This window comes from Melanostigma gelatinosum (assembly GCF_949748355.1).
Source record: "Melanostigma gelatinosum genome assembly, chromosome: 3".
In the NCBI taxonomy this organism is placed as follows: Eukaryota; Metazoa; Chordata; class Actinopteri; order Perciformes; family Zoarcidae; genus Melanostigma; species Melanostigma gelatinosum.
In genome coordinates this window covers 18,166,226-18,310,404 of record NC_136636.1, presented here as the reverse complement: position 1 = coordinate 18,310,404, position 144,179 = coordinate 18,166,226, and the positions used below count along the sequence as shown (strand labels likewise).

General features: G+C 40.5%; 2 protein-coding genes across 9 annotated transcripts; both read left to right on the top strand.

Annotated features, from left to right (window-relative positions):
- Window positions 1-34,701: 34,701 nt before the first annotated feature.
- atp2b2 (ATPase plasma membrane Ca2+ transporting 2) lies at window positions 34,702-95,104 on the top strand (the record flags this gene model as incomplete). Of its 8 annotated transcripts, none has more annotated exons than XM_079265403.1 (22): window positions 34,702-34,900; window positions 54,726-54,926; window positions 58,155-58,412; window positions 59,078-59,203; window positions 60,594-60,719; window positions 61,156-61,188; window positions 62,917-63,009; window positions 64,750-64,791; window positions 67,691-67,855; window positions 69,658-69,872; window positions 70,800-71,042; window positions 79,273-79,514; window positions 80,356-80,590; window positions 86,289-86,468; window positions 86,584-86,671; window positions 86,867-86,973; window positions 87,950-88,141; window positions 88,385-88,598; window positions 88,719-88,930; window positions 89,012-89,119; window positions 89,287-89,469; window positions 94,595-95,104. In XM_079265403.1, 22 exons carry the CDS (start codon window positions 34,702-34,704, stop codon window positions 94,901-94,903), a joined length of 3,771 nt encoding a protein of 1,256 aa, XP_079121529.1. In that variant the 3' UTR covers window positions 94,904-95,104. The 8 variants fall into 8 exon arrangements, with proteins under 8 accessions (XP_079121529.1, XP_079121527.1, XP_079121530.1 ...); XM_079265401.1 differs by lacking the exon at window positions 61,156-61,188 and adding an exon at window positions 91,463-91,555 and having other exon boundaries at window positions 60,594-60,752; XM_079265404.1 differs by lacking the exon at window positions 61,156-61,188.
- A 16,924-nt stretch (window positions 95,105-112,028) lies between these two features.
- Window positions 112,029-139,347, top strand: slc6a11b (solute carrier family 6 member 11b). Its single transcript, XM_079265955.1, has 15 exons — window positions 112,029-112,271; window positions 112,773-113,000; window positions 113,572-113,706; window positions 113,805-113,945; window positions 114,128-114,209; window positions 118,296-118,428; window positions 121,905-122,039; window positions 130,114-130,217; window positions 130,433-130,557; window positions 131,442-131,554; window positions 131,872-132,009; window positions 133,958-134,060; window positions 135,008-135,108; window positions 135,527-135,697; window positions 136,978-139,347. The coding sequence occupies exons 2-15, from the start codon at window positions 112,790-112,792 to the stop codon at window positions 137,119-137,121; spliced, it is 1,836 nt and encodes a 611-aa protein (XP_079122081.1). The 5' UTR covers window positions 112,029-112,271; window positions 112,773-112,789; the 3' UTR covers window positions 137,122-139,347.
- The last annotated feature ends 4,832 nt before the right edge of the window (window positions 139,348-144,179 follow it).

Here is a 144,179-nt window from a genome sequence, read left to right as displayed (position 1 = left end):
ATATGACTTGGAGGAGTTGATTCATTTCGGCTGACATATTCTTCATTACTCAGCCAGGTTTCAGTAAGACAAAATAAATCAATATGATTATCTGATATTAGCTCATTTACTAGTAGAGCTTTAGATGACAAAGATCTGATATTTAAGAGTCCACATTTAATTATCCTATTATGTTGTACTGTTGTGGTAGTTTTAACTTGGATTAAGTTATTTTGTTTAACTCCTCGATCGTTTATTTTTGATTTAATTAATTAAGTGGCCGTGGGGCAGACACAGTCTCTATGTGGTTTTGCGTGAGTAACTGCTCTAATGGAAGCTCAGAGGAGTGTGTAAGACTGCAACTCTGCTTCCTGGTCTGATCTCTGGGTTGTCATGCACCAGGTCCATACAGAAACTGGGTCATATTTGCAGAGATGAGATCTGCTCCATCCAAAGTAGGATGAATGCCGTCCCTCCTAAGCAAACCAGGTTTTCCCCAGAAAGTGTCCCAGTTATCTACGAAGCCCACATTGTTTGCTGGGCACCACCAAGACAGCCCCGCCCACTACCAGCCAGCTAAAAAAGAAAGGATCTACTGATGTGATCACTAAAGATCATTATGCTCAACTTAACAATGAGCTTTTCACTTTTATTTTGTCTCCTTATCCTAAAACAGAAACCACAGAGGTCGCAAATCAAGCACGTATACTCACCTTCTGCAGAACGAGAGGAATCCCATTCAGTGCAAAGTTGATGACTGTCACTTCATCAGTATTTTTCAAGATTGACTGAAGGCTCTGGCTATGGATGTGTCAGTTTGTGCTCTCATTACAAGAGGTCATGCAAGCAGGTCCTTTTATATACACAACACCAGCTCTGTCCCTCCGTCTCCCTCCCTCCCTCCCTCCCTCCGTCTCCCTCCCTCCCTCCGTCTCCCTCCCTCCCTCCCTCCCTCCGTCTCCCTCCCTCCCTCCCTCCAATTATTTGTTCTAGGGATAGAGCCCTATTAGTGTGAAGCTTCTTGTCCTTGTACTTTCCCGTGCTATATAGCTTCCCAGGCGTTTAGAATGAGTTGGCTTATTGCAAATACACTGTCTGTGCGGTGTGGAAAAGACCAATTCGGCCTGCTGTCTGCTCCTGCTACAAGCTCTCTAGGTTATATTTAGTCTACTACAGCTATCATCAGCACCAAAAGGGATATCTGGGGAAACTGCACCACATTTTCCTCTCTCTGCTGTTTCACTGTAAGTAAATCCTTTTAAAACAATGGCATTTCTGTTGAATTACACAGTCCGGTTTTGCCACCATGGAGAAGGCACAATGGGATTAGTTGAAAGCAGTTACACATACACTTGACATGTAGTGAAGTGAATCGGTTTTTGTAATCCTTTTGATACTCACTGTATGCCTCAATGTACCAGGCTGCCTTTGAAATGGGCTCAATAACCAGCATGGTTGGTTTGGAAGGAATTAGTTATTGTTAGTTATTCTTCTTATTAACTGTTTTTAAGTGACTTTGTTGAATATAGAGCAATACTATCTGGACTATTATGATATGTATGGAAGTAAAGTCTTACTGCCTGTACACAAGTAATCAAGTTTGCCCTTTGCCTTTGTTAAAAACACGACTGCGTATTGCCAACAAGCTTTATTGAGACTGTGATGTGACAAAAGTCCTTTTTAAATCTTAGTCTTTTTTTTCAAGAATGCATGCTTGCCGTGTGTTTAAATAAGGAAAAGCTACTGTTCTGTACATGCAATATTTGTGCAGCAGGGAAAACATTTCTCATGCAAACAGATGAGGGGTGGGTTGGATTGAACTTGCATTTGACAAAGGGGGCAAACAGCAAGACATGGACAATCTTAAAGTGACTTTCTCATCCCTGAAAATGGAAGAGAAGTCAGAGAGAAGGCAGACATAAAAAAAGAAGAGGCAGGATGGTGGGAACATCTGGAGAAACAAGACCAGTGCCAAACCCTGTGACAACATGACGGGACTGGAAAGTCTCCTGAGAGAGCCTTGATGACCACGCACTCTTACAAAGTCACACACATGTGCACACCACAATCGGATGATAGTAATGCCGATGAGCTGAGTCTATGGCCAATGGACTTTAATTTCGCCAATTGAAAAACAAACAAAAGAAAGGCCTTTTTAATTTATACCTCATCAGTATTCAAGGTGTTACATAAAGTCTCATATTGCACTTTTATTCGCAGTTGCAATGTGATTGGCAATATGCGGCTTCGTTCATTGCCTGCACCTGCCCAATGTTCTCCACAGCTCACCTGCTGTGCTGCACTGTGGCCTTTAAGGAGACCTCATGTGGCTACATGTTCTGTTTAAAGGCTTTGTGATCCAAAGGCATACTGCAGTTTACACTGTAATCCAGTTGTATACTGCAGGGGAGATCCTGAACGGCAACAGGAGTTACCTTTAATCAAAATGTAATGAATTGCATCTGTTACATATGTGTTTTTTCTCCGGGAGAATTAAGCATTGACATGCAGTTTTCAAGTTTTGTCCAGGATGGCATTTTTCATACTTTTAATTCTCTACCAGTAGGCAGGCAGGTTTCTTTTTCAGTATGCTCATCCTTTCTTATCGAGTGCCTTGAAGAGTCTGTGGTTAAGGACAGTATAAAGATTGAGGATGCTCAAAAAGTGCAGCACTGAATGCACCCGAGGGATGGGGGTGGAGGGCAGGAAGATGATGGGGTGAAGTGTGCGTTTGAGGTGCAAGAAAAGCACCACTACCTTCTGGTGGACTGACTCCTAGTTTCCATGACACCAATTACTTGCAGTGGGTGGTGTGCGTTTGTGTGTGAATGTGTGTAGAATTACACCGAGCAAGTCGTCCTTAATTGCAGGGTAAGAGCTGTTTGATGGAGCACTTACCTGGATTTTCCCTCACTGTCTTTCTCTCTCTGTTTCTCTGTTCTCACTTACCCTAACTCCCATTTCATTCTTGGGAATACATACTGTATGTCACAAACAATACACATTTATATGTATTTGTTTGTGTGTGGGTTACCAAGTAGAGGTTCAGAATTAAAGCACACCAACCTGTTATGTTATCAATAAACACATCAAGGCACAGTCACTTCTTGCTCCCTGTATAACCAGGTCGCCTATAGGAAATAATGGAAAAACATAGCTTGCCGTTTTCTTGCACAAGTTTGAAGGAGCGAATGGAAAAATCCTGTTCGGTCAGTGGAAATAGCCCCTGAGAGGAAATAACTTGACCATGCTAATGCTGGGTCCAGAGACGAGTGTACCACGGCCATTAAAGTGCCAAGAGAGAGATACAATCAATGAACCCGCACGCACTCGTTGCACCAAAGAACAGCGCAGGACGGAGCAAAGTGAGTAGCTACCTGCATGCCCGTGCTTACACAGAGTTCCTGCTTCACAGAAATACGAGGATACAGATATTCCTCTCTGTTGGCTGTCTTTGTTTCTGATAGGGCTGAGGGGTTGTGTCCATTCTATGCACGGCATCTCTATGCTGCCTTAACAGCAAACGTTTCCGAAAATAGCTAGCTGCCAAGTCTGCCCATGGGGTTACTCGGTTCACCATTGGTCTTACTTAATTAGCTTCTTGTAATGATTGCAGCTAGAAGGAGAAAAAGGGAGATATGTAGAAAGAATGGAATAATTGTATGATGGTTGGGAAAGAGATGAGGTTAGGGAGGAGCAGAGGAGGAGGAGGAAGAAAAGCTTCTGAAATTCATATGTGCACAAACAGGGAATTTAATAACATGTCTTGCCATAAACATGCTTTGACTCTACCTTCAACGAAGTAAACGACTGTCTTCCTCTTTTTGATTATATAAATAGATGTCGTTCAACTGAAATGTCCCATAACTAAGGGTTATGTAGTGAGTGATTTTGTACATTCACAGACCAGCTTATAGCCATTTAAGTCCCTGCATTGAATGCATATTTGTTGTGCAGTTGCTCTCAGCAGTGGCTGTGTGTGTGTGTGTGTGTGTGTGTGTGAGCCTCACTTTTAAAGCTTCAAAAACATCTTGGCAAAGCAGGTCAGGCAAAATGGTGCGGGGCACCTGTGGAGCAGGGCTGCGTGCGCAACCAATCATATGTGATTAACGGAAAATGGAGAATGCACTCGCTCCCTCCCTCACTAGCTGTGGCCTACATGAAACTATCACGACATGAGATATGAATTCCCCCTTCCCTGTTACATACTCTGTAGCTCTCCCACAGCCCAACAGCTAACTAGCTAGCTAGCCCTACCACATTTACCGGCATCAAAACAGGAAGTCGGGACAAGTGTGACATTGACCAGTGGTGTGACTCCGCGCTTGGCGCTAAAAAGTGGATAATATTTTAATGTCAACTTATGCGTGTCTTAATACCATCGATATTATAGGAAAATAAGGATTTTGCTGGAAAACGAAGCAAATATTTCTATTGTCAACTTTCCAGTCATACCAGAGGTTAAACTAATCACAGTAAAATGATCTAAACATATTTTCTTTAACTGTCCTGACCTGGATGTGGGTGTCTGCCAACCTTTATATCTGCCGTAATTGAAAGGATTCCAAATATATAAATCTTGCACAGCTTAGTTGTAATTGTGGCTCATAAATATGGCTCAGGGGCGCCCCGTTTGCTCACCCCATGTACCGAAGCTGTGTCCTTACAGTGGCCAGGGTTCGAATCCCATCCACGGCCTACTGCTGCATGTCATCCCCTCTCTCTCCCCCTTCCCTGACTATCAATATTATACGATTGAATTAAGCCAAAAAGCCCCCCCCCCCCTGTCTAACAGGTGATTTAAATATATTCTATTTGCTATTTAAAGCCAGCAGTTTCTATCCCTGCTTTTACTTCCCTTTAACAATAGCCGGGGGTTCAAACAAGCACATCCTCTCCCTTTTGTCAAATAAACCACAATTATCATTTTAACACTCCAGTGTCTCTAACCCAATAGAGGTTAACATTGAGATTGTTTACTCTAATTAGAGAGCCAGTTTCTCCAGTGTAATATGTGACTGCATTTAAAACCCTTTCTAGTTTTTTTTTTTTAAATTTTAGCCAATTGGCAACATAATTGCGTGCACTCCTACCTTTAAGGCAGGCATGGGTCAATCAATTGTTTTGGGTTTCTGGCCCAAACATAGACATAAATGGTTGGTTCTAGAATACTAAAGGGTTCAGTCAGACAAGCATTAATAACAGCAAACTATCTGACTGAAATCACTTTGAGTTGATAAACTTAAACATGCAAAGTTACACCGTTGAACAGCTTTTGACTGTCTTGACAGATTTGGCCTTCCAGAACCATCTATTATTTAAGAAGCCCAAAGGAATTTGGCCACTTTAATGTGTCCAGACACTAAGACTGGACCACCAATTTAAGCTAACAAGCACAGATAAGTGGAGTGTGCGCTACCTAACAAGCACAAAGCAACAGTTATCTCTTCATGAAATGACTATTAATGAACTTCGAAGACATCCTAATGTCTGTGGTAGCAGCCAAGTTGTGCATTCATTTTGTAGGTAAGGAAGGGCCTTTCAGAGATACTGCTGGTCCATATTCCCAAATGCACCCTGCAATTAATTGGGACTGAACTTAATTTGAATATTGAGTGAGTATTTATTGGGCCATGCCCCTGAGGAAAATTCTGCTTCACAAAAATAAATTCTAAGGTGACATTAAAAGAAGTCTACAACATGAAATGAATTGGTTTACATGTTTATTTGCTTTATTCATTTTATTCACTTATTAATGCAATTATATCTAAATATAATTAGGTTTTGTTGATGTGTGCAAGACCAACTCCGGTCCTGTGAAGTAGCACACATTTACTTCATGTGCTATTTCCTTACGAGTAAGTTTTATATCATTGGCTCTTAGCAGCTTATGTATGGTACTGTACACTCTGTTGAGGTGTCCAACACAAGCATGTTAGCATTATGAACTATGAACAATTGGCTCAGGCGTCGCCATGTTTAAAGCCATTGAGGGGCAGTCAAAAAGCAAACCAATCAATGTTGGATCTTGCACTTTTAATGGTTATGATTGAATCAAGGCCAAACATATGCTGACAATGTATTTCTCCCAATCTGACCCATGTTGTCAAAGCGTTACCAAAAAATCAGTCACCATACATTGTGCACTCGACCCATGTGCATTGTACTGTCCTTCACATTGTGTGGCTTTTTATACTTAAAAATAATTAATGTTTGATGTGTTTGTGAGAGAGCAAGAGAATAAGAGAGAGTTATGTATCACCCTATTCTGCTGCAGAGATAATACTGGATGCCTGCCCAGTTTCTTGATGCACCTTTGTTAAAGCTCTGTGATGGAGGGGTTATAACTTCCACACAGACCTGCTTGCTGGTGAAAATGGCGGACGTATTCACGTAAATGATTACGCCACGTGAAACTTAACAATGGCAGCGTGGCCGTGCTCATTGAAAGGGGGACGGCGACACACAATGGAGGCCGCTCTTAGCACACCAGGTGTGTATGAAATAAGTGTACCTGTGAATGTGTGTACGTGTGTGTGTGTGGGTTTGTTTGAAACGAACGGAAAATACTCAAAACAAGGCAGATCCTCACTGCAGCAGTAAAGTACAGTAACTGTAACTTTATCACACAGACGCCAGACTGGCAAACTCAGTGAAGTCCCAACAGAGTACTCTCTTTACCGCCCTTCAATCATGCATCTCATGAGTATCCCTTCTAACTAGGGGTGTAACAGTTCACAAAATTCACGGTTGGGTTGGGTACGATACAGTGGAGCCACGGTTCGGTACGTTTCGGTACAGTAGAAAACTATAAATGCCAGAGAAATGTACTTGATTTTAAAATATATTTATTCATCACAACTAACATCATAAAGTTATTCATTGACTTTGAACAATGATGGAATTATACCTGAGTGACCCATCTTCTGGGGTGTCTTCTTAGCAACACATAAGCATAAAAAACAAAAACTGCTCCTTAATGTCATGTAGTATTGTTACTTACATCTTCTACATCATCATTTTAGTACGAACAATGATGGAACTAAACCTGAGTGAACGTGGCTCTTCATCAATAAAGGTTTGAACGTGGCTCTTCATCAATAAAGGTTTAAAAAAATGTTTTTATTCAAACGTGTTGTTCGGTTCGTCATGCGTACCGAACCGTGAGCCTCGTACCGAACGGTTCAATACGAATATGCGTATTGTTACACCCCTACTTCTAACATATCTGTTCCCTCATTCATTGAATTCTCCTCTCATTCATCAGTCCATCCTCCCGATTATTTTTTCTCTCTTTTCTCTCATGCTTCATATCTTATCTTGTTGTTTTCTTTCCTCACTTGTGTATATGTAGGGAACAGGATGTAATGTGGTACGAACAGCCTCCAACCACCTCCCCTCTGTTTTCCTCCCTCCAGTTCTGTTTTGCCAGCCTTCGTTCAGTTGTCTTATCCAGGACTTCTTCTCACTCATTCCTCCGTCCCTCCTTTTTATTTTATTTCTTTACATCTCTCCCTCTCCGCCTCACACCATCATCTCCCTCCCTGTTCATTACTCTTTTCCTTTTTGTCTTTGAACCTTTTCTCCCTCATGAATCACGTGGAGCATGTCGTATGTCTGTATGATATGGTGTTGAAGATCAAACATAAGACATACGTACACACAAATATATTTGTGATACAATGTAGTGCCTCAGTTCCAAATGAGTCTAAAGTGTTTCGCTAAATGCTTGTTTTATATGCGGCTAGGTACCAATGGAAACGATGAAAATCCTCTTCATGTAATAATTTAACTATCTTGTACTTTCTTGACATATGCTTATTTGCCATGTTACTCTCTGTCAAATAGGAAATTTAACACCAATTGAGTCTTTTATTTGTACAGAGATGGTGCCTACAATACACATACTGCTGCACCTCGTCACCACTCGGCCACTGCTACTTGGGCAGACAGATTGGTGAGTTTAATATTGTGTTTGGCAAGAGTGTAGGAAATTTCTTATACGAATTTGCGCAAATTATTTGCATACATCTCAACTTGTTTTTGAATTTGAATGAATTGCATTTTTCAATGTCATACAGCCCATTAGTGCCAAGATGGGGGTTAGCCAATTTGTGGGTTGTATTTATTCAGTCACACAATACAGCAGTGGTTGTTGCAGACACACCTGATGGAGACCTGCACTTTACTGAGTGCACCTTTCTAGTTCCGGATAAGATCTGAAATGATTCGATGAATAATTGATGAGTCGCTCAACAGAAAAGTAACCGTCCAAAATGTCTCTCTGGCTCTCTCTAGTTTCAGCTTCTCCAATGCTGTTTTTCTTTTTTTTGTCATGTATCATCCATCCATTAGCTTGCGCTTAACCGTGGCCGGGTCGCGTAGGCAGCAGGTTTAGGAGGGTGTTCCAGACGCCCCTCTCCCCAGCAACACTTTCCAGCTCCTCTTGGCGATGCCTGAGGCGTTCCCAGGCCAGACGAGATCTCTCCAGCGTGTTCTGGGTCTACCCCCGGGGCCTCTTACCAGTTAGACGTGCCTGGAGGCATCCTGATCAGATGAGGGTCAGAACGTAGATTAACTGGTAAATCAAGAGCTTTTCCTTATGGCTCAGCTCCCTCTTCACCACAAGTGTCAGGCTCCATTTTACCCTCACTCATGAAAATGACCCCCAGATATGCAAACTCCCTCGCTTGGGGCAGTGACGCAATCCCAACCCAGAGTTTGCAATCTATCATTTTTCGAAACATGGTTCGAAAACCATGGTTCGAAAAACGAACCAATAGATTTGTTTCAAGATTTGTTTCAAGATTTTTCGTCATGCATCACCATTTACTGAATGTCTTTAACAAAAAAGTTTGCATTTTTGAACTATGCAATCTTCATTCACGAGGACTTTCACAACCTTTAACGATCTGCTTTTTTCCTAGTTCCATCTTTGATGAAATTGCTCTGTCATCTTTTTTCTCTGTGTTTTAGTAAGTCTTTAGGGAGCAACCACATGTGAGATGATTTGCTGCTCTGCAGGTTCAGTTGTAGTTGTAGTTCAACTGTAACATCAAAGATACCTTTATGTAGGTAGCTCTCTGTCAAGCTTTTTTGGAAGATTGTTTGCAATTTTGTGTAATATTGCAAGTACATGGCATGTGGCTTGAAACTATTTGAGTCATACTTCATACATTCATTATAAAGAAGAGCACCATCTCCAGCATGGCTGGAAGATGCATGCAATGTATGTAGTTTATTCAAGCATCATCTTGCTGCATCATCAGCTCCATTAAAGTTTAGCTTAGATCTCAGCATCTTCCTCTTTCTCTCCACATCGTCTATCTTTCTTTCTTCTCCTTCCTGTCTTCTTCCTCTTTTCTTTTTCACACCCCTCTTCCTCTGATCTGTCTGTCCTGACATCCACATTCCTTCTTCTTCTACTTCTTCTTCCCTCAGTTTGCTGCAGTGCATCACTAGCAGGCGTCCTGCTCTCTCTCTCTCTCTGCTTTTTAACACCTTCCGTTATCTCCTCTTCTTCCTTCCATCACCTGCAGCATTTCCACTCATCCTTTATTTTTCGTAATAATTTCAATCTTCATTGTTTGCGTATTTTCTTTTGCACAGGTGGGTAAACAATGGGCACTATCATTTCATCCCTGTCTTTTTATAGTACTTAGTCTTTTCCTTGTACATGTGTTCATCGTCATTAAAGGGACATCCTCTCCTCCTCTCCTCTCCTCTCCCTAATTTCTTCTCCTCTCCTCTCCTCTCCTCTCCTCTCCTCTCCTCTCCTCTCCTCTCCTCTCCTCTCCTCTCCTCTCCTCTCCTCTCCACTCCTCTCCTCTCCTCTCCTGTGTCGAGCTGCGCGGTTCTGTTTCAAGGGAGTGGATGCCCTTGGTGTGACCGTGAGAGAGATGGGCTAAAGCTCTGCAGTGGCAAGCCAGTGAGTGAGCAAGTTGCTCTCACTTTATATGTGTGTGTGTGTGTACATTCGGATAATAAGAGATGGAGTGTGAAAGAAGCACAGCATGTGTGTATGTGTGTGTGTGTGTGTGTGTGTCCTTGGCAGCACCAGTCGGTGTTATTTGCGTAATGCATCTCAACCAGGCATGTCTGGTTAACATGCAGCCCGGGCTGTCTCTCCTCTGAAGCTCACCATTCCCAAAACCAGCCTAGTATCTTCCTCCATCACTCTTCATCACACGCTTCCTGGTCACCTAATCTGACACTCTTCTTCACCCTTGAGGGGAGTTAGAAGCTAATCTTGTTTTGTTTTTTACACATTTACTTACACTTTATTCTGTTGCTCCAAGCACAGCTTCGCCTGATTGAGTCCATTTGCACTGAAAAGAATTTGAGACCAGTTTTGACTCATAAAGTAATGCGGGATCAAGATGGCAGAATGCAGATAGCAAAGGATAATACAATGACTTTTCAAAACTGGCACTGAAAGGGGATTGTACCGAGACGATGTATTCGGGCGGTATTATGAGGCGCGTCAAACGACTTCCAATGGAATAAGAATGGCTCATGACAGAGTGATGCATTTAATTACTGAAAAGGATTGGGTCTCTTGTCTGATTGCTTCTTTGAAGATGACCACGAGGAACAATGATTCAAGTTTATGTAGATGGTTGCATCGTCAAACTTGTTACCGTCTGATTTGTATTTTGGTGGAGTTTGAACACCGCCAAAAAGCCAACATTTCCAACACTATCATTTTGAAGGCAAATATCTAATGTAGTTTTTGTTTGTGATACAAATTGTAATTGTGACTCAATGCCAGCAATCACTTTGTGTTTAACAGTGTATTTATCATTTGTAGCAACTCGGTTTTTATAGTCCTCCGTCAGAGATCAAAGTATACTTCCCCCAAAGTAGCAGAATTACTTGGAAAGTTAGTCATCTGCAGTTCTTTCAGAAATATGATTTTGAATAAGCATCTGGACACTCACAGGGGTGAACATAAGGTTTGTTTTCATCCACCACAACAGCACTCTGTTTCTAATAGGCTTAAATGCAGCAATGTAAAATGTCTTCATTATCTTGCCTTTTACAGCAAAGTCAGAGACACTTTGAAATGTAGCAGTTTGTATCAGTGTAATAGATTTAGTTCTAGCCTGTTTGAATGTTAAAGCGTTTAGCAGGAGACTATGAGCATCGCTGTAATGCAAAAAAACACGGATTGAAGATGATTTGTTCTTACTAACTTAATAGCCCAATCTTTTTTAACAAGCACAGGATGTACGCTATGAGCGGCTTGATGTGTGTGTGTGTGTGTGTGTGTGTGAAGGGTTGTACTCTGTGAGCTAACATTATTCTCAGTGCCAGGCAGATCAGTTGCATAGCAACAAGAACTTTTTGAGGGCAGGAATTCTTTCACCAGTGGAATGTGTCAGAACAGTGAAAATGGAAAGAGAGAGAGAAACTCACTGTAGCCTACAAACCCCCAAATTCTAATTTTCAAGTAAAAAAAAATGACAGAAACAGATTGATTTGTAATAGAACAAATCATAGTTGAACTATTAACCTCTGGAAATGTGACATACCGGTAACTCTTTGAAATTCAGGGCATCACCAGAAAGCTGGGAATTGCCACTCGTATCTATTGTTTTATAGGTCGACTGCAGTGCAACTCTTTGCCATGGCAGCGCTGCATACTTTCTCTACGCTAAACACATAACGTGACGAGGCGCTGAGCATCTATTCCTAACGCTGCACATGTTAACATGTTGCGTTGTTATTGTTTTTACCTCGGACCTTATGTTGCCTACATGTCTGGAACACTGGACCAAGCTAATTTCCTAGTGCGGGAGAGTAAAGTTGACCCGATTAAAATGCCTAAAACCGCATGTTTCCAGAATCAACTTAAAGGAACAGAGTGTACATTTTAGTGTTTTGAGCCGATCTCAATAACTATTCTGCTTTAATCCAAACTGTCTTCCGCTTGCAGCAGCGAGCCACACACCTGTGTTAACGGAGCGGGCCAACAGCAATACAACAGCACTGACTACTAACTTTTAAGTGAATTCAGTGCTTTTTTGTTTTTTTCTCAAGAAAAGCAGCATGGTGGTTTTTCCAAGAGCCCTTATTAAGTCAAAATCACCCTTACTTAGCAAATAGTGATGTGAGAGTCTCAAAATCCTTTGTTTTGATATTTATTAACAAGGAAGTGATGTCATTACTCCTTATAAGGAAAATTATGTACCAAGGCATTGCAATAAAATAGTATTTAAAAGACAATACCAGTTGTCCTTTCTTGCTGGGAAGTCTATTGTATTCAACTGAGAATGAACTATATTCAATCACATTGGCTGTATCTATTCATAAGCGTGTTCCAGTCTTTTTATAAACTATGTGTAATTGTCCAGATTACAGACATGCAAGACTGATTAATCCTCTGCCACAGCTTAATCCTCATACCTCACCTCAACCAGGCATTCATTTCCCCTGGAAATGGGGGAATAAGAACTGAATCTGTGGCTATTTAGGAGGGAGTCTGTGTGTCGCGAGGGAGAGGAGATAAATGAAAAAGAGAAAAACCAGGAAGCTAGGGTAGATTAATGGCTTTGGACACCCAGCCTTTCTCGTCTGTACTTCACTGAATTCAAGTGAAACAGATTTCAGAAGCAGGCAGCTTTGTTAGACTATCACTACAACAATGTGTGTGTTTTTTTTAAATTAGCTCTGCTCCCAGGGGTCAGCCAATCATGAACAAAGACCACCATCAGCAAGGTGATGGTTTTCCCCTGCAGGAATTGGGGTGCTGAAATAAGTCTTCTACCTGAACCTCCATGTCGCGATAATTTGGAAAAGTGAGATTAAAACCTTGTGGATCTCCACATTACTACATTATTAAGAGCTCTTTGTTGTAATAGCTGCAGTTACAATAAACTGAATTATATCATATATGAAAATATTTTCTTCGACATTAAGCATTTTTCTAATGAAGTGGAATCAAATCAATTCTTTTTTAATTTATTGTCATTTGATTGTTCTAACATGCGACCAGTCCAAACACTTTGTTTTTAATCTATATTTGTATGAGGGATGAAAAATAGAAGAGAACGCAAAGGAATATGCATTTTTAATTTGAATGTCAGGTCGAAGTGGAGAGCTAGTTTATTCAATCACACCTTCCATGTGCAACCTTACATGTGTTCTTTGTAGAAAGTCAATCACCGACACGGGGAGGAGGAAAAGTAAAAGCTCTGTTTGACCCGGATGTCTCAACAGTGAGTCTTAGTTCTCCACACGACATACAATTACCTCTCACCAGACTCTTCACAACCTTCTAAAACCCCTGTGTTTGCACTTGTTAGGTGTTAAGGATGGACCATGTGGTCATTCATCAATATTTCAGCACCAACAGTGCTGAAGCACCAGTCTCTCTTCACAGTTTCTGCACTGCCATTCAGCCTGTGAACATTTAGTTTAGTTTCAACGTGCGACATACTGTAAGGATTAGTCAATATTACAGTGTCACTCAGAAATCTGTCCATGCTGGTATATGCTGAGTGCTAAAAATGCCCGAGAAAACATGTGAACCATTTTATCTAAATCTATTTACTTCTGAGTGAGTGTCATAGTAGATCTGGAAGAAATACTGCCTGACTAAATTTAATCTGTAAAGCATGAAAACAGAATATAATCAATCACATGCAATGTCATGCATTTAGTGGTTAAAGTGATTGCATTTTAATTCATGCAGTGTTAGGAAGATAAAATCAACAGTTAAAATACGTATGAGTCATATCTCTTCCGCGCCCCAAACATGTCGGTCTGATTGTAAAGACACAAACTGCTTGAATACTTAATCCCCTGTATATACCTTGCTGCATTCATTTGCATATTAACGTCAAAAGTATCCCAAGATTACTGCGACTACCTTTTTGCTTTTTTAAAACTGAGTTTCAGTATAAGCAACCAGAAACACAAGGAAAGAGGGACAGCATGACAGTAGTACCCTGTAGAACATGGACCGTATAAAAGAAGTGGACGTCACCCATTGGTTAGTGGACTACTGTTTAAAAGCCTTGAGTTTTACATTTTGGCTGTCGCCATCTTGGATTGTTTTGGAGACAGACGTGACCATATCTGGACGAGACAGCTGTGGAGAGATGAGCGTCGCTACGTCTCTCTCCTGATTGACAGGTCGCCATGGGACTGACTTGTCAATCATAAGGTAACCATACCCTAATGCATACACTTCTTTAAAATCTAGTTTACTCTTAATGGGTCCATGATTTACAGAATGAACGCCGTAATGTATTGAAGAAGACTTGGAACTTGTGCTCGACCATGATCTCGTTAGGAAAATGTTCATCGAGTTAATAAGTATCGTAAGAAGAAGGGTCACGTTTTCTTTACAATCCTACAATCAGACTTCTTTTTGCAACCAGTGGTCGCCCCCCCGTTGGCTATTAGAAAGAATACAGGTTTAAGGCACTTCTTCCCTTCACTTTTTAGACCAGGAGGCTAAAGTACATCCACTTCTTCGATACAGTACAGTCCATGACTCCAAGGGGTATAGCCTCTGTAGGAAAAGGTGTCTCTTTCATTGTGTAATGTCCCCTTCTCCTTTGCCGACCCTTGCCTCTGGGTTTGGTATGCAGGAAGCTTAGCTAAAGAGAATCTGAGTTCATCTCAACTGCCGGACGATGTCTTCCTGTCTGCTGGCTCTGTGTGTGTGTGTGTGTGTGTGTGTGTGTGTGTGTCTACGTTTTTGTGGAGCTATCAGGTTTGTGTGTGTGTTTCCATTAGTCTTATGGCTTGGCTGTCCTTGGGGAGTTCGATGAAGCTCTCCATCAGTCTTGGAACAAGGACTGAGAGAAGAGAAAAGGGACAGAGCATTGTAGAGAGAGGTCTATGAGATGAACATGGGATGGGATGATGAGGCCCTCATTGAACTGTATTGCCTGTCATGCTGGTTGTATGCGTCACAGTAAGATTGGCCACAAACTAAATACCCTGAATTTTTTCTAATCTTCTCTTCTCTTGTTCAACAATGGGTAGACAGAGGTGTCTCCCTTGGGTTTGTGAGTGTGGTGTTTTATTCATATTTACCAATAATAATATACCAATTTAGCATATTTTATGCAAAAACTGCAGTTATTCAACAGATATCATTTTGTAGCTCTTAAGGTAATTGATTGTCAAATATGCAGATTTGTTTCTTTTATTTGTCTTTTATGATGGTCAACTAAATATCTTCGGGTTTTGGACTTTTCGTCAGACAAACAATTGGAAGAATTGAATATCCTGTCTGGGATATTGTGACAGAAATTCTTTTCTATTTTCAAATATATTAGCGACTAATAGTTTGAACGAGAAAATAACGAGTGAATTAATCTACAATGACAACGATCATTAGTTGCTGCGTAAACCTGGAAGTGGATCGGTGGTTTTAATGAAGGGTATTATTACGGTTAGGTGGTTTTGAAATACTGACGATTTTGGGACACACATATTATGTATACACATCTGGACAAGCATAAGTGGCCACAATAGGCAGTTTGCATGTTGAAATCAATAAATCAGATCAATGAACTGGTGGTAACTGTCCCCTTTATAGTCTCGCCACCTCGACTGCCACTTTTATATTTTGAAAAAGCCCCAATGATTGAGGAATGATTGCTCACCATTGTTGGAGTTTTGGTTCAGCTGCTCTTTGTAGATGGAGTCGGTGGCAGACTTGAATATTTTGTTAATCGGCAGTTTTAAGATGGGAGCGGAGATTTGTGGCGTTTCTCTCTTTGATCCTAATTTGTTTTTGCCACAGCTTAAAAATAACTTTGTTCATGTTCTCTGGCTCTCCTTTTTCATTTAGTTCAAAACCAAATCATTTTGCGTAATGAGAGTGGACATATTTCCTGCTAATTACTAGGACTATACTGAATAGTTCAGAGTGTCATTGTTATTAAAACTTACAGAAACATTGCGTGCAACAGTCCCCCCCCCCCCCCCCCACCATCAAACACCGTCACAGCTGCTGACGTAGGGAGCAGGGGAGGGACCCAAACGTAGACCAGAAAGGCAGATACAAAATACAATATTATTGAAAATTGCTTGCGAGCCTGGAATCCAAAACAGCAGGCGATGTAATGGTAAGTGCTCTGGTGACTGGATAGGGGCGGAGCAAGAGATCTCAAGCTGGTGGCTGGTCTCTGAAATATTCAGAATGCAGGATAACATGCACGACACTGTATCCTGGTTCCTATTAGCATAACCACGTTTAGGTTTCTGAAATATGGATACTCCAAAAACGAGAATATAACCAGGATACTACCGCGCATTCAAATATACTCACTTTTAACACTCTTAAACATTCCTGTGTTTCAGGGGCTGCTTTCGCAAATTGCAGATCCATTTAATTTGTTCTGCGGGACTATTCCCAATAGGAATGTGTGGGTCACTAGTCATTCGTCTTAAATTTGTGAATAGTGATCAAAATCAACATGCAAGTTAATGATCTGATGTTGCAAATTGCAGCTTGCATTGTTGCACATCAGATGAAACCGGCCCCAGACTCTACGACTGTGTGCCACAGCACACAGCTGTAGAATTGGCTTTCACTCTTCATAACTGTCAGAGATTATTGCTTGAAGGAAGTACAGACATGCAGCGTGTGGGTAGGATATTAGATAAGAGGGAGTATGCGTGATGGTGACCTCTCGCAGAGAAAGGTTAAACACCTTTGGGAGTCATCTGATTGACTGTGTGCGTGCCCGCACAAAGTCACTGATTGTATGGTTTTATTTTATTAATGGCACTCGGGAGATGGTCTCAGGCTTCCGTGATTAATAAGGCTAATGCTTACGGGCTGGTGGCTTGTGACGAGGATATGAGATGTCTGACTGACCTAAGGTAAACATGGCACTTTATGGGTTAACAGATCCCTTCTGGAAGGAAATGGAGCTTTTATGGGAAGAAATCATTTGAGAGAGACAAAGAGGATGAGGAGCGTTCCACTAATGTGTCTAGCAGGCTTCTTGAATGACATTCAATTCATTTAATTATTAGGATGAATGGCACACATTTAGCCGGAGCTAAAAATGTGTGTTTGTGTTTTCTTTTCTTTTCTTTAGTGCGTAGGTGTGCCTGCAGCATCTGCTTTGAATAGGCTGACCTGCAGGATTTGGGGTGGGAAGAAGCTGACTTTCAAATTACTGAGACAAGTGCTGTAGTTATTTTCCACGAGAAAGTAGGTGTGGTACTTTTTATTAGCAAGAAGGTTGTACAACAGTGTCTCTCAGAACATCTGAGTTCACAATATATGTCTTTTTTTTATTAAATTTACAATGACAAGTACAATTGTCCAGGTGACGTCAAAAAGGAAATCCAAATGAGGGGGATGTCGTGATGTGTTCTGATTCATGACATTTAAGTGGCGCAAGATGGTGATTTAGTTTGGGTAGTCTTGGCTTCGCAGGACAGGTAACCCAACTCTGGCTGCCTGTGATGTTATTGTCCTCTCACGCACTTTCTCCAAGGTTTTGGTGCACTGCAGCCCTGAATTCTCTCAGACGTGCTGCATTGATATTCAGGGCCTGTTTCTGATCCCCATCACTGCTCTCTTCCTCTCTCTCTCTCTCTCTCTCTCTCTCTCTCTCTCTCTCTCTCTCTCTCTCTCTCTCTCCCTCATTCAGAAAATCTCTCTGATTTCCTTCCCCATCAAAGATTAATGATCCCAATAGATGTTCTTTAAAACCTATATTTTCCACACCCCACCATATGCTTCCTCATAAAACAACATTATTATATATTATGAACTTAGTACAATGTTATCCTGTAAACTAAATAATATAAAGACTATATAGACTACATTTACACCATTATATTATATTTCATTCCACCTGTCTTCACCTGCATTACTTCAGCCACGATGGCAACTCAAAAATGTTGCTTCGATGAATAATCTCCTTTTTTGTCCATCTTCCCAAAATTGATCGTGATAAAAATGTTTATCTCAGATTAGAAAAAAATGTGTGCAGTGTCCTTTTACGATACCAATTCACCTACAGATTATATATACAGTATTTATCTGCACACAAATGCACAAAATGCAAAATCAACAGCGGGCAAGCTAGTGAGCTGGTTGAAGCTTGAGTTTCTTTAAAGGGCTCCTCTGTAGTAAAAGTCCTGTGCAAGACATGGTGTCTCAGATAAATCCTTGCCACAATGGGATGTTTGGAGTAGTTGAGTCTTGTTAATAAGCAAGCAAGCAAGTCTCAAAGCTTGACATTAACCATGACAGAATCTGATCTTTCTTTAAAAAGCCACACAGTACCCCCTTTTTTCTCCTTTTTCCAAACTTAATGCTGAACGCTTCATTTTGACTCAACACTTGTCAGATAGCAAAGGATCTTCTCCTTCTCAAGTGGAACAATTGTGCAGCAGTAGCTCTACTGTACAGCATGCAGAGACTGAGACGTCTACAATGCTGTAGGTATGTCAGCACATGGATGTGCACAGCTCAGCTCTCTTTAACCTGTATTTATTCTAGTGGGAATAACCTAAAGTGTGTGTGTGTGGGTGGGGGATGCTGCTAGTGATGCTGATGCTGTCCAACATCTGATATTTACATAATACACCTGTGACACAACAGGGGGTAGAGAGAGTGTTACACAGAGAGAGAAGGAAACTGAAAAATAAGCCCTGACAAAACACACAGAGAGAGAGAGACAAAATAAGACAAATAAGATGGGGGGGGGGGGGGGTCTGGCTTCCCTCCTCCCCTCCTCCAAGCTGTGACAGGATGAGATGTGGGATAGTGAAGTGACGGCAACATGACACAAGGCTGTTATCCTCTCCTGTCGAGGCTGGCTGGATAGCCAGATGACTGGCTGGGGCTGTGTGTGTGTGTGTGTGTGTGTGTGTGTGTGTGTGTGTGTGTGTGTGTGTGTGTGTGTGTGTGTGTGTGTGTGTGTCAGACACAGGCACACAAAAGCATCATGTCCACTGGGATGAGCTGTATGCATGTGTGGTATGGGTATCCTGACCTGCAGAGCACTAGAATGAGCCTGACAACGATCCATGTCCTTGAAAGTTACCCCCCCTCCTCTTCCCTCTTCTCTCTCAGTTCTTCGCATACATGTTTGCTCCTTCTTTACCTCGACATCTTTTACTCTTGTTCCTGCCTTTACTGCCTCAGTTTTCTCCATTTACTCTTTTTGAACATTTTGGACCTCTCTTTCTGTCCCTCCATCTCTTGCTGCTTTCACCTTTCTTGCTCCAGTGTGTAGCCTTCTACATCATTTATCTATTCTTTCTATTTCCCCCCCCCCCTCACCCCCCCCCCCTTTTTCCTCCATCACTCTTCTTTCTCCAGTCATTTCTGAAATCCACAGTCCACAGTGGACCTCCTGCTCTGCTCTGAGGGCAAAATGTCACAGAGAAGAAGTAGAGAAACACAGAAAAAGAGAGGTGTTTATAATATCTGTACCTTTCTTCGCTCTCTATCTACATCAACCCGTCCATCAATTTATCTTTCCATCTATCTATCTTGATCCCTCTATCGAGTGAGGGGAACGCTTTGTCAAGTGAAGAGCATCCTCCTTGCTATGCAGCACTGTTCACACACACACACACACACACCCACACACACACACACACACACACACACACACACACACACACACATGCCCACCCCTGCCGCCTGCCGACATGGTACAGGCTGTGCATTGAGACAGCCCCAGCTGAGGCAGTAGCAGTGAGTGTGCAGCTTAGCGAGTCTCCACACGCACACCTACACCCACTCACTCACTCACACACACACCCATATACACACACACCACACACATACTGCACACCGCTGTGGTGGTTAGTCTGCTGCTGCATGTGCCGTTGCAATATCGTTTTACGGTGGGAGGATTTTCACGTCACGGTGATGGTGGTGATAACCTTGCTGCCGTGTAAGTATACGCTGTGCTCGTGTGAATGAACAGCTTATCTGTTTGCTGCTTTTGTCAGTTGCTTTTGATTCTGTTGGTGTAAAGCATCTGCATGGCGGTAGGCTGTGATGTGTGATTACTAATCTGTACACGTTGTTCCATGCATGTCTGTGGTTTGTGGGTGTGCAGAATATGGATAATATTTTAGCCCTGAATCAGTAAGCAAGGCAGTTAAGATGCAGCTGGTCTGTTAGAGAGGAGAGATGAGGAGGATCTATGGTAGGAATATTTATCCTGCAGAATGGATTCATGTTTGGAGATATGTTTGATATATATACACAAATATACACAAATCTATCTACATCTATATGCACATAATGTATCATGCATGTTGTTGCATGTTGTGCTGGTCCATTATGTCAAACTCTGGGGTTTTTTTTGAGAGAGATCAAATCCCCTTGTCTTGTAATTTTTCGAAATGGATATGTTTTATTACACACCTCCTCACTCAGTCAGGCCATCTGTTGGCTGCATGCACTCTGCAGTCTCCTCTCTGTCACACTTACTGACTGGTTCTGTCATAGCAGCAGGCTTCGCTGCCGTAGCTGATCATGTGTGTTTGCCGGCTAGCTGTCTTCACTGCATTAGCGAACTGACTCTTCGGCATGGTGGATTAATAGGGAACATTATCACCTCTCCTACTTGATCTGTTGGCTGCCTGTCTGTTGTTCTGGATGGCTGACTCGGTGGCTGATTACAGTCAGGGGCCAATGAATTGGTAATTTCACTGGCTTGTTATTTGAATGTTTTCTTGCTTGTCTGATCAACTGACTGATCATCACTCCAACTGACAGACAGGGTCACTGGCTTGCTGTCTGGTTGGCTGACTTGTCAGTCAGTTCAGTAGACAGCCAGTTAGTCAGTGTGCACCAACATAAAAAACGGAAAAACGACAACCATTCAGAGAAACTTCAGTACAGCTAGGCAGTCAGTCAGCCAAGCAGTCAGCCATTTGCCTATAGCCACCAAGTCGTTCAGTCATTCATGCATTCATTCAGTCATTTAGTCGGCCACACTGTTAGAAAGGCTGTCACAGGAAATAGATTGTGCCTCTGTTGGGACTGGGATGACTGTGTGACCCTAACCATCAGCTCTGCTTGCACCAAAAACAGCCAGACAGCTCAGAGGCAGAGTGGCAGTCCTCTTTCCGTCCCCTTCTCTCTTACTCTGTCTCTTTTTGACCAGTTGAACAAAAATACAGGTGATGAGACATTAAAGAATAAAGGCGAGCACAAAGGAGCACAAAGACTAAAAATGGAGGAAAGAAGGGAAATTTGGAAAAAGATTTATGCACCGGCTGTCTCATCGTCCTCTGAAACTTCATGTCCTTAAACCCAATTTTAGATAATTGAAGTACATATTTGATGACGTTATAGGATAGACGTAGCACAGTAAAGTACTCTTTTTAACGTATGCTTAGATAATACAGGCCTACAAATATACAAAGTAAAGTCAGCATGTGAACTTAGACCAGTCCTTTACTCTCAGTTCGGAAAAAACGACGTTCCCTCTTCCATCCAAAAGGCATAGAAGCAAACAATATACATTGTATTTAATTTAGTATTTGTTTTTAATGATTTAACAGTTGTTAAAAGAACAACAGATGTGTACAAGAAAAAAAAAAACAGCCTACCTGTCATATCTTATATCGTCAAGAGAGCATCTGTTAGCGTCGCAGTGCATTCATTTTTGCTGTGTCATCATCACCTCTGTGTAGCACAGCGACAAACGCATGCAGACGTGACAGTCATTTCTCCACAAAAAACAAGGAAATCTTAATAGGAGACTTGATCCAAGTACAGGTACAGTAAGTCTTCATTTATTCTTGTCCTGTTGGTGATAAGAAATATCAGGAAACTATTATAAAGTGACATTATAAATGGCTCATTTTGATTTTGTAAGCTTGTCTACCAGTGGAAGAATTCTTAGGAAAAACAGAGGTGATGAAAGAAAAAGAGAGGTGAGGAAGGTGAGAGCAGGGAGTACAGGACACAACTGACAGGGGGAGGGCTGTCAAGCTGACAGCCCTCCCCTGTCACTGTCCCTGTGAAGTATAGTTAAATTCAATTCCTATTCCTAATTCAAAATGAGGTGGATATCAATTCTTCAGTATAAAGCTCTTTTAGGAAAATTTGATATTTTGGGTTATGTAAATAAAATTCATGACATTTCTAATATAGTCCTGTCGATTTTTTATTTTTTTATTTTCTTGCTTGCTTTCCACAGTTTTGTCTAAAATGTTAAAAATTGGGATTTGAGACTACCTCATGAAATGTATCTTGAAAAGACACACGATGGGTTTGAAAGGCAGAGTTTAAGCTACTGCAGTCACTTGACTCTGACACCCTCTTGCTTTGAGTGTAATGTCACATTGCCTGGTCCATCAACAAGCATCTGTGTTTTTCTCATTCATCTTATCCAGATAAAAGGACTTCAAGTTTCAGTCACCCGTAATGTCAGCATCTCATTGAGTCTGACTCGGTAAGAGACAGTGATTAATAGCGTTTATCTGTCTCTGTTCCTGACCTGTCAGTCATTATATTCTTGGTGTGCTGCCTGCTGATTGGTGGAGTAGGTTCTTTTTTTTTTAAAGTATGTGGACTTGTTTTACACACTGCTCGGTTCCATATGTTTGAGTTGCAGCTTGCTACATTTGAGCTATATATTATAATGAGAAATTCCACGAAGAATCGCACTAATGCACCGCTTTAAATCTTGTTTTTCACCAGAGATATTCTCATATAGGTTTCTTATAATAAGTCATTCAGCATGTAACGCCTTAAAAAATGGCTAATCGACGACAGAAGTCTGAGTCACCTGAGACCAAAATGACTGATTAGTCCACTAAGAGGGGGCAGCCCTAATATAAATCAATATACACAAATACATACATTTAGTGTGACAAAAAAAAAGCTTGTTGAAGAAAAGAAAAAACAATAGAAAAAAAAGAAACAGATGAACATTTACACATTTGTGGGGTTGGCAATATAAGAAAATGTAAACGTAACGAATTCGAGCAGCAAGGACTACAACTGAAAGTGACAGCGACATGACATCATATATTAACTGACATTTTACATTCATTTTTGAAACAGTTAAGGGAGGGTTTACTGTTGACCATTTGCATTTATGTAAACGATATCTACCCATAATACAATTGTATTTACTGCATCTGACACCGTCCTTCAGAGACCATCAATCAAAAACCGATACAAATCAAATGAAGGAACAATCATTTTTTAGCTTTAAATATACTCACTTGCACAGGTGTCTCTGGAGCGTCGCAGCTGAAGTGCACCTGGTTATGCAGATTAAATGGTTTGATACGTGCTTAGACCAGCTCTCATTTAAAATCCATCTTCTACGAGCAGCTTGTCTGGCTTTTCTAAATGGAGGTGCCCACATCTGTATCACTTTGATACATTAGGTCCATTTTCCATCTGTCAACCCTTTTATGTATATGCAACTGTTTATGAGATTGAAGGGGTGTTGGGGTTGCGGCTTTAGCCTGCATTGCTGTCAGCCACAGTGTTATTTTTTGATACTACCACTGGGGGAACCAAAGTCAGGATTTTTCAAATCGTACCATTAGTTGTTGTCTTTTTACACGATACATGTTGCAGTGCTTGGTTGCATTTGGCTCTGCTTAGCTGTTGTTTTACTCTAAATCCAATAAAAGTGGTGATGGCATTTTATAGCCACGCTCGAGCTGCCATAATAACACAGGTGTGATATACTGTGCCCACCTCAGGACTTAGAATTTCTTAGAATTCAGTGGTAGAGATTTTTGCACTTGGGATGTAATTGGCAAACGCACGTCTATTTTACAGTTCCATATCTTCATGCGCACCAAGGCTATGGATTCAAATAACTATTGTTACTCATTCACTCTTAAATTTTTTCTCTCCTCATTCTGTCTCTGGTCCCCTTCTAGCACACTTAGCCTTAATGTGCAGAATTTAATTAGACCAACAACTCCCTCATGATTTCTACAGGCTCATCTGGAGCAAGGAGAGGGCAACAGCAGTCTTTTTTTTCTTTCTACCTTCCAGTGACCTTGCAGCAGGAAGTTAATGTGTGTGTTTGTTTTTGTGTGTGTGTGTGTGTGTGTGTTAGCATGCATAGGAATATGCACATGTGTATTAGAAAGCACAAGGTGTGTGATCTCGCTTATAGATGGATATAAATGCATGCATGTATGACTGGCTAAAATGCTTTATTTCATATTTTGCCTTTAGCTGTATCTAAACAACATCGTCTTAAAAGAGAAGTACGTTTTGCTGTCTTTCAGTCTTCAGAATACCTAACTTATGATTTTGATGACACTCAATTAACACATACAAACTGTATGTCACATTGTAATGTGCTTATTCAGTACTGATCTGATAAAACAGAGTACAGCTGGTGCTAATTCAGGACACAAATGGGATAAATGTGTTCTGGTGGACTTAAACGGCCAACGATAGATCTTTTGTAAGCCTTCTCTTTTGTACTATTAACAGTTAGAGAGACATGCTCTACTGCGCACATACTGCGGCCAATATCACACAGTTCCAGTTCCTTCTTCACTCCCTATAGACGGCTGAATTGAAAGCTGGAATAACATTCTTAACATTACGAACAAAACTCTTTCTATTTGTAGTCATTGTTTCTGGGCCGTATGCCTGTTGGCCTATTTTTCAGTTAAACCTGGAACACCAGTATCAGTCCCTTTCTTCATGTGCCTAAGCCAAAGGTGTAACAATGGCGCCAGATTTTACTTTCGTTCGTCCTGCATCCTCAGTGACACCATCAGACAGATTGTTTACAGATACCAATTACTCACATGCACATGGAAACCCCCAGCCAGTGTAGGATCCGAACAAACTCCAAATGTCCCCCTGTAGGCTGGCAACGAGGCAAAGAAAAGATAAAGCAGAACGATGTTTCCCCTCCATGTTTATCTGTGTTGATATAGCTGCACCACAAGAGATTCTCTTTGAAAGATTTTAGAGATGATGAAGCGGTTACAACTCAAGCAGTGTGTAACCCCCATCTTCACCTTGTCATCACTTCTGCTCTCTACATCGAACTTGTGCCGTGTTTGTTTATGTTTAACGGCTGCAGCAATTTATCAGTGCCAGTCAAACAGTGTGCCATGTTAAGTGTGTCATCCAGTCTTTTCAGTCATTTTTGTTTGGGTGGTCTGTAACTAAGATTTGTTGTTTAAGTCTCGCGGTACCAGTGCACTAATTGTTTTTTTGTTGAAAATAGACACTCTAATCCATTCTATTCCATTACTCCAGGAAAGCAATGGAGTGCCTTTTTGTTTACCTTAGATGTAATTTGACTGTGCGTGCCCATTTAGTTGCACAGGAAGGACTTCTGTATCATGTCCTCTCATGCATGGCTGTGCAGATTTCTTTTTCTGTGACTTTTACAGAGGTGAGAGCATTGCTGAAGCCACACCCCTCTTCATTCATCAAAATGTAGTGTTGATAACCCATTCACCAGCTGCACAACACATCGTATGCGGCATGAACTTTGCTTGACATGAACCACTTTCCATGTAAACCCCGAAGTTATAGGGCTAGTCCAAGCCTGAGTGGCATTACTGACAAAGAAATGCAGAATCTTAGACTGTATCTTTGCAAATGCTCATATGAGTATTCAGGGCCTTATATATCAGTACCATCATGATTTAACCCAACACCAGAATTTACAAAGTTAAATTCGCAGTCTCTGATTCATTACACAAAAGCATTCAACATCTAATGTGATGATGACTCAGTATGTTTTGCAGGACCTTTTGAGGTTAGAAACCTTCTTAAGCACGTGCCACTCTGAGTGCCATGTGGACTGCACCATGTGTCATACTGTGTGTGTGTGTGTGTGTGTGTGTGTGTGTGTGTGTGTGTGTGTGTGTGTGTGTGTGTGTGTGTGGATTAGTAACATCCCCACGAGCACATGTGTCATCCTCTTGTTTGATGCATTATCCAGTGAAGGTAGTGAGTCTGATGATAAAAACTTACTCTAGGTTGGACTGTGTTCATATGGGCGAGGTTATGATAAAGAAGCTGGGTGGGAGCATGGAGCATGGATGGCGTGGAAGTTGTAATCTCTACAATGGGTGAAGTGAAAAGGTAGACAGTACCGCAATTTCTTCAATGTTCTTTTTAAACAGTGTTTGAGTCTACCAGGCACTGTGTTCATTTTCTTTTTTCCTGGGAATGTTCACAAAGGCTGTTTGATATTATAATATATACCGCCGGCACGTGTGAGACAGTTTAATTTAACCTGTACTGGGCGATAATTCAATACGACAATTTATCGTCTTTCAATGCATTGAGATATTGTGATTGTATTGTATTTTGAATTACGACGTATAAATTGATAACACATGCTAACTGATGCCAATTGATAAGCACATGCTAACTCAAATCTCTCAGATAATCTGGTATGTAATATTTTGAGGGAATTTCATTTGAAGATTCTGCTGTTGATTTTACGTCACACATTACATTACCGATAAGTTCAATGCGATTAACAAACTGAAATCCGACTGGCAACCTTCCAGTTACAAGCTTCTCCTTTGAGCTCCGTTACCCCAGAATACAATGGTCTCTGCAGCTCAGAACATGGTTCTCTCTGCATCACATCAGTAGAGAATAATGTGTAAAGGTCCACTTGAAACCCAAATGTTGGTTTGAATAAATTGTGAGTGAGTGATTTCTTCATTTATTCATTGTCAGCATAACATGCTGAGCAGGTAATAGTTACCATGCTGAACATCTTGGTTTAGCATGTTTACTCGATATTTGTCAACACGAGACAATACTGGACGTGAAATATCTGAACTGGATTTTAATGGCAATCCATCAAGCACAAGAGGTCATTGTTAATGATCGTCTATCTGAAAAGATCGAGATTGATGTACTCTTCAACCCGTAGTTTCTGATGTCAATTTAAAGTCATCTTTTCACTGTTTTTTATTCATGCCATTCTATTACCACATACATTAGTATCATTAGTATAGAGGAAAACAAAAATGAATTACTTCATTCCACTCCCCCGTATTTGATCATTCACCACGGTTCACCACCCCTGAGTTCCTGTTCCTGATTGACAACTATAGAGGCTGTGTTCTCGGGGTTATTGGGCTCAGAGTCATTTGATTCAAGAACTCATCAGCAGATAGCAAAACTTCTCATTTACTGTATAGGAAGATCTCCCACAGAGGCCAAACCTCAGCCTGTAAAAGCACCAGAGCATCCACTATTAAGCACTAAATCACCACTTATCATTAGAGCATTATATTCAAACAGCATTTGGTTTTGCTAGCTTTTCAATAACAATGACTTTCATGCTACATTTGTTTGTTACATTTCAATATGCTTGGCAATAAAATTCCAGTATTTATTTGGTTACAGTTGTTCGTGTGCATCCACACAGCTGCTCCAGGCAGGATTGCGCTCTACTTCCCCATATCTCCCTCCACAGCCTGAGCGTGTTGCTTACGTTGTATAATGGCAGTTTGCTCAGTAGGAACGCCCAGGGCAAGGTATTCAGGTGGCCGCGGATACGGCGGAACTCCTCACAAGCAATGTTGATGAAAAATGGCACCAAGGCGAGAGGAAAGGTGACATCTGTAAAACGCAGAAACAGAAACGCAAGGAGGCAAGTGGAGCTGAGAAGGAAAGTGAGGGAACGACGGAGTCACCCGCAGTGGAACACAGTGACATATTTCCGTGGCACTGTGTGTCCTTCTGTAGCAGAGGAGGTTTCATAGACGTGAAAGACAGGGTCCATTAGGGCTTCTCTGTTTGGACAAAATACTTATTTATAATGCTCAGTGCCTCATCCTCTCACAGCTTGAGCACAATCACCTGGTCTCACTTTTGTAGCTCCTCAATATCACTCAGCAGTGACACACAGCAACCCCTGAGGCTGTCTGGGTTGCCTGGCCAACTGCTTTTCTTCAAAACCCCCTCACTATCTAGAAGCCGACATCGGCTGAGCTCTCTCTCACACACACACACACACACACACACACACACACACACACACACACACACACACACACACACACACACACACACACACACACACACACACACACACACACACACACACACACACACACACACACACACACACACACACACACACACACACACACACACACACACACACACACACACACACACACACACACACACACACACACACACACACACACACACACACACACACACACACACACACACACACACACACACACACACACACGTATCCGTACATGCCTCGCTCTCTTTCCCCTTCTCTCTGACTCATCCCTCTCTCTCTCCTTTTTTCCGCTCTCAGCTTCATCGTCTCCTCAGCCTGATATGTGGAGCTGCAGTCCTCTTGGATCTCCTGCATTGGTTTCCAAAATAATCTTTTTCTTCGTCAGCCTCTGTCTGCTGCGCTTAGTTAGCGTGACAGCTGCTTTATACGCAATTAGAGAGCACTAATGGTGGCTGAAAGAATAAAGGCTCTCTGTGTGGTTGTTAAGTAACAATTCACCTAAGAGACAATGTCAGTTCACGTGGGGGTCTCTCTCTCTCTCTCTCTCTCTCTCGCTCTCTCGCTCTCGCTCTCTCTCTCTCTCTCTCTCTCTCTCGCTCTCTCTCTCTCTCTCTCTCTCTCTCGCTCTCTCTCTCTCTCTCTCTCTGTCTCTGTCTCTGTCTCTGTCTCTCTCTCTCTCTCTCTCTCTCGCTCTCGCTCTCGCTCTCGCTCTCGCTCTCGCTCTCTCTCTCTCTCTCTCTCTCTCTCTCTCTCTCTCTCTCTCTCTCGCTCTCTCTCTGTGTGCACTCGGATATTGCAGTGCAGTATTGCAGCTGCTGTCCAATGTGTGTATGCGTGTGTTTGGGGATTCCCAAAGCTTTGTGTAGCTGCCTCTGCTGCGTAGCTGATATTTATTATTTTATTTCCCACATTTTTTTGTATGAACAATTAGATATTATAAACGGTTCATTACAGTGTAGTGCAGGTTATATTCAACGTATGTAAAACTCTTTACAACAGTAAAAGTTTTCTTTCTGTTCATTGAGTTTACGTGACTTCTCAAGCAGCATAGAAACACATAGCATGTGCTTGAACACACTGTTTAGTCAAAGTAAGCCTTTGTCTGATCTCTGCCTTCTGCATTGTGACACCATGCGGCGTAACTAACATACTGACTCAGCATGTCCCTTCCTTTGTAAATGTTTTGTCGTACAAGGAGTGGACACACAATTATAAGAGCATTCCCATTCGAATATACCCATCCGATGGTCATGCTCTAATTCCTACCATTGTGAAGCTATGAGGAGTTTTTTGTCAGTGAGCTGTTGATTTTTGCTGCTGATCATTTCTGAGGCTGTACTTCGTGGTGGTGGTGTATCGATTGCATCACATCGTAAGGTGTTCATGTTATTTGTTCCCTCTCACATGAACACCTTGTTAAAATTAAGCAATCTGATGCTTTTGAAAACGTTTTGAAATGAATCTCTTCATGTCACGATACAAACCCTCGAGCATTCGTAAGCCTGTCATCTTATTATGGGATATTACGGGCGTGCAGGTGTGCAGAGCAGCTCTGTCATCGGTGAAGTCTCCTGCACTGTTTTTTTATCACAGGCAGGGGGAGCTGTATGCCACAGCTTCTGCTGGTGGTGCAGTGGGCACATCTCCTGCCTCAGCTCTGCCTCACTGTGTGCTCAAGGACATTTTGTAACAGACACACGGAGAATGCGCATGGCTTCGATGTGGAGGACGGAAAACTACCCACTGCTTGTCAGGCCAGAAACTTCTCATCAAAGAGAAAGCAGCAAAACGTTGAAGAGCATCGTTCCATCATTGATACTTGTTCTTTATAATCACAGAGCAGAACAAGAGAGACCCAGCAGACGACTCACCGGGCATAAAGAAATTATAATTAAAGGTCAAATGGATGCTAAGACAGAATGCACAATATTACATTGCACATTATGTCTGCATTTTAACAAGCCTCTCCTGGAGATGAATAGAGGCTGTGATTTGTGATGTCATCAAGACACAATTACATGAAATTGCCTGCACTGTATTTTTTTAAGTACACCATGTACCTGCAGCCTCAGTCAGTGATTGCTAAAAACAGAAGCATATACACTCAACTAATATGTCACCGTTGACCTGTCTTATCACTATTTTTTAATATTTGAAGGCTTGAAGATTTGATTTTAGGGCATTCAGCTTAAGGCTCTCTCTTGACGCTATAGTTAGTAGTGTTGTTAAGCAAAAATATGAGTACTGCAGTGTTGCTCGGTGGCATTGTAGCACATTTTAGACACTTAAATGGATAAAGCAATGTCAAAGTCTCAATTTTTTTAAATGATACGGTTAATAACTTATGTCAAACAAAAATAAGACAAGAGTTACTTGCTACCACGAAAACACATGAACTAGACATGATTCTACAACATGGCACTCGAAACAATTGCATCGGTCGTTACGGTGCAGCTCCCGTCATTCATTTTTACTGTATCTTACCGTATACTGGATTACAGTATGTGATCGTAGGATAACTGGGTTTTACGGTCATTTTACGGGATATGCCAGAATGTTAACGTTTATTTAGAAAGGATAATACAACCTGCTACTTTTGCATTTAATTCCCAACAAATAAAAGAATAACAAGAACAGACATTCAATATGTCATTGTGTTTTAAATCCACTGCAAACTTACAGCAACTCATTACAGTGAAGTTCTTGGCTGTACAGACTGACTTTGTCTTTATGTCAGTAGCCCTTTTTTGTGTCTCAGCTGTAGTAGATCCCTCTGTGTTTTGTCAGTAGTTTCGTCATACGGCAAACACTATACAGTGTGGTGGTCAGATGGTCTTGGCATCTGGCTGTGGAACTTCACGTTTTAATGTGGTCCCCATATGGTGTTCGAGTTCATAAAGTCCAATTAAGTATTCTAGCACTTTAGGTAAAAAGCTGTTCATTATTGCAAAATCTACCCTTTCTCCTTAAGTCTTTGATCAAATGTTACTCATTACTCACTGTCAACCCATGGGGAGCATGCCAACAATTATGCAGACAGACTGGCACGTAGGCAGGGAGGTAGACAGAAGAATAGCACAGCAGGGAAGTGTTTTAGTCCGCTACAGATAGACGGGTTAGCAGGATGACAGACAGACGGGTACAAAGACGATGAGGGAAATTTGCAAGATGACAACAAAATCATGGAGCGCTCCATATCCCCAATGCTTAACTCACCCTCGGATGTTCAAACTGTTTAGCATTAGAACCATTTTGACACACTGCCTTTATCGTGGTTTTATCTGATTTTATTCAAACAAAAGTTCTAGAGCTGCCTTGCTTTTTCAAGAAAAGAGAAAATATATTATGTGTACATATATGCATGTTGGTGTGTCTATGTGTTGCATGTGCATTTACACTATAGAAAAAAGGAAGAAATGAAGTTACTCAGCTCAGGCTTCAGCAGTGCATTTCAACCTCTAGCTTACCTTTCGCCTTGCTCTTTCTATGCTTACCCCTCTTTATTCCATCATTCTGTATTACCTTTGTTAGACCTGTCCTTTGGTCTCCAGCTTCTTCCATCTTTCAACTGTTGTCTTTTTCTATCTACATTCTTCCCACTGCCCCCCCAAAATCTCAATCTCTCTACTCCTGCACATGTCATTGTAATTTAAAAATAGGCAGCAACACGCCAGCAGAACATAACACCGCCACTACCAGTCACCAGCCAACATGATAATGTGAAACGCGCCGCCTTACATGGTGGGGAAATGAACAGATGTTATGAAGGGAGCTGCGCCGACATTCTGCGTTATATTGGTGAAAATACGGCATTTCTTTCCACAATTTAGTTTTACTTTTCTTTCACGCTAGAAATATATTAGAAAAGGATGAAAGAATGATATGCAGACAAGGTGGTCATCTTGAATCTAATTTAAGTGTGAATCACACAGCGTAGCTTGCTGATGTTGCTACTTTCTCTGATAGATTTGAGTGGAAGAGTGCAGCGTCTTTTTTTTTTATTATTAACTGGAGAAACTATCCAAAACCCATCTGAGCTAGAATATGTAATGTCTTCAATTTAAAATATTGTCAGTTGGTTGAGAAAAAAACTAACATTTTCCTTTGTTGGAAATGCTTTACAGCAATGTACAGCAGGTCTATTAGGCCCCACTTGTCCAGGTGACATTGCCAGTGCTGTCTAACTTTAGCAAGGGCTGGAGCTCATTAACAGACAGCACTGGTTCCTGTGGAGATACAGATGTGTGTTCACGTGTTGGCAGGATCACTTACCACCCTGCTGTGACAAGGTTGTTGCCCCGCTGATCCCGAACGCACGATTGTTTCTGGTACTCGTCCCCTCCGCATCATCGTGCTTGATAATTGCGATCGGACACCTGGTTGATTGTTTCAGTCGAATTAAGCAGTGCCAAGAATCTGAGCACGCTCACTGCGTCAGTGTTGCTGAGTTTTATCTGACGCTAAGTGAACTGTCTGTGGTTTCCCATTGCTACTTCCAAACAGACAACAGATGGCTTGATAAACTCTGTATCTTGTAACGTGCTACCTTGTGTTGTTCACGTATACATCAGTGTTCTCTACATGTTCTCTAGGTTCTGGGAATGGTTTCACAACGAAACGTCTTTTAGCAGTGGCATTAATAATGTATTCATGTCCGTGTTACCTAGGCATTCAATGACATTTTTACTGCATGCCAACAAAGGTTAGACAACTTCAAAAACTCCATTATCTTTGTTGTAGTTTAAATGTGTAGAAAGTTACAGATGCACTTCCAGTCTCAGGAACATGGACAACATTGGAGCTACTTGTCCTTGGCTGGTTTAACGTTCTATTTACCTCAGACTACACATATAAAGATGATATGTTGTAGATTTTATTACTTGGTAATGCTGGCCTTTTACATATAGGAATTTGGTGTGTGATATAAAGCCCTGTGCACCTAAACCCTCATGACCTCCAAAGAATGAATGACCAAATCACTCATTGTCATTGTATGATTTTGTCATTTTTTTTAATGAATGGAGCAGCCGGCCATGCTGCTGTTGTGGTCTTGGCTGAATTTAACTGACTATACCAAGTGTTTTGTGCATTGTATTGTGACATTACGTGTTTGTTTGGAATTGGCTAGATAATGAGAAAACTCAACAAAGACTTGATGACTTCAACAAGTATTGCTGGTGCTGCCTATTCTTCAGTGCCACAGGCCTCTAATGTTGTCTAAGCACTATTAAAAACACAACAATGAGCCACAGCATTGCACTGGGGGACATGTTACTTTATTACAATGAACCTGAGCACTTTGAGTCCTAGTGCTGAAAATACTACCAACTGCCTATTAAACCATGAGTGATTGCTTCAAAAAAGGATACTAATTGTGTCCAGAGGTTGCAGGAAATTATCTAAGTTGTCATAGAATTATAAATTAGATTTTTTTCTTTACTTCAGCAGCAACAAATGCAGCGACATGGAGGGGAATCATTAATGCAGGGCATGACAAGGCAACAGGCGGAGAGGAAGGGATTGCTGAGCTAGAGTGACTGCATAGGAGAGATCACTTACTGTAGAATGAGAGAGAACTAGAGGTGAGACAGCAGCACCTCTTCAGCTCAGCCCATCCTCCCTGTGACAGCGCAGCGTTACGTGCTTCCTCTCCGCTTTGTCGTCAGAGCAGCCCCAGCCTCCCGCCCGCGCACAACTCCTCTCCGCTCTGCACCAGAAAGGAGCATCCTCTTCTCTCCGCCCTCCCTCTCTTTCACATCCCTTTCTCTCTCTCCCTCTCTCTATCTCTCACGTTCTCTCTCTCACTCTCTCTCTTTGGCAGTCGGTGTGTCCTCACGATGAGTTTCGCAGCACCAGTAGCAACAACAGCAGCAGCAGCAGTAGATAGAGACAGCCGAGCCATAGTTACTGCAGCAGCCAGGAGAGGCTGTCTCTCAGCCGTGCACCATCTACCGCTGCATTCACCCCTGACCTGAGAACGCAACACTCATTTCTTGTGCTCTGTCTTTCTCCCTGCTCCTCCCTCACCTTCTGTCCTCTTTGAATTCATCTCTCGAATTCGCCCCCCCTCCCTCTCTCTCTCTCTCTCTCTCTCTCTCTCTCTCTCTCTCTCTCTCTCTCTCTCTCTCTCTCTCGCTCTCTCTCTCTCTCTTTCTTGTTCTCCCTCTCTCTCTCTTTCTGTAGCAGTGATGGGGAGGACCACCATGTAGAGACAGAGAGGCAGCGGAGGCAACAGCAGAATAGCAGCAATGGGAAGCCACACATGGAGCGGGTCTGGACTGCAGCCGTGGTGAGCCTGAGACCGACAGGACTTTCAACCGCCATCATTGCCCTTCTCAGGACCTGACCACTGGGGCTGTCCAACACTCACCTGGATGCTCCCCACTTGTGTTTCGTCATCCCCTCCTCTCCTTGTTCTCTGCTGGTCTTTCTCCTCTTCTGTTTCTTCTCTCTAATGGTTTTTGGTCTGCCGATATCTGACAGTCACTCCTGAAACAGAGAAGCTGCTCATCGATTGATCCCCTCGGATTCCCCCCCTTCCCCTTTTTTTTAATCTCTCTATCTGCCTACTTTACCTGCCAGTGGCATTCTTTTTCTTTTTTTTTGGTTGTCTTTGCCTGCTTGATACCTATTTTGGATTTTTTTGGGGATGAGACTGAGCTCATCTCTTGTGCAAGCTTTTTGATTGATCTATAAGCAATAACAAACACTAATCTAACTGACTTGACTAGCTGCCATCATGGGGGACATGTCCAACAGCGATTTTTATGCCAAGAACCAAAGAAATGAGGAGAACCATGCGGCAGCCTTCGGCTGCTCGGTCATGGAGCTTCGCTCGTTGATGGAGCTGCGTGGCCCAGAGGCGGTTGTCAAAATCCAGGAGGACTACGCGGGCGTAGAGGGTCTCTGCAAACGACTGAGAACCTCACCCACAGAAGGTGAGTTCCGGTCCTTGTCTGTGTATGTGCTTGGGTGTGCATGTGACTATATGTGCGCTATACTGTCGTATGAGGGATCTCATCAGGTTGATGGTAGATTTTCATTGTATTTACTTTTAGTTTGAATATGCATCATTATACACTCGGCCCACCTGCTTAATTTGATGTAAAAATAATTTGTAAAAGCACAGAAACCCTGTAAAGCACCTGGAGGAATGCGGAAGCACAGTATCAGCACAGCAGACAAGGGAGGGAGTCCTGTTTGAAGGGACGAATGACAATTCATTTCAGCCAGCTAGGGTTAGACCTGTTTAGTATGCATAGAAATCTCTCTGGACAGTTTAGGCCCCCCTCACTCTCCTTCCTCCATACAAGCCCCCCACAACCAACACACACACACACACACATACACACACGCACACACACACACGCACACACACACACGCACACACACACATACACACACACACTCACATACACACACACACACACACATACACACACACACACACACATCCTTGTCATTCTCCCACCGCGTCAACCAATCAGCCGTAGCCGTATTAAGGAGCCGGTCTCTAGGGCAACACGGCAGAGGTTTTGGCCACGTGGGATGTGCTGTGGCGTCCACAAATATGGACTGGTCATGAGTGGAATGAAAGAGCTCCAAGCACAATAATAACAATGAATATTTATTTATTTTCAGTGAAACATTTAAAAAATACAGTGCATATTTCATACCTGCCGTTTATTAAAATATTTCTGCAGATATCTACTGTTAAATGGCCCATCCTTGACCTTTTCCACATAGTGCATACAGGTAGGATTATCTGTTGCTTCGTCCACAGCTGCAGTAGAGAGAGCAAACAAAAACAGACCTTTCTAATAGCTTCAGCTGTGTATGGAATATTTATAACAGTATTAAAATCACCCACCTCCCCTGATGTAGGGACCATTGATTAGTATCCAGGCAGTGTCACCTGTGTGACATCAGAGGTAATCTGTAACCTTATTGGCTGATAGCCACAGAAGATTTTGTTCCCAGGTCGAGTCATCCAATAGCACCGCTTTTAGGTCAGCTGGTGGTAATACCTGGCAGAGTTAAGTAGATAGATTCACAGAATCTCCCGATTCGAAACAAAGAGTGCATAAAGAGCAAATCAAAATGCGATTGAATAGAATGAAACACTGATAGACACCGCTTCAGTTAAGGGATGCGGTGTCTATTGCTCGTCACCATATTTGCAACATTAGTGTGGAAGAATGCCTGCAGTGTTACAGCGATACGTAACATGAAACTGAATTTAAACTAGCAATAAAATTGATCATAACAATCATACAATTATAATTCGTTGTCCCATTCTCATGAGCTACCTGATTAGATTCACAAACATTATTTATTTTAACGTGTTAAACACTTCCAGGATTTCAGCTTTCAGACTTTGATTAAAACTAAAAATGAATGTAATTCAACTCATGATACTGAAACAGGAATATTGTTAGAATTAACATGCTTTCTGATCCGGGTAATCTGATTTGTTGAGCCTTTCAACAGTGCCACCGTATGTGAAACACTATCTCTGACATTGAGGGGCGAGCACTTTTGGCACATAATTACACGCTATAGCTCATTTAAAACATTCAAAATGTTTATATTCAATGTTTGCAGTGCATTCGTTTCAATTATAAACTTCAACACTGACATTATTCTGGATCACAGTGCAACATTGTAGCCAATGGCTAAAATAATAATGATAAAAAGATAAGAGAAATGAAGAAAAAAATATGGCTCATTGTGTTTATGCTATTAATTATTTTGGCATTTATTGGATTCAAAAATGGTACAATTGGTATAAATGAGGTGCTTCCATATTATTGTTTGTCACCATTTTCAAGGGGCAAAACCATTTAAGTTTGCCACATTTTGGGTGAGATCTTGCCCACCTGTTAACAAGCAGGATGCTCCTCTCCTCTCATCATATGAATATTAATTGTTATGATTAAGTGCATTAACTCAAAAAAAAAAAGATTCGCTCATTGGAAACAGAGTGATGGCATCTGGCGCTATTTGCATTAGTGATCCCGGGTGTTTCTGTGTTTATGTCGTGCGGGTTCCCTTTGTGTGGCGCGTGGGCGCTCCACAGAACATATGTTACCTCCGAAATATGATCTTGGTAATTATCCTCGAAGGTATTCGGCATTGTTTGCTGTCACCATGTGTCCTGTGTGTAATGTGTACGTGTGTTTGATGGTAAGAGGCCTTAAGCACGCTTGATAGCCACGCATACTGTAGCCGGTGCCAGCACTTTCACATGATACGAACAGTTCATGAATGGCTAGCCCATTATTCAGCATGAATTCATAATGGCTCTGTAGGTATAGAAAGGAAACCAGTGAAGGGTTTGCACTCTCGACCACATGCATTTATAGATGCGTCTGGCACCAGGCTTATGCTACATTGTTGCTACAGTACATGAAACTGTCCAAGTTTGAAAAGAAAGCAGAGGACATTTTATAGATATGACTTACGGTTAGAGTAAGGGGATCACTCCATTTCCAAGCAGAGTAGTTGGAAAACATGTGAAAGATTGAGGACTGCATCAATAAATGCACACAGGATGCACATTATACACATGATGGCTATAAAGGAAAGAGAATAGCGCCACAGTTTGGGGGAAACAATCTAAATGTTTCAGGAAGCTTCACATTTCTTCAGGCATTATTATGTTTATCAATTTTTGAAAGGTTTCATGACCCTAATGGATGGACAATGTCCGAACCCACAGTGATTGCCTTCACTCAGGATGCAGTTACCTGTGTGTTGCCTTGTAGGTGACTGTGGGGTGAAAAAGCTAGCGTTTCCCTCAGGCAGCCAGCAGGGTGAATGCTTTGAGTCATTCAGGGGCCAGATGGGATGTCAGGCAGGCTGCAGCTTAGTTTCCAAAAACAGACCAGCTTCTCTTGAGACAGGGGGAAGCAGGGTTGGTAGGTGCTCGCAGTGTAACTGTAGGAGAGTGCTCAGGGCAGAGACATTCCTCGATGGTTGAGAGGAGGAAGAGGTGCTCAGGACATCAATGTTCTTTGATGTTGTGAGAAAGGGAAGGCAGGAGTGATAATTGTGTTTAAACAATTTGGAAATGAAGGAGTGAATGTTTTAAAACATGCATCACCACAAGCTTTCACGAAATTGTATATAATACCAATCCATTTGGGGACTTTTTTAACTGTATCCAGTCCACTTAATAGTACTGTATGATTGTCCAAAGCAGAACACGAACCAGCAACAAGATCGGCCTTTCTTTTTCTTTTCAGTTCTCTGTCTGCAGAGTTGCTCATCATGACTTTACACACCAAGGTGATGGAATGAAGTACCTTCTTATGCATGCTGCAGAGAGAGAGAACTAAATTCGAATTAATACAGCAGCAACTTTGAATTGGCAATATTATATTAAAACCAGCCTGGGGCTGAGATACCCCAACGTCATATCCTCACCCTCACACTTTTATGTCTAATATCTCTTTGCCAATATCACCACTTCCCATTTCAGTCTTCTTATACCTCCATATTCTCTTCATCCCCCCTTGGACGCCAGTTCTACTGATTTGACTCCCACTGCACATACACACCCTTCACCTCCACCACCTACAAATCTCCCTCGACATCCCCTCCCCCCTACCTCCAGACAGTTTCATACCAGCAGCTTTTGATTAAGTCCATACCCTATTCTTACCAGCATTTCAATCACACCAAAACTACATTTCAAATGTAATGATCTCCAACCGAATATAAAAAACGTATTCCTGAAATGTATACATCGAATCTGTATCCTGGCTGAAATGGCAATGGTTATGCATTCCAGGTAAATTATATTTACACCAACACCTTAGCTCCCATCCACCTTTTTTTCTCCTCTTCTTCAGATTCTAAAGTTAAGAGGAGTTATTTCAGTTACTCATAGCTCTGAAAGTCTCGTAAATTTTCTATGTAGACAATTGCAGGCTTTGTTCAGGCTTTGATGGGCATGAAACTGTCACAGTTAAATAATCAGCACAAAAGATGAGCAACTGTGTTGGAAAATATCTGGATCTTAAGTCTTAAGGTTTAAGTCTGTGCACATAAAATGTACGGACAAAGGTCAACTACGACTCCCATGGTGCATTTTTTGGAATGAAACACGCTGCCACAACTCTCACGCTGCTAACAGCAAATGAGATTTTGTAGAAATCAGGAAGTTCATTCTGCAGCATACATTCGTTCACTTTCAGATTCTGGGTCAGTTTTTGCTCAGTTTGATGTTTTGCTCTGAGTAGAAACATTCTGCAAAGCATTCTGAATTTGCTACATGTGCTATTGATGACTGACTCATGATCTGCTCTTCGGACATGTAGCCAAAAAAAGCCAAAGTGTATTTGATCTGCAAACCATTCCTTTACAAGAAAACTTCAAAACGGAATAGATCAAATATTTGTTCCCACCTCCTGATGGGGAAGTTGATATTATGGCTGTCTTCTCACTTAAATCATCTTGCCTCCCTCCGTCTCCTTCTTGTCCCCTTCAGACCTCCTCCTCATCAACCCCTCCACCTGCCCTTCATCCTTCTCTGTCTCTCTACCTCCCATTCTTCTGTATCACCACACCTCACTTCTCCTCCATTCTCTCTCTCCTCTGCTCCCATTTCTATTTCGGTGTGCTGGTCGATCGCGGGTATCCCAGTGGGCCAGTGTACAGCGTAGCCTGAATAGACCTGCTCTACATCTATAACCTTCATCATCCCTCTCTTCCACTCTCACTTGAGTTTCTAACAATGTAATCGTGCTGGAAAAGTAGCACACTATTTCCAAACTTCCTTTTGTCCCACAAAATATTAAAACACATCGTACCACAATGGAGATTTGATTTTTTTAAATTGTATTAATATGTTTTTTCTTTGTTGAAACAAATATTTTGTCATTAAGATGACAGCACACTAGGCTTTGACAAGTAGGAAACAATGGCTTACAGAAATGCAGTTGACCATCAGTTGATTGAAGACAGGTTATTTTGGGGGGGGAATGCCCCTGCATTGCTGTTTGTGGCAGTAATGAGAGAGAAATGACAGAATAGGATGGTGATCGGATGATATGTCACAACAATGCTTGTATTTCTCATGTGAGGAGGTTGTTGATGGTTCTTGTGTTAACCGTTTTTCCGCTGAGGGCGAACACTTGACTTGTTTATCCGAATGTTAGATACCACACACACACACAGCAACACCACACCCTAAATGTCTCTACACACACACACACACACACACACACACACACACACACACACACACACACACACACACACACACACACACACACACACACACACACCTCATAGTGTCGAAAACACTGTATAAACATATTGATCTGTAACCATTGATTTATACGACACGTGTTGATGCCAGGGACACAGATGAGAGGGACAGCATGTACAGTATGTGTATGGTTGGCAGAAATTATTCGGTTGAGAACAAAAAGAAAAAAAATGGAGGTGTAGCAGGAGAAAGCGAGAAGATGGGATGATGGTTAGATGTATAAAAATGAGTAACAGTTTTCTATGTATTTTTATTCTTTTGCATTATTCTCTTACCTCCTCTTGCAGATACCATTGTCCATCCAGTATCATACATAGCATTGTACAGCATTGTATAGCATTGATCCTGGAAATGAGCCTTTTTGCTCTTCCGGTTCCCTTATTGTCAAATTCAATGTTTTTTTTTGATGGGGTTTTGGTTAGATGCCTTAAGTAAGTTCTGCGGTTAACACATGCTTAATAGATATTCATTTTTAAACTTTTACTTGTCGTAAAAAAGGCGTTTGCTAATAAGTGGCTAAATGAGACGACAAAACGGCACAAAACTAGTCCTCATTCAACTTAGTGGTTATGATGTGAAGTCATGCAACCGTGGTGTAGTCAATTTATACCTTTTAGCGTTTTTCTTCTGGCGATTTTATTGACACTTCATAAATCACATGGTCAATCATGAAGATGATCTTGCTGAACAAAACGTGTAACAAACGAGTATCATAAAAATGTGTTCGCTACAGAGTTTATTTTCTATAATTATTATTTAATAATCCCAAATTAAATGGAAAAATCCCATTTGCTTTTTGTCTCTTCCGGGTTGGCCTACAAAACTACGTCATCCCTGCTGAACTCTATTCCTCCCACATCTCACACATTTTGTTTTGTGCTGCATGACGAGGCCTTTAAGAATTCTATACATATCTCATGAAACAGTTTGCCCCACTCATCTGTCATCCACCTTTTCTCACCTTCTCTCTATCTTCTTCTCTCCATCTCTCTCTTATCATCTCTGTGTCTGCAGTGTCTGGTTGAAACACCTCTCCCATTTCATCTCCTTTCTTTCTCATGTTCCTTCATTCACACCCACCTCCTACCTGTTTTCCTTCTAATATTTATTTTATCCCTCCCTTGCAATAAAGTCCACATTTCAGTCTGTGTGCTGCTACATTTCTGCACATTCTCTTCTTCTAATCTCAACCCTGTTGTTCATTTTCCTCTTCTTCATTCTTCACGTCTGTTTGTTCCTCGTCCCGCCTCTCCTCCTTGCTCCCCTTCTTTTCCTCCCTCCATCCCAGTCGCAGCACCACGAGCGTGTTCCCCTCTGACGCAGTCTATTTAATCTCTATCCCACAAGGGATCTCTCACATGGAGCAGCCATCTCTTTATTAAGGGCATTTTATTCTGCTCTGCAACTCCTTCTGCTCCTCCTCTCCTCCTCTCCTCTCTGCCTTCGCCTCTCCTCCCCGCCCCTAGTGACTCCGTAGAAGAGATAGAAGAGTTAGAAAAAGAGAGAGAATGAAATAGGAGGCAGTGAAGAGGCGAGAGAACTAGCTCTCAGAGGAAAGATTATCAATGATATCCAGCCATTTTGCTCTGCGAGAGAGCACAACCATATCATGGACACACACACACACACACCACTACTCACACAGGTGTTCTGCTGCAGTGTAGTAGCAGTGACCTTGAGGCAGTGTCTAAGCAGTAGCTTGGTCAATCACTCGATAATAGTACTCTAAATGCAATATTAAGAACATTTACTTGGAAGGGAATGTGCAGAAGTGTTAAGGAGCGGTTCAGTGGATAAATGTCTTTGGTATGTCTTTAAAAACTCCTGATTTTATTAATGGTCAGTAAACGTTTTGTTGATGCTTTAAGATCTAACACACAAAAGTAAAATAAGTGGTTATCTTCTGCCACAGATCTATGTATTCACCATTGATGAAGCTTTTTCCATGTCTCACTACAAAGTACCTTCTTGCAAAGCTGTGTCGATTTTTAAATGCCGTAAAATACAAAATGATGAGCAGGTGTGTGTTAAAAATGATCATGGCGAATGGCCAAATCAGCTGGGACATTTTGTGAAGTGCAATCACTTCTCAAATCCTAAGGCTTTTATATGAGGGTTTGATTACTGTCTCTGGAGAAATACACTGTGGGCTGGTTTCCCAGTCAGGGATTAAACAAGGTATTTGACTGAAACGAAAGTTATATCCATTAGATGTCCACTGAAAGGCATCCCTAGTCTAGAGCAAGTCAAATGTTTGTTCGTCAAATTTCCCTTGAATGTGCAATATATCTTGAAACTGTATCTCTTTCAATCAATAGTGGAGCATATCAGCTCAAGCCACTACACCACATTGATTTCCCTTGTGACAAATATACCAGTTATAGAAGTTATAGGAGAATCAGATGAGCTAGAGAAGGAGTACCACATTCGCACAATCCCAGTAGTACGTGCACACACACACACACACACACACACACACGGATGCTGGACATGGCTGGCAGTGAAGTCAGCTGTCCCTAGAGATGCCTGACTGAATTAAAAGGACAGATGCCAAAAACCAGACTGTACTGGCCTGCTCCCATGGAGCCTGGTGCTGACTCACAACAGTATACAGTCTGTCTGAGTGTAGAATACTACCAGTGTACGGATTGGCACTCAGTAGGCATGACTGAAAATGTAAACAAATTAGGCGTGGTTTTCTTGGTAGAGTCCAGATATGAAACTGACTGTTAAGCAATCCAGTGCTGAATAAACAACATCTATGCTCAGTCAACTTTGAAAGTATAGTGAAAGAAGTACCTACAATTCTCACATTGATATTAATTTACTATGATCTAATCTTGTATGGAATACCATTTATTTTAAGAATGAATTAATGTCTATGAAATAAATCCTGAAATAAATTAAGCAACACATTATTACACAGTTCAATAGATACATTGTTTTTTAAAGGTCTACTTTTATTTATTTCAGACAATTTATATTTAATCATTCCAAATCAATTTCACAGCTCTCTTCTTTTAAACTGTAGTCTGTCATATTAAAATGACTAGGGCATGGTGACCGTAACATTATTAAGAACATATTCATCCAACAAACAAGTGGTTCAAACCAAGCAAGGACAACCAATGCTCTCTCCAAAACAAATCACCAAAACAAGAAGTCAAAGAGGCAGTTTGAGTACTTAACATTGAACAAAGAAAACGATCACAGAAAAACTGGTACAATCCTTAAACTTACAACTGTCAAGAGCTGAATTTAAATGCAAAACCAGGACGAGCCTCTGTAGCAACTCGAATTCAGCCAGTTCAAACTCCAGTGCCGGTAGTCTGATCCCTGTAGCTGCTACGACTCCCCACCGGATCAAAACACTTTCTGGCTCAGTTGTGTCCTATAGCGGATAACAGCTCAGCTCTTTTCATATTTCCTCAAAGTGTAGTAACATTCTCTATCCTTATTTTTCATCTGAAACTATACATTTTATGTACATATTGACATGTCTTGCAGTGTACGATGCAGGTGGGGGAGTATGGTCTTGCTCCAAGCCCCCCATTCTACCATCAGACCACCAGCCCACCTCTGTCTGGAAAGTCTGTCCGCAGATAAGCGAATTGCTCAAAAATACAGTGCCAGAAACTGACATCTCCAAATGCTTCTCTGTCCCAGGTCATTGTTGTATATATACATTCAGCTCTTGTTCTCTGGAATGTCCTGGATTTGAACTGGCTGCTGGAAGCCGGGAGTATGGATAGCAAGTTGACAGGCGGGGCGATGCTGTTAGCTGAATATGCAGAGTCCGGGGCTATAGCCGGCTCCTTTCTCTCCATGTCAGCTCTTTCCCTGAGTTGACCTCTCTGCTCTGTCTTCTCCCGCCGTGGGGCAGACCAAGGGGGGTACCAGGGCTGCCAACACAGACAGACAGCATTCTTCTCTCAAGGGCACATAAACAGATACAGTCTTGGACCAGATCTAGCCCTGCCTTGCTTGAAGGCACAGAGCAGCTTTCTTTCAACTTTGAGTTTACACATGCTGTGGAAAAATGATCCATAACGTCCCGGTAGCAGCAGAAAAGAGGAACAGACGCTGTCTTGTTCTGACTTAGAATTTTACCTTTTCTGAACCCTTAAAATACAATTCCTTGCCCATGGGCATAAAGGAAGCAGCAACTAAGCCTGCTTAGTCTTACAAGTATACTGCCACAGAGATAGTCACACTTACCCAACGGATCAGGATCAAAGCACCAAAATCAGACACTGCCTAATGTGCAAACACATCATTTCAGCTTCTCCTGTCTCTTGTGACAGTGTTAGTCAGTGATTGCAATTGTATCCAGAGAATACATACAGTGCAGCAGCTTCAGATTTAACAGAATCTTCATTGGTGAATTTTTGCGTAACCTTTGATCAAACCATCAGTGGTGAAAGACGTATTCAGATCCTTTACTTTAGTAAAAGTAACAATACAGAAATGTAGCAATGTTTTTTTTCCGTAAAAGTCATGCATAAACAACCGGAATGGGTACTACTAGTGGTAGTAGTATTTAAAAATGTCTTTACAGTACAGACATATGACCCTGACAGTTCTTACATTTGTGGCGTGTGGAAAAATCGATTGTGTTGACTACCGTGTAAGTACATCTGTTTCAGGTCAGGAATATTAAAGGAGATGCATCCATTTGTGCAGCATGAGGTTTCATGGACTCGGTCTCATTACAGTTCAATCAAAGTGCTACTGCACAGCACAAGCAGAGATCAATACTCTTTCAACTCTCCACTGTAATTTCCCAACAGTGTTAGAGTTCATAAACTCCTATTGCAATTGCAGTGTGCTGTATGATTTCAACCATTACAAATACATTTCATAGTGATGTACAAATATGTTTCCAAAATGATTTTGAATAATGCAGAGTTATTATAGTTAATAATGTAGTAGTAGTTTATATTACATTTATTTGGCATTAGCCCCACACAATAATCGGCACCGCTCTTGCCGTGCCCCTGGCATTGTATTTGACCCGCAGTTCCAAGCAGACAGATATTAAGGGGCACACAAGCATGTGTAGATTTCCCTTACCTGTCATGACTATTTCATGACACTCTCTGGTAGTTTGAATTTTAATAGCTGTCCCTATTGTGTCCGGATCTTATCTGAGCCCCTGAGCGAAACCGGAGACTGACACCCAGATGGGAGACAGCAGATAGACCACTGTCACTCTCCCTTTTCAGCCTCTTGCCTGAGCGCTCTCCCTTTTCAGTCCAGCGGGAGGGGGGGGGGGGGGGGGGGGGGGGGGGTTGCTTATTTGTGTGAGTGTGCTTCCACTACGTACGGAAATACAACAACTCCTAATCAGCATGGTTGGCTCAAGCCCCAGAACCAAAATTACTGTGTTAGGGTTATTTGAAAAAGCATTATTCAAATTTAATTCCAAATTCTAATGCAATACAATAGAAAATCAAAACTGTGGGAATTGTTTAAAATGAACCACTGACTTGTGTTTTGGATTTGGTGAATGTGCAGTAATTATATGATCCAAATCTTTAGTAGTATTGAAGCACCTGTAGTGATGCACAACAGTCTCTGAATATACTAACTCAGGCACACATGAGAAGCGTAGAGCAGAGGTGTGTTTCTCTCATCTATGCTTCAATGTGTAAACGAGAAAGTGACAGGTCTTTATTATGTATCACTGTTTATATAAGGTAAATAAGAATTAAACACCAATGACATTTCATCAACAGATAAAGAAAAAGCCTTTATCTATCCCCAGAGAGGAAATGCAGGTGTTGCAGTTGCACATGGACAGAAATGTGTACAGATACACAGAGAAAAGAAGAAAAAGACATTCTTATAAAATGTATGTGTTATAAAAGAAATAAGAAATTTGGCTGTAAAAACAAAACAGGAATTGACAATTAACTGAACATAGATGGATAGATGATTGAAAGACAGTGATGGGGAACAGGTGGACGGACGAATGGAGAGATGTGTGGGTAGATTGATTGATTGATTGATTGATTGATTGATTGAATGAATGGTTGAACAGTCTGGAATTACTGGATGAAGTTACTGACCCCATGACACTTTGCCCTTATAACTAAGTAGTGTTTAAACACACTCGCACACTCTTACTATCTCTGTCACTGCCACACACACACCTACACCTACGTGCACGCACACACACACACACACACACACACACACACACACACACACACACACACACACACACACACACACACACACACACACACACACACACACACACACACACAGACAGAGGCTGTAAACAGATGTCTCATTCGTTTTGTGTCTACATCTTGGGCAGCCGGGCCAGCTAACATTACAGTGTATGAGACAGATACATTAAGGGACTAATACGTTCAGAAAGGGACTCATCTTTGTTCCACAGTGTTTCACTTTGATCTCTTGCAGTAGGTTGAATAAGTACCTCTGTACTGTCGGTGCTTCTAACTCCCATCATTGTCTATGACTTCGGTTCCACACAGTAGACTAAACAACCTTTTTTTTATGGTGCAAGCACATCGTTAACTCAACTCTGACACAGTTTTGTTCTTCCCTAGAAAGCTATTTGTTTTACCACATTTTACTATTCTGTGTCTCACGTTAGATTTATTTAGGTTTTGGTGCAATGGATCATCCCACCGATGCAAACATAGCACAATCATCATCTTACAGTAATAGGATTAGTTGTGCTGCCCTAATGCACATGCACGTGGGATCCATAATATGAACTGGATCTCACCCATGCAATAATAAACGTTTCATGACTTTTGATTAGGACCGTATGCACTGATGAAGCCTTCATGTTACATTAGTCACTGTGCTGCTCTTGATGCACTTCCAAAAAAGATTTCTAAGAGGTGTAAATTAAACCTTTGGGTATTTTAATTCTGTGATATGAGCAGCATACACCAACCACATCTATGAGTTTTCACTGTTTGTTTTCCTTGCATAAGATTACATAATCAGCTTTTTTTCAGATAGAAAAGTGCAAGAATTATCGTCATAGAAACAAAAGAGCATGTGTTCTGTGGGTCAGAACATAATAGCTTATAAAATGAACGTGGGATGCATTATTCAGACTTGAAGATGTATACATAATCATCTAGCTCTCTCTGTATAAAACCCCCTGCAACATTTATGCCCATACACACTTCGAAGTATAGGAATACTAAATAATAAGCAGTTATCCTGTGGTGTGTGTGTGTGTGTGTGTGTGAGAGAGTGTGTGTGAGAAAGAGAGCTGTGAGCTGTGTTCTCTCACTCCACTCCACCATCTCTTGCATTAGTCAGACACATAGAGCACAGTGCGTGACAGCAAAACTCACCCACTTGTACAGCTGCCCCCACAGACTCACACAAATACACACTAACACACACACTAACACACACAAGTGCATATTTTATTTTCAGCATCGCAAAATACATTTAATTTAGGTTGATGGGAGACCGTTGAAAACTGCGCTGGTATTTGAGCCTTTTTAAAGAAAGCACAATGTATGTGGAGTATATGTTTCGACGCAGTGGCTTCGTTGTCTTAATAATGAAAAACCTAGAATAAATACCCAAACCAAAACGTGTTTGAGTGGTCAGCTTGTAGCATTGTCAAAATCAAGCATCATAATCTTTGCCGATGTAAACCACAAGGCGAAAATGCATTTTGCCCAAAGTATTGATTATTCCTTCATCCACCAAAAGCAGCAGCTGTGACCAGAGCTCCTCTGTGCTCCGTTACCTGCGGACATGAAAATCTGTCAATTGATCCTGCTCCTGCAGTTTGTTTTTCTCAGGTGTGGCACAGTACAGCCGCAATAGGAGACTGAACATACCACGATAGGTTGCAGTATGGTCTCACACACACATATGAACACGCACACACACACACACAGTATACTGGTGGGAAAGACATGGTGTCAGAAATTGCTCAATGTCACTTTCCAGTCCATTACCTTCCAGATGGGGTTGCCTGTAGGGGAATGGACGATAGATCTGTGTGTGTTAGTGTGACCCTGGGACTTTTCATGAAATGAGAGAACGTGTTTGTTTACATACAGTACAGCATATCTGCTCGCCTGTTTGCCCTGCACTGAAGACAAGTCCTCAGAGAGCCTGCCTCCTGCCGTGGCCTCTTGTACTGATAGAGACTACAGAGACTGAGAGCATGCAAAAACACATTGTAAGCTGAGCAAAGAGACCAATCTTAAAACATAACCCGAACACCAAATATGATGGTGCTGGAAAAAAGAGAAACCCTTCCTGAGACACCAATTTGCTGCTGTTATAAATGCTGCACAAACATCAATCCCCCCTAAACATCCAGCCCAACCATGTTTAAGTGAGGAAAAGGACTTCCTGTCTTTAATTACGTCCTTATTTAATAGTGGGCGGACCGGCTATGCTGCTGGATGTGCCCCCCCCCCCCCCCCCCACGGGAATCATGGTTTTTGCAGTCTACAAGATTTGTCATGATTCTTTTTTTCTTTTCTTTTTTACAGACTTCTATCTCCGTCTCAACTGTGATGAATCCTCTCACATTATTTTTGCTCTCTAGCTGGTTAGGATGTATCTCTTTTTATAAGAAGCATTGGAAGTATATATTCTGTGGAAAATGGAAACCTTGGAAACTGTAAATATTTGTTAAACATTGTTAGTCAACCATGAACCATTTACCAGCATTGTACACATGTTTATTTTTAAGCATTTTTAACTCTGGTTTTTCGAAATTTCTTGCTGTACTACTTACGTCAAGTGCCGGGAACTAATGTACAGGAAGGTGCACACAGCCATCAAGCTACAACAAGGACAACAAGATGGCTCATGAGAAAGCATCCAGTTCTTTCCTCCCCTTAACCAGCACCTCAATGATAATGCTGCCGTATTATCGTACATCTTGTTCTACATGACCGACACAAGCCCACCGCCCTCGTAGCACGACCCAAAAAGCATACATATGTTTTTGGTTTATTTCCTTTTTGTGCATTTTCTTATTACTGTTTGAATATTTTTACACTCCTCTTCTTCCATCTCCCTCCTCCTATCTATATCATTTACACACAGCATACTGCATTATTTGTTTAATGTCATCCTTAAGAAGCTATTTCTACTATAGCATGCCTTTGTTGGGAACAAACCTTTCTGTACGGCATACAATGGTATTATTATTATGGAGGTCATTGACACATTTCTCCATCACATTTCTCCATCACATTGACACATTTCTCCATCACTCCATCTTCTAATAAGAGCACAATAATGATCCACCTTTTAGCAGCTGATGGGTTATTATTCATCGGGTTACACTACATCCAGCCTCCTCTTATTCTCTCTCTTTCTCACTCTCTTGTCCTCTCTGAGTCATACTTCCACCGCTCTCTTCCCTCTTCATTCCCCCTCTCTCGTTTTAAAATGGTGAAAGCTGAGAACACATGTTGAAGCCATCTCTTCGCTGCAGAAAAACAGTACCGTGTTTTTGCGTCATGATGATGACATTCATCATCATGACGACAGATTCTGCTCGGACATAGTTGTTCACGTCATTATTGTCAAGATTTAGGTTTTATATTTATATCTATGTCATGCGCTGCTCCACTGTGACGTTCATATGTTACGAGGACATTTGGAGATCATCACTTCATTTCATTCGTTGCTGTCTTTTCTTTGAAAAAACACACGCACCTGTGCACACACATACACGTGCACACATGCTCTTGAACACACACACACACACACGCTTTCTTACATATTCACAATTTCTCCAAGGTTCAGAGTCGCGGGTATTTCCACTCATCGAGTGGGATGCCTAGTGTTTCCATGGATATCTATTTTCAGCCACTGACAAAAAAAGGGCCAACTATTAAAATATGCCATCATGTTCACTCTGACTGAAATGAAAAATCCCATTTCCTCCCCTGCAGATACATTGGTATATATGTTTTGCTTCTTTTTGTTAATGTCCCGGTCTTGTCTGTTTGGAAACAGGATGTTAGGAAGGTATCATTTGTCAAAGCAGATTTGAATCTCAGAGCCTGCTGTGTTTGAGGGATCAGCGCCTTACCAGCCATACATTATGGAGTAAGAGCAGTGAAGAAGAGGAGAGAAGTTCAAGGTTTCATCCTCATCAAGATTTAAAGACCGTAAATAACAATAATTCTGGAATCTAATCGAACAATTTGTCAGTTGAAAGGAAGTTAATTGACAGCATATGATAATCAGTTCAGTCATATAGTAAGAAATAAATCCTAAATATTTGCTGCTTCTAACTTCTCAAGGTAAACATTTACTGCTTTTCTCTGTATATAGCACCATATTTTACCTAAATATCTTTAGGTTTTTGGATTGCTGAACCCACAAAACAAACTCTTTTTTTAAAACTTTCTATAGACTACACAATATATGATGAACAACAAAAGTTATAAAGAGAATATTACGATGGAGAAAATAGTCCTAAGTTGAAGCTCAAGTCTTATTTTCATTACATTAGTGTTGTCCACATGCAAAACTTCATGGTCAGGTTTCTAAAAACCTAAGAGTAGAGAGGCTAATTAGTCGTTACAGAGTCACAGACTTTGTTTTGGCCCTGAACCCAGACCCCCAAAGAAGCCCATACTGAGTATTTGAGGCACAGTCCTTTTCACGATGAATACCATGATCACAAGTTTTCTTATTGGCATTGAAAATATATTGTAAAGCCAAATGTGGTTTATTATTAAGCATGCCTGCTTAATTAGCTGGTACCGAGTGATTTGATGACACGCAACCAAATTCATGAATAAGATTACACTGCAGTTTGCATTTCTGCTACACTAAATGGCTTTTACTTAATCTGCTGTGTCTCCAGCATGCCCACAGTTTGTCTTAAATCCGTAAGCTGCCGATCTAAAATGGAAGTCAAGCTAACGTCTACAGTCTATATCGTGCATCATCGCTCATCCCATTGTCATAAGGTGGACTCAAATTTCCAAAAGGCTTTCATCGTTTTAAATCTCGATGAGAACAATCACGAGGTGCTTTGATTAATAAATTAGCCAGCCATTAGACAGCACCAGGAGTCCCTTATCCCTTACTCCCATCTGTACATTTGGTATATAGTCTGTTCAGGCTTCACTTGGTGATGGACTCCAGCACAAAGACTCCTTTTGCAATCACTCTTAATCCTCTGTGAGATTGTTGTGACTCATCTGTGCATCGCTACAGTTTTTCTGCCCTCTCACTGCCTCCTCAACTGTGGGCTGACAGTATTTAGCCGACAATATTTTATAATCTGGCAAATGAATCTTAAGCAGCATTGCAATCAGTTATCCAGGAAGGAATGATAATGGAGCAGAGGGGTTTTCCGGGAAGCAATGAGTTTTTAATGATTCAAGAGATTGATTACAGCATAGCTCACCTCTCAAGGGTGTTTAAAAGGAGTTGAAACATTTAACAAGGTTTGCTGTCATGCCCAACCACTGAACAATCTCATACATACAATACAGGTACTCAAAACATGACAGAAATAGCTGAGTATGCATTTTGTTGTATTTTATTGTTCAATGATTGCTGCTCTGATGCAGAATGGTGCATTTACATGCTAACTTCCCTGCCTCTGGACAGATTCTAGAAATGTAGTGTCGGAGGATATACGCGTATGTATTTGGTGTTTTTTTATATTCTGTGATTGCGGTATTGGGTAGAAATATGAGTGAATGTCACGTTTGATGTGCACCTGATCAACAAAGATAAAGGGGGGTTCCACACAATGTGGATAGTAAAGATATGTGCATCTGCGCTTGGGCGTGCATATTTGTGTGCGTGTGTATCCAACCAACTGGATATGAGCTCTAGTTTTACTGTGCGATAGTGCCGGCATGCTAAGCCAGCCTTCTTATACACACACCCAAAGCACGTGCAGGCAGTCACGACTCACAGACCCACACAAACACACACACATGCATGGACACACATGTTTGTGTGATGTGAGGCAGGGTGCTGTGGAGATCAATGGGAGAGCATGCTAGGTCCTCTCAGAGAGACAATTAAAAGAGAATGGATAATGAGGCTATTTATAGACTGATCTATTTGTAACAAGGGCATTCTCCTATATGTAGGAGCTGGGAATTGTTCTCTTTTCAGCTTTGCCCTCCTTCTGTCCTCTCCTTCTCCTTCCCTGTTTTTTTTGCAGTCTCTAAACATTTGCATTTTCACACGACAACTTTTGCCGTTGTGTTTTTCTTTGTTCCTCTTTCTCCGACATCGGATGCAAATGGTTCATCAGCTATTCACCACAGATGTTGATAACTCATTCTTTGGTCGTTTGCATTCAGATGTGAAACAGTGTCATGCAGCAGAGATAGCATCAGATGCAATCTAGGGCCACTCCTGGGAGACCCAGTGACGCACCATGCATGACATAATGCTGTGGTAATGTCTTTGGTTGTGAGGGAGAGAGACACAGAGACAGTGAATACACACTGTGTGTGCGCTCAGCAACCAGATAATGGTGCTACACTGAAAGGCAGCCAGATAGAAACCTATGATGTTGCTTTGTAGGAATCCTTTATGAATCAGTTTAGCTGAAGATACAGAGCATACATTTGCCTGGTATAGTACACTTGATGCTAATTATAAAGTTTTGTGAAGGTTTGATGTAGATATGGATTAAAGTTCACAGTAGTTTCTTACACACAACTGATGCAGATTCATATTGTAGCTGTGATGAATATGACTTAATATATTAACATGTATTAATATAAAGTACAATAGTTTGGGCAGGTTATACTCTATTTTAAGACCTATTACGTGACATTGCAATGCAGATAAAATACATCAAATCAACATTAAAAACCATGCTGAACACTGACCTGCCCCTGCAATTTTCCACTTAATTCTTAGGAAAATTAGATTTTCAAGCAGGGCGTCCAGATGAATACATGTTTGGCATTTTAATGACAGCTTGTAAAAAAGCGCTCACAAGGCGCTGGCTGCTTCCTGCGCCCCCCACGATGCAGCAGGGGATAGATATAATAAATTACATCAATGTTATGGAAAGGATCACTTTTTCCCTGCGCCTTCAGAGAAGTGTGTTTGTTCAACTCTGGGACAAGTGGGTGAGATATGTAAAACAATTACGAACAGAGTTTGTGGAAATAATGAATGAATGACACTGTAACGTTGCTTTAGTTTCGGAAACCTCATCGACCTTTGTCCCATTCTCTCTCAAGTCCCCCCCTGGCTGATGTTTTTCTTTCTTTATGTGTACACTCTCTCAAATTGTACAAAGTTACCCAATTTGGAAAAATGCTGATGTATACTTTGTAATCAAAGAAATCTAAAATTACAAAAAATGAAAAATATATCAAATCAACCACAGTACAATTAGTTTGTAATCGAGGAATTTACCAAGCAGAAATGGGTTTTGGACTGTCGATCACAAGAAACATGCAATTCAAGAATGTCTCCTCAGACCCTTGGTTATTGTGAACTGCATTTTCTTTCCTGACATTTTATAGACTAAATGTTTAAACACATCAGCAATAATCAACCTTATTTTGAACCTGTCATACATCAGATTGTATACATTACAATTACTTAAAATGAAGAACAAATGTTGAAGCAAGGCTGATAAGAGATACAACCACAGACTCAACCCTAAATGAGGGCCATATTTGACATTATGTTGACTAGTATGCAGCACATGACCAAAACTTATTGTTATATGATTCTAAAACATCCGCATGGAAAACTATACCAATCTAATAATGCATCTTTTTTTTTTAATAGAAAAAAAGAACAATTGCACACAAAAGGCTACTCATTTATGTCAATGCTTTTTGGATTACGAAGTTCAACCGTTGCTTTTGCCAAAGCACTACATCTGTTGTAACGAACTCTTTCACCGCATAGTTTTAGCTACTGCGTGAGAATACTTTTCTGTATTCTAAAAGTAAATTGTGTATGAAGTTCTTCAGATAAAAGAGCCAAAGATATTTATATACAGTAGTTTATGGTGTGTGGGGAGGTGGATGAGGTCAAAGCACAAGAATTATATCAGGGTCGCAGAACCGTGGCCCACCATGACTCAAACTGGTAATTAGAGAGATGGTTTGTGTGCAGTGTAAGAGTGAAAAGAGAGAAGACAAAGAGCAAAAAGATAAAGAAAGTATAAGGAAAATATGATCCATTACAAAGCTGACTGTAGATCACAATAATAAATAATAAATAAATGTCTTAAAACTGTAAAAGACGGCAATTGCATCCAGTTTTCCAGCTGTGCATTGAAATACATTTGTGTGTGTGGATAAAAATTGTGATTTCTTTCGAGAAATAAAGCAGATAGTTGTTTGTTGCGGTAATTTTAACCCTATATACTATATTGAACTCACTGCAATACGTCAGTAAGAACACTCTTCAAAGACTGATGATAAATATACTGTGATGTAACTGTTTCTCTCAATTTGTCCTTCTCTTTCCGTGTCTTACACTTTTAGGTTTCCCAGGTGCCCAAACTGACCTGGACAAGAGAAAAGAAATATTTGGTAAAAACGTGATACCTCCAAAGACGCGAAAAACCTTCCTGCAGCTGGTATGGGAGGCCCTGCAGGACGTCACCCTCATCATCCTGGAGATCGCTGCCCTGGTCTCCCTGGGACTCTCTTTCTACCACCCCCCCGGAGAGAGCGACGGAGAGTGTGAGTGAAGCAGATCTGGTGACACCACTTCCTTTGAAATTCTCTCTTGTTCTTTGTTTTGAAGTCTTGAGACAGACACACAAGCACAAACTCTCACACACAAACACACACACACACACACATACACACACATACACACACACTACAATAGTTATCTCACAAGTATCTCCACTATTGCAGAGGACAGCAAAGAGCTATAATTGCATTGGCACACTGACGTCACTTCCTCTGACATTACTGGCACTCGCTGACACACTTACACCTACATGTACTGTATGGACACACTTTTTAATTGGTGAGGGTAATTTGTGTGTGTGTGTGTGTGTGTGCGCACACATTATGAACGTGTTAAATGTGCGTATGAAAGGTACCGGTAAGGTTAATGAAATGTTGAGCAGAGAAACAACCTGAAGCCCCAAGTGCCCATACATCAGCCCTGTGAGCCGTGAAAGAGGAAACGAAGACAGATACCATAACGAGGTGCTGAGTCAGCAACATCAGTCATTGCTCCCGGCATTATCACTGTAATGGAAGTCAGTTACCCTGCTAAAGGGACAGGTCGTTACTTTAAGGGGTTTAAAAAGTCTTGTGAAAGTAGAAATACCAGAGAAAGACGAAAAGGTTACCACAGTCTTACTTGCATGGGTAGTTAATCAAATCATTTCTGAGTTAATTCATCTTTCAGTTGGTTGGTTAAGATTAAGAGAGACTTAATGAGTGAGTAAATTCATGATTTAGTTAGTTAAATTATTGCTGAACTGTAAAGTGATCTTATTTCATCGGCATCTTTTTTTGTATCCTTTCAGCTGCATTGCTTTATGAGTGAGCTCTCCAAATAAAGCAGAGAATGGCCAGAGGAGTCATTATGCTAATAACTGCGTCCATCTGCAGATACATAATCAAGCTTCTCTTTATCTTGCGGAAAAAATGGTGCCAATATGCAAGTCTCGTCTCAGATTTGAATGATGTGAATATATATGAATCTAAATCAGCACATGAACTCTTGCGGATATGAACAGATAGAGCGATGAATAGCAGAGCGGTTCTCAAAGATATGAATGCAAACCACTTTGAACCAGCCAATTCAGAAAAACACCAAATGAAGAGAGACGGACATAAGGCCATAGGGATATAAGGACGTTTTGAAGTGCAGAGTTTTTAGTAACTCTCTTTTTACACAAATATGTTATATTGCCTCATCAAACATTTCTGGCAATGATCCCTCAAATTTAGATATGAAGAGTTGTGATATAGGTGTGTAGTACGGCACAATATTTACAGCTGACTATACTGTCTTTGGGCCTTTCGAAGGTAAACCTGACAGGAAATTAAGTCATGAAGGATAATGACTATAAATGTAAATATTCAACAACAAAAAAAGTAAACTTCACTTAGAATAAAAATATCAATCAGAAACCCATGAAATTGGAGCCCATAAAACAGTTATGTAATCAAATTTATATACTGATATATGTGAAAAGAAAATATCACAAACATGTATGTATTCACAAGCACACATGACGCACTGCTGGTTTACTGTTTTGTTTATTAATAGCTTAAAAAACAGCTCAACGGTCCAGAAATAGAAGGTGGTGGGATGATTTAATTCTCATTTACATATGAAACAGCCTGGCTGCAGTTGAATGAGGAGGCTCTTAATTGCATCTGTATTAAACACATGACGTGAAACAAAACTAAAAACAGAAAAATGGTGAGAAAATACCGTAAGTAGACATATATACCAACATGGTTTGTTAAAGTGCCTTTGAAGCTGATTAACATTACTCATTTGCATCTCACACACAACTCTCAATCAAAGTTTCTTAATCATAGTATTATATATAGTATATATAGTAGTATATATAATAGTCGTTATATTTTATGCTTTGGGCTTGGGTATTGCGTGATTTTGGTACTTCATCAGCACCATGGACAGCTACAAATGTGCTGCATGATCTTGTGTCTTTGTACGAAAGAGACAAGAGCGGTGCAATCAGAACCATGGACAGCTACTACATTCAATTTATTTCTGTCAATGCACTCCAGTGACGAAGCAGGACAGTCTGAACTCATCCAATTACATTGTTAAGACATATATACTGCACTAATTTACTAGTATTTGGTTCTTTCATTTGTTCTTCATGAAATCTTTGCCTCTTAGTAAGAGGCTTTATGACCTATTTTTTGGGAAGATGGTAAAATGGCGTCACTTGTCACACCCGTGCCAGTCCGAATATACTGTTGCACAATCTGTTAGGAGATGGATCAGTCCTGGATCTATGAATACTAAGCTTTCCCTTGTTTTCCATGACAAAACATGAAGACTGAAGAAACAACAAGTAAATACATACAGGGAACACAATTTAGGACATTATATTCGATTTTAAGAATTTTTAGATAAAAATAGAATTATTATATGTCTTTAATATGTCTCTCTTTTTGCCAAAACCTACATGATACATGAGCACATACAGTATGTGTGCATTGGTACTGGTAGTTATACACATAAAGGAGGGTATGTTCTGGGAGTGTATGCAATATATCCACGACATGAACATCCTATTGATTGGAACCAACAATGCAACAATAGGTCCAAATTGCTTCAAATTGAGTCTAGTTCTTGGTTATATCGGACCCTGCATTCATAATGTCTATCATTTTGGGTCTGCTCTAGTTCCCTTGTGAGCTGCAATTGTTTTATAGTCCAAATCAAATCACTCCACTGGGGGCTTTTGAGGTCAGCTAGCCAGAAGTGTAGGGCACAATGGCTCCCACAGTATTACATGAAGCAGCATGAGGAGGACTGTGAATAGGCCTTGTTTCATTTCCAAGTACACCCCGATCTGTCAGTTCACAGCCAGTGGACATCAGGGCATTAGATAGAGAGATAGAGATTATTTAGTTCTTCCAGTTTTATTTTATTTTGTTTTTAGAGTTGTCGTTTATATTATACAGATTGTACATAGGCAGAGATATTGCATACACTCCTCCCAGTGTGAGGTGTTATTACATCCCTTTGTGTATCTGTTATTACGAAGTGTTCATATTCTTAACATATTCAAGCATATATATATCTGTGTATGAAAATTGTGAGTTGATATTCGGTGTGTACGGTAAGTGTGTGTCGACAGAATACTTAAAGTCTATAAGAAAACACAGTGTGCTTCCAAATGTATGACATCTATACAACTTTCCTCTTCCTTTCTCGTCACCGTTACCGAACTCTAGCTTGTGGCGCGGCAGCAGGTGGGGCAGAGGGCGAGAGCGAGGCGGATACCGGCTGGATCGAGGGCGTAGCTATCCTGTTGTCTGTGGTGTGTGTGGTGCTGGTGACGGCCTTCAACGACTGGTCGAAGGAGAAGCAGTTCCGTGGGCTGCAAAGCCGCATCGAGCAGGAGCAGAAATTCCAGGTGGTCCGCGGTAGCCAGGTCATACAGCTGCCAGTGTCGGACATAGTGGTAGGGGATATCGCACAGATCAAATACGGTAGGTGGGAGGAGATTGTCCAACTTTGTGTGTTAGAGTTTTGCTCTTACACACTAAATATGCTAAATCTCTGTTTATAATCTACTTATACTGTTGGTTGTTATTTGACATATTTAACATCTAACCAGTTTGCCCTTACTATAAACCTTTTGTATCATCAAATTTTTTTCGTTCAACTATGACTTCAATTGAAACATTGTTGAGTTAACTAAAATTGACTGAACTTTCCAAAACATTTAGATAACTTTAATGTTGTTGGACGTGCCCGCTGACTTCCTTAATTGACTCGTCCGTTGTTCTGTGGAAAGTCATTTTCATGGTTTAGTGGCTGAAAATAGACTTTGACCTCATTTCCAGAGGGGGATTAAAATGATGAAGTCCACCTTAAGCAATTAAATATCTTTAAGCAACAGTAATGTTGGAGAAATGAATTAGCTACAGATAGACAGTACACGGAGAGATGCACACCTCCTCTCTCAAAGGCATCTTCTACCAGAAATATACTACAGTGGTCTCAGTCTATCCCGTCTCATATCAGCTCAAACCCAACTCTAATGACTCTTTGGAGTTATCGGAACTTTTTGATTGTGGAAGGCAATATCAATCAACTCCGGGAAATGTAAATAAATCCACTGCAGATAGCAACTCTACCATCGTAATTGCAGGTGATCTGCTTCCCGCTGATGGAGTGTTGATCCAGGGCAACGACCTGCAGATTGATGAGTCATCACTGACCGGCGAGTCCGACCACGTCAGGAAGTGTGTAGACAAGGACCCCATGCTGTTGTCTGGTATGTTGCCAATCAATGGATGAGTGGAGCTGCATGTCACTGTCATGGCTTCTGCATGCAATGTTGTTCTGTGAAGGAGAAAGGGTCTTTGAGACTGAGGACTACAATTCACATGTTATGGTTTTCTGCTCTATTTCGCAAAGTTAGCAACTTGGATTGATCATTTTGCATTTCTTTATATCTTAAATGTATATTCATTTATTTACAAAATCAAGAGCATTTTGTAATTAATGAATCTCTCAAACAAGCCCACAGTTACATTTTTAGCTTTTTTTAACACAGTGGGCTGGTGCAAATATCTCATCCTGCACCAGAACTCAACATGAGAAAAAAAAGTGGGTCGCTTTGTTACACCTACTAGCCTAGTGTCACAACCTTTTATTTCCATCCACTGCCTTCAAAGAAATTACTGAAGCAGAAATAGTAAAGGTTTGTGGAGTGATAAGGACTTTTTACAATTACTTTAGAGGCAACCTAATGTTTATGGCCAATGATAAAACCTAAGAAAATTGTTTGTATATTGAGGCTTCTCCTGCCATTACTTATTGGGATTATGTTTGGTCTGCCTGGCTCTTTTGTTATATATTGTGAAAACCAAATACAGTCATTTTACTACCTTGAACATGAGAGAAAGGTAGTAAAGGGTGGTTAATTATAATCTAAATATCAACGCAGAAGAAACTGGTCACAGCATGGAAAATGCTTATTTTTCTTTCCCTCTTTACTGGTTTGCTACAGCAGAGACACGAGAATGTGCAGCTTGAAGAACAGAAGCGTGGGTTAATCTGATCTCACATCTTAGTCTTTTTTCTTCCTGTGGATAATTAGCTGTGGGCCTTTTCGCCGTCTTCTGTTAATTAGCTAGCTTCATAGTCACCCACATCTACTTACCCTCCCAAAGGTTAATAATGTTCTGCGTGTGTGTATACTGTGCACAAAAGTGTAGTGCAGTCTGCACACATTTGCACAGTGACACTTCTTTACTGCATTTGGCTTTCTAATGCAGCACCTTGGATTTACCATAAAAGAGTGAATGAGAATAAAGCACTAACTTTCGGATGCAATGATGTTTAAACACTCTGTTAGCCAGTGAAGACTTTCACACTTTCATACTGTACAAAAACAATTCAAGGAAAAATAGCCCAAATAGGGAATTATGAATCGCCATTTGGTGTAATTTCACCATTATACGTCGAGAACATGAGCGTAGATACTTTTGTTTTTAGCAACAGGTCACCAAACAGTTCAATTCATTATTGTTTTTAACTGTAGTGTGAGGAAATGCACACGATCACGGCAGGAATACAAAGAATATCACTATTTTTTTAAGCAAACACAAAAAAAGGTATCTAATGTGATACCTTTGAACACCCTGCTGCGTTCTTACCAGGCACCCACGTGATGGAGGGGTCAGGGCGCATGGTGGTGACTGCTGTTGGTGTCAACTCTCAGACTGGAATCATCTTCACCCTGCTGGGGTCCGGCACGGCGAAAGAGGAGAAGAAAGAGAAGAAAGGTAAGAAAGATCATTATATCATGAAAATAATCTGTATATTTTCTGCAGCTGCTTCAGGAGCACTGAGGTAATTCGTTTTTTGTCAGTTTTGCTCAGCAGCCTACACTTGAAAAAGCTTTTGTCATTTCGTTACCTTATGTCCTGTAAGTCTAACTGTGGGCTCTCGTTGCATAATATCAGTGGTTTTAACTGTCCTTGTCAGCAAAAGGGTTATGAACATTAAACTCACAAACTCACAAATGTCCACCTGTTAAACTTATGTGAACTGTATGGACCTTTTTGTAGGTATTCGTAGACATTAAGCCTCTTTGCTGAATCTGTATAAATACTATATGAAATGAGTATTGGTGGTACACTTGTGAGCCGAGTATCCAGGTTCTGTGGGTTCAAGTGCATTATTGTCCTTACTCTCTATCCATCCAAATTGTCTTCGAAGGAAGGGCAGTGGCAGCCGGACACCAGAATACAGGTAGAGTATCACCTTTCTCTGACCCCTGGGAGTGGTACTTGATCCTTTTGACCTTTAACCCCGAATGACCACCAATAAACCACCGCTACTCTACACCCCTCCCCTTCCGCCAGTTTAATCCCTCACTTGAAAGGAGAAGTCTCATCCTCACAACACTGCATCCCTCTAAGTGTTGACAGATGACACATTTCACGATGCATAATCCTCTTACCATATAACAGGCTCTGCACTCATCGAACTAACTAGCTAGCGTTCAACATCAGTCCCGTTTCAAAGACGTACTGGATGCCACGAGTAAACAAAGGCTGTCAGACTCGTCTCATTTCTGTGTTACAGAACGATGACATGAGAGCGACGGCATTGCAGGTGTACAGCACATGTACCAGCAGTAGAGAGTAAAGTAGACAGTATAAGCTTTTGTAAGATGTTATTTTGACATCTTACATATTTAACAATATGTCTTCTATTTTAATAAATCATTGATCTTGCTCGATCTTAGATTTAAAGTTGCAGAATTTATCAAATTAGTATTTTCAAAGTTGCACTGCTAGAGAAGTTCCTTTAAATTGTCCAAAGAAATCCTACCGTACATTTTGCCTCTGGCCGGCCTAATTTATAAAACTTTAAAAACTTAATTTAAAGTAACATAATTGTAACTTGATTACTTTTGGCAGCTGACACTCTTTTTTTAAATATAATTTGAACTAAAATAAACGAGATGCTGTGTCTTCAAAGAAACCATTTGCTTTTTAATTTGACACTAATTAAGTATAGATTTTTGATTTGAAGTCATTGTGTTGTCGTTAACAATGAACTCTAGACACAGAAACAGGGAACAGACACAGGGAAGCAATTATTGACCTTCAATTGAATTTCCCTTTTCCAGTCATCATAGTTTATGCGACTGCTGTCGAAAGACATAAACATAACCTATCTATTCCAGGTTTTTAAAAACGAAAACTCTCAACTACGGGGATTGCTAAAACAAATATTCGCCACCTTCTCATATTTACACGAGGACATTTCATTCGCCCCGTCAGGTAACTGGTTGGCACATGTGTATTTCCCTGGCTGATAAATTAGCCCATTTAATCTGTGGATTTTTATTTAGAGTTCATTTTCAGATTGGCTATGCATCACTTTCGTCAGCTTATTTGTTTCAGATTTTCTGCTCAAATTTTGATTTTGTGATGCTAACAGATATTACATGAATAACATGGTTTAATTGAACTTTACATTGAAACAAATAAACAAAAATAACAATGAATGCAGAATTACACCAGTGTTTACTATACACGGTATTACAGATAGTACATTCAGTATATTGAAGCAAATATTTATAAAACCAACTTATAATAGGTTTGTCTTTTTTTGTAGCTTTGGTTTCACATTTCATGACATTGTTTTTTTTTTCATATACCGGTAGGTTATGTTCAGATTTCATCATGTCTGTCCAATGTTACACCCGTTTATTGTATTGGCATAACATTTATTAAATTATAAAACATACATATGATTCCGTAAATAACATGACAAATGTTTTAACCACACTGATCACAACACGTTCGTATTCAAATACAGTCTACATATGCTGAAACTCTTAACTGTGCTATAACCATGTTATTTCTGTTCATTGTCTTGTGTGTGCACATGCGTGTGTTTGTGTGTGTGGGCGCGTGTGTCTGTGTTTATGTTCATTTGTGTTCGGCCTTCATTGTTACTGGCTAGACTGCTCCCATCCCCCTATCCACCCCATCGCAACTATAGCCACGGATGGGGCTGCAGGCATTAATGCCCCTGGCAGTGCCAGCCTAATTAATGGTAGGTTGACAAAACCTCTGATCACTGACCTCTTTCTGTCATGACCTTTGACTCCTCCTACCTTCTCCATCCTCAATATGCCTCCTGTCATGGGTGCTCACCTTCTGCTCTGCTCTATCTTTTCTTTCAGTTTTGTTGAACCCTTTGAATCCATGCTGTCAATCCTATTGTAGTTGAAGAAATGAGTCTAGTTATCCCTTTGTTTTCTCTTTCTCTTTGTCTTGTAATGCTGTTAATGTATAGCATAGCATGGTGGCGAAATCCAACTGTAGGGCCATATCCTGTAGTTCGCTGTCGTAGGAGATCCCTTTGTACAAATCTTCCACTTCTGTGTTAGCTGGACAAGACGCAGAAGATTAACTTCACTCGTTGAACCGGGTTCTCTTTTCTCTTTGTCCCCGTGGAGAGCAGCCTGAAAATGTTTGTACTTAAGTCAGGGCCACGTGATTTTCACTGTGATGATGACCTTGTGCTGTCGTGGGGTGGAACAGAGCAATTTGTCATCTTCATCTTTATTGTGACTCCAGGGAACTGGCTAATGTGGAAGTGGAGGTGAAGCGAACCATTTATTCTCCACACATGCCAAAGATCCTGAGAAAATCTGGTCTTCTAGCTCAACCTGAGCAATTTTCTGTGTGAAATTTAAGTACAAAAGCACTGAAAGACGGATTTTGTGCAATTTCTAGCCTGCAAACCACTGAGACAAACAGTGCATATCTCCATAATTATAGCCTGGGTAGATAATGGGATCAACCCTGCAGCATATCATAAATGCTTTCTTAATTATTTTGTCTTATTTTATAAATGTTGTGTATACATTTAATGAGAAAGCACATGACTCGTAACTTTTAGTTTCATGCTTCATCAGCTTGCGAGATGATACTGTGTTTACCATTAGCAGCTCTGCTAGACTACCAGCAAGTTCATTCTGCAATTTAAAACAATACCGATGTGTCATTGGAACACACATTTAAATTAGGTTCGCTCTAAGTTCGCTCCCTGTGTATGCAGAATCCAACAGCATAATAAATTCACTGTCCCTGAACTTACTGTTCGGTTTTCTTTCTGTTGTTCTTATGTAACTTTGCCATGTGGGAGGCTTTTCCTTCTGTCTCTCTCTCTCTCTCTCTCTCTCTCTCTCTCTCTCCGTATTGTTCACATCTCCAGTCTGCTTCCCTCTTATCGTGTGATCTTGCATGTGGCTTCTGAATTCTTATGCATGCAGTCTCTTATTTGCGTGTGCGATACGTGTATGTGCTGTGTTTGTGGTGCACTCTTCCCCACTGACGTTTTTACTCGTACTGTTGATAATGCGTTTGGAATTACCTGTGCTCATAGTGTGATGTTACAATATTTAAAAATTCTGCAGAAAGTGTGCATTTGTTTTTTTTATATTTAAGTTTCAGAAGGTTTAGTGAGCATTTTTAATTACCTGGTTACTTCCTTATGCAGCCGTATTCCCCCCCCCCCCCCCAAACTTAATATAAGAACATCTGCACACTAGAGTGTTTGTTTGTAGCCTCTTGCCGGTAGCTGTAGCTTCTGCTTACATTACATCATTTACATATCACAAGCCTTTATATGTGACTGTCACAGAGACGTTGTATTAAAAGTCATTTTCCTGTCTCCCTGTTTGTGGGTTTTGGTTCTCACTGTGTGTGCTGTCTCTGTGGTGATACTTTGTTGACTTGTCTGCCTTGGTTATTTTTGTTGTTATTGTCTTGTATGTCTCCATCATAGGTAAAATGCAAGATGGCAATATGGAGAGCAACCAGATTAAAGGTAACCAAATCATATCTCTCACTCTCTGCTCCCCTGCTTTCCCTCTTCCTCCTTCTCCTCTTCCCCTCTCTTCTTCTTCTTCTTCTTCTTCTCCTCCTCATTGTTTCCCTTCTATCAAGTGTGGTGTAAGCTCTGGGTCAAATGCAGGAGGGAAATCCCACATTGCTTTATTTGATCCAGCTGTCTCAAGTTATTGTACAGTGCTAATTTAGATTCCAAGGTTTACCAATGTAAATCCCAGAGAATGTCAGTGTTTGACCCAGGTCTTACCTACGTTCAAATAGAGTAGAAAATCCCTCCTCTTCACTCTGTCTGTCACTCATGTGTTGTCCCTTGTCTATTGTTCTGTTGTTGTTCTTGCTGTGTTGTTAACTTGTCCTCATCTCTACGAGAAAACAGAAACCTGTCCCTCAACTACTGTATCCTGCTTACTTTGTTTTTCCCTTTCCTCCAAAAACGCTGAAAACTGTCCTCTGAGAACTCATGTTATGTACCACACCCTGGTTTCCCCTTTTCACTGTTTCGTGAAATTTTCCCAACACGATATGACGTCAATTGTCTGTAACTAAAGGGATACGGTGACGTTGATGATCACTACAATAACGTTCATTTTTCTATCAATCTAATTATTTTTTTTAATGAAAAATGCTTATCGCAGCTTACCAAACAGGTGCCTTCAAATGTCTTACATGTGTCTGATAAAATATATTTAAAAAAAACAATTCATTCTTTAATTAATTAAAGATAATCTTTCTGTCATTTAAAAATGAGAACTTGGAAATTGTTGTCATATTTACCACATTTCAATAAATGAGTCACAATGAATTAAGTCACTATCTGCGAAGGAGGTAACACAATGGTGACTGAGCCTATGGCCCATGAAATGATTGCAATATTTCTATATTTCCAGTATTAATAAAAACTGAGTGACTGTGATGACATTCCTGGAAAGAAAATATTTGTATACACTCAAAAAATGAAACTGTGCACAAAATTCTGAAAACTTGAAGCTCATCGTCAACAAAGAGACCCCACACTGCTAAACTCGAAGCACAATTGCATTATTTTCACTTAAATAGAAATTCTAAATCATCCGGGACTGGAAAAGCATGAGATGGACTAAGAGACACAAGCTAAAGCAAGTCAGTGTCAAAAGGGTAAATGAAGTCTCTTGACACCTTCATACTATGATCACAGTGTACGATACATCAGCATCAGAAGATGAACCTTTGTCCTGAGCTTGTATTAACATCAGGTGTTTGATCTTGCTCTTCTGCTGCGTACACTTGAATAGAGACACGTTCTGTCTTGTGTCATGGGGGTGAAAAAACAAAAATGCACAACCAGAGAGACATAAGACAAATGTTCAACATTAAAAGTTTTTTTGTAAGCAGCATACATAATGCATGCGTCATTGTGATTGGAAAACTGGGCTGCAATGAGAAGCACTGTACTGTATGTTTGTCAGGAGGAGAGAGATGGAGACGGTGTGAAGTAATTAAGGATTGTTTTAAAGCCTGGACAGATTTTTCTTCTTTTTTTTCACAGAAAACAAGTAATCTTGTTTTTGTCGCACTACAAAACAATCTCAGAGTATAAATATATGTGTGAAGATAGATTAAGTACATGTAAAATACATAGATCCCAGTTCTTTAGCAAATGATCAATAACTGTGTGGATTTAAATGTCTGGAATCAGTTTCAATTGAGTTGTTTGTGCAAAACAAGGACAGTCATTTCAAAAACATGTCTATTGGTTGTTCCGGCCTCCTCCCTGAGATGTTTTGTTTCAGTGAAATGTATGATCACTTTCACGTACAAAGTTCTACTATTTGGGGATTTACAATCATTCCTGTAGTTCATGTTATTAGAATTACAAGAGATGAGCGTTCAATATTGAGGAGGTTTTTTTAATCTGTTAACAACAAATTCTCATGCAGTTCATATTATTACCTTAGATCTCTGCGCTGTCCTCCAGTATGATATCAAATAGCTTTTAAAGCACTGCTGCTATCTGTATATTATGGTCTATACTGTACATCACTCATTGGATAAAGGCTAGAATATGGTTTTGTCTTGCTATTAGAATTTGAGTCCTCTCTACATCCACAAAGTCATTTGAAAATGATCTGCAAAGTGTTTCCAGAGTAAAAAGAAAACAGCTAAACAACTGAACTTGATCTTAATTACAGCTAACAGTAATTAACAAAGGCTTGAGACTCTATTTTGGATGGAAAATTTATATATTCTCCGCTTACATTTATTTAATGTAATAAATCTGTTTTAAATCTTGATTGTTTTGAATTATGCTTTTTTACACTTGATCCCTTTATGAATTTGTAATCGTTTCTTTTCTGGTTCTTTGTATTTTGATAATTTTTTATGTGAAACTGAGTGAATTTTCCTTGTGTATGAAATATGCTACATTGTATATAAGATTTCCCTATATAGGTGTCTAAATAATCTGTGAACATGGTTTGCGCCTTGGATGTAGGACCACTGAATTATTCATGACTTACTGTAAATACGTGTTTGTGATGGAACAAAATTGCTTGAATAATAAGAAACACATCCCTCACTTCAACAAAAGAAGACCTACATCATCATGAATTCTTAGCTTTCATTGTTTACACAGAAACATGGTCCACAGCATAGACTGTGATTTTACCACAAAGACAATGCTGGGACAAACATTAACAAATCATAATAGGTATGTACAAAGCTTAATACATACCAATGTCATATGATCTCTTCTTGGTTTTGAATCTAAACTGTATTTCTTTGCTAGTGTAAAAAACCTGGCTGTTGAAGCCTGGCTTCCTGTTCCTTTGCGCCCCCCTTGGTCTAATTTACATTTCTAATGCTACTGCTATCTTTTTGTTTGTTTGTGGTGTTTACAGTAAAGAAGCAGGATGGAGCAGCTGCCATGGAGATGCAGCCTCTAAAGAGTGCTGAAGGTGGAGAGTCCGACGAGAAAGAGAAGAAGAAGCGGTCTAGTTCGAAGAAAGAGAAGTCTGTGCTCCAAGGGAAGCTGACTAGACTGGCTGTCCAGATTGGCAAAGCAGGTACAGCTAAATGCACACGGACAAGTCTATCACTCAGTCAGGCAGTTAAATCAAAGACAACAAGGCACTGAGCATTCATCCTGTTCAACAGAGCAAGATGTTGCACTGATAAGACTCATTTCTTGGTCGCTGAAAGCAATCGGAATAGTGTAGAAGAATGCTGAAGTTATTGTTATGGAACTGCAGAAGAGCCTGTTAACTTTATCTTTCTAAATGACCTTCCCTCTAGGGACTTGCTGAGTGATTGTAGTGGGAACGACTGAGAGTGCATTATGCTTGTTGTTATGCATTTTCACTTCAATCCATACCACAATCAATCAATTGCTTATATTGCCATTTAAAGCAATTTATGCCACCAAGGAGTCAATGTCTCTGCGATTTTAGTAACAGATAGTGGCATATGCCATTTAAGCCCACTCTGTTGGTGTCCTCGCAACAGCAACATCATAGGAATACCGTTGAACAAATGATTGCAATGAATATTACATACCTAAAGTACAACAAAGGAAGGGGTTTCTGGACCAGTATGGGAGAATTAGAATTCTTCTCGCTATTTTTCAGTAAGTTTTTGCCAATGCTTTCTTTAAAGAGCTGCTTTCTTTTTTTGTATTATTAAAAAGTTTAGGTTTTCTCATTTTCTAAGAGTCCCTTAAAGAAGTCCTTGTTTTTACAGTGGGCTTGTACATCGGACTCTTGGCGTGAGTGATGGAATAAGGACGTGGTGTCAGAACAATTAAATACCGTGGATGGATTAGCATACAAGCAGCACTGTAGGATCGCATGGCCTTCCTGTGGGTCTGGCATAAGAAATGCGTCGTCTTAATACACTTCAGGGTCTTAGTTACTGCAGCTTCTCTGCTCTGTACAGTATACACTCCTGGTCTTACCTTACACCAGGTGTTTCATTCGCTTTCAGGGAAAAAATAAAGAGCCCAGATATATGAAATTTGTATAGCTTACGTGACTGCATTGCCTTTACACTATGCAAATGAATGTATCAGCCTCTGTCTATGTATGGATGCACAAACAGAGCCAGGAGATGTGTTAAAGAAAGCTACCTGCCATCTTTGATGATGGCATCTGACTTCCTAGCCTCTGTAGAATTTTTCACATGGTTATTTTTCCAACCCAAGATGGCATATTATTATGAGGAAGGACGAAGAAAGAGTGATACGTTGTTCTGGTTAGTGTCTGTCCAATCTTGTCCCTTGTGGAAATGACCAATACCGGTAAGGAAGTGTTTACTATCGCTAAATCTAATCCAGTATCCAGCAGTCCTTTTGTTTTTTGACTCGTTTTGACTTGCCAAACGTCTTACTACTATTGTTCTTCAACAAAACTTGAGTAAGTTTACTCCTGTATTCATATGGTTTTAACTTTTTTTATTGGAGAATTCAGACATGATATCCCACGAAAAACACAAGTGTAACTAATAACTTGTCAGTATCCTTTTCAAGTAAACCAGCATGATTCAAAACAGCAAAACCCTGATTCTGGCACACATACATGTAAAGCAGCCATAACAAACGGCATACTTGACAAGTCAAATCTTAAGAGCAATTAAGGCAGCATGGTGGCTCGGTGGTTAGCACTGTTGCCTCACAGCAACAAGGCTGTACGGTTTAATCCCTCTAGGGCCATCTGTTTTTCATAGGTTTCCTTTTATTTGTTCTGTTTACAGGAGGAATTAGGAATCTTACTACAGACAAATGTCCACCCTTGGATCACATAAAGTGTCACTCCACTCATACCTTTTGACATCATGTTGCTCAGCTGATAACATTTTCAATCTTTTTTTTCAGGTTTGCTCATGTCAGCCCTCACAGTCATCATCCTGGTCCTGAATTTTTGTATTGACAACTTTGTGATGCAGAAGAACCCTTGGAAGCCAGAGTGCACTCCCATCTACATCCAGTACTTTGTCAAGTTCTTCATCATCGGTGTGACTGTGTTAGTGGTTGCCGTGCCGGAGGGGCTGCCGCTGGCTGTCACCATCTCCCTGGCCTACTCTGTCAAGGTGAGGAAGGATATTGAAAGACATACAGCGCATACTGTATGTGCAACACATTAGTGCCTCCGGTCAGTGGCCCTTAGGCTTTAAACTATGATGCTCTGTGTACCTCTCTAGCGTCTGTTGTAGACCCACTCGTTACATGCATAGTGTCTTTTCAAAATACACCTCCAGCTCCACAGGAAGTAAGGGTTTAGGCAACAAACCCACTCAGTTACGGTTAGGAAAAGCGACGTTGACGTGAACTTGACTAACGACTCACGTGACAAAATAGGTCATGTTGACTTTTAGTTTGACACGGACAGCGGTTTTCTGAGTCAAAGTCCTTTCTATTTGTTTGACCCATCCACCACACCTCCCGCCCACCCAAGTGGATAATCTTGCACTTAATACTACGTCAGTTCCTCTAAGTGTCTAATACAGATACATGTGGGTTTACGGTGGAGTTAGTTGAAAGCCCGGTTCGTGGGGCACTGGCACATCGCGGTATATAATGTAAGAGTTTTGGAGTGAGAACGAGTTGTACACTGCTATACTTTTGCTGTAAGGTCGGTCCATTTACACATATAAATTCAGTATAAGGTAGTGTGTTCACCTGTGCCTCTGAAGTCAGTTCTCCTTCTTTAACTGTGAAATATTCTGAGGAATTTTTATTTTGTTTTATTTGTTGTTTTGTTTAGTTTTTTAAATTATTTTTGAGAAAGGGAAGTTCCCAGTTGTTTTTCAACTGTTGCTTTGAATTAAATAAGTATTTTAACATACAATGTTAAAGCATAAGCATCCCTCTTTTTGTATTAATGCCATTATAGCCAGCGAAGTTTAAGTAGTGCCTATTAAGCCAATCGGTAATCCATCTAATAGTCTAATCTAATATTTTAAAGTATTTTCAAATATGCATTCATTCATGGTCATCATGTTGTTTCCTACCAACAGAAAATGATGAAAGACAACAACCTGGTGCGTCACCTGGATGCATGTGAAACGATGGGCAATGCTACAGCCATCTGTTCCGACAAGACAGGCACGCTGACCACCAACCGCATGACGGTTGTGCAGTGTTACATTGGAGATGTGCACTACAAAGAAATCCCAGAACCTGGAGCTCTGTCACCCAAATCACTGGAGTTACTGGTCAATGCCATCTCCATCAACAGCGCCTACACCACCAAGATACTGGTAAGTCACTTGTAGTGGTCGCCATTGTAGACGATACTTCAGAGCCTTTCTTTTAGGGGTTGAACAGGAATGTTACTGCATCTGAACACATGCACCTAAACATGTTCTTTTATTTATATTTTACTAAATAGTAACTAAGTCTATATAAAGTCCTTTTACTTGTATACTGCACATCATATGTGGCACTCTCTGTGAACCCGTATCACAATATTTAAGATATTCTATCATACTGAAGCCTATTTAGTTAAGTCTTACATATCGCGGGTTAGCTGGATAGATTTCAGCTCGCTCTGTGTGAGCAGTGAAACCACATGATGAGAGCAGCCCTGGTGTAACAGTGAGACAGTTCTGCGGTGCTTTCTTCTTGGCGAAGCAGGCAGTCTGTGTCCTTGGCTGCTGCTTTAGATTCATCAGGCATTCACTCAACTTGTCACCTTGAGAACGTTTGTGTAATTTTGTCTTATCTGATATTCAGAGCATAGCAGACTGTAATTTAATCCAATCCAGCTAAATGCTGGAGATTGTCTCTTGTTTACGGTGATTGCAGTGAAGAGACATTCTCTCTAAATCAATAAGACCTGTATACAACATGACATAGACGGACAGACTGTTACATGTTCTGATCTCAGAATCTGAAACCTGTTTGCATAGATGTTCCTTCAGTCTACAGGACTGAAACATTATTTTCATATTAATGCATTTGGCATAAATGTCTTAAAAGTAAAGATTGCCAAATTTCCAACTGGAGCTACATGTCTCAGTAATAATTTTTGCATGACCGTGATTCCTCACCTGCACATACACACACACACACACACACACACACACACACACACACACACACACACCTACACACACACACACACACACACATTTGTGCCTGTCTGTGTCACTATCCTTGTAAAGCCCTTAAGAGTCTATGGCCAACCAACTGAAAAATACCCTTCTGGAACTCGCATGGGGAATGAGCTGAGCAGGCGGGACATCTGCGATAGAAGGATCCCACCGATTTTTACTTCCTACACCTCAAGGCGCAATCACAGTCTCGGTGAAGTGTGTTGGTCACTCGGTTTTGAGATGTAGAGCTACATACTTGTGTGTGTCTTTGACGCACAGCAGAAAAGCAATGCAGTTACTGCAGGCGCACAAGAAACACAATGTCTCCCAGAGTGATTTTTAAAACCCTTTTTTTTGTCCGCTCACACAGCACGTATCTAAATATATAAAACACAGACCAAATACCAAAAAGTGACACTGTATTTGGTTTAGACCTATAGCCTGCGTTGTAGTCTTTTCAATTCAGAAAAGTTAGAAATGTGATAGAAACAGGAAAATAACTAGTGGTGCAGTCGTTTTTGCATCATGTGTACAATAGTCTGAGCGGTACCTTCAGAATACAAATTCAGGTTTATATGTAAATTTGATAAAATGTAGAATTTCTTAAAATCATGATTAGAGGAAAAAAAACAATGATATTCCAAACTAACAAGCTAACTGTGAAAGGAATATATCCTTCAACACATAATGTGCATAACACTACATGTCTAAAATGAGAACGCTTGGTTGTTACTTGACAAAGACAAATATGGAAAACAAGTGAGAACAAGGCATGTGATGTTGAATTATTTTGGGTCTCTATGGGAACTGACTGTGATAAAGATGCACTCTGCAACCGCTTGATTTCATGGAGATGTCTGATTGTCCTGGTTTTTCAAAAAGGGAACACATTTTCTGAATGCATTAGATCTTGGTAAAGAAAAAAACTGAGGCAACCGCATAGTTCCATCAAGAAACCTCAATCACCATTTGAACCATGTGTCTATAGATGACATTCACAGACTTGTGATAATATGAACAATGTTTTAAACAGGACTTTACACTGTTGCTGGGGTTTATTTCCTGTCTTGGCTACTACTCTCATTCAACTTGTTGGATTAAATGTCACATTAAGTCTGTTCTATAATCTTTTCATTCATAAAAGAGGTTACCTCATGCACTAAAGTAGGAGTTAAACTTAGGGTGAACTTCAAAAAATATCAGCTTACATACTTGTACTGTTTGTTACCTTCCATCAGTAGTAATTACTGTACAACTTAGCTACCCACATACATCCAAGTCTGCTCATCCATGCATATATCCACAGAATATACTTGAATAAATATAGTGCAGAACACAAAATCTAGCACAATAATAGGTACAAAGGGAAACCAAGACAGAGAAAGACGGACATAATTAAGGAATGAAGTGAACTCAGAAAGCAGGATGCAAAAGGGACATTTCTGAGTAATATTTAGTACATCCCCTTCTCCTCCCCCAGCCACCCCCCACTCCCTCAGTGCCACTCCAGCCTTGCAGTATGCTGGCTGGTGTGTTCTTATATACGAGGCCAATCCTGTGGGATGCCATGATGGCTATGGAAGTCTTTGATGGCCACCACACAAAGGCAAAGAGGCAGGCTTTGATACCCACATCAGTACCCTCTCTGGCTTCATAATACAGCCAGTGTTATGCCTCTTCATCTTTTGTCAACACATACTGACTCTGAAGTGAAGGAGCCTCATCATTGGGGGAGAAATTCACACACATTTACACAATGATCCATACATACAGTATAAGCACATGTACATGCTCGTAGATACTGTATCCATGTGCACATGCACACTTATTCATATATTCTAAAAAAGGATATATCTGTGCATACAAATAAGCCCACCAATTTGCCTTGCATGTCTCTTGCAGACAAGTAAAGCATGCTACGGAGTAATTTGTGAACGGCATTCAGTGACGTCAATATACTGAGGTCATTTAAGGAACATGCCAGTGGCAAGAGCCTCATAGCAAAACAGCAACTTTTTCTCTCAACTTTCTCCTCACATTCTTAGTTTTTGTCCCCATTATATATGAGATGTATTAAATGCTTCAATAAGAAGACTTTGTTTAAAACTGGTAAAGTGCAGTTGCACACATCTGTCACATCAGGCATACTCACACTGAGGTATTCAGATCACAAATGTATGTTCTCGCAACACAGTGGCATGTGTTTAGCACGGCTGTGAGTGTCCTGGGAGCTCAGTCTCATGTTGTTTCAACCACCTGCTCAGGTCATTATTCTGGTCAGGGACAAAAGAGGTATAACAGACACACACACACACACACACACACACACACACCTATACTCACAAATATGGCTTCAATTTTGAGAAATAGGCACTTGGGGAAAATTACAGAAGCTCAGTATGCAGTTAAGAAAATCAACTTGACAGAATGTTTCTGATGTTGAAATGTAGATGATAGAAAAACACGATTCAGTTCACGTTAAATAGAAAAAAAAACCTCCATCTGTCGCTCAACAATGAGCATTTTATTATTCGTTATTACAACATACTCCCTCATTTTTGTTCGGTAGTGAGGTCCTGCTATAATTGGCTTTGGCTCACAGTGCTTTTGTCATCTGGACGTTGCATGCTTGTGTGCACAACATGGAGGAGAGATGAGAGTGATTTGGATGTCTTTAGCTTGAAGCACCCGGTGTTCCCATGGAGCAGTTTTGGACACCGAGGGAGGAGAAAGAGAACCAGTGGAAAAAGAGCAGAAACAGAGACATCTTCAGAAGAATGATGTCATTCCCTTCTCTTGTTCTCTCTTTGTGTGTTCAGCACTTCCTCACAGATTTTACAGTGTTGCTGAGATTGCAGTGAAAGAGAAGTTATCACATTACAATGACAATGCTTTGATGTTTCAGGGGCACAAAGCTTAATGGCATGCATTTCCCTCTCTTTCAGACACTGTGTTTCTAGTTTTTGTCTAGTCAGTGTAAATGAAATACATGCAAGCTTTATTGAGAGTGAGAGGTCAGTGGTAATAAATCTAATAATTTGTTAAATAAAAAAACAAAAATCTAATTTATAGAATATTATATGAATGTCAAGCAATTTTGTGTTGCATTTCAGCGATCCCCAATCAGCTACACCTACAGTATGGTGACCAGACCTCAGATAATAACCATAAAGTACATTTTAAGTGTGCATCATTCAAAAGATAAATCAATCTGATATTTATGAAATAGTTAATTAAGGCAGAATGAAAGTTACAGGCAACTTAATCAAAATTTGTGTTTTTTCTATATCAATAGATAGGTACACAAGTGACATTTTGTCGACTCCATATGTGATCAATCAAATCTCTGAAGCAGAAGGGCAAATAAAAGTCATAACAACACATTAGGTGGAAATAAAGGAAATCTGTTAAATCAAATAGAAGGGGAGGGGGTAAATATGTAGTGAAGGGGTAAATGGAAGCAAGGACAATTGCGAAAAATGGATGAAGGGAGATTGGAAAATTATACAAGAGGACGAGTGAGAAACCACACTGGCGTGACAAGTGTCCTCATCATGGACTGGAAGACTGTGTCACTGCCCTGCAGCATGCCTCCAGGCCTTGGCCCAGTTGGCTGGTACAGTCATGTGGAGAGGAAGAATATCATCCATTCCTACATTGAAAGAGGGAGCGAAAAGGAAGGTGGAGGCAGTCGGAGTGGGCCGCAGTAAGAGACTGGGGAAACTGATAATGAGCAACAGGAGACAGTCATCCAGAGGGAGGAAGGATGATAGGGATAGAGTGAGGGAATGAGTGAGGGAATGACGGCACAAAAAGTATGAAAACAGGGACCGAAATAGAAAGACACAGGAGTAAGAGGGTGGGGTTGAGTGTGAAGAGAAGGGGAAGAAAATGGAAGACAAAGGGAAGGAACAGGATGGATGGATTAAGGAGAGCCCCGGGTGGAATAGGAAGTAAAGTTGCCAGCTCTCCCTCTGGCATATGTCCTTGCCCGCGGGAGCACCTAAGGACCAAGGAGAGGGCAGCTGTTCCTTAGCCACGTCCAGGCCACGACGTGCCAACTATAGCACTGTCGTGCCAACGTTGGGCATCCCATGCCAGCAACTGTCCTTGTGCGTAGAATCTCGCGTCAAACAAAACCCCTGTGGCATCTCTGAGAATAAAAAGCAGCGGTCTTAAATGTCAAGCACTTAGTGCTACATTTCTTGGATGAAAGATGCTGTACAACTTAAGTTGCATATTATCATTAATAGGCGAATGTGAAATATAAAATTAGTCTTCCAAAATCTGGGTATGAATCAGAAAGAATTATTCCGGACTCAAAATCAAAATATGTACAAACATCATGAAGCAAAGGGAACCACATAACAAGTGGAATAACTGATACCCCTTGGTCAGATAATACTCTTCTTTTAGGAAAAATATGTCTTGAAGGCTGACTATATGACTTAAAATACAAGTGTTTTGCACTTAAATGAGTTTGATTACTAAAATTACTCATAGCTTGTGGAACTGCTGATTTACTGCTTTATAAATAGCAGGGAAGAATAATGCCTATAGCAACTTTGAATGTGTTTTATAAAGCAAACGACCCTTTATGTATGAATGATCGTTTAACACTATAATACATCCTGTATGGTTTTCAGCTGGTCATGTAGTTGTTTAGTGTGATGTTTTTTCCTGTTGCTGGGAGCTTATTCTCCCAAACACGTAGCAGACAGTGCGGATGGCACCATTTGTTCCATCGTCTCATTAGCCAATGACAGGCAGTGTCTTCCTGATGTAATCATTGGTCATTAGGAAAAGGCATTCATTCTGTTATTTACCGCAAACTCGGAATAAAGTATTTATACTCTTGTCTGTGTCTGTGAGACACACAGCTGAACATTAACCAGATATGTCCAATTACTAGGTGAACATGGGCCAGTTCTCTGATTGGGTTTGAATGATTAATGAGATTTTAGATGGATTTTCTCTCTCACCCTCTCCGCTGGAACATCTGCCTCATAGCAGCTGCAGCAAAACAGACATGTAAAATACGGCCGAGCCGGAATGAATCAATAACCATTGTTTCTTTAGAAATTGTGGATTTTAAATATTGAGCCGCTTAAGCAAACATTGAAAGCAGATATATCCCTCACTGGACAGGTGAATTAAGCTTTGCAAAATTCAGCCAAATTAATACAGATTGCTTTGAATCCTTCTATCCTATTATATAATCCCCAAATCACAAATGTTCCCTCGAAGGGTTTTACAGCAAACAAGTACGACACCTTTCTTAGTCCCTCAGTTCAGTGTATAGATTGCATTCGAGTATTATTTTCTTAGTTACTGCATGGAAAATATATTAAAGGCTTTGGCACGTTATTAGCATTCTCTATCAAAACATCGTTAGCAGGTGGAGAAGAGCGGCCGTTAGATGGAGAGTGAGTGCACAAATTCCAACAAGCCATTAAAGTGATTAACTACACTGTCGATACCGAATCTTTCTCAACACATTTTGCCAAGTGCTGAGTGAAGAAAACAACAAATAGAAAGTGAAATGCAAAGCATGGAAAATGTCAAGCTATCTTTTTGAATGTAATCTTGGTTGGAGGCTTGTTGAGAAGCGGAACAGAAAGCCTGCAGTAAATCTATTTTGGGGGCAAATAGCACAGACTGAAGGTGTCTGCTTAGCGGCAAGTCAGATGCATTATGTTCAGTGTGCTTTTGACATGCTCTATTGTTGTCTGTGTGTGTGCGTAGGTGTGTGTGTGTTAGAGAAAGAGAGTGTACCTGGCATGCTGTTCTTTAGCTGTAAGTGTACTTGCCAAGCGTACTGAAGGTACTATCTAGCGAGACCCCAGGGAGACTAGCTTTCAGCTCAGTGCCAGCTAATAGGAGTCCGAATGAACAACACTGATTAACAACAACACTTACTTGCTTTTGTTCAATTTTACAACAAATTTGATTAATGTTGCCCAAGTTGTGCTTATTTCCTTAAGAGCGTAAACAATACGTTTATCAAACGCTTGGTCAAACAACTGAAATTGAACTGAATTGTATTTGCTGCTTTTCTTTGTATATATGATGGTAAACAGAATATTTTAGGCTGATGGTTGGATGAAATAAGGTATTTGAAGAGACTGCCTTCATCATAATGTTCTGACATTTTCAAAGCAAACAATCAATCAATTGAGAAAGTAATCAGCAGATTAGTCAACAGTGATAATCATCATTATTTCCTTGATTAGCATTTCTGATGAGTGAAGTTGATCTTTTTTGTCCCCACATGTCTGTCATCAAACTAAAATGAATATCAGCTGGAGAGTGTGTGGTTATGTGAAGAGGCATGCTATGAATAATGACAGTAAGGATTGCACACTCTTATATGTGTCCTGGCTTATCAGCATCAGTGTCACTTAAGTGGTGTGTGTGTGTGTGTGTGTGTGTGTGTGTAGGATGAAGACGCAAATGTATTGGTCGTATTTCTGTGTGATTTGACAAATTAGAGTGAGTGAGTAAATGGAGTGAAGCGGGGGAAATACTCATCAATAAGGACTGGGGAACAGATGAAAAGGGAGACACAGAAATATTGGACCATGTGTGAAGTTTGATGAGTGAAAATCCTGAAAGAGAATCTGAGCCAATGAGTACGAATCCCCAAGTGGCGGAGAGAGAGAGAGAGAGAGCAGCCTCTCTTCTCCCAAGTCTCTCCTTCCAAGTATGCTTTGCCCAGTGTTACCATGGCAACGCTTAGTTTCCCACAAGCTGACCACACAATCTGCATGTAAATTGGTCATTTAAACAACGATCATATCCAAACCATACTTTACATGATTTATGTAAAAAAAGAAAATAAAACATGCCACCCAGTGCTGCTGTCTCTATAGTCATGACACAGTCCATGTCGTCATGTACAAATGTTGATACTGAGATGTTTACTGAAACCGGAGAAAAACACGCTTCTAAATGTACACAGTTTGCAATGGATTGAGCAGAATGCCTAAAATAAGAACATCCAAATTTGATTCCATCTAACTCATCTCCCACCCTCCCACACAGAGCAACCCTTTCACCTGCTAGCTGGTTAATTATCACCAGCAGCTATTTCGAGGGCTGACGAAAAGAGAATCTCAGTGAATGGATAGATCACAGAACAATCAGTATCGAGTGTTGGTTCTTCAAATCTTTTAATCAAAGACTTGAGTCGCTATACCAGCATTTTTTTTATTTGCCATTTCAGAAAGCATGCATGAAAGTATATAAAATGAGGGGTAAACTAAGTAAATAATCAAATCATATATTAAAAAGAAAAGTGAAAAACAACCACAGAGAGAAAATACGACTATATTGCAGCAAATATTTGACTGAAAATAAAACTGAACATCCGAAAATCTCTTCCCCTCTCCAGCCCCCAGATAGGCAAGGAGGTCTGCCCAAGCAGGTAGGCAACAAGACAGAGTGCGGCCTGCTGGGATTGGTCTTGGACCTGAAGCGGGATTATCAGCCAATAAGAAACCAGATCCCAGAGGAAAAGCTTTACAAAGTCTACACCTTCAACTCGGTCAGGAAGTCCATGAGCACAGTCATCAAATTGTCTGATGGGAGCTTCCGCATGTACAGCAAGGGAGCCTCTGAGATCGTGCTCAAAAAGTGAGTCTGGTTTTGTGATTAAAATGAGATGATTCTGATGGTAATAGCAGTAATATGACATCATCAAGAGCTTTTATTTTGAGTGCATAATGTACTTGAGGGTATAACCTATACATTCCCCGCCTAGGCAGTGAGAGAGAGCTGAATTTCCACGAGAAGGTCACACAATTGTGTCATTTTACAGAACATTACAATAACAGTACAGTAACAAATGAGTGACTCTGAGAAAAACATGAGACGCCGTTAAAACGCTCCCAGCACCCAGAAAAGGAGCAGAAATTATCTTTTTGACAAGAAATTGTAATAAATGGCTGTTACACTGTGGATTAAACTAATTTAATACATATAATGTACAGATAAAGCTAGGTTATATGTAACACCAATTTTAGCTGAGACTGCAAAAAATCTTAAAATGGCTTTTGCACAAATAACATTTTTTCTTTTTTAAATGGCTTATATTAGGTGAATCTGAACAAGCTCTGTGTTTTGTACTTCATGCCAGTACACCTGTTTATTTTCCATTTTTATATTCAATTATTTAGCGAATGATAAATCCATTTCTTCTAGATTCTAATGTATTTTGGCTCCATTAGTAATGTAGGCAGTGCTCTGGTGGCCAAGCAAATAAGCGTATTTAAAAAGATATTCCTTTAAGTGTTAGATACTTGTGACACTTAATGCTTGTCTACAATGATGAAGCATGAATGATGATGGTTGTGTTTTCTGTTCATTTAAGGTGCATAGGTTGAAATACTCCTCATTATATTTGGTTTTCCATGTTGGGTCATTTTGACAATCAATTTAAGATACCCTGTTCCCACCACTCCACTCTTAATTACAGATGCAGCAATATCCTGAACGACGTGGGTGAGTCGAGGGTTTTCCGTCCACGGGACAAGGACGAGATGATCAAGAAGGTGATCGAGCCCATGGCATGCGAAGGCCTTAGGACCATCTGTGTGGCGTACCGTAACTTCTCCGGTGATCCCGAGCCCTACTGGGACGATGAGTCCAACATCCTCAATGACCTCACAGCCATCTGTATTGTTGGGATAGAGGACCCTGTCCGGCCAGAGGTAGGAGAGTGTGAAATATGTTGGCAACACACTGAGAGGAGTGGATGTTGGGTAAATGGGCTTTACTGTATGCTACAGTATAAGAAGCTGAGTCACGAGTGTGTCCTCCTCACCATGACCTAAAGGTTGTACATGTGTTTAGGAAATCTCTGATATATTTTTAAGATTGCTTCAGACTGGGAGAACAGTACATGTGTTTTTAATGTGGTACAGTTTGATGGAAGTATTCATGGAAGAAAGTGTTGTACACCTCTTAGTACTGAAGATAAGCCTCCTAATGAACTCTGTACATGATGTTGGAAGAATGAATCAGTATTTGAGGACTTTTTTTGCCAAACTGAAGACATACAGTTTGGATAAAAAAGTATGCTACCCATAGGAACAGAGTATTTCATATTTACCGTGTACTTATCTGTTGTTTTTAATATGGGATTCTGGACCAGCCTCTAAAAACCTCTTTCATGCAATTTTCCTTGAATTGTCCTGGATTTCAAATCCTGGGATTGTTAATAAGCCACTTAAGTAGTTTGCAAAGTAAACCCATTGGTAGAAAGCCCACACCACACATATACAGTTCAGGATTTTAGTTACATCAGCCCAGAAAGTCTTTGTTCTAGTGTGTCAGAAGTGATGATTGAGAGGGATTACTTTTTACGAGTCTATACATTGTTTTTCAGGAAATTCCTGCAGCTTTAAAAAGGTGGGTGCATTTTAGTCATTTTGCTAATAAGAGGGATGGCATCCCCCCTCATCCCCCTTCTCCAAATCTCTAACTGGCTGAACATTTATCATTGCATTCTTAGTCTCGAGTAGTGGATGATAATGTCACATCTAAACAAGTGGAGCTGTGGGGACAAATATTGAAGAAGCAGCAACACTCTTGTGATAGTAGCAGCCTGCACAGTGAGCTCATAGGGATCATGTGTCATTTGAAAGACTTGACATTAGGGTGTGTGTGTTTGTCAATTGCTTCACTGATTGATTGCTTCACTAAATGATTATTGATTCGTGAAATGCACACTCCAGACTGGACCGATCAGCTTGACGGAATGTTTGCAGCTCAGTTTCCATACTTTGCTAATTTTTTCACATGTGTGTTTTACAATGTTACGAATTGTGAATATACACTGTATTATATAGATGATATGTTAATTAATTGATTCCTTACATTGGTTCCTCAAATGTTCAATTTCTGGTCGGGACACGGCTTTAGGACGTTCAGAGTTTATTTTACTAGATATTGACGTGTGGTATAGATGAGTTTTATACTTTAATTTAAATTTATTTTATAAGGGGACTTCATTTTACTGTTGTTTACTTTTAAACTTGGAGGCGAAAATGTTATATTCAAAATAAAATAAGATCACAAAATATTCCTGTTCTTGAGTGAAAATCTCCAAAAATGTACATTATGTAAAAATCACCTAATTTGGAGACACGTTACAAGGTTTTGCACCCAACAGTGACACTGTATGCATTCCTGGAGATTAAACTCCCAAACTGCAATGAAATAGTATACACACAGTAGCTCCACTCGGGCTACTGCCAACATTAACAAGTAGTATAAGGCATCATTAACTCTCTTTGAAATGAACTTAATCACAATGATACTTGAATGGCTTACCTCTAATACTTGTAATACTGATTCTCTTACTTATTCATTTTTATTAAAACAATGTGCTGCAATTTGACTGCAGGGCTTTAACTTGTAATTCAGTCGGTTTCACTCACTTTGTCTCATTGCTAATCTTTACTTTGAGTTCTTCTTTCAGCTCTGTTGAAGGTAAAAAAATAAAATAAAAAGCAATTGATATCAATAAGTGGTGCATCAAGAAATGATTTCATGATTAATTAAATTTAAAGAAAATAAGAAATATAATATTGGGACAAAGACAGTCTGGTGGAAAGAGGTATCTATGTGTACAGCTGGAAACTGACCTCACTTGACAGCTTCTGTGCAGGTACAGGGAAGCAGGAAGCTAACTGACTACTGCATTATTCAACTTCCTCCTTTCATCTTTTTTTCCATCCCCCTCCTCCCTGTCTAATAAGGGCTCTCATTCAGCCTCTCCCTAACCATGTTTTCTCGTTTCCACCTCTCTCCGTATCCTGTTTGACTTTCACCTTTCTCTGGTTGCTCTCTTTTTCTTTTGACTTTCTCTGCACACACCTTTCTTTCTCCCTACACCTTTCTCTGTCTTTCTGTGTGAAGCCGGGTTATGTCAGCATCTAAACGGACCTAGATAAAATAATAGGTACAGAGAGTAACAGGACAAAAGAGAAACCATCATCCTCAAATTTAATTTGTTAACTAGACAAGCTAACAAGAAACCCTTTTTGTATCACATTGTTATTTAAGGTTGTATATTTGAACAAACTATAGAGTCGTCCTGAAAAGAATAACAATTAGACATGAAAACTTTAAAAAAACAAGAAATAAGGACAAAAAGCTGAATATTGCACAGTGGACATGCAATTGTGCAGATTTCTGCAATATATGTGATCCAATAATTCCCAATTTAGGTGTGAATATAACCCCTTGCATTACCCAAAACCTGACAATTTGCACAATTTCTCCTTTCTCCCACCACAAAGGTCACTTAACATTTGATATTTTCAATAACTGATGTGGAAAAGCGGCGCACTGCTGCAATCCACTAACATCTTTCCAAGTCTCTTAGTAAGCCTGGCTAATATAGCAAATTAGATGACTTTCCTCTCTGCTAAAAAGGTCAAACAGAGTGGTAAACATGTTTTTGGTTTATTTATTAGTCTCTCCAGTTTCTTCCCTCAGAATCTTTTAATAACTGTAGCCGCTCTGTGGGGTTGCCTCCAGAGAGAGGAGAGAAGAAGGAGAAGAAAGAGAAGAGGAAAGACAGAGGCGGAGAATGATGAACAAAAAATAAATAAATCAAGTTCATGTCAGAGGAATGTCGGACCGCAGGACGGATAAGAGGAGAAACCGAAGAAAACGAGTGTAACCAGATCCGTATTAGAGACACGAGACGCTTGTTTTTCAGTCTCACCTACTATCCTACCCTCGACCTTCGTCGGGCCAGATTGTATTTTTAATAAGTCTCTGCTCTCCTCCTCTCTCCACCTCCTCTTTCGGATGACCAGTCAACCAGAGCAGTGGGAATCCAAAGGGAAAAGAAGAGCAAAACAGGCACGTGGGATGCCAGATAGGCAGGCGGGAACTTGATATCTTGATAACAATGACTTTGTGAGAGCAGAGAAACCAGGATGTGATATCTTACTCCTCTTGCAACAACATTAACTTTAAGAGCCTTCTTAATTTGTCAGGTCGTAATATATATAACAGACTTCTAATGAATTAATGTAACTTGTGTTTTTTGTTTACTATTTTAAATTGCTGGGGAAATTGTAGCCACAATTCATGATCTTTATTTATTATTTTATTTTGTGAAAGTCATGAGGTGAAAAGCTAATTTGGCTTCATTGCTGTTGTCTTTTCAACACTTAGTCCTTTTCCAAAATGGAAATTAAAGCATATCTGGTTGTTTTTTCTAAATTGTAATACTTCTGAGCTTTTTAAAGCATTGCACTTCTAATATTTAATAAAAGTATGAGTCACTTTTGAAAGAAGAAATAACACATAATTTATTTTACAAATGAGTTGAATTCAGCATAAAACACATCTTTGCTCACTTCAATACTCAGAGAGATTTTGCAGCTACGGCCTTATTTAGTCTGGCATGACCAGTAACTTATGGTGGCTAATATTATCAAACTTTAGATAAATATTGCCGTGTCAAGGACATTTATGATGTCAATGCCATCAGAGACTGGACGGCAGAAAACTGCCTACAACTCAACGACTCTAAGACGGAGGTCCTAGTTATTGCTCCAGAGGAGTTTGTCCCCATGATCAGGCAGATTATGAGTCCACTCTCCTCTGCTTCCCATTGCAACCTGCGCAATCTAATCAAAGGGATTTTCTTTGATCGATCCATGTCGTTTGACCCTCATGTTAAGCAGCTGTCCATGTCATGTTTCTTCCATCTAAGAAACATCAGTAAACTGAGATCTGTCGTATCAACACCTGAACTAGAGATGATCATACACACATTTATCTCCTCTCGCGTTGACGACTGTAACACACTTTTCACATCACTCAGTGCATCTGCTCTTAACCGTCTGCAGTTCATCCAAAACGCTGCCGCCAGATTACTCACCCGGACAAATCGACGGTCTCACATCACCCCCGTACTCCGATCTCTCCACTGGCTTCCTGTAGCATCTCGGATACACTTTAAAATTCTCACCATCACTTACAGAGCACTTCACGGTCAGGCTCCGACTTATGTAGCTGATCTACTTCGCCCCTATTCACCCGCCCGCACTCTCAGGTCAAATGCTCTAGGTCTTCTGTCAGTCCCACGCACACGATTTAAGAGCCGTGGTGACCGAGCCTTTGAGGCAGTGGCCCCGAGGCTCTGGAATGCTCTGCCTGCAACTCTGCACCTCGCAGATACTGTGGATACTTTTAAAAGCCAGCTCAAAACCCACCTGTTTAGGCTGGCGTTTGTGTAAAAACCCATATCATATCTGCTCTTAAAATATGTTTTAATTTTAATTAAAAAATTTTCTCTGTGTATGTAACTTATTGACCCTATGGTCACATTGTGTTTTTTATGCTTTTAAATTTCTGCCCTGTTAAGCACTTTGTGATTTTCTGTCTGTGAAAAGCGCTCTATAAATAAATTGTATTATTATTAATGAGTCAGCTGACTGACTCAAAATGTCTCCACTTCTGCTACTGTTATTGTAGGTTTAAGTATTTCACATGTGGTGGCTGTCCGGCAAAAGTTGCATAGTTTTCCTTTTAAGCTTTCTATAATGAGCCATACATTATAACTGTAAGCTCCTCCCCAGTATAGATTTACTTTGTAATCCGCTCCCCTTAAATGAGTTAAATCCTTTGTGTTAAACACGCATGAGCTTGATTTGGCAGTTCGGCAGTCCCGGTATATTTATACATTGCGGTGGTGATCCGTGATATTTTGCACTTTGCATATTTGAGTACAAGCATGCTCACATGTGTTTGTGCAATATGCACAAGTGTCTGTTAGTGTGAAGTGGGAAGTATGCATATTCCTTCCTCCGTGTGTGTGGCAGTGAACATGTGTGTGTCAGAGAGACAAAGAGACGCAGGCCTATGTGTATGTGCAAAAGAAGGAGTTATTGTATGTGACCATGTTTCTTTGTTTGTGTGTGGGTTTGGAGTGCAGTGCTCGCCCACACTGACCTTTGTCAGGAAGGTTTCTGAATTAATATTCAGCTTTTGCTGAATCTTGTTTGTACAAAAAGGGACAGTATATATATATATATAGCTATAGTCAATATTTTATAGTAGCAATGGATTACATGACTTCTTGTTCGTCAAAGGAGTTGATTAAAGTGCAGAAAACAATTGCCTTTGCGGTTTTCTTCAGTCTCACAGCTCTCATGCTGTAGCGTTTTTTATGGCTGCAGCAGGCAGCTGTTTTCAGCAATGAAGCCCTAAAAACTTACTATGTGTTACCTACACAGCACCAAATGGACTGTCAAAGTCAATGACTAGCTCGAGCGTTTAGCAGCAAAAAGCAAGACATGTGTCTCAGGAGTTAGTGGAGACCCAAATAAAGAGCCCAAAGGAGAGTGAATATCTGATATCTGTTCTTGAATCACTCATTAGGTGCCCGATGCTATCAAGAGCTGCCAGCGTGCCGGCATCACAGTGCGCATGGTGACAGGAGACAACATAAACACCGCCAGGGCCATAGCCATCAAGTGTGGTATCATCCACCCCGGAGACGACTTCCTCTGTATCGATGGCAAAGAGTTCAACAGGAGGATCCGCAATGAGAAAGGAGAGGTACAGTAACTCTGTCGGAGTGGGAGAGGCTGAGCTCAGACGACACAAAGATACCTCTCTAAACCTAAATCGTAACCACCTGTCCTTTTATTTCTGTCTGTGGTTGCATGCCCAGGTGGAGCAGGAGCGTGTTGACAAGGTTTGGCCTAAACTCCGAGTTCTGGCCAGATCTTCCCCAACCGACAAGCACACACTCGTCAAAGGTGAACTGGTTGCACTGTTTTCATATTCATTACTGCTGATCGAAATTAAACTCACCTTGTCTTAACATTGGTCGTCTGCTTTGCTGTTTATATAATTTGTCAGAGTTTCGCAAAGGCCATAACTAACTGACGTTATTTGGTCAAGATTGTTGTCGTTCAGATGTGTTGAGTGTATTTGCACTGTGTGTTTGATAGGCATTATTGACAGTACTACCACAGACCAGAGGCAGGTGGTGGCTGTGACAGGAGACGGGACCAATGATGGACCTGCACTAAAGAAAGCTGATGTCGGATTCGCCATGGTGAGCAAACCCTATTTTATTTTAATTAATTTGTATATTTGTCTGCCTTGCTTGCTTACTCAACATCTGCATACATCTTCTTCACCTCTGCAGTATGTAGGGTTTCTTCTTAGGATCTCTGCCTCTGCCTGTGTAGATTAGGAGCTCCCCCTAGTGGATGTCTGAGATCACAGTTTCTCTGCAGTATACTGTATATTACTTTTCAAAAATACAATATTTGGTATTCATTTTTTTCTTCTACATCTGCTCTCCTCACAAATTAAATAATTTGGCTCATCCACAGCACCATTTTCCTCCCTGGTCCAATCTCTTAAAGTCCCCAACCTAATTTCATGCTCCTGTAATCAAACCACCAAGACACACACACACACTGACTCTAAATGAGTCTGCATCATGATGAGGGATGTCCCGGTATTGGGCTAATCAAGGCATTCTTAACTGATCGATAATGGCAATATATTGAGCCCGATCCGATCCTTTGTTTTACATCAAATATGACACAGGTGTTGTTATTTGCAAAGCAAAAAGATTACATGGAGGCTTCCTTGTTTTATACTTTTTGTTTTAGAGGGAAAAAAAATCAAGTAATAATAATAATTGGATGCAAGTGGTTTTCTTTGTTAATGCAATGCAGAGCTATTCAGTTGTCAAACTTATACATAACTTTCATGTACTTGAAGGGTGCACTGTGCAGCTATGTTATCTATGAAGTTAGAAGTAGGCCTATCAGATAGGGACTCGGTATCGGCATGTACTCAATATCAAAAGACTGAGATCAAGATTGGGAGCAAAAAAGAATTTAATTGGGACATCCCTAATGATCATTATCCATCATTATAACTGACTCCTGTCCAGAGTCCAGTTTTTTTCCCAGTGGCTGCAGAGGTGATTTAGACGGATTAAGTGTAGGAATAGTGCAATGTGATGCAATAGATTCTACTTTCTTTATGACTGCACCTTCTCTGCTCTCCTCCAGGGTATTGCTGGTACAGATGTGGCCAAGGAGGCGTCAGATATCATCCTGACTGATGATAACTTCAGCAGCATCGTTAAAGCAGTAATGTGGGGCCGGAACGTCTATGACAGCATCTCCAAATTTCTCCAGTTCCAGCTGACTGTCAACGTTGTGGCCGTCATAGTGGCTTTCACTGGCGCCTGCTTCACACAGGTCAGAGGCGTGTGTGTGTAAATATGGGCATGTGATTGGGTTGTATTCGCATAACTGTATTCTGTTCTGTAATTCAAAAGCAGTTGAGTGAAATACTTCAAGCAAAACAAAGGAGATAATTAATTGCAGACGTGTGAAAAAAGTGAATTAGTTACTGCAGAAGTAGTGGTTATTAGTTTCTTTTCACCCCTCCTTGTGCTGACATTTTTTCTTTTTTTTCTGATCTCCCTTACATTTGCGCAGGATTCTCCTCTTAAGGCCGTGCAGATGTTGTGGGTGAACCTGATCATGGATACGTTTGCATCTCTGGCCCTGGCCACAGAGCCTCCCACAGAGGCTCTGCTTCAGAGGAAGCCATACGGTCGCGACAAGCCTCTAATCTCCAGCACCATGACGAAGAACATCCTGGGACACGGAGTCTATCAGCTCATCATCATTTTCACACTGCTCTTTGTTGGTACGGACCATTATTTTGCTCTGCAGTACACCAGGGGATCTGCACCTTAATGATGTGTCAGGAAATGGATTCAGAGTTAATGACACCACTCTAATTGTGTATTACCCCCCCACACCGTAGGAGAGAAGATCTTTGACATTGACAGCGGTCGTAGTGCTCCTTTCCACGCCCCTCCATCTGAGCACTACACCATCATCTTCAACACCTTCGTCATGATGCAGATCTTCAACGAGATAAATGCCCGCAAAATCCACGGAGAGAGGAACGTCTTCGATGGTATCTTCAGGAACCCCATCTTCTGCACTATTATTGTTGGGACCGTTGCTGTGCAGGTAAGCAGGTTATTTTTGGTTGGTTATTATCATACGTTAGATGTGATATATTTTCATGACTTGTGCTTTGCTTTTTGCAAGATTGTCATTGTGCAGTGGGGAGGGAAGCCATTCAGCTGTCAACCTCTGAACCTGGAAAAGTGGATGTGGTGTATTTTCCTCGGACTGGGAGAGCTTGTCTGGGGACAGGTAACATGCAAACTCATCCGGCGCTGTCTTTCTGATTTCCGCTGTGCTTGGTTTCTTGCTTTAATTCTAGTTTGCCATGTTTTTACTCTTCCTCTTTGTATCTCTACTGTACTGGGTGCTTGTCACCTTCCCTTTTGACCTGGTGCTCTGTCTCCTCTATGGGTTAGGTGATAGTCAGCATACCCAATAGCAAGTTGCGTTTCCTGCGGAGGGCTGGCCAGTTAACGCAGAAAGATGAGTCACCAGAGGAGGACCCAAATGAAGATAATGAGGAGATTGACCATGCAGAGAGGGAGCTGAGGAGAGGACAGATCCTCTGGTTTAGAGGACTCAACCGCATTCAGACTCAGGTGAGGGCACAAGTTCAATCCCCAAGTTGCGATTTGTTGTTTGATTTCACAGAGAGATTTTGCTTCTTCCTGAAAGAAAGAGAAGGTTTGATTGAACAGGGTCACTCTTATCACTTGTATCTTCACTTAATGATGAAATGTTTTTGTGTAGTCAGTTCAGCAGCAATAAATAGCAACCAGATCAAATTTCACCAGGTTGTTTTCTGACGTGGCTTCTTGTTTCACTTTTTGTCTGTCTTTGTCATATAATCCATTTTTATTTGGACGTAGCACGACCTCAGATAAAAGCTGAGAAGCCTAAGAAGAGGCGCTAGACTATGTTATATGTTCTTTGTGTTAGTCTGTAACAGCCTTAAAGTCATTTTATCTCAAGATGGTATTTAGGTACATGAAGATGCAGCTTTGGCTCTCTGGACTGAACCATCACGCGTGTGGACCTGTGGAAGCTCGACAATCAATCCTCACGGGTTGAATGCAGCTGGACAAGAGTCACTGAATTGTTCTCACTGTGACCAACTCTGCACACCGTTATCACTGTGATATTCAAGAAAGTGTTGCTTCTGTGTTAGACTTGATTTCATTTCGCTGATGTGTCACTAATGGTCCAGGGTGAAGCTATCCCGAGACATGATACTGTCATCCTACAGAGGCAGCCGAACATGGCTAAGTTAAAGAACAAATACGGGTGAAAGGGTTTATATGGGTTCCGTATTAAAGGAGAACTGAGGTTTATTTAACTAAAACAAGCAGGTGACATCAATAAAGATGGGTCTAACGAGGCAACAGGCAGTGGTCAGATGATCAAAAAGGTTTTACACAAACCCCTCAGATTCTTAAGATTTATTTGGAAGAGAAAAAGAAAACTAACTATGAAATTACAACACAGAGTCTTTGTTTTACACATTCAACACAAGTTACAGACCAACTTCCTGGTTGAGCTTTGACCTACTATACTTGCTGGAGTTCTGCACACTTAAAGGTTTCCTTTGTAATGGCGGATTATTTGCAACTATATGCAGTAGGTTCACTCAGTTTCACTTTTACTGCAGAATAAGGTAAATAAACAAATCTGGCAACCTGTCAATACGTCTGACCATTTGTTGCTCTGTTGTTGCCACCCTTCAGAATTTCAGTCATTATTTAGTGAGAACAATTTCATCATAATCAATAGAACCAATCAAATCAATGCAAAAATAGGACTTTGTACAAAAGATGCACTAAACCAGAGTTTTTCACTAGTTCATGAAGTAAAATCAGTGGAAAGGCCACCGAACAAAATACCTTGAATAATGTAAATGACTACATCTGTATTCTTTGCATCTTTGAAAGGGTCGGATCACACAAAGTAGCAAACTCATTCTCTGCCTTACTTCCTATAGCATCTAGGAAAAGAAAAGGCCGCCTAAATACAAAGGAGGTGAAGGGAATTTAGTTCTGTGGTGCTGACGACATTGAAACATTACGCTTGAAATATTCACCAGCAACACCTCTTTCCAGAAATAATGGCACCATTACTCTGGATAATCCACCAAGTATACTGTCAGCAGTCTTCATTGGATTACTTCCTCAGTAAAAGTAGTCCCAGTTCAAACTGTTCTCAGTGAGATCTGTGGATAATTTATAGAGCAGTGTGGGACATTGTTTCTGGAAGTCGCTGTTCATTTTTTTTCATACTGTGCGCACGTAGTTAAAAACTCATTTACCTCCATTGTTTTTGGTTGGTTGCAGAAATCTTGCGGCGAGGTAAGAGAGATGTTTTTTTTTATTTGGGTGAACTTACCCTTTGAGTCAAATTGAAAAATTTTTGGATGAGGGGATACTATACCCTGACCTCTAGATGTGTCCCCCCCCCCACCCCCATCGTGTCATGATTGAGACACGTTGTACTCCCTTTACCATCCAAAGTCACCCAGCAAGTCAACCTGTGTTACCATTTGGTCTCTGTCACTCTGAGCAGCCATTTGTCCTCTCCTGTTCCGCTCTCCTCCCACAGATTGATGTAGTCAACACCTTCAAGAGTGGCACCTCCTTTCAGGGGGCGGGGGCTCTGAGACGCCAATCATCCACCACCAGCCAGACCCAGGATGTAACCAATGTTTCTAGTCCTAGTCACGTGTCCTTGTCCAATGCCCTTTCCTCTCCTACAAGCACTACTGCTGCTACTGCTCCTCCCACTACTGGCCGTGAGTTAGAACTCTGTCAGTCTGCTTCTCTGCTCTCTTTGCTTCAGAGGTGCCATCATGTCATGAAGTTATTTTTCTCTGCACATTGTCTGGCTTGTAATTCTTACAACAAATTACCTTGACACTCTCCATTTTGGGGTTGGCATCTCTGAAGAGTTTTTTTCTTTCTTGCTATCTGCTTTTTTCATTTCCTGTCTTTCTCTTTTGTCTTTTTGCTGTTCATACTGGATTTCAAATTCATCTTGAGATCTCCTCCCATGCTTGGGTGTACTGTCGTCTCATTGGTGAATGTGTGTTTGTTTCCTCAGAGTGCTAGGAGCGCAGGACTAAGGGTGATACCCACGGCGTGACATTTCAGGTTGTGAGTTTGTCTCCCTCTGCTCATCCCCCATCCACCATCCCATTCTCCAATCCGTCCATTTTTATTTCCCGACGGACATTAATGTGAACTAATTCCAATCAACTCACCAAAGGACTGGGTAAACATTCAAGTATAAGCTGCAGTGTTGTCTTATTTCATCTGTGAGTTTGCTACTGATGAGGTAAATCACACATTGAGCGGATGCAAATTTTTACCTGCTATTCTCCAGCTGACGCATAAAGGAAAACATAAAGGATGCTACTAGTTCGTGTGCCAGACCTAATAAAAAAAACCTGCAATAGCCACTTTCAAAATGTTCTTTCAAAAGGGGATCCCAAAAGGTGCAACTAAAATCTAACCACAAGAGGTCACTGTCAATATCAGGGACTATACTTAATTATTGTGTCCACTTCCATCTTCTCTTTCTTCCTCTCATTTTTACCTTGTCTCTAATATTCATCTACGGATGAGAATCAGATGTAAAACTCTGCCGAGGATTGTGTGGACAGAAATGGAGAATCACCATGAAGCAGCGCTGCACCGATGATTCATCCCGTCTTGTCGCTTCATACTGACAGTATAGTTGACGGTCATGTTGCCATAGTTACGGACATAGATCCTCTGCAGCACCAGCGATGTAAATTCACACCCCCCCCCCGCCCCCCCCCCACCCGTTTCTAACACCCCCATCAGTGTTACTTGTCAGACATCCTGTCACATGCACTCATCCCGACAGGCTCCTCTTATTATTTGTATCATCTGCTTTGTCTCTTTATACGCTACTCTGCCACGGTTACAAGAGTAGAAGTACAACAATATTTACAGAATATACTGTCCTCCCAGCTAGTAGAAAACTCAATATCTATGAGGCTTTCAATGCACTGTTCATGTCTTTTAAATCATCTTCCCATGGGAAAGTTAAAAACTGTTGTACATTGTAACATTATTGTACCAATATTTTTTGTTCCAAGAATTTTTTTAATATTCAGAGCTAAAATTATTGATGAGAAAACTATTTTGACATTCGGTAAATCGTTGAATTCATTTATCAACACAAAACATTGACTTACGAAAGTCTTTACTTTTTATCCCCTCTGTTTTATATCAAGATAAATTGACTGCTTTTGGGTTTCTAATATGTATATAAATATATGTATATTCCTGCATTTGAGGCCCATGAATGACAATTAGAGAATCAGCATTTTTCACTTACGTTTTAATATATCTGAGAGGATAGATTTCAGTAGCTTTGGGATAAAATGTTCCCATAATAAACACTATATTTATGGCTTCGGCTCAACAAAATACTGACAAAAAAGTTTAGGGTGAGACAATATATACACATAATTATCCTACAGAAGTCATTTCAGGTGAACATTATTGATGCAAACATGATGACATGATACCCCTTTTGTAACTTTTGTATACACCCCAATGTGCTATCATGAGTCAATGTCTCATGTAAAAACAAATGATGTCGTTGTAGCTGCTGTCAAATTTTGTTGTAGATGCATTGTAGATGCAGATAGGGTTTGGATTAAAACAGCGCTTTCCTAAAATCCATAAATACTATCTGTACTATCTGTACCAAGGTTCACGTAGTTGCTTGGGACCTATACTTGAGTGCTTACTTAGATGTGCATGGAGTTGAAAGCTGTCAGACCTCTGACAGTAAACTTATTATTTTCATTATCCACTTCCATTTGTTTTGTGTCAGCAGTCTGTGTGCCGGTGTCCACTTCTTCACGGTCCGGTTGTCTTTTGGCATGTGATTTTTGTGTTTACCTCTTATTTACTTCCTGTGTTTATAACATGTTAATAACCTACTGTGTTGGCTCTAAATGCCTCTGATTTTTTTTTTTTGGGGGGGGGGGGTTGACGTTTTGTTGTGAGTTTTACACTGCAATGCTTGTGTTGACCCTCCTCATGCAGAGTTTGACTCTCTCCATTGCTCTGTTTTGGACCATGCTTCACACCCACCCTGTGCTATATGTGTGTGTCCCATTCAGAGTCTGTGTGGATATTGTCCCAGACAGTGTTCTGGTAACTCCAGAAGTTTTTAAACCACCTGATTTGGATCTCTCAGATCCAACCTCCTTCCTTCTTACTGACCTCGTTCACCAGATTTCTTCAAACCTGCATGTGATATTCTCCTTTCATTTTTTTCTGTGAGCATTCCATTTATTAACGTGGCTTGTTTCTAGGTATACAGCACATTGGACTAAAGCGTATACTTACAACGAGCGTTTGTGTTGCTTTGGTATTTTTGTTTCTTGAAATGTATGATTTTGTTTTGTTTTTACGAGTGTGTTCCTCACGGCTTTACTTAGTGCACGCCAAAATCGAGTGACTTGTGAACCGTAGTCATGTTGTGAAAGCAGAACACAGACTGCAGTTGTTCTTCCTCCTTTACCTTCTCCTTCACCTCTTTATCCTCAATTGAGAGGCTCTCTCCTTCCCCTCTGTCCCTTCTCTCCTCCTCTTTTCTCTCATCCCGAGGGTCCTTCCCACCCTTCCGTTTTGTCTCTGACATCACCTCTCATTGTTTTTCTTCTCTTTCCTCCCTTTTTTTTAACAACAGATCCGCGTTGTGAATGCATTCCGTAGTTCTCTCTATGAAGGCCTGGAAAAACCAGACTCCAGACCATCTATCCACAACTTCATGACACACCCCGAGTTTAGGATAGAAGACTCCACGCCCAACATCCCGCTCATCGACGACACGGATGATGATTCTGCTCGGAGGATGAAGTACTCCAGCCAGCCCTCATCCCCCAACAAGAATAACAACGCCATCGACAGTGGCATCAATCTCACCATCGACACCAGTAAATCAGCCGCCTCCTCCGGCCCCGCCAGCCCTCTTCACAGCTTGGAGACCAGCCTCTAACCCTGATCCTAACCTCAGCTCTAACCTCTAATGTCGTTTCCTTGCAGTCTGGGGGCACCTTATCTAATTCCTCCAGATATTTAACTGCAACCTTACACCTTGTCACCCCCCAAATTGCACCTACTCCATCTCAATTCTCATTTTCCAACCCCCCCTTACCCCCATTTACTCCCCCTCACAGGACAGGTGCTGTGACAAAATCCTCATCTTTCCTCCCTTAACCTTGAGCTCTTAAAGCTCTCTCTGCTCCTCTCGAAATGGAGAAAATCTAAAGTAATATGACGCGGTGAAAAGAAAAACAAACTGATCATACAATCAAAAAAGTGCAACAAAGCCACACAACCTACACAGCCATCGTGCTTTTGTGGTTGTGTGTGTACGGTGACGGCGGTGGCTGTGTGTATGACTATATGCGTGTTAGCATGTACTGTATAAGTGTGCCGCTGACTGCACATGTGTATGACTGTGTCTTTAGTGGCATCGGGAGGAGGACGATGAGGAAGGAGACACTGCTGAGAGGAGTAAAAATCACAAAACAGGACAGACTCCAAACTCCCCTTACACTCCCTCTCCTCAACAGTAACATTGTCAATACTGATAATAGTTTAAATTAAATTGAAAAACATTGTTATTATTATGATTCTGATTATTATTGTTATTATTATTATTGTTGCTCCTGCATGAATGTACATTGCTCAAGTTTTATTTTAAAGGGTTTTACTTTTATGGGAGATCTTTTGTTCAGATGGGCTCGGGCTTGCAGCGGACTACTATTTTAATGACGGCTTCTCTTAGGTTCTGGCCTGCAAAGTTCCCTCTTCTGTGTGGCATGAACATGTACCCGACTGTAAACATTTATTTCATCCATAAACAGAAATGTGTAACGAGGTGGTGGGGCTCAACTTGCACAGTAGTTTTGCAAAAGAGGAACGCAAAATAATAATGATGACGATAGCATTTATGGTATATAATCTATAAATATAAATACATATGAATATATTTAGAGAGAGTTTATCTTTGTTTGTAGGCATGTTGCCTTGTTCCTGCTTCAATGGCTCAAAATACTTTGACTTATTTATGTCTTAAAGAGAATGTAATTTGTTTACAACCTCGTAGAGATAAACTTCCTGGTTTCTAGAAGGAAAGAGGCAAAAGAAGGACCGGAGCTGCGTTGGTTACTGAAAAAAACGTGCTGGAATTTGCCTGCTATCTTTTCAAATATTGTAGATATTTTTAGAGGATTAACAAACAAAAAGAAACCAAAATATAATGGGATACGTAGTAAATGTGGAATCTTAGTATTACTCTTTATGATTGTTGGGATTGAGTTGGAGTGGCTTGCCTTTTCTAAACGGAGGCCTCCTTTTTGTGACAGAGGGGGAATATTTAATTATTTTTTTCACTTCTCTTCTTTTTTGAGTTTTTTTTTTTTGTGCTTCAGCGCTGGCCTGGGGTCAGGGCTCGAGTCAAAGGCTGATATCAGGACCTTTACACTGAACTTTCTTCCAGATAAACCTGCTTGTTCAAAGGACTTGATGTTTAAAAAATGTGTGTGACCACCAAAAAGGCTGCATTCAAGTCACATTAACATCTACAGAGTTATATTTGTCTTATCTGTGCAGCATGGAAATCAGACCTTTTTTTTTTTCTTTTGTTAAAAATTTGAAATATATTGTTACATATCTGTTGGCATTTTTAACATCAAAAAAAGGAAAACTGACACAAAAAAAATGACAAATTACAACAAACATGGAATGTTGCTTTGACTCTTTTTCTATATATAAAAAAGACGATCCTTTTCTGCACTATCTGGTTATGAATGAAAACTTCTGTGGTGTAATTCTAGATGTGCTTTTGTGTGTTTTAACCAAGCTTGTCCTTCTGCTGTCACAGAATATACAGTACTCTAGCATCTCAACTGTACTCACTAGTCGTAAACTATTTATTGTGCTTTGACCAATCAGACATTACCAGAGATAAGTTACATACAGAAGGCACATTTAAGCAGTCTTATTGCACTCAGAAGGACAAGGCCACTTAACTAGTCTGTACTATTGTTATTTCTATTACTAACCGAAGTCATTGGCAAGCATGACGTGAGAGGCTCATTATGCAACTTGAAAAGATTAACGATTTTTCGACTTAAAAAATCTTATACACTACTTCACTATATTCAACATTTATCCGAGCTGTTTTTTTTTCTTTTTTTCTATCCTCCTCTGTCATTTACCAGTCGATCCGTCCATCTGGAAAGGGTGCACAAGCTTTACCAGTCAGCTCAGGCGTGTTGAAAAAGTAATATGGACCATTTGAATAATATCTGTCTTATTTAAGTTGGAAAAAAAACTGTCTGGATTCTGATATTCTGCTTAGAAGCTGTTGATTTATTTGGTTTCCCTTTCCAGTGTTTTAACTTGACAATTTATTTGTTTATTTGTGTGTAAAAAATTAAAAACAATAAACAAAAAACAAAACAGCATTTTCAATAAAAAAAAAAGACTTAAGCCAACATTTTCCAACCACTTTTACATCCAGAAGGACATTCAGCTTTAAGAGAATACAAACACGAGTTTAAAGATAATCTTTGTAAATACAGCAATGAGTCCACTGAGGACAGAAACTCCATGCGGACTGGTGTGAAAACAGGAACTCTTCCTGACTACGTCTCCCATCATGCACCACGAGTCATACTGCCGATGCAGCTGTCTGGCTGTCAATCACTGCTCCTGTCAGAAACACTTTAAAACAACATGATTACATCCAAATCAATACTTGTGTTGTAACGACCAATGATTATGTTAACGATGATCCCGAAGATAATGATGATGATGATATCAATCATACTTCTTGCAATATACTCTCACCTGCCTCGATGTACTGTATTTATCAGCATGCAGTTTGTGGAACAAAGAAAAAGAGAAATGCCAACAGATAACTTTTTGGCACACTTAGCCATTTATGGGTAAGTGATCTAAGTGTTCATCTTGTTTTTATGATATTTTTTTATCTATACAATAATTGTAAATAAAGAACTCAATGTCTTTGTTCATTTAATACTATGCAAAAAGTCATGCTTTTCTGATTGTTACCCACCCTTAATCCTAGAGTGTGTTGCTGGAATGTTTGTGGTCTCAAAAGTTAGTAAAAAAAACAATGTGATGTAAATTATTTTTTAGCTTGAGGGAAGTAAATTGATGATGAAATTATTATTATGATACCATGAGGGGGATGCTAATAATGGTGGTGACAGTGATGATTATGATAATGATGATGATGAACTGTGACTCTTGCTGCTTGACTGTCCCATTTACAACACTCCTGACAGGAGCGCAAGTGAAAAACGAAATAAAAACCAACCAAAAAAAAATATCGAAAAATCCCTAAATAAATCTCCCAGAGCAGCATGACCCAGCATGGTGTGTCCTGGCCCCGTGTGACATGTCCTGTTCTGATTCGTTGTGCTTCACCTTTCAGTGTCAACTTTGATTGTTTTTCCATTTTCATTGTTTTGTTTCAAAAGGTTCTGCTTATAGAACATGTGTGGGGGTTTCAGTGTGATGGTCTAAAGGAGCTCTTGTTGTTATGCACCGTAAACCAGTGGGTCCCAACCTTTTTACCTCATTACCCTGTCAAGCGAGGAAATATTACGGCATCCTGATGTCCAAGGGGTTTAAGGCGATGACCATGTACAGTATTTCTTGCAACATCACTGGTTTCCTTTTGTCGCATATCATTACCATCTTTCTAACCCTTTCCTCTCAGTTTATACCGTCTCCTCTCCAATACAGGCATAAAATGTTTTTGAAAAAGTCATCCAGCAAAGTGTGAATCTGAGATTGTTACAGTAGAGGCCTGATGATGTATCACTATCCCTTATTTCATAAGAAATCAACAGCCATGTGGACGGTTCAGTGAGTCTGTACTCAGGCACTGTGGTGCTTTAAGCTGACTCCAATGACGACGCAAACCTGCTCATGTTTAGTTGGTAAACATTTTTACAATGTTCTTCTTAGTACAGTATATTAGCATGCTAACATTTACTCATTAGCACAAAATATACTCGACATAAACCAAAGTGTTGAACTAAATTTTTTTATATGAAGGTGGTATTAGATTGACAGTCAGGGGATCATCATTGTCTTTAGGATTTATCCTCTGGGGACCCAGCCCGCCCTCAGGGCGTCAAATACAGATGCACAAGGCCGTTTTTAATGTCTGTATGAGACGAACTGGGCTTTCAAGTAACTACAGTGTAAACTCATTTGCATTATTAACAGACATAGAGAATGCTCTGGGAATGTGATGGCATAATGACCGAAAAGAAATACCATACAGGGTATCTTGAAGTTCTGTTGGTGATGTTTGTGAAGTGTTTTCTGCACTTGTGATTTACGTTTTACTTGGGTTTCATATTTTTTTAAGACTAACCATGATGTTTTTTCGAAACCTAACTAAGTGTTTTTTGTTGCCTAAACCTTAGCGAGTGTTTTTGTTTGAATTCAGAGTGATAACCGTGTGTTTACTACGATGTGGTGTGTCATAGTTTGACACACTATTAGAAATGGACATCTGAAGAGCATTACAGCACGACTTAGTCTTCTTTCCATTTTTAACTAAATTGATACTGTCTGATAGTATCAGTTAGCTTTTAGACTCTGAGACTCCTCAAGCCCAAGCTGTTTGCCTATGAGAGAGAGACGGATGGATGGCAACCATGTCCCAACCCAACGTTCCTCTTGCATTTGCAAACAGTTTAGTCCGTGAAGACATGATTAATATCTAGGTGAAAGATGGAGCTTGTTGTATAATAGAAAGGTCATAGAAGGCGTCTGTGACCACTGGAGGGCAGTATTTCACTAGAGATAACTGAAGACGCCAATAGGTCGTCCCTCATCATCCGTGTGGTAATGAAGTGTCTCTTGAGCATCAATGCTCTCATAAGTGAGTGGTGCAAAGGAATCCGTTGCATCATTTCAGTCTCCAGAACTTACTTAGGTTGAACATCACTGCTGTTCACGACGAGTAGAGGGAAGACTTAAAAAGAAAAGTGTCACTGTGCTCATGCTTTTCCCTTCAGTCTGAGGTTATGAGGACTTTTGACAAGTTTGAAACTGAAGTTGAAGAACTTAATGGGAAATTTGTCTTGAATTTGTGTGTCACTTTAGTCTGAAAAAACAACTGAATGTAATAATCGTCAAGTTAAAAGACTTTCATACCATTTGAAATGATAAAACCTGCATTCATTGTTTTTTTCATCACTTGGGGCAACAAGCAATAAACACAACATCAACATATGATCACCTTCTAAAGTTGACATGGTGAATGTGTTAACAAGCAGCTGCTTATTCATTAGCAGTTAATTGAAATGAATACAGAGATAAATGTAAAGTCCTCTTCACCTACTCCTCACCAGCTTGTTGCTGGAACAGTCATGTACAGTGAGTCTATCAGAGCCTTTATGCTAAACTACAGAGGCCTGCTGCAGCTGAAAACAGCATAGATGAGAGTCGTGTGAGTGAACCAAACTTCAAAGTTGAAAACCAATACAAGGAGACGTTGAGCTGAGGGGAACTGCCAATCGGCTAATCATTTTGTACTGTACATGTGAAACATCTCGGTCGCAGTTGCCATAATTACAATGCAGGCTATTTATTTGCATTAGTCCACAATAAGATGTGGATAATTAACTGCCACACGCTGAGCAGAAATAGATCCGGGCTCACAACATAATGAGGAAACAGGGTCAGTGTGGACATAATGAATGCTGTTTGTCTGCAGGTCGATTGATGTTAATGACTATCACTCTTCACTTGACTGACCCTCATCACCAAAGTATAAATTGAACCTGTGTGTGTGTGCGTGTATTTGTATGTTAGTTTTCTGTGGTTAATTATTTTGATGACACAAGTTGCTGTTTGCAGATGTTGTGCATCGCTGTCAGCAAACAGAAAATGTATTAAATGATGTATGTATCTGCTCTAACTTAACCTTTTAAACAAGTTACCGCACCCAGCCAGCAAACTGGCTACAGTGGTAACCTAACTCAGTGGCCCTTCAAAGGCCACGGAGCCTGTCCTAACCTTACTATATTGTGTCAGTTATGAAAGGTTTTCACAATATTCCCAATAGCACATCGACTAGTATGTCCCCACTGTGCCAAATTTAAGTGGAAGTAAGTGTCAGAAAAACTTACATCATTTTAAATCTATCCATGCAGATGGTTTTATTATCACTGCCGGAAGAATCAGGTGAAGACGCATCCAGTGAATGTATCCGTGCAGCTCTATGAGAGTGGCAGCTCTGTGTCTGTCCACGGCTAATCTCCCATTCTGCTGCAACAAACTCCTGCTTGAGGAATTTTATTTTTTTAGGTGGCAAAAAGTGTTTTTTTAGGGGGCAAAAAGTGTTCAGACCTGAACACTTTTCACTAGAACTACTTTCTACGTCAATATTCTTTACAAAACGTGTTTACACCGTGTTCGGAAAATGTATCCACAGTAACAGGATATTTGGAGCAGATTCCTCTTAAATATTTTGAATGCTGAGAGAAGGCGGACGTCTTAAAGGCAGATATTTAAAGATATGGGCAATTGAAAACAAAACTATCCATATGGCTTGATAACACTTGACATAAGTGAGAATATATTTAGATTTTGCCTTATTTTACAGGTCCGTTGTTTATCAATTATTTCTTAGGGAGCTTCTTTGAAAGAGCTTTTTAATCTGGTTGAACGTTTGAAAGAAAAAGCTCCCGTTGACCCAAGACATGTTCATTAATTCATCAACAATCATTATCATCATCATTAACAGCATCATCATCATCTGTTATTGGAAGCTTTAGTTCATATATATATATGTTAAGTACAATGCAAATATCAAGCATTTGCTGTCCGGTGACTAAAATACTCTTTTTTTGTTAGCAGTCATTTTGTTAAATTTTATAGGAAATGTACTAATTTTTCATGGTCTCCATTTCTCTGCAATTTAAACAAACTAAAATAGTTATTTTTGCCTAATTTATACAGCATTATTATGAAATTTCAGAAAAACATCAAATACTGCATCACCATGTGTAATTTGAATGACCTGCCCACTTATGTAAGAGGCGTTGAAGCAGACATACCTATAAATATCATTTAGTGAAATTCTGTTGCAGGTCTTGCAAGAGGTACTATACGTGTAAGATGTATACTGTCTCAAACATTTGCTGTGAGAAGAAGAATCAGAGAACAATCAAAAACCAGAGATTTCAGTGCATTAGCATTAACCCTGTGTTAGCTTTAGCATTAGCGTGGCAGTGTGTAATAGCATCAGCATGCACGGCTGTGCCTGCTGGGGTGGCACAGCCCGTGAATTTAGAGTGGGCTCCCACAGCTCGGAAGATTAGCAGCCGAGTGCATTCAAGTCCATGTGCGAGGGCTGATTTCCAGGAAGAATAGCCCTTTATTGGGCCCCAAGATGAATCCTGCTGCTTCCCTTTTGCCCAATAGAAAGCTGCAGTAACTGACAGTCCTTTACAATCAGCCAACACTGGTGGAGGTTTTGGGTCTCTCCTTCTTTTTTTCCGCTGTTTTACTCCGAAAGGATTGATTTTGAAATTACTCTTTCTCTGCCCAGTGTGTGTGTGGGTTGGTATATTTGTGTGTATTCGTCCGTAAATGTTTGTGTGTCTGTGTTTGCGCGCAACACCGATACACAAACATAGACGCATACCGAGAGAGACAAGGACAGAGAGAAAGACACGCACACATGCACATGTTTGAATGCCAGTCTTGGCAATTGTCTTAATAGGATAAGGGGAGACTATGGTTCCTGTTGGGGGGATGGGACTGTGGGAATGACGTTAAAACACACGCTGCTTTCATGGCACTAACAGCTACGTTGTTGGTTGATTCAAAGCAAAGGACATATGTGGTGACTTGTTATCACCCTGATTGACCTCAGGGCTTTAAATATGCACACTCGCCAAAAAAAGATATGACACACCTTTGGGCAGGAATTTAACTTTTTTTGCAAAACAAAAACACAACCATAATCACAAAAGGTAATGACTCATGTGCTCAGAGTGCATTCATAGTTTTGAACTTTTATATATTTTTGTTGATGTCGGTTATTTCACACAGTGCAAAACTACGTGTCATTTAAGGAGAATGGAAGAAGTGACATTGTAGATAACTGAAGAAGGGGTTTCTGGGGGTGTTGCAATGAGGAGTTCTGACCATTAGGGGTCATCTGTGGCATAAGATTCATGAGGGCCTTCATGATAACAAGCCTGCTAGTATCTCAGTTTCCCCAACCTTTTTGGCGCATAAGCCATTGAAACAAATCAGCAATTCTACTAGAGGGATTTTGTTTTTACATTGACTTTCTTGAAGGACTTTAAGGGGCCAGAAGAGAGGAAACTATTGAGTTTTACTCAAAAGAATTAGAAAAATAAACGTATACGAGATTACAGTATTACATATCTATCTTGGTAACCCTTGGTCTCGAAGACCATCATTGATTATAGACAGACGTTACAGTCCCTCTATATATACGGCCACCTCTTATCACACAACCATAAGTCAATACTTTGGTCACATGATAATTAAACCATCTCCGTGACAATTGAGAAACTATTTGCTGATGAAGGCCATGACAAGTGTCTGAAAGCTTCCGCAAAACCTTTTGATACATGGATAGACAGAAATGTGGTTCCATAAGTTAATTTGAACAATTCATACTCAATTATATTTTCTTTTTAAAGTGAGAGTGAAACAGATTTAGCTTTTTGTTGGGTGGGATTCTTTTTTTCATTATGAATTCATCCATTATGAAAATGAATGATTCATTCAAGATCAAAATTGTCAGCAATTCGTTTTCTATCTATAGGCTTGTTGATATATATCGACTGATCATTTGAGGCAGACAGCAAATTCACACAGCAAATTCACACTTCTGACCAGACTGAGAGGAAATAATTAGAGAAAGAGTAATGAAGTCCTGGATTGCAATGAAAACCTCATGGGCTTGGACGACACATCATTTAAACAGCAGTGGTGTAACAAATATATTCAGAGTTATAAGATGCATAGCCTGGGAACACACACACATACACAAAAGTTAAACACCACATACTCATGTCTTCACGCCCAAAGACGCAATCATCCTCAATCCTCAGGTGACAGCAGATGGACAGGTGTGTGATTACCGTCCAGCCTCTAAACCTCACAGGTATAACAGCTCCCATCCCCCAGCTCATTGTGTCGATACCGAGATGTCAGCCAATGATAAGTCAAATGACAAATTCAGAGGAAAACGTGGGGGTGTCATATATCCCAGACATTTCATCTTGAGGTAAGGATGAGGCGGGGTGGATGAATGATGGTGAGAAAGAAAGAGACCACCAGCTGCCATTATTTGTATGACATCTCCAGTTTGTCTTCATCACCCACGGTCCATTGCACTCCAGGATGTACTAATAGCTCTCGCATCAAAAGGCTGTCTGGCAGGTGAGCACGGAGACGGATATAACTAAGAATAGCTGAATGTATGATTGCACATCAGGTTTAATATTATCAGTCTCCCATGAGAAGTCTGCAAGGTGAAGGGCTTGCATGAAATTATTACCTTGGTGCTCATCAAGCCAGTGACTGCGGGAGTGAAAATGACAGTCATCAATGCTGACACTTTTCTCTGCATTTGGCGTTTCTGTGAGAGAAACTTATTGTGACTGATTCTCAAATTGCAGGTGACTCCTAAGACCTCCATCCATTCTTCTACCTTCAACCTTTCTCCACCAGTCCCTGCATTTTGACTTTATTGTATTTCCATTCCTTTTATGCTCCGTGTCTGTGTTCTATGATAGCTTCATTGAAGTATGTTGAGGTTGTTTGTCATCGACTCTCAAAAATAACCCATATTAGCATTTCTGATTTGGTGTAACTTTATGGCAGAATCATTTAATCAGTTCCTTCCAAAATGCATATAACCTTTATAAAATGGTTCATATGACTTTTTTTCATCTCTCACTGCTATGGTTACGGTATGGTTTATTGGTGCTTGCTCTAAACTGCTTTCTATTCCTTTATTAGATATAGGGGAGTCATATAGGGAAGATGAGCAGGATTCTAACCAAGGATCTTACAGTAAAGGGTCATTGTTTTAACCACACAGCCACAGGGATGGATGGACATTTAGACCTGATGCTAGTGTTACTGTAGATGAAACTAAAGCTGGGGTAGACAACTTTGGAGAAACCAGCTCGAGGTAGGCTGGTAGACAGTCAGGCATACCATCCAGTCATTTCATGTTGGCCGAATGAAATGACTTCTTAGAGTCCTGCGACAGCCACAGAAACCGGATTTTTTTTTTGTCAGAGCATTTGATTTATTGATTGCTGTGCTGTGGGCTGCTTGTCTATGTTGCTGCTTTGCATGATGCTACACTAGCGCTAGTCGTTAATAGTATTAATATTCAGCAAACCAATATCAGCCTTCTCAGCTCCATTGGCATGTTTGTGGGGGTGTTGCTGGCAGGTCTCACTCACTACTGGGTGGCCTGTTGGTAGCTACTCAACACTTCCCTCTCTTGCCAGGCAGAAAAAGCTGTTGGACTCAGTAAGGTGGGGTCAGAGTGTGTGTAGTGGTGTGTGTGTGTGTGTGTGTGTATGTGTATATGCATGCCCATGTGTATATATGTGACTCATGCTTAATTATCACACTCTCATACCATGATCTGATACAGTCACACTATTGTTGTGAATGTAAATACTACCTTTTGTTGGACACCAGACTAATTGTCGCATGGGGATAAAAGAAACGCTGAATCCAAGTGGACTGAATGGATGCAGTGGATTGGCTGCAGCTTGTGTGTTGAACCTGGGTTTGGGATCTGTTGCGCTGGGCTCTTTGTTTTGCATTTCCCCTAGCTTCTTTTTTCTCCCCTTTCCCTCACAGTGTCTTTTTGTTGTTGGTTAAAATTGTGCATCAATGCAGTCTCAGGCTTTCTCAGTGAAGTGACCCATGTTTAAATGTTCTGGGGGCGTTTTGTTGAATTGCTCAAGCAAATTGCTGTTGATATGAAGATGTGGGGTGGTGTCTCTATTGAGCTGCAGGTTTATACCCTCTGGAAAGCATTAGCATAGCAAGGCATTGAATGGCAGATCTGGCTGAAGTTATGACTTTGTCTTTTGTCAGTCAACTGGGGTTCTTACCTTGAATGGGCTCAGTTCCAAACATGTTAAACATATCAAAAGAAGATAAGAGGAATGAATTCCATTAAAAAATCCTCCTATAGAATGAAGCATCAAGAAAGTTCAATCAAGAAGGCGATCGACTGAAAAATTCTGGTTCTGTGTCCGGATTGTATTTATTCTATCACACCATACAGCAGTGGTTGTCGCAGACACACCTGGTCGAGATCTGCACTCGACTGAATGCACCTTTCTAGTGGCCGTTTCCTGTTTTATTTTGTAGGTTCATTCCTCACATGTCATGTTTTACTTCCTGCCTTTGTTGGTTTTCCCGATTTTGTGATTGTCTGATCCGCCCTGAGTTTTTTCACCTGCTCTCCTTGTGTATGTGGTCTGTGGGTACTTCTGAAGTCTCTTAATTGTCGTTTCCTCGCTCCTCGATCCTCGCTTGAACCGGAAGTTGTTCTGCGCCGCCATATTGACGGCCGTCCCAAAGCTCTAATTGCTGGAGGAGCGAGGATGGAGGAGGGACCTCGGAGGAGCCATGAGCGAGGAACCACGAGAACAGGCTTCCAGGAAGTCTTTTAATGGCCGACACGCCCCCTCATTGTTCATCTGTTATGTGATTGGACGATGCAGCCGATCGGACTGGTAATATTTTTTTCAACATGTAAACAGTGAAGACGGATCGCAGATTAAACTCTAGTTTATATTTGATTAGTTTTCTGATTCACCGTCTGGTTTAAATGAATGTTCATTGTAGCTCTGAACAACAAAAGGACCTCAAACAACTTTCTTCATTTATTAGAATGATTTGTGTTTGCATGATCTGACATTTCCCTCAATTACTTTTATTATGGATAAAATTAAAGTCAGAGAGAGTTGGAGAGACAAATCACTTTTTATGTATATATATCTATACACGTATTTATATATATTTATATATATATACATATATACACGTATATATATATATATGTATATATATATATATATACATATATATATATATACGTATATATATATACATATATACATATATACTTCAAGGCAAGGCAAGTTTATTTGTCCAGCACATTTCAACAACAAGGTAATTCAAAGTGCTTCACATAAAACCATTAAAAGCATCAAAACATAAGGCAAAAGAAAAGGAGATTTAAAAAGAATTAAGAACATTCATTTAAACATTAAAAACAGTTATCAAAACACTAAAAAGCAGTGTAAGAAATTGAATACAGTGATAAAATGCAGGAAATTCATTAATATCCTTGAATGTGGTTCAATTAAAGGCAGCCGCAAACAGAAAAGTCTTCAATCTTGATTTAAATGAGCTGAGGGTCTCAGCAGACCTGCAGCTTTCTGGGACTTTGTTCCAGATATGTGGAGCAGAAAAACGGAATGCTGCTTCTCCAGTCCATGACATGTTCCACTTTTAGTCGTGCTGAACAAATCCCCTTAGCTTATGATATGATCACAACATACCGGCCTGTTGTGAGCTACTGCTTAACTGCCTGTTCTGGCAACTAATGGGTGACCAATTCATTTTTAAACTATATTCCAGAAGCCCCAAGAAGTGGATTTGTGCATTTTCTGGTTAAAGTCCAATGCAAAAATTGCTCAGGAGAAGTAAGTCAGACGTAAGTAAGAAAGAAGTAAGTGTTCTGTTTGTCTGTTGTTGTTGATTTCCAACTTTTTCAGTGCTAATGTGAAATAAGGAACATGGAAAACTGCTCTGAAGCCAACGATTAAAAACAATGCATGGTGCTACTTACGGTTGTTGTTACAGTTTGTTGCACAATGAGTGAGAAACCAACGTTTTCTGTGTAAAGAGCAAAAGCATGAACCTATTTAATGCATGTTTCACCACTGAGTGAAAATCAAATTTTCTATAGAGATTCAGCATTCACTAAACAATGAAAGAAAACTCTCACTGTTACATAAGATATTGTGAGAAGAGAGTGAGAGAGATGCAGACAGACAGCTTAGTCCACCCGTCTCTGTCCTTCATTTGTCATTTTGATTCCATCCTTTCTGTCTTTCTGCTTCATTTCTACTACTTTCCCTTTTGTATTCCATCTACTTCTCTGCCTCTTACATACAGTTATTTCAGTCCACCTATCTAATCTCTTGGCTTATTTTCTCTACCACTCACAGCACCTTGTAAAAGACTGTTGGTAGGTATCATAGCAACAAGTCTTGTTTTCCCCCAGTGTCCCAACTGGACAGCAAAGTGATGTGTTCCCCGTGACTTTAACAACCAATGGAACAAAAAGTCTGTGGTCCCTTGGGACCGAGGCGGCCAATCCCTTTGAAGCATTTTGCTTGTTCTGGAGTCAGTAGGCCAGGAGGATCGTGGTTGAAGAGAATGACCTGTAGCCGTCTTGTCAACAGACAATCCAGTGCTGGAGATGAAAGGTTCTCCATTTCTAACACATCTTCTGGGGGCAATCTCTCTCACATCACAGTCCACAACTCACTCTTGACCTTCCTAAAGTGTTTGTCACTGCATCAGATGGGGTCAAATGTTTTTTTGTGTACTTGTATCACCACACTCGTTACACCGCAGCAACATGCAGCACTTTTTTGAGGAATAAATCTGACCAATCATAAAAAGAAGCGCATGAAAGTTGTATCCGCATCAAGCATTCCCCCTCTGATAATGTTGTACAGGGCAACACAAATAAAGGACTTGACTCTGCCTGAAAAGCACAGGGAGTGTTTGCCAGCCGCTTTGGGTGGCCATACTTTTTATGCAGGCCACTTCCTTTAAGCTTCAAATGACAAGTGACCCTTTCGTGAAGGGATTCATAGAGACTAGGTCAAGCTTTTAGAGTCAGGGGAGTTCCTAGTGCACCGAGTCTATCACGCCTGGAAACCAGGCAATCAACTGGTGTATGAACAGACCCTACAAACCATATAAACTCTTTTTTTAAGCCCATAGCAAAGAATTGTTCTTCAAGCAGCATGGGTTATTAAGACTTTATGATGGGCTGATCATTCATCATTAGCCAGTGACAACAACAATCCAATGTTTTCAAACGAGGAGATCCGTTCATATTGTATGCTCGGGCGCAGAGCGACTTCTAGATGGGACAAAGAGGTGTGAGTTTGTATGCTCAGAGCAAAGCCTCAGGAGCAACTGCTTTGACAAAAGGGAAGCAGACTGTTGACATCAATTCATAAATCAAACAGGGTCGCTGCCTCTTTGGAGATCGAGACTTGTCTTCCCACATTTCTTCAACCAACAACGACCTCAGGTGAAAAAAAAAGTGTAGACAGCTGATTTATAGGCTGATAACATGTGATAAACTAATATTTAAAGATGCTGATATATCGGCGGGGTTCTAACGCAGATTTTATATCATATTTTCCCTAAAATTATTTTGTCATGTTGTTATTAACAATATAGGCAGGATAAACTTGAGAGACACCAGACACAAAGCTGTATTCAGGGGTCTTCATTTCTCGACTAATCTTACGTAGGAGAATAGCATTAAATTAATTCTGAATGTCCCAATTGTGTTATATTTAACAAAGACTTTCCTACAGTACAATTTACAATTCAGACACAAAGTCTCACTGTATAATGTAACTCACTATTCAAAATAATCCAACAAGACTTCAACAAATATACGTTACTAACATATATAGTGCATCAACCAAATAAAAAGGCCTTAAAACCATGTTACAGTATATCCGTTTGGTGGATTAATTCAGTGCTTAAATAACTGTAGTGGTAACTCTTCCAATAATACAAATGAAATAAAACAAACAAACCCACATGCAGTTAATTCCAATACAACTTAAACCATTTGGCACGTTAATATCAATTGAAATGGTGTATTATACCTCAATATACAGACTACATTCTATCTTTGTGCTATAAGCAAGTGCACATGTGGAGGCGGCAATCAACCCCATACAGCACAACAAACGAAAATAAACTTTCAAACAATTGTTTGGTACCATGCACACAAACTGAATGTCCTCCAACACGATTGATAACAAAATATATATCTGTTAGATGAACTTGTCAGGCTTTCAGGAAGTATTAGCCTTGCTCATGCCAGCTTATCATCATTCAGCAGCAAACATTAGACCTAGCTGTATCTGACTTCTATACAAACCTAGTAATGCATGTCTTTCGACCGTTTTGTACAGAAATAACATTTTATATTTACCCACATGGAAGAGAGCTCAACTGGGAGGGCGACAGGTGAGTCGCTCGAAATATAGCACTCTTCACTTCCTGTTTTGCTTTTCACCTGTTGACGCACCTCTTAATATTACTTCCTGGAGAGGGTACCCTAATTGTGCGTTCACACTAAACGCGGCGAGAATTATTTTCTCGAGTAGATTACATACAAAGTCTATACACAGACGCGATGAGACTGGCGCGGCGCCAATTTGCGATGGTGCGGCGCAATTGCCGCGAATTCGCGTCCAACGCCAAATTGCCCCAAACGCGTGAGTTGAAGTTTTTCAACTTTGGCGAAATATTCGCATTACGCCCCGACGCGATAGCCTATCAGCGTTGAGATGTTTCTCCTGTTATCACTGACTTCCTGCCGTTGTTGAATCAGGAAATAAATACTGTAGCCGTCTGTGTTCACCCAGAGCTCTACGATATCTCATATCAATAGAGACCGGACCAAACTATGTGTATACATGTGTGTGTGTGTAAACCATACGGTACAAACAATGAATAGATGCTGCCGTATTTACGTCTACGTGACGTTATTGAGTGTTGGTGGAGCTGCTACGATGTTAGCATAGCCTAGCACCGATCCATTTGCGCTCCATTGAGGAGACAAGTAGCCTACAAATCGGCATCATTACGTAGTTATTTCGGAGTCCCTTTTTGTCGGTTTATTGCCGTTAAATCACAGCCAAATCTGTTTATTTTGTGTTCATACAGCTGTAGTAAACAGCGATGTGTGGCTTGCTAGACACAGTGAATACAGCTCGATAAAATCCACAGAGCTCCTCTGGACTTATGAACCAGACATGACGCCGTTTACTTTCCCGGGATATCTGTGACTTCCACAACACGTACTAAGCAGAAATAGAGGTTATTTTTTCCATGGTTAACTGACGCGAATTTGGTGTGAACACGGCATTAGGCACAGCACCAAATAATGGCTTTAGTGTGAACATCATCAACTAAAGGCTACATTTACATTGAAGACTTTAGCTCTGAAAACTCATTATTCGTTCATAATTATGAACATTTTGACAATGGGTCATCCTCACTTTGTTAACTTGCCATCTTCGTCGGAGAAATTCAGAATGAGCTATTTCAGCTAATTACACAGTGCTTTACATGCCAACCTGCAACTTGCCAGCCAACCAACCTTGCTGCCATTCATCTGCACACACCAGTTAGTTTAAACAAGGCTGCAGATCTTTGTTGATTAAGTGTTTGTTATATTGTCAGAATGGACATAATTATCAGAATAAAACCCAGATTAAAAAAAAAGAAAAGGTTAAGCCTTTCAGATTGTATCTATAGTGTTGTCTGAATGGTTGCATGCTGCATTTTCAACTTTAAATGAATGTAGGGCTTGATATGTAGCCTACATTATAGGACTTTTTTTTAAATCAGGTTTTTGTTGCATTTTGTATGGGAGCGCCTGATTTAGTTGTGTATGCCACATCTCACCCATGAATTTGTAGACATGATGCCTAAATAATGGGGCGGCTGTTATATAATAAGCTACTAAATATTGTAAAATGTACAAAAAAAGCTCTAAAGCTCATGCTTAGACTTACACCAACCTAACTTTTTTCTCGCGTTTTGCCCGTCTCTCCTTATGTCACCTTGCTCTCTCTCTGCCGTGGTAACGCTGATGTGAGAGCTAGATTGGTTACAAGATGGCTTTTATCCAAGTAGAGGCGCTTGAGAGTAGACCGCTTGGAGAGTGGGAGCGCAGTTGCAGGTTTTCCATTGCATGGAGCAAGATCTACCGTCACTCTGCCACGTCTGGGATCTTCCTTTATATAGACGGTAGACTCACCACCACCACTTTACTCAACGCGGATCCAGATTGTTTTCATTTTCCTCTTTTGCCCCCTCTCTCCTTTTTTTTCACCCCCCTGATCAGGCTTAACCACCCTGTGTTTTGTAAAGGCAATTGTTTGTGCGCATCATCACAGGAACCAAAAGGAGGTTTGCCACTGTTCCATAGGAGACCGGTGAGTAAGCAACGGATTGTTTCATGTCTTTCTACTGCATGATACATTTGTTTTTGTTGTATTGACATATGACCTAACTTCTTACTAGGCTGCTAACTTACATTCAGTAAGTATAATAACAGCCTATAATGATGATTGGGTTAATTGATTTGCCCACTAACATTAACATGAATGTACAATGTCTTTTCTACTTTTTTATTCATGATGTTGTTGTCCTTCAATTGAATGAATAGTTGATGAGGCGTCACACTTAATTCCACGTTGTTCTTTTTTTATACAGATACATGGCTGATACAGGGCCATGCAGTTGCATAATAAGTGAACATTAATTGGACTTCTGTTGATTTGAACCTTCACATGGACTTTTCAATGGGCATGGTTTTGCACTGATGGGACAGTCCCATTCAGATGTTGCAGGAAAGATACAAATTCCAGAGGAAGTCACTAAATCCAGTTTTCGGTTATGAGGTCACCTTTTACACTATTCTTGTGTTTGTCCAGCGGGCTGCTGGAGCGTCATGACAGCTGAGAAGAGTGGGCCCGTTATAAACGGTAAACCAGAGGATGGCAAAGACCCGGAAGGGACCAGCTCCACCGTAGACAAAACGCAGTACAATGAGAGGGGCCACTGGAACAACAAGATTGAGTTTATCCTGTCTGTGGCTGGAGAGATCATCGGGCTGGGCAACGTCTGGAGGTTTCCTTACCTCTGCTACAAGAATGGAGGAGGTAAAGACGTTTTCAATTATCTGTGGACATACACCAAAGAGTCAAGGCAGTAGGAGAGGTTTTTGTTTTAGCAAATAGGTGGACACAAGATAAGCTCCCTTGCTGGAAGGAGGAGGCAAAACAGGTATGAATTGAAAAGGCAAGATAAGAAAAGAAACACATCAGTGAATATTACCTCTGATTACACATAAGTAGGATAATATATGGTCATTAAAATGGCAGATTCCTGAGTAAAGGAGGTAAGACAAGTTATTTTATCATACCAAAAAGGGCTTTGATTTTATAAAAAATGGCATGGGAAATATACAAATATGATGTCCTTTATGATTCCATCCATTATGCACAATCATGTTCATGAAAGAGGTGGTTTCCCTTAATAGACACCATTAGACAACACCGTATAGATCCTCCATTCATCACATGAAAAGGTCATTTTGCAGTAGAGAGTGTCATCGTAGCGAGTGCTTTTATCTAAATCTTGTGAATTGCTCCTGTCGCACTCATTTAAAGTTTTATCTGACTTTTCTATTGATTCACGCTCTGTAAATATTTTTCTTTTGTGTGCCTAAAGGTGCATTCTTCGTTCCATATGTCATCTTCTTTGTGTGCTGCGGTATCCCTTTGTTTTTCCTGGAGACTGCCCTGGGTCAGTTCACCAGTGAGGGAGGTATCACCTGCTGGAGGAAAGTCTGCCCACTATTTGAGGGTGAGAAAACCCGCACTTCACATCCTTTATCAAGGTGTGCTGCAATTGTTAATTTCGTTTGTGTCTCTTTTGACATCTGTGTCTCTTTGCCTTTTCAGGAATTGGTTATGCAACGCAGGTGATTGAAGCTCATCTTAACGTGTACTATGTAGTGATCCTTGCCTGGGCCATCTTCTACCTCTTCAACTGCTTCACCACCGAGCTGCCGTGGGCTAACTGCGGGCACTACTGGAATACAGGTAGGAGGAGTGAACAGTGGATAAGAGAGGAAATTATTCTTGTGTGCAAAAATAATCATGTGCATCTTTTTTGTTTCAAGAGTAAATTAAATAGAAAATACCTCATAGGGTTTAATGTGAAATACCATATCTAAATCTCTACCTGCAGGACGCACTAAAAAGTAATAACATTGTGTATTCAGAGAACTGTCAGGACAGCTTTGGAGAAAATGCCACCAACATTACAAACCCCAATGCAACCTCTCCAGTCATTGAGTTCTGGGAGTGAGTACATTGTTCATTACATTTTTTTCATGTGTTCTGTCATGTTCATTCGTCTTTATATGAGATTTCACGCTCTGTTTCTGTGTGCAAAGTCCCATCGGAGGGCATACTGTTAGGATGGCTTTCATCTCTGTGGGTATAAAGTATTAATGACATCACAGTTTGTATAAAAACACAACAAGGAGATGCAGTTCAGGCAGTCTACAGCATCTCCTTTAACCCTTGTATGGTGTTCATTTTTTTGTTACTCAGCAGGTGTTGTGGGTCTGTTGGACCCGCTGTATTTTTGGGTTTTTAATTCAACACAATCAAACTATTTTACGTTAAAATACTCAACAGATGTTTTCTTCATCCCAATTAGAAGCAATATAAACAGCAAATATGGTTAATATTTGCCTTTTAACTTTGTTATAACACATTTACGAATTAAAGTGCTACTCGTTTTTTTTTTTGTTGATAAAAATCAAGAAAATCAATTATAATCAAGATATGAGTGGACAAAATTCAACAAATTTACAAATGAAGCAAGGTTGTTCATAACTATTGACTTTTATTTATTTGAATTTCATTGAATTTCATTGGTAATCAGGTCATTTTACACAGCACAACACACAGTTTACATTGAACACATTACATTGTAGAACACATTGCCTTTTCATACCAGCCTATTCAACACATGAGTGGCAGAGTTTTACTGTGTGTGTGTTGCATATGTACTTCTTGCACTTGATGCATGTATATTGCGTCTTTCTGTCCGTCTTGGGTCCACACACTTCGCAGCGTTGCTTTTTGTTGCTGCCGGCCGCAACCTAGAATGATGAAAAGATCATGAATTTTACTAAAACCTCTGTCTCGCAAGGTATGAGTGTCAAACATATACTGCAACAGCATCACACACTTACCTCAGGCTCTGCAGATGGTGGTTCTGTAGGTTGGGTGGATGGGGCACCAGCATTGTCCTCCTGAATCCTCCTCACGGTGGCTGCAGAGGCGGCGGTTCTCGGAACATGCTGTCTTCTCAGGATTTGTGGTTTCACCAGTGTCTTTCCAAGTTCCTCGAGAAAGAGGCGTCTCCTCTGGAGCTTCCCTCTGTTCCACTCTGGGTTCAATGCCATCCAGATGACAAAGGCGTTGTACGCCGAGATGTCCAGTGTGTCAAAGAAAATCACCAGTGGCCAGCGTAGGGTCCTCCTCTTGCAGCTGTAGGTAGACACCAGCTTGTCCATGTTGTCCACCCCTCCTTACAGCAGGCCCAGACATGAGGAGGACAGACTGAAGGTACATAGGACCTCCAATTTCCACACTTTTATTAGCCCGGGTCCAGTGGACCCGAACACCCTGTATGTAATATAAATGTGTAGGCGGGGGGGTTACGGTGTGCGGTCGATGAACATTTTGTCTGATATATGTTCTTTGCAGAAAATGAGCCAAGGCCAATAAGTCTGAGTTTGAAAAAATAATGAATCATATTCTTTTTGTTTTGATGAAAAATGAAAACGGGTCCCACAGACCCGAACACCATACAAGGGTTAATGTATTATAACGTTGAAAATCTGAGCTTCTAATAGCTCCAGACTTACACTGACCCCCCCTAACATTTCCCACAATAATTAGTCAGCCCTTTTCATATGTGTGTGTCAACAGGCCCTGGTAGGCCAGCTGTCTCCCAGCTAGAGCCATGTGTGTGGCAGCGGATCAGGCCTTGTCAGTGTGTAATGCTGACCACACTTCCTGTCCCGCTGCCAGTGGCTGTGTTTACACTGCTGGGTAAAATCGAATTAGATTAAAAAAAACAGTATATTGCAGTCGGATGGTTGAATAAAAAAATGTGATATATATATTTGTGCTTCTAAATCAAAATTTAGTGAGTGATGATTTGTGTAACGGGAAAGAACATAAACCTAACCCCGGAGACCGCCATGCCCAAGGGAAATGGCCAAAAAGAGAACCACCATGTTACTGGCAAAAATAGAAACCAACCAGGCTTTGTTTGATCCATGCCAAGACAGACTGTTATGTTTTGTACGATATATACAGCATAAACAAACATCAGAGCAGTAAGTTAAACAAGCTGTATTTTGCCATCTGTATGAATGTTTACGTTGGTGCTCCAAAATCACGTTGCACAGTTTTATCATCCCATCTTTACTAAAATAAAAAGATTGTTCACTGAAATAGAGTTTGATGAAAGACTCACAAACAACGACATTATTTCGTAAATATGCGATTAATTTTGTACATATGTGCAATAACTGTACCAGTGCATCACTAAAGTAATGATATGTCTGGACACATAATTTTGAAGGAACCAAAACAAAAGACTGGACACAAGACAATGCAGATGTCTTGAGGTCTCTTAACCAAGAGGATGCAGTACTGTGTTATTTTTTACATTTCAAAAGTTCACACATGTGAAAAGGAAAATTGTATTTGTTTCTTTGGTAAAACTAACTAACGCAACTGAGTCTCTTTATGATGGTTATTTATGGGACCAGGTAGAAGATATCTATCTTCTGCTTGCTTATCTGTAGATTGAGCCATAACGAACCCTCAAAAATGACTAGATATTATTGTTTACCAGAGAGACTTGCACACCTACTCCGTCATAATCACACACACGTTGCCTTGTAGAAATATGTAGCACTTTGCACCCATATGAAACGGATTTATATACGTCGATAGATTTATAGACGATAGATCTACAGATACCTTTATATAGATCATACAAAAGTAATTTACACACATTATTGTTCACATCTTGCCCTCTCGGCTGACATGGGGGGCTGTGTTGGACCTAGCCTGTGGCCGGCCACCAAGAACATGTCACAATGATCAATGGCTGGTCAGGAGCTCCGGGGGTGAACTCGGTGGCAAAGATTTGGCAGCCCCATGTAGCCCTATGGCTCTGAGTCTCACTTCTCATCCACCATCAATGCTGTTGCCTGGCTTTGCTTCAACAAACAGGAAACACACTGTTGATTCACCACCGCTGACAAGATGATGTCATAATCGCTGACAACTTGCTCGTTATATTGCACCTACACTGTTACATTTATATTGCAGGGAAGAACATTACAGTTGTAGTAGACCTATACTATTACAGTAACACACTACAAGCTACTACTGGATTCCATTGGCTAGATGGCTCACTACTGCCGAGCAGCATGCTGAAACTAGCCATTTCAAAATATACTTTATTTGTCCCATTGGGGAATTTGCTTTGGACTCCACACTGCAGTTCCACAACAAATTAACGAATAAACGGCACAGAACAAATGCTGACAGCTGCTCGATACTTCAACTTATCAGACGGCAGGTGGAAAGTGACTGAAACATTTTAGGTAGAGGGTTGTATTACCTTGTAGTTGTATCCTTAACTGTCAGGTTAGCAGCAGGATCAGGGTCATGGACAGGAGGAAGTTGCAGTGTGAATCACAGACGATTTTTAAGGTCATCCAGTACTGCTGGTTATTCCCCTTGACGTCGTGCTGCTCTCTGAGTCACTGACAGAAAGTGGATGTATGGTTTGGTCAGGATGGCAGTGTTAATGACTGAGCTACACTCATCCTGAGTGACTGGGCAAGTACATGGGGAACCAATAAAACACATTAAAGGTAATTTAGTGATCAAAGCAAATAAGAAATTGTTTTGTTTTGTTTCTCAATTCAATTACAAATCTTAGATGAGTTCTGAGGCTCAAGAAAAAACATGTCATTGCATATTATATTTGTCAGCTAGTGCAGTATGCCAACTGGGGTGATGGACAATGTTTTGGTTTTGAGGAGTAGACAGACTTTGTGGGGTTGAATAATGCATGAACTGAACTATAAACTATGGTTAACAAGACCAAAATACATTATTATTTATATTGAGCAGCCTCAAGCAAATATTTATTTTTCATCATCCGTCCTCTGTGTTGTAAGTTAAGTTGCACAATTTGCAATTAATACCTGAAGACTGACTGAAGTTCTATTTTCAATACATCGACATCACATTTTTCAGAAAGTGTTTAAAGAGGCTTATACCTGTGCCACACAAGAGTATTAACTAAATTGTAAATGACCTCTGCTCTCTGTACCAAATCAGACGCAGAGTACTGAAGATTTCAGATGGTATTGAGCACATGGGGGGAATGCGCTGGGAGCTCGCCATGTGCCTGTTCCTGGCCTGGTTCATCTGCTACTTCTGTATCTGGAAGGGACCCAAGTCAACTGGCAAGGTGAGACTGAGTAATGCATGTTTACTGTTATGTGTGAGTATGTGGAAGTCTATGCGGTTTAACGGCAAGTATTGCATGATGTTTTCACACGCTAAACAGGAGGAAATATTTGTGTAACGCTGTTGTCACATCGTTCAACTCATGATGGAGAAATTTGTATATGTGCAGGAATACGTGTGCATGCTACTTTGCCATTTTTTATTCACTTAGAATTTTAAATTTTCTTCCTAAACACTGAAACAGTCACAAGATAAAGCACTTTCCTTTTTTTGTCCTCAAAACAACACCATCACAAGAGGCCACATGCATCCATCCATCCATCCATTTTCTATCCGTTTATCCGGGGTCGGGTCGCCGGGGCAGCAGGTTTAGGAGGGTATTCCAGATGTTGCTCTCCCCAGCAACGCTTCACTGCTCTTCCTGGGGGACCCTGAGGTGTTCCCAGGCCAGACGGGATATACAATCCCTCCAGCGTGTTCTGGGTCTATTCCGGCGCCTCTTACCAGTTGGACTATGAAGGGAGGCTTCCCGATTAGATGCCCAAACCACCTCAGCTGGCCCCATTCGATGCAAAGGAGCAGCGGCTCTACTCCAAGTTCCCTCGGAATGTCTGAGCTCCTCACCATATCTCTTAAGGATGCACCCAGCCACCATACGAAGGAAGCTTATTTCCGCAATGTCATTCATTCATTCTCATGACCACATGTGACGGTCAGAACGTAGATGGGCTGGTAAATCGAGGGTTTCACCACAAGATCCGGTACAACGGCCACAGCACTTCTGACACCCTGCACCGAACCACCTGTCCGTCTCCCGCTCCATTTTACCCTCACACTCAATCAAGACCCCAAGATACTTGAATTCCCTCGCTTGGGGCAGTGAGTCACTCCCAACCCACAGGGTGCAATCCATCGTTTTCCAGCAGAGAACCATGGCCTCAGACTTGGATGTACTGACTCTTATCCCGACCTCTTCACACTTGGCTGCAAAGCGCCCCTAGAGAGTACAGAAGCTCATGTTTTATTAAAGGAGCCAACAGAACCACATCATCTGCAAAGAGAACAGATGCATGAGGTCACCAAACCAGACTCTCTCCTCGCCCCTGCTGTACCTTGAAATCCTATCCATGAAAATCACAAACAGGATTGGTGACAAGGGACAACCCTGGTGGAGGCTAACACCCACTGGAAACATGTTAACTTTGTGCAGAGTGTACGGACACAGCTCTAACTTTGGTTGTACAAGGTTTGCTTATATATGCATCCCCCCTCTAAATAAAAGATGAAAGACTACACTACCTACTCTTACCCTTCCTTCCATCATCCATTTGAATGTCCTTTGAGTCTCTTTTAGCAGCTTTGAGGAGGATAGTGAGGATGCTGCACCTTGCTTTGGACACTCAGCTCGACGAAAGAAACTCCTCTCAGATTCAATGAGCCAGAATGAGTAGAGAGTCAGAGATGGAGTGAAAAAAGAGAGGGCCGAAAGAGAGTAAAGAGAAAAGAAGAGAGGTGTGTGAGGAAAAATGAATGGATTCACATTCTACATGACGGGGGGTGGGGGAAACAACCAAGCGGCAATGCCTATATCTCCCTGAAGTGTCTTTTGTCTGGCTGTGAAGTAAGAGGGGAGAAGGCTTCTTCATGGCTGGGCTTTAGCAGCCGGTCCAAGAATGATTTCTGTATTCACTGGAGGAAAGGAGGACGTTCATGAGGGGCATGCAGAGTATACCCTCAGCCTCCGCCTCGGCTGCCTCTCTCTCTCTCTCTCTCTCTCTCTCTCTCTCTCTCTCGCTCTCTCTCTCTCTCTCTCTCTCTCTCTCGCTCTCTCTCTCTCTCTCTCTCGCTCTCTCTCTCTCGCTCTCTCTCTCTCTCTCTCTCTCGCTCTCTCTCTCTCTCTCTCTCTCTCTCTCTCTCTCTCTCTCTCGCTCTCTCTCTCTCTCTCTCTCTCGCTCTCTCCTGCTATGAGAAATAAACCACAGCCACCCATTGCAAGAGAGAGAAGTGCTTTCTTCTCCACAGACCCTACAGCCCATTCAGTTCCGACTCTGCTAAGCTGTTTGCTTTTGTTGGCTGTGTTTGCCAGCCATTCTCGCATTTAAGCCCTCCTGTTAGATTTACGGCGAGGCAGGGGCAAGTTTGACCAGTAAATTTGTGGTGGCTTAAATGTTTACCCGTGGTGAGCTGGATGGAGCTTGTGGAACACCAAAAGTGCATGCAGAGATTGAATATTGTCAAGAAGGTTTAGGATGCGTGATCGTTTTATTTGACAAATTAAAGGAGAGATTTGCTAGGCAGGAGACAACTTTTCCCACACTTTCCCCGTTGGCCACACTAGGATTAACAAAGCTTCGTGCGGACAGCCTCATTAAGTCTTGTGCATCCTTACTGCTCAAGCACTACCTTGGTTAGGAATTAATTTATTTCTAAACTTTTGATTCAGGTTTTTAAGGTGAAGGATATTAAGGATATTCAGTAAAGCCGAATGTTATCCATTTATGAGTGGTGGAGGGCAGAATAAAGATTTAACTGGCATTTCACATAGGTCACACTTGTCCCCACACTGTAAAAGCAAGCTGCATTTATCTGAAAGTTGGATTAAGAAGTTCAATATATCAAATGCTTCAAATCCAAATGCTGCTTGCAGTTATAATGTGACCAGGGTTGTACAGTTAATTGGAGTGTGCATGCGTTTATGGGTGTGTGTGTTTAGGCCCGTATGTGTGAATGATCTACTTTATCTTCGTCTGTAGTATGCGCACACCCATTTCAGTGTTGTGAATGAAGTAGAGTGTGTGTGTGCACTCATGCACTTCTCTACGTGCTTCAAAGAAAAGCACATTTTCCCACACTGCCAGCATCACTCCTCTGGGCTTCTCCTGTTTAAGAGACAGGGCCAGAGGAGCCTTCTTTTCTTTTCAGTCTCCTGGCCTGGCTCTGTTCTGTCCTGTTCTGCCCTCAATTGGACTTTGACTGGATGCCAGCAAGCCAGGGGATGTATGCGGCCCGCCTCTGCCTTCCAAGAGGCCAGGGTCTTTGTTCAAGAGATTTCTAAGAGTCTTGAGCTGTTGAGCACAATTCTGCAAAACCTGAATAATTCAATAAAAAAGGAGTGTTGGTTTAATGGTTAGCTACTGTACTGCACTGAATGCACTGTAGTGGAGTTAACTTGAGTGATGTGCATGAAACCCTACCAGTTGTTGTACTGTACATACTGTACTCAAAGTATATGTATATGCGGGACTAATAATCCTTTATTGGTCCCGCAGAAGTTCCCCACTGCGGGACCAATAAAGGATTATCTTATTTTATCTTATATATTTGTGAAACATGGCCATGTTGACTAAAGCCCAAAATTATTAAGCTGTGAATACTGTTGGAAGGTGTTTTGCTTTGCACTGCTTCACTTTGAGTTCTGACAGTGTCAGAACTCTGTATATAAATTAATATTCCAAATCTGCATATTTATACTTACAGGTTGTGTATGTGACAGCTACATTTCCTTACGTCATGTTGTTGGTCCTGCTGATCAGAGGAGTGACTCTGCCAGGAGCATACGAAGGCATCAAGTTCTACCTCTACCCGGACATTTCACGACTCTCTGACCCTCAGGTAGGCTTATTTCCAAAGTATCACTCTCATCTATGGCAAACAGTTTACGAATCTGCCTCTTTCAAAAAAGTAAAATGTTTAAAATATAACCTCAGACTTTCCCACACATTGCAGCGATAAAGAAAATGGAGTTGTAACACTTATTAGCTGCATGGTGGCACATTTGTCAAGGTTGTAGAAGCTATTGGTGTCCTTGCCTGTAGAAGGCATATCATGTCTACGAATACAACTGTTAGAGGTGGGGAAAAAATCGATGCTGCATAGTGTTGCGGTATTTTGCATGGCAATATTGTATCGGTACACAAACACCAAGTTTTGATATTTTATTGCATAAACTATTAATATTGCAATTAAGGATGTCGGGATTAACCAATTTTGCCATAACTGCGGTTATATAAATCACGTCAAGTTAAAGAAGCTACGATATCTATGGTGTCCTGCTTCCTGCATAGAGGTTTGTTTGTGTGCAGTGAAATCTCCTCTTTCGTGAATGCACCAGTTACTTTTGTGTGTTTGAGACAGTGAAGCGTTGCTGTAAGCATTTCAGAGGGGAACCAAGACCCCACTGCGGGACTAATAAAGGATTATCTTATCTTATCTTTAGTAAATTAAAACATCATCATGATATGTTCAAATGCTATCTTGTAAAATGTAGTTTTTGGTGAGAAACTTGAATAAATCCAGTTGTTTGAAGGATAAGTTTTCACAGCAACATAAATAGAGATTAGAGAGTGAATTTGACCTATTTATCATCCTAACACGAGCTCTAAGCAGCTTATAATACATAATAAAAATTAATAATTTTAGGATTTTTTCATCACCACTATAGATGACTTAAACGAAGTAAAAGGAAATAGTTGATGATGATGATAAATATTTTGGTTCATTGGCTCAATACGCATATCTCAAAATCGCAATAATATTGTATTGTGACTTAAGTATTGTGATAATATCGTATCGTAGGGCCTCTGTTGATTCCCACCCCTTACAGATACACTGTGGCTGCAATTACTTTTCTTGCTGCTGGTGGCACAAGTTGGAACTGCAAGTCCAGAAAACCCAAGTCCTGTTGTTTTTCTGCATAACATAGCCAAACAACCAAATGGCACCTCTCTTGTGGCAAAAGTCTAAAACAAAGGCAATATGTTCCATTTAGTTATCAACATTTGGCTTTGTTTATATGCCCCTCTGTAGTGGCACTGATACTACTGTTTTTTTTTAAATGTTTTAATGCAATGAATGTTCTTAATTGTTAAAATCTCCTTTTCTTTTGCCTTATGTTTTGATGCTTTTAATGGTTTTATATGTGAAGCACTTTGAATTACCTTGTTGTTAAATGTGCTATACAAATAAACTTGCCTTGCCTTGCCTTGCCTCACTGTGGCTCACAGTAATATACAGCCAAGATTATCATAGCAGTGCTGACACTTCCTGCTGGTGATGAGATGATCAACGGCCAGGTAAATAGTGAGATTTGAGAGCCTGGAGGAGTTGACAGTTCAGGATTTGAGGCTAATAGAGGTGGTGCATCGACATATAACTCAGACACACACACAGAGCAGACTCCTTAACCTCGTCTGGAAAAGGAACACTGCTCGGGCCGCAAAGCAACAGTGCAGAAAATGTCAGTGGATGGGGTGTCATGACAACATGAATCGATATGGATGTAGAGTTTGAGCGGAAAAGATGGATGGATGGATGAATGGATGAATGGATGAATGGATGAATGGATAGATGGATGGATGGATGGATGGATGGATGGATGGATGGATGGATGGATGGATGGATGGATGGATGGATAGATGGATGGATGGATAGATGGATGGATGGATGGATTAATGGATGGATGGACTAATGGATGGATGGATGGACTAATGGATGGATGGATGGATGGATAGATGGATGGACTAATGGATGGATGGATAGATGGATGGACTAATGGATGGATGGATGGATGTATGGACTAATGGATGGATGGATGGATGGACTAATGGATGGATGGATGGATGGATGGACTAATGGATGGACTAATGGATGGATGGATGGATGGATGGACTAATGGATGGATGGATGGATGGATGGATGGATGGATGGATAGATGGATGGATGGATGGATAGATGGATTGATAGATGGATGGATGGATAGATGGATGGATGGATAGATGGATAGATGGATAGATGGATGGATAGATGGATGGATAGATGGATAGATGGATAGATGGATGGATGGACAGATGGATGGATGGATAGATGGATGGATAGATGGATGGATGGATGGATTAATGGATGGATGGACTAATGGATGGATGGATGGATGGATGGATTAATGGATGGATGGACTAATGGATGGATGGATAGATAGACTGATGGAAAGACATGACTTCAGAATTGACCTCTCATTGAACCCCTTCCTCAAGCAGCGATGGTGCAATCACAGATTAACTACTGTTATGTGGTTTAGCAGACCTGTCAAGCTTTGGATTTCCCTGCATGTTAAAGTGATGTGCACTGTAACAAGCGCAATATCTGAGATTTAACACAAGAGCAAAACTGTAAGGAAGTGACTACACGGTGTGTTTACTGGCTGTAATGTGAACAGCAATCGTTAGCATGTGCAGCTTACTCTTGCACCTGCAGTAGTAATCTATCGTTATCTCAGAGGAAAAATCGGTTATTATTAAGTTTGCCTGGGACATACAGCTTTAACCTCGGCCTCGGTGTAAGTAGCACTCAAGTGAAGGAGTCTGACGGAAGCATAAAAAAGTCAGGTGGAAACTGTGTTTTCAATTCATGGAGCTGATACAGCCAACTAGCTGCAGCTGATAAAATATATTGACCACAGTTGTTCTTTCAACAGGCAAAATAAATTACAATTATGATTTTCATTTGCATTTTTTTTAAATTTGAAATAATTGGACTGAATGGTCAGGTTATATCATATTATATAGATTATATCATATTTAATCACTTCCTCCTGTTCAGACTCCAATCCTGTCTCAACACCTCTTTTAAACTCTAAACGGCAACAGCCGGTCCATGGTGTGAGACGCTCTGGATGTGATAACAAGGACACATTATTGCCTCTGAAATTATGAGAAATTGAGTCGGCATGTAATTGTACAGACAGACAAGCAAGACTGGATGCAAGCAGCTCCTTGTGGTGAGAAAAGGTGTTAAGAACATACAGTATCAAGCCACGATCCCGGCTTGGATGGTATAATGCAGTATATAAAGACTAAAACATTAACTCTTGATAAACTGCCTGTTACCAGTTATACTGCATTGTTATATCCAAAAAAGTAAGCCTATAACATGATGTTTGATTTTTATCTTCCAATTATTGTCCAGTGAGATGATTGTTGCATCTGGAAATTCAGTTAAGTTAGAGAGAGAGAGAGAGAGAGAGAGAGAGAGAGAGAGAGAGAGAGAGAGAGAGAGAGAGAGAGAGAGAGACAAAATGGATCGACAAGCAAAGAGCGAGTGAAGGAAGGTGATAAAGAAGTGCTGCTGTTTGGCAGAGGAAGACATTACTTCTGACACCGATGTTAAATTAGCTTCCTAAGGGACAATCAGGGTTCTGTTCTGTTGACCAGGCTGTGTGCAGTGTGTGTCACCTGCTCTTTTTACACCCCTGAACTTCATCATGCATTATCTATTCTCTCCCCCCATCCCCCTGCACTGTGCATCACTACTCCTCTCTGCACTTCACACACTCCTTTCTTCCCTCCCTCCTTCCGTGTTATCTTTCCATCTGCTATAACCAAGACTCTGTTGCTGTTTGTGTCTTTGCAGCCTCTTACTAGTCAAGCCTACCATCTAACTTTCATTCCGCTCCTTATTTCCAGCATCAGAACATGATCTTCCCTTAATATACAAGAACAGCAAGGCCCAGCATGTTATTGTGTGTGTGGTACCCTTCTTTATCGAAAGAGACGGACAACACAGACATCAGCCAGACAGTAATATGTGCTAAGCCTACTCAGTGGATGTGTTAAAGGCTCAGGTACAGATAGTCCCTTCAGGGTTTATTGTTAAATTCAAAACTTTAATACTTTCAATGTAATAGCTCATGTTTTGCCACTTGAGCCGTAGGGGACTTATTATCACCTCATAAAGTTGATATGATGAAAGTATTACACATCCAGCAGCTAGCTGAAGATGTCGTCTATACTGTTAGATGCTGAGCAGTCACGTAAAGTGGAAGTTTTAGAGCTTTGTAGCCGAAAGAGCTTCAAAACTAAATTAAAACAGTAAAGCTCTCAGCTTCATCACGCTTCTGTGTTGTTTAGTTGCCATGGAGTGTATTTTTCAGCTATTGAGAAACTCATTTTCAAATTGATTTTATTGAGACGAGTTTACATTTGATTTAAATGAACAACCTTCATGCACTACAGTCTGCTACATTTGATCTTTGCAGTATTGTTTTATTTTATCTAAGAACCATCCATTTTTCAGTGAATCTAAAGCATTTGAGACAGTATTAACAGTAATAGTTGTAGAAAACTCAACAGCATGCCGACGACTAATGACTTAGAAGACAAGATTGTTACATGACAGCATCAATATGCACATTTTAAAAATTATAACTTAGGTAACCAGTTTCATTTGTAATGGGTAGAAAACCCATTTGCTTTTTGTTACTTTACTGGGATGTTTGACATTCTCTTTGCAGAATGATGTACAGTAGAGTTTGACACTACAACACCGTTGACACAGAAGTTTCTTTCTTCACCCTAAATCTACATTTAAGACATATACATACGAGTAATGAAGTAGGAGAACAAAACATTTGACTGTTTATCAGAAGCTAAGAACATCCCTCATTGACTCATTGCTGCTTGCACCATCTGTAGAATGTAATATAACGTGATGATTATTTGGTAAAGTGGCGAGTGAAATCTAAGTGATTTATTTCAGCCAAACATCTTGCTGCACTTCACATAACAGTATTGCCTACTGTATGGATCTCAATTATACAAAGAGTGCGACATCAGTACATTACAAGAAGACTATCTTACAGCCAATGTCATCCAGCTTTCACACAGTAGAAAAGTTTGGTGGAGCCAGAGTCTCAACACGACCAAACACAAGCCGGCCAAATTAGGCACAACATCAACAAGTGATTCTCTCTGCGCCTGGGCCTCTAAGGTTTTCCTGCGCCGTGCGGCCATCAGCCGGGGCTGAACTAAAGGGAACATTAATGAACATTAGGAGAGAAAGGCCTGTTCTACCACAGGAACAGTCCTGTGTTTGTGAGGTCACAGAAGTTACCGTGGTTACTCTCAGGAGGGAGCGAAGACCGTGTGTTTGTTAATTGTTTTGGTGGGGAAATGAGATTAGTGGCTGAATGGTGATGTGAGAGAGTTTTCAAAGAGCCAATGCTACATTAAGTTTGAATTTGCTTGCACACCGTGCTATCCTGTGGGTTCTAGGGTCCTGTGCTGAACTTCAAACTAGTTTAATAATAATGCATATTTGACCAATTCACTGTCTCAGTGAAGACTCTTGCATGTGTATATCCCCATGCAGCCTGTAAATCTAAAAACTTTGACCCATGCCCACATTATACCTATTGGCCGGGATAAAGAAGGTGATAAAGGTCTTGCATTACACTTCATCTTTACTTATCATCAAACATTTACTGGCAATTTGATTCTGAATTGTTTTGCTTTGAATCAGGGACCTAACTAGGATGTTTTCCTTCAACCCAGTGTGTACTGGACTACGCCGCGACCCTAAAGAAGATTAATGAATTATCTTTAATGATCCCCTTATATAGGAGTTCACTCAGGGACATCTTAGTGTGGCAGTTGATTACGGAACAACAAACATCATACCTAAATGATTAAATAGGTTGTTTGTCAGCGTCAAAGTCACAATGCTTCCAGGTTTTGTGAGGTACAACATTGTCAAGCTCCTTCCAACTTTGCTGCTTAGAGAGAACAGTCATTGTTTACATAACCACATATATTTGCTTGTCAGGAATATATGAGCAACCAATTATTGAGCTTTTCTTGTGAGGATATGTGTCTTACAGACGCCCAAATTACAACAAGATTTAAAGTCTACAGCAGGGCTGCCCATAACGGGGCCCGCGGGCCAAAGTTGGTCCTCCATGAGGTTAGATTTGGCCCTCAAGATGTTTCTAGTGAAAAACTTTTTGTATTTAATAAAATAAATATGTAAAAGAAATATCTGTTAATGCTTTTTTAATTTTGTGGCGATGTGAATATGGTCTATTGGCTCTAATATGTAGGATCCCTAATTAATTATTATTATTATTTTTATGATCTGAGAACAGTGAGCAGAGTGACACTTTGGCGGGAAAGAATAAAGACAATAATGGAGAGGTGGAGAGAGTGGCACATGGACTAGGGGCATTTCAAACAAAGACTTTTTTTTTCAGACGTGAATTATGTCTCATTTTCAAGCAATCTGTACTGAAGAAGTGCAATATCCATCGTCACTGCGACATGAAACATGCACCAAGCTGATGCGTTTTTTTGCCAAAGACCAGCGAACTGCTAGCTAAACTTTGCACACAACAAGGCACTCTTCTCTGCTCTCCCAAATTAGTCTGTCACAGAAAACACTAACACACCACATTGAAGATATGTCTCAGGACATAATAGTGCAAAAAAAGTGCAAAAGGTGCAGAATTTGTTTCCTTTTCAACAGCTTGGGGTGAGAGCAGTGGTAATTCAGATTCAGTGCAGCTTTTTGTGTTTTTGCGAGTGAAAAGATAAACAGAACACAATAACTGGCTTCTATCAAGACACTGCAGCACCTTGAAAGGGAAAGATTTGTTTGCGGCTGTTTGGAGATTGCTTGAAAAGAAAGCTGTACGCTGGGAGAAAGCGACTGGGATTAAAATGGCAATGTGTTATTTAACACTGTAAAAGCAAAAAAATCATCCAATTAAGGGATCTTGGGATCGTATTGCCACTTTGCATCTGAACATCTTTGCTTTTTATCCGTGGCCCACCATTAAGATTCAGTTTTGGCCCTCCAAGGGAAAAAGGTTTGGGCCCCCCTGGTCTACGGCCATAGTGGCTCTGTGAGGCTGTAAGTGCAGTGTTGCTTTGAGTTCAATGCTCACAATGAAAATGACAACATTTGCAAGTTACATAGGTATAATATTTACTATGTTCACCATCTCAAGCTTCATTTATGCTTTCCATACAGAAATGAGCTGAAGCAGAATCATAACTATGAGACGTTTAGTTATTTTACACTCCATGCAGTTTTCTCCTCGTGGCAAACCGATATTCTCTCAACCTGTAGGGGGCGGTGTATCGTAAAACCCACGTCTTCTGTATTCTTTCATCCTTGCAAAAGCAACAAGCATAAATCAAGCTTACATTTTGCGTGTTACTTTTTCAATGCTTTTCCCACAACAGACAAAAATATTGAATGTTTAAGTAAACCCTTAATTATACTCTAGCTGTCCCCAGTTAATCCCCACCAAACAGTCAAAAGGACCAGAGTTGGTGGAGCGAAATATGAATATTTAGGCACCGGAAAACTTTGTATCTACTTTTAGGATGTTAATCCATGATTTATGCTGCTCCACTGTGTGCAAAGAAATAGATTGAGCTGAGCCATAATTTCATTACAAAGCCACTGAGATGATGAAAATCAGGTAGATGAGGAGTAACAAAAGAAATATGGGGTTTCATTACAGCAGATAAGTCACCTCTTGACCTTTCATGGTAATCTTTTTTGAATGGGAAATCCTGTTCTACTTTTTGTAATTCTGTGATTTAATTAATCAAAACAATCTCACAAAAATGTATATTGAGAAGCATAGATGAGGTGGAAATGTAACCCTTAACTGCAAAGCATTAAGATGCTTTAAGAGTTTCTCAAACTTTGATTTGTGTCTGAATATATTTTAGAAGAATGGTGTTCACCCTTCCCCTCCAGGACAGTTCGAGACGATATGCTAAAGAGGATTATAGTTGTTCTCTCTGCTGGAAAAACTATTTATTCATACTTTCTGTTTGTTATTCTTCACAATGATTTGTTGTTGAGCTGTTTAAGTACTGTTTGTTTACTCCCACTTTTCCTTCAGGTGTGGGTGGATGCTGGAACCCAAATCTTCTTCTCCTATGCCATCTGCTTGGGCTGTCTCACTGCTCTGGGAAGTTACAATTCCTACAACAATAACTGCTACCGGTAAGACCAGAATACAGGTAAAGCCCTACCTTTGAAAGGTGATTGATAAGAATGAATGGATTGTCACTTACTATGTCGTTTCCATTCATCACACAGTAGTTTCGCGCATGAGAATATATAAGGCAGAAAGTCTGCGTTGCCTTTAGTATCAGGTCCGGGCACAGCTCTTACAGTAAGTGTGATCTCCTTCTCTGTCTGTCTGTCTTGCTCCTCAGGGACTGCCTCATGCTGTGTTGTCTGAACAGCGGCACCAGCTTTGTAGCAGGTTTTGCTATCTTTTCTGTGCTGGGCTTCATGGCCTACGAACAAAATGTTCCTATCGAGGCTGTTGCAGAATCCGGTGAGAGAATAACGATCACATTTCTTCATCAAGTATCAAGTCCAAGACTGTAGACTGTAGAACATACTGTAGACTGCAGAGAGCCTGTCTGAATCATTGTATTGTGGACAAATGGACAAACATAACCAGTTATATAATGCCACACTCTTCACCTCAGCTCTTAGACCACCGTAGTATGATTTATTCAAGTCAGTATGAATGATTTCGTGAATGTGACAGAGCGAGAGAGTTGGAATTTTGTATCAGAGCATGGTGAGGACAAAGTTACATTTTTTAGATAACGTGTTTAAGGGTCTCTCACAAAATGTAGGCGTTAAATAACGCAGTGGCATTCCAGCTCTTATTTTGAATCAGTTTTACAACTGTATCTCATCTCATCTCGTTCATTTCCCCCAAGATCAGGCATTGTGCCACTTTGTGCACTTACAGTATATTTACACGTCTATCTGCCTGTAGTTTGTAGACAGCGTTTTGTTGAGAGAGCTCTTCAAACCACTTTGCCAAGTGGAGGTTTACGAGCATCTGCATTGATTTTTGATGATGTTTTTGTATTGGAATAATCCTGCTTACGCCACAATCATTTGCCAATGATAAAATTAGTATAATAACAATAAAAAGCCTAAAGCCTGATGTGGACTCCAAGGAAAATAGTGTTAAACTTAAGGCACTGTCAAATAGACAGCTGTAAGTCCAAAGATCAACTGATTTCACTAAACATTAAAAGAAATGCCAGCAAAGGTTAAATAGGGTGTAACTGAAAAGCGAAAGATTTATGGACCAATCTATGATTGTTGCTATTAGGCCATCAGACTCCAGTCTTGAAATTTTCACCTGCTGTAATATGACTACTGTTATGATTTTTTGTGTGTTTTTCTGTGGTACAGGTCCTGGTCTTGCATTCATTGCATACCCAAAGGCTGTTACTATGATGCCACTGTCTCCACTTTGGGCCATTCTCTTCTTTTTGATGCTCATCTTCCTCGGTCTGGACAGTCAGGTGAGGAACACTGGTGTCACAATATGAGAATATAGAGAATCTTTAACTTTTTAATAAAATTCAAAGGTTGCTAAAAAAAGAGAGGGGTGAGGGGGGGGGGGCGGCTGAGTTGATGTTTTGGCTCAAATTACACTGTTTATAAATATGTATTGACATTATCTTATACTTTGGATTTTGTTCAGTTGTTGAATACTAAGCCACTATGAAATAACTACGTTGTCTGTACTCTACCATAGTATTGTTTTTCTCAACTAATTCATAACTAAATGCAAGGATGTTTCCATTGAAACAATTATCTTATCTGTTTTGTTTTGCAGTTTGTGTGTGTGGAGAGTTTAGTGACAGCTGTGGTGGACATGTACCCGGAGACCTTCAGGAGAGGCTACCGCAGAGAGCTGCTGATTCTGGGCATGTCTATAGTCTCCTTCCTCATAGGACTCATCATGTGTATGGAGGTAAGACTCAGCTATAGGAAGACATGTTTACATCATCTGGAGAGGCGAGCAAAAGAAAGTAAAAGAAAGTAGAACGTCTTCGCCTAAGAACACCAAGAGACAAAATGATTGTTTGGCATTACACTGCTACAATCATACAGTACATGAAGTATGAAACAAACAAGTCAAAGATGTAGACTGGAAGCTTGGGCTGTACCAAATGTTTTTGAGGTTTTTTTTACATTCAAAGCTTTTGTCATAATTTATGACGAAAGAACCCTAAAAACGATGGAAAGAAAATATATAATTTTGGTTTTTGTGGTTGTATAAATATAATTCATGGTGCTGTTAGATTTCTGCTCGACCGCCCCCTTAATAAAGAGGGCAACAGTTTTTTTTTATACTATTTTTTTTGGGTTTGCTTTATTAGGTTTGCACTTCTGGGGAGGTTTTACCTTCACTTCATGCTTTTCTTATCTTTTCTATGAGGGCATGTCAGCATCACCGTCATCATCATCATCATCATCATCATCATCATCATCACTACCACCAATTTAGGTCTAAAGTCTGAGATGAAACCCAGCCAGGTACATTCTAGATAAAAGGTCAACAATCCATATGATAGAAAAAATGTGGCCCTGTTGGATTAAAATCATTTGATCCAGAGTTTATCATGTTTCAATCCTAAAGGTCATTTAGAGCTACGTTCATGTCACCAGGTCTGCTGTGCTCTTAAGACATTTCATCTTTAAGTCATAATAACGGAAGAGATTCTTGTTCCCAACACTATGAAGAAGGTCTTTCATCCACTAAAAGCTTTCCATGTGTCCACATGCACTGCTCTCCATCCATCCCCACTGTAAACATGCTGTACTGTTCTCTGGTGGCCCATAATGGCGATGAAACAGGGGGAAATAATTGAATGCAATATTAAAGTGCAGGACTTTCTCAGTCTTTCTGCCATTGTAGACTGTTTCATCATCACCACCAATTTTCCCCTCGGCTTTTACTCGTCTTTCAGCACCTGCACCTCTCGCCACGTTATTCTTTTCTGCCACCAAAGAGCCATCGTGAATAAAATGTCACAAGAGGCCTGGAGTAGGATTAAATAACCGCTCAGAAGGTCTTCTGGGAGTAAAGTTCAATACCCGGCTGAAATATGGGGATGAAGACACTCACTGAGACATTTTGGTGATATTCTTATGTTTGAATATTTGCGTTGTTGCTGAGAATTAGATCATAAGATTGATACCACTCTCATATGTATTGTATGTCCAATCAAATCTCCAGCTAGCAGACGGTTAGCCTAGTTTAGCACAAACGATTGAAATAGCGCAAACGATGACCAGTTTTGTCATCACGGTAAGGTCAAAGTTTAAATTTAACGTAAATTTAACCTGTTGGCAAAATCAGGCGAGTCTTAGCTAAGCTAACCAGCTGCTTGCTTTAGTTACATATTTAACTGACAGATATTAGTGTGGTATATCAAATTAGAGTATTTCCCAAAATGGGCATGAAGATCACATATAACGCAGTATCTTATAACGAACAAACAAAAAGGTCGTGCTGTCGGCTGAAATTGCTTTTCTACAGTACTTTGCTTTAAAATGTTCTCAATGTATCAGAGATATAGTGGACCACTAAAGAACAGTGTGTAGTTTGGGTTTAAATAGCCCTCCAAAGAAATATCCATGATTACTGAATAGATGTTTTATTAACACCACAGCAGCTTAGAACCTCTTGAGGCCATGAGAACCATGGTCATTTTGGGACAAATTCAAATTTTTGTTAAAAGAAATATCAGTGCCCGAGCTGCTTTCTACATTGGTTTACCATATGTCACTATGACATCGGCCCCGACAACCAACTTAAGAAAACATGAATAATTTCATATTTGATGTGATCAAACCAAGTCTGATGCATACACAGTGTCTGTGACAGAAAACTGACACCTGTCTCGTCCCATCAGGGAGGAATGTACGTCTTCCAGCTGTTTGACGCATACGCTGCCAGTGGGATGTGTTTGCTGTTTGTGGCCATATTTGAGTCCATATGTATCGGCTGGGTGTATGGTAAGATAACAGTCTCAACTTGAAATATAACTGGAGGTCTCACAGAAATGTGTTTTTTTATTTCTCACCCTTGTCATCTCAGAAAACAATCGTCTTTCTTATTCAATTCAATTCAATTCAATTTATTTTTGTATTGCCCAAAATCACAAATTACAAATTTGCCTCAGAGGGCTTTACAATATGTACACATTTGACAACCTCTTGTCCCGGGACCCTCACATCAGAACAGGAAAAACTCCCCAAAAAAAACCCTTTAACGGGGAGGAAAGAGGAAGAAACCTGTGGGAGAGCAATAGAGGAGGGATCCCTCTCCCCGGATGGACAGAAGTGCAATGATGTCATGTGTAGAACAGGATAGTGAATTACAACTTATGTTACTTATGTTAACTGTCACACATTTCAGCAGAGAGAAAGGCCATTGCACAAACATTGAATCATGCGTTTACCCTCTGCTGAAATAATATTTCTTCTCTGCCCTCTGCTGGAGAATGGGCACAAACACATGCATCACTCACTTAGAGTTATACAAGGCACACACATCTTTTTAGTGAGATATTGAACTTGATAGTTTGGTATTATAGCAGTGTGAAAGGTTTTTTGTATTTTATTGAGCAAACATAGTGTAGTGCATTTGTTTCTAATTGATATGCTCTCCTGCAATTGACATTATCACATTTAATTGTTGTCTAATTTAAGCAGACAATTTGTGTATTTATATATACATATTAAAAGCATATAAATATTAAAATATATACTAAAAGAACATTTTACATGAAGTAATGCAGAATGCCTCCTCAAAGAAAGTTTCAAACAAAATGTTATCCACATCTATTCAGCAGCTTTATTTCGATGGCTATATGTCTTTTAAACTGTCAACAGACATCGATCTCATCATTATCTTGATGGTACATGCAGAAACTCTGAGTGACACATTATTTGCATTTCAGGTAGTGACAGATTCTACTCAAACATTGAGGACATGATTGGCCACAAACCTGTCTTCTTCATCAAATGGTGCTGGATGATCCTGACCCCGGGCATCTGTTCTGTGAGTCTGATTGCAGACACAAAATCAGGCATCGTCAACATATCATGTAGATGAGCTCAATAGTGATGAAGGACAGACACATTGGGAGGATGCTCTTTGATATCTTTCAGATGGATCCTGGGTTACCATTTATTTATGGGAAAAAAATTGTCAACAACAGTGTGCCGCATATACAGCTTAAATGGTATCTGGGTTTGGGTGAAGGTATTAACATTTTAAACAATGGCTTTGGATTGTTTTCACATGACTTATTCTGTACATGTCTATTGTGGGTGGCCTTACATTTATTTAGACCTGTATTTGCTACGGAACCATACTGCCTATGAATTCAAAGTGTGCAACCTTCAGTCATCGATAAATGCATCTGTTTCTTCCAATCCAACATTGACAAATAGGATTCTAATTTCAATTTCTGCAGGCAATCTTCCTGTTCTTCCTGATTAAATACAAGCCGCTGAAGTACAACAACGTGTACACCTACCCTGACTGGGGCTATGGTATCGGCTGGTTCATGGCCATGTCCTCGATGGTCTGCATCCCCGTGGGCATGATCTGGATGATCTGGAAGACTCCTGGCACCTTCTCTGAGGTACACATACACACATGGACAACTCTTACAAGGTTTTCTTTCATTGAAGAAAAACAGTAATGTTCATGCCTTATTGCATGAAGCTTTAATGTCGTTGACAAATGCACTTTCTTAACATACCAGTAATTACTTTTAAATCAATGAAGCAATGCTGTTGATGATGAGTAGCCTCCAACTAAACCCTGCAACTTTCAATCTTGAGAAAAAACATTTGTTTTCTACAGAAAAACCAGACTGTTTTTTTCTTCCAAAGGCCAGAAATGTGATGTAGTGTTTATTTGGTTTGCACAGACCATAGATAGATAGAGAGACCATAGTTTCCATCAGCCTCTTCAGTCTCATATTGCCAATTTGCCCAGGATGAGCTGCAATGGTAACGGTTTGATGACATAGAGAACCTTTCTTTGTGTGTTCAACTAATCTATCAGGTAATTTCCCCAAATCTGACCCCATGGCAAACATTGTCAAAATGCAGTGTGGATTACAAGGTTTGCGGCCATGACTGTCATCATCAATAGATGTACCTCGCAAGCAAAATATTTGGAGGATAACGCAAAGCCAATTATAGCAGAGCACTCCTTGTTCAAAACAGTGACTGTTGTTTTAGAGATGCAACCCGTTTCACCTCGTAATGAAGGACATGACTTAAAATAATCCAGCGCTTGGATCTATCTGACTTTCTCAGAGGGATTTTGACACAGTTTATCTTCCATCACTGCTTTCAGCAGACCTGAGGCATAATGAAAAGCAGAGGACTGATACTTGTGATATCTGTATGTTTTTAATGCCAATATATTGTGACAGCTTCATATATTTTCATGTGCAGTCCTTTATGGACAGTGACTATTCAGTTAGTATGACATTGTCAAATGAGTGGAATAGATACTTCATCATTTGATATGATAGCAGTATGTTATGAAACAAACTGTGTGAGTGTCTTAATGCTCTATTGCTCTATTAATGCTTCTATTTACCTGGTCATCCCTGAAGTAGCTCATTAATGAATAGGAAATCACCGATTAGTTTAATGTCTATTCAAATGAGGAAATGGTTAGTTGATAAACTGTCATAAAAAGCTGATTTACTGTATTTGTCAACAAATGAATCGCTGACACAGACATTTTATATCTGGATACATTTTTTTGTTGATGCATTTTAAGTTCCTTCAAAGAGTATGACCATATGCATGAACTGTATTTGCTTTATGCCGTTATCCGAAAAAGCATTGTGGTGGAAGACTGAAAAATACCATTGTTTCTCTGTCTCAATGCTCTCTGCAGAGAATGAAGAAGTTGACGACTCCCAGCCCGGACCTGAAGATGAGAGGGAAGCTCGGCGCCCTCAGTCCTTATGCCGCCAACGATGCAAAGCTTAAGGTTGATGGAAAAGTATCCACCATCTCAGAGAAGGAGACACATTTCTAACCAACCGCCTGACTGACCGACCAAGCTGCCTGCCCTCTTCACAATAAGTCCAACAAATGACAACTACAGCAAACAACAACAACATTATCCACCACTACACACAACAGGAAAGGAAACAAATGACTCAAAGTGTTGTTTTTGTTTTGTAAAAAAAAAAAGGAAAAAGAAAGCAAAAGCTATCACATTATTCGTAGTCTGCTTATGTTTTGCACAAACTTTCATAACACATTTGTTGTTGTTTTTTTCAGTTAACATTGTGAGTAAAGCAGCTGTTTCTTTCTTTTCTAACCATTAATATTTTAAAATATGTTTGATGACGTACAATTTAAGGTTAAAACTTGTGTTGGTACTTTGTCAGTACTGGGCACACGAGTGTCTGGGCCTGTAGAACGATACCAATGTGCTGTGTTGCAAAAGACTTACGCTGTACATTTATTGGCAAAGTGCTGTGCCTCTCTATTAGGTACTAGGTACCCAAATGTGACCATCTAAGATGTAGCAGCTTGGGGACCATTCTACATAGTTTTGTGTGTTAAGAGAATACTGCAGTATGTGTTCGTACTGAAGCTCTACCAGAGTACTGAGGGCATACCCTGCAAGTTAAACTTTAGTTGTACAAAAAGAGTTTTGCCATCAAAATGTCGGACGTTATCTGAACCAGCTGTGACTGTGAGGGTTTTTAGGCCTTCAGTGATTCTTATTTACTTGATTTCATTGTTGTTGCAAAGCAACATCAGCAAAAACTCTGCTTACTGCTGTAATTGAATAATATTATTCGAATATTCACCATCAAGTTATGATTTATTAGGTTCTTGAGGGCTTTGCTGATTTCCACTGCACTGCTCTTTCTAAATAGACATCTCTTCTCTGGAGGTTCAGATGAACGTTGAAGGAAAATGACTCGTAAAACCTGCAAAAGCATTCCTCTTTTAGAAATCTTAAATTGGACATCTATCGTTTTGAGCTACAAAGCTCCACACGGCCACAAATAGTGAGTGACTCGCAGGCTGAGTCTAAAAACACACCTCTCTCCCTCCTCTAGCTGCCCTCCTATAAGTCGTGGGTTTCTGTCATTTCACAGCAATTATGCTGAGCCTAACACAGAGTGACGGACAGACGGGCTTCCACCCCTGCAGTTCTGCCTGTAAAGGAGTAGATGCACGCCCATCGGCTGAGCATTTTAAAACCCATCTGTCCTCTATTCCCCCCTCTTTTTATTCTTTACCCTTCTCGCCTTCTCTCCTTTCTCCCCCTGTCCTTCCTTCTCATGCTCAACCTCTGCTTGTCCTCCTCGTCCAATGTTTTTCCAATTCTTTCTTTGACTTCTCTCAATCACTGCTTGAGCAATAACACTTGCCTTGTATGAAACTGTGATGCTGCTGAATGCTTTGTGTTTCATCTCAGACTTAAGCATCAGCGATAGTCTTGCTATTGATTCGTGTTCACTGAAAAGAATACATCATTTCATTTTGCTGATTGAGGCGATGCCGGAGTGAAAGCACAGTCTGTTCCTGTCATTCATTTTATTGTGGTAAGAGTCAATGAGCTGGTCTCATTGTTCAGATCAATCTCAGTTCATTACAGCCTCATCCAATCAGCACTCGGGTGACTCTGAGTTGTCCTCCCTTGCTTTATCTGGCTTTCTCACCTCTCAGCCTTTCTTCCCACTGTTCTTTGTTTCCTGATGAAAATGCAATCAGAGGAGAGCATCTGAGAGAATGAAACTCAAATGTCTATCTTTACAGTTTTTCAGGAGGAGGCAAAGAAAGCAGGGAAAGAAATAAGGAATTGACGAGCTGAGGAAGTGCGTGATCGAGTAAGTGACGAGGGAAATAGAGGATAGCCCCTCCTGTCTAAGCTGTGACATCCTCTTGAACATGTGATTGGTCCCGCTGGCGTGGTTGCATTACTGATCATCACTGATGTTTGTGCAAGTTAATAGTTGTGTGCTTTGGCAAATTCTAGCCTGCTGTTTAACACTGATCTTGTTGATGTATATTTGTACATCTCCTTCTAGAAATCTGTGGTCTACTTCTTTACATGGAAGATGTTTTAAAAATAATTGCTGTATTAAAAAGAATACAACCTTTGATTGGACTTTTGATATGTTGCTCAAAAGATCTTGTTATAGAAATATAATGAAAGGTGTTTTACTGTTCTGTACTGTTCTATACACATTTTGGTATTCACAGGACACATGAACTGTCTGCTTACTCATTTTTAAGAATAAATATTATGAAGGAAAACAGAGTGTTGGCTCCGGTCTTTTTATTTAACGTAATCTCATAGTTCAGCATCACAGTTATCCCGAAGAGGGAAAAACTCTTAGATACTGACATTTCCCTCTTAAAGGGTTTCAATGCCTCTACTGTATCTATGATGAGGCTTTATAGATAAAATGATGGGATCAGATAAGATGGCATTTTAAAAAAGCTGTATATGCATATTGCAAAAAAAAATTGCAACGACATTTGATCTGAAGTCTGATGACTGAATGAAATATTTGAAAAATAATACAAAAAGTGTATTAGCTGTAGATGAGCAGTGCAAAGGAAATGTCTAAATGAAAAAAAAAACCAAATCGAACATATCATAACCCCCACATACCCTTTATCCCCCCACACAGGTGTTTTCACTCAATTTGCCCTGTTACATCTCTTCTTAGGACTCTGCGTGTGTGTATGTGTGTGTGTGTGTGTGTGTGTGTGTGTGTGTGTGTGTGTGTGTGTGTGTGTGTGTGTGTGTGTGTGTGTGTGTGTGTGTGTGTGTGTGTGTGTGTGTGTGTGTTCAAACTGGGCATCCTTACTGTGTTGTCTTTGATACACCTGTCAGGGCATTACAAATTTCCGTGTTATAATTTACTTGTTGTAATATTACATTATTTCCAGCAGAACTCCGCCCTAATTCCACCTGACTAGAGGTCTTAACATTTCTGCTACCTCAAACAATTCATGTGGATTTGCAGTAACAACGTAAGTGCTGACCAAACGATGCAATTTTTGTGTCTTGGTCCGGTGCAGTATGGGACCTTTGATGCATTCTTTCTTTCCCCTACATTTCTGTATCACCATTGTCATGACTATAGTTGTTGTTCTCTGTCTTAAAAGTCGCGACAGAGGCCTCTGACATCCTGATACAGCCAGGAGTATAAGGCCAGCAACCATCATTCTTTCTATGATCTTATTAGATGATTTCGTTCAGGGACCTCCACATGACTGTAGTCCAGATTTGATGAAATCCCTTACCGGTGTGTTTGTAGGCCTCTGGGTGTGTGTTTCAGTGTGTATGTGTGTTGTGCATGCTTCATGTTTCTGTGTGTGTGTGTGTGTGTGTGTGTGTGTGTGCACTCATGCACACATATCCAACTGTCACCCTTCAGAAATGAGCTTTACTTTCTTTGACTTGGAGGTGACATCTTGACTTGATCCAGTTGATGTGAAGTAAATCTTCTTTTGTTGTTGTGTCACGTTGCAACTGCATGACAAATTCTGAGAACACTTTATGAGCTGAAAACGTTTCTGGACTTTTCAGCCAAGCAAAAGCCATTCAGAGATTAATGTAAATGTTACAAAAAGAGAGGAAATCTGTCACTTTCAAATGCTGTAAAATGTCTTCTTGCATCTATATTTCTTTCTTTGAGTAGATAAGCTTTTATCTAAAACCCTGATCTAAAACAGTTATATTGACTGACATGCACATACTGTCTTACTTTTACAGTTTAGTAACCCCAGTTTAGTAACGGGACCCTTGAAAAAAAGACGGTTCATTCAAGGGGTTTATCCTTCTAATAAATATAATGTATACTTCATGAACTAGGATTACCGCCTCATGGTTGTATGCCTCTGCCAACCAGAAAATGTATGTCCATATCTGTCCAAAATGTCATCACTTCATCATTTTATCCAATTAGACATTTGTGTGAAATTGTCATAATTAGCACATGAATTCTTGAGTTATGGCCAAAAACGTTTTTTTGTGAGGTCCCAGCGACCTTTGACCTCCAAAACCGAATCAGTACATACTCGAGTCACAGTGGATGCTTGTGCCACATTTTAATTTATTTGCTCCAGGAGTTCTTGAGGTATCGCGTTCCAGAGAAGAGACCAGATATACGTAGTATGTACGGACAGAAACCAGGAAACATGACGCCTCTGGCCACGGCTCTGCCTGGCGCAGTGGCAAAATACAATTTCCCTACAAAGGGTTTTATTATTTCACTCTTCCGATGATTGTTAGGAATGAAGACCGCTGGCATTCCACATTAAATAGTTTTCCTGGAAGCTGAATCGACCACTGCAGCAGAAGAGTGGACCAGGCAGAAAGATAGCAGAGTAGGGAAACATCTAACCATTTAATTTTAATCTTTAAAAAACGACATTGATCCATTTCTGGCTATGGCGCATAAAACACATGAAAACTAGCTTTATGTATATTGTGTTCAAATCAATGGGTAACAAAGTTTTTCAGATAATGTGTTGGCTTCATACACAAACAGCAGACATAGAGCAACATTAGCATTTATTTGGAGTCTTGATTATGGTTATCTGAAGAGGTCAAATATCTGTTTGCTCTGTTTGTTGGCTCTTACACTTACCAGTTATTTGACTTCAATGATCAGCTAGTTGCTGCCTTTGTTTGGCGTTAGGATAGCGGTATGGTATATTTGACCAGACAGGGTTGATGGGAGTGGAAACAACCATGCAAGTCAAAGTAGATGTGCAGGCAATAACGCTACAACAATTAGCTAAAATAGGCCAATAAAATGATAATTTTCAATAATAAGTTTTAATGTTAATTTTAACTAAATATTGATTCATAAAAGAGCAAATTGTGATCCTGTACAACAACACAAACAGAGGTTGAAAGATCTAACAGACCACCGCTGTTGAATCAGTGATAATAGCTTGAAGAGAAACCATCAGGTGGAGTGAGAGCGAGTCAGACAGGACAGGGAAGCCATCAGGATGAAAGACAAGCAAACAAACACCATGCTATTACATCGATACAGTGACAATAATACAGTGCATACAGCACAAACAGGAAGCCTAACAGACGCAAATTTACAGAAGTGATGGAGAGACAGATGCCATGAGACAGATGAGGAAATAACGAACAGCAGAAAGAACAGCAGGCAGTAAAAGAGAGAAAAGAGGGAAGCAGCATTCCTCCCTGCGATTATGGAGATGGCATCACAGATTGGTTGACTGTGACTGTGTTCTGGGGCGGCGCTTCAGGACAGAGCCAAGATAGAAACACGACGCACCAAAAGTCAGCCTTGCCTAAAGATTAAAGCAACCTCGATTTTTCTCCTGATCTTTTGATAGTGAGCGATAAAAGAAAAAGAAATGTGCAGGAAGGGAATCCAAAGATGTCACAGTTAATATTACACCAAATCCTGTTACCCTTTAATTCATTACTGTAGATGGTATACGACTTCTCATATTTTTATTTGATGCTCTTTTTTTGGAGGAGTGGTGGCCGGGTATTAATCAACCAATCAATCAAGCACTCGCTCATTCGCTCACTCAATCAGTTTAGTTTACTTGGCAAATAGACCTTAATGCATTACTTCATGACATTTGTGCCAAGTCCAACCAAAAAATGAGGATGCAGTTTCTGACTTGATTCAGATCCTACAAGTCTCTGCTGGCACCATGGCTTTGTATGTGTTGTTCTTGGCTTTTTTTCTGCAAACAATTTATTTCACTGTTGATGAACACCAAGAGGCCGGATACAGGGTCATTATGAGAAGGAACGATTGTCATAAATATGTCTCTTCTGAAGTGATTGAAAAATCCTTTAGAGACTTGCCAATGCACTGCACATTCCAATAAGAGATAAATGAATGAGTGAGACCATGGCACTATAACATTATTGTGAGACAACTTTTTGCAAAAGCTGAATCAAAAAAAGTGAGCCAATGTGATTAAGAAAATCACATTGACGACATAAATATGCAGTAAAAAGCCAGTCGTTTACAGAACATGTCTGATACAGCATACAGCTTTCATTGAACTATGCCTGAAATCAAGAAGAGGTTTCATTATTGGTTCAAATTGGCTTTAAAAATAGTCTACATCCAAACTAAAATCAATCGGGTTTGGTTCACTCTTGATTCCTTGCTGGTGACATGAGGCTAAAGGTATTCTTTTAATTTCAGCAGGGGGCAGCAAATTCCAAACTATCATAACTGAACAAGCTGAACACCAGGTAGAAATACCACAGTTAATTTGCATATTTCTGTTTCTGATGCATGTGCGTGTGCTAAGGCCTCTGCACGTGGCTGCATATCTTTTTACAAGTGTGTGCATTTATGTGAGTGTTCAATGCATTTTCTGCTCATGACAATATATTTGTGTGCTCAAGCATCGTGCGTGCATCTCTGCCTTCATTATCGTTAAATTCAATTTTGCATGCTCACAGCGCCCGATAGGGCATCATTGTAATTTCAGGTAATTTTCATCCTTGCACGCTTGATGCTGACAGCCAAAGAAAATGAAATACATAGACCTCAGTGTCATTGTGAGTATGTCTTTGCACATGTGTGTCTTGATCATGATGTCCCAAGGTTTCACAGGCACACAATCTTGTGAAAAAAAGAGAGCGACAGAGTGAGATAGATAGAAAGCGGATGACCAATAGCGGGAAATAAATGGTTCAACTAAAAGATGAGGAAAGAGAAGGATGGGAAAAGGAAATGAAGAGGGGAGGGGCATGAGTGAGAGTAATCTGCTGTGTAATGAAAGGAGGCAACACAGAGAAAATGGTTTCTGTACCTGGTGAGAGAAAGAGAGAGCAGAGAGAATGGACAGAAAACTCAACGGTCAAAAAGGTTAACACTGTTCATTGTCCTTTGTATGAAATCGCCAGATACAGCTAGCAAAAAAAAACAGCTGATGAGAATACCTCATTTCCACTGCTGTTGTTTTCAGACAAAGAATATCAAATTAATATATATATATATATGATATCCATTTGGGGAAAATAATTATTCAATGAATGACAACGGATTCAGTCTGTGAATAATGTATAATTTGTAATCTGCAAGCCTTTCAAAC

Bases quoted from the DNA above. Each gene is read 5' to 3' on its own strand.
- slc6a11b (XM_079265955.1), top strand. From the start codon at position 112,790: ATGACAGCTGAGAAGAGTGGGCCCGTTATAAACGGTAAACCAGAGGAT. The intron at 122,040-130,113 runs GTAGGCTTATTT...CTTTTCCTTCAG, and splicing joins CACGACTCTCTGACCCTCAG to GTGTGGGTGGATGCTGGAAC. The intron at 130,558-131,441 runs GTGAGAGAATAA...TCTGTGGTACAG, and splicing joins CGAGGCTGTTGCAGAATCCG to GTCCTGGTCTTGCATTCATT.